At 37.6% G+C, this 144,179-nt stretch overlaps 1 long non-coding RNA gene across 1 annotated transcript; it reads right to left on the reverse strand.

Moving 5' to 3' along the window:
- Positions 1-16,470: 16,470 nt before the first annotated feature.
- LOC146444405 (uncharacterized) lies at positions 16,471-105,398 on the reverse strand. Its single transcript, XR_014849371.1, has 3 exons — positions 105,268-105,398; positions 74,153-74,274; positions 16,471-16,541 (listed from the first exon to the last, which is right to left on the reverse strand). It is a non-coding gene; the product is annotated as an uncharacterized LOC146444405 (long non-coding RNA).
- Between the last annotated feature and the right edge of the window lie 38,781 nt (positions 105,399-144,179).

A 144,179-nucleotide genomic window follows, 5' to 3' on the forward strand; every position in this document is an offset into this window, starting at 1 on the left:
TTGAACAACCTGGTCTAGTGGGAGGTGTTTCTCACCACAACACTGGGGGCTGGGATTAGATGATCTTTAAGATCCCTTCCAACCCTTAACATTCTACAATTCTATGATTTTTGGCCAGCCTTGCTTTTGTGTCCACTCTCTGCTTACCAGCCACCAGTCAGGTTTGCACTGGCAGAGTGATGCTGACTGCCAGCCTGGAGCGTGGGGGCCCTATGGGTATTACAGCAGCAGTTCCACTTGAAAGCATTTGTTTCAAATGTGACATGCTATTTCAGGGTGGGGGGGAGACTTTGAGAAGGGGAAAAAAGAAACTTTAAGACTGTTTCAAAGATAGACGCAGGGCCGACTTTAGCAAATGAAATTCTGTGAGCAATATGAACAGGCAGAGTGTGCATCAGAGAAATAAAACCCCAGCAGGTAAGGCTGGGGGTCAGGAGAAAGCCTCTGAAATCCACCAGGTCATTGTAATAAAGTCTTGGGTGTGATGATATTGTTGCAAACGGTGACATTCTTTCAGGCACAGAGCAATGCAGAGGCCTGGGAGCCCTGTGCAGGACTGCAGGTGTCATTTGTTTATGGCCAGCTTTACACAAAATGGAGCCCTTCTCAAGGAGTGTCATAAAGGGCTTCACAGCTGGTTTTACATGGCACACACATGCAACACGTCATGCACCTTACTTGTGGGAACTCCTCCTCTGAGGACAGGTCAGTAACAACCTACCTGCTGCAGTCATGATCCCCTATGCATGTCCCTGCTTGTAGAAAACAGCATTTACCCTCACAAGTCAAGGGAACTGAAACCACCAGAAAGCTCTAGTGCAGCACTAGTCCAGAGACAGCCTATCCATATAGGATAGGCTCAGCAGAGGAATCTGTAATGGACACATGCTATGCTCCTGAAGTAGAGGAGCTTGAATTACAGGTCAGATGTGCTGGCAGAGGCCACGGTAGGCCAAATTCAGACGCCATTCAGCCAAAAGCAGAGATGTTTGATGTAGCCCTCTACCCTGTTGGGAAGCAAGAAAGATGTATCTGATAAGGCAGTGACCCAAAGTCCTTTACTAAGGTTAGGAAAAAGGGTGAAAAGAACTTACAACAAAGAAGTGGTGAAATTAGGGAAAGACACCTCCAACACTGTAGAGATAAGGGGTATTATAAAAAAAGTACATTTGGTATACCCAAAGAAATACTGAGAATGAGTGCAGTTATTAGATGCAAAGAATATAGATGTTGCATTAAAGAGACAGGCCTGATGTTCCTATATTGTAAGAGATCAGGTGAAAATTCAATAAATTTATCTCCTCCTAGCATGGCACACATAAACCTGACACCCTTCACCTACTGAGGGCCAAAGCTTTGCACTACAGAGGGCAGAGGCAATACTGCTCACAGCCTTTTGTCCTATTGTCAAAGTACCTGTAGTGCTGGACTGCTGGAGTGGAGCTCCTATGGAGCAGACTATAGCACCCTCCATCACTACACATTGGAATCACTTGTTTAGAATTATTTATGGGAAACAGAAAGGGAATAAAATGTTATTTTTTCTTCTCTTTAGGTTAACCTATGATTCCTGCTGATCAGATGAAGTCCTTCCAACATTACAGATGCAGGAACTAATATCTTGTCATGAACATCAGGTGCAATAATGTGGCCATCACCTTTCCGTAAAATGTGTGCTCAGTGATACACCAAAATGGTGTTTTGAATGGGTGGTATGTCCATTGGGGAAAACTGCATATAAAAAGACCCTATCAGATGCAGCCCTTGGATATTCAAGGATAACAGACAGAGCCCACTGCTGTGCACACACATCAGGAGTTCAGACAGAATCAAATTTATGAAGGAAGGACACAGTTTCTACATTTTCCACTTATTTTAAGGAGTACCATGCTCCAAAGCTGCAGAGCTGTTCTTTAGTAAAGCTGCTCTGCTAAAATGCTAAACAAAATCTGTTTCTTTGAAGCCAGCAGGAGTCCTTGAAGATCATTTCAGATGCAGTGTGAGTCGTGCAAGGAATGATCTAGGGCCTTGATCACAACACATAGGGAGGGATTGAATTACTCTTCTTACATATAAATATAAGTAGGCTGTGTAGGACATAAGAATTTTCATACAGCCCTGTTATTGAGGGTGAAGTGGACAAATGGACAAGTTTTGATATTAACAGCGAGTCCGAGAACGGCTGAGTCCTAGGAGAAAGGTCTGATTCTTTAATTAGAGCAGAAGTGAATTAGAATTCCTTGGCTGAGGAAAAGACAGTTCTTGTGATGGGATTTGGAAATAGTCAAGAGTAATTATCAAGCGGTTGGCTTCAACAAGGAACTGTAGAGGAAAAGGCAAAGTTTCTATTTTCAGTGTTCGTTTAACATAACCCTTTATTCTGTTTGCAACCCACATGATGACGCAACATCCCTCCATTTATATTCCCAGATTTTGAATCATAAAAACATTAATTCACCTCTTAATTATTCATTTAGGAGTTTCTTTGTTGGGCTCTCAGGAGTACTATATTAGGCATTTCTTTTGTAAAACGCAGATTTTAAATGTAAGAGGAATGAAGACTTAGTCTCTTTTGTAAAACTACAGAGAATTTTAGTGAAAACCATATGAAAACAGACAAACCTTCAATTAAAAAAAAAGAGCTTCCAAAAACACAGACTGCTAGACTCATGTTCTCTGCATATCTCTTTTCAAATATGTATCTAGTCTTTTCAGATAAAAATGGAATAGGAGAAAGAAAAGTGTAACTTCAGAATACTATAAAAATACGCAAGATTTTAACAAAATTCAGACAGGTATATAAAACAATGATATCTTTTCATATCAGAAAGATTTTCTAAAAAAACAAAGAGATTTATTAGCCTTGGAGGTATTTTGCTCACATTTCACAATATGATCAAGAGAATCTATGAAGCTTTTTGAAGATAAATTTTGTTGTAAAGAGAGTGCCTAAATAGATCTTTTTGCCTTGCAGTCCTTACTTGTAATAAAGAAAAATGACATTAAGAACAGTGTAATAGGCACTAAGAACTGTGCACCCTTTTACACTACAGTGTTAATGATGGTTTAGATTTGTCTGGAAACATACTTTATAGGTCTTTATTTAATGACACCCTCACTCTGTTCAGTTTTTTTATATTCAGTGGGTTCCCCAGTACAAGAAATACATGGGCCTGTTGGAATGCATACCGAGGAGGGCTGTGAAAATTATCAGATGGATGGAGCATCTTACCTATGAAGATAGGTGGGGTTGTTCAGCCTGGTGAGGAGAAGACTAGGGGGAGATGTTATTGTGGCCTTCTGGAACTTACAAGAGGCTTCTAAGATGGATGGAAAGACAGTTTTTTTATTAGAGCCTATACTGATGTCAAGGGGTAATATTTTTAAACTGAAAGAAGGCAGGTTTAGATCAGAGGTCAGGAAAAAATTCTTTGCTGTGAGGGTGTCAAGACACTGTAACAGGTGCCCAGGGAATCTGTAGATGCCCCACGCCTGGAAGTGTTTAGGCCAGGTTGCATGGGGTTTTGAGCAACTTCTTTTAGAGGGAGGTGTCTCTGCCCATGGCAGTGGGGATGCAACTAGATGATCTTTAAGATCCCTTAAAATCCAAACCACTCTGTAATTCTATCATTCTACAGCGATGGCAAAAACAACTGCTCACCTTCTTCTCAACTCCAAGAGTCTAAATGGCCTCACACAGAACTGAAACTGCAGTGAAAAGAAGTACCAAGAAAATGTTGAGGGTCAGCGATTTCTTTAAAACAGAAACACAAAAATCAGACTACAGGCTTGACTTTTAATATTTTTCCTTGACAAACAGACTTCAGTGATTCCCTCGGTCATATTCTCTTAATGAAAGGAAAATTTCCCATCATAATCTACTCAGAAAAAAAAAAAAAGAATAGTTCCCTCAATCCTCTATTTCCCTAAGCATCTAAGTGATAACTTTATATTAGCTACTTCTGAACTTTAGTAGAAAACTTTGGTAAATCTGGATGTGATTAAGAATTAATTTATTTTTTAAAAGAAATGCATTGAAAAGCCTGGAACTCCTTTTTGAAGATCAAGGGATGTCCAGTTACAAAACAAAAAGGTGACAAAAATCTCACTTGGATCATCAGTAGCCTCTTGACTTGTCTACAAGGATACATATACTGTAACATCTTGCAGGTTTACCTCCTGGGTATATTTACATGCGCCTTTATCGTGCCCTTGCAGAGGTGCAAGTTTATGGAAAACTGTGATGTGCATTAGAGATTTCATTAAGCATTAGATTACCCTTCTCACATATATCATAAGAATAGATCAAGATGACAAGACCAAGCATCCCTGAAGTGACATCACACTGTGGCTATATTTATATAGGGTGCTTTCCTTTCCTAGAGGGAAATTTTGCCGAGGGTGTTTTGCTGATATTTGTGACAAAGGAAGCACCTCCATTAGAAAGAATATTAGAGACCAGGCTGAAAGTAGTACTTTATATCTATCCTCCTAAAAGACCTAGGTGACAAACTTGTGGTTTTATCCCTAATGAAAAACAAAGAAATGTTCATGGCTCAGTGTGTATTCTATTTCAAATTGGAAAGCAAATCGGGATCACTTCTTCAGGAAAACTGTAGTTATACATTGCCATATCATACACCTGTGTAATAAACCTGTGTGTATGTGGAGCATTGAGAAATCTACCCATACAGATTATATCCGCCTATATATAGATAGATCTGCTACATTTAGTTCTTTTCAGGTTACAATAAAGATGCAAAAGCGTGTGTGCGGGAAGGCCTTCTACTGACAGTGGCTGAAAAAAAGAGAAGTGAATAAAGTGGAAATGCTGTGCTTACCAGCTCCCACTGTTCAGGCCACAGAGGGTCACTGAACTGCAGTTCATTTCCTATTCCACTCTCTGACTCCAACACTTTGAAGACTGCTGTAGGGATGTAATCATTCTTCTTGTGCTTGAGTGAAAACCACACAGAAAGATCAGTCATTTGCCTGCCCTGTTATTCACCCTCTTCCTTTTTCATTTTTTTCTGCTGTTTTAATGTATTTGTAAAGATCACTATTTCTTTGAAATAGTTTGAAATTTAGATTTGTTAGTTAAAAAATGATATTATGATAACAGCTAATTGCTTTCAGAATTCTATATGTTATACAATTCACAATGCTAAGTTCATCCAGTGGTACCTTTTTCATGCCTTTTTTTTTTTTCTTTGAGGTTCAATTCTCCAGAAATTTCATTTTCTAAAAGCTGAGGTTTATCCTGAACAAGGTATATTATCCATCCCAGATAACAAGTATCTTCAAGGAGCAAAATATAATAGATCCAAGATTACAAATATAAATGCAGAATAAGGTGAAAATGAATGTCATGAAAACTTCATATACATTTTATAATGTTTTCTTGCAGTGGGATGACTTGACACCTTAGATAAAAATTAAGTGGGTGTGTTGGAATTACTGGTCTTGGAAAACTAGTATTTTCACTTTCTTCTCTTCCAGTGTAAGACACTGCGATCACAAGCCATCTGGGTGATGGAGGCCTGGGGGAGATTTTAAGACTGCACACACACACTCTTACCATTGTGGTCTTTTCCACGGTGGCACTCCTAATCCTGTCACGAACAGATCATCCCAAATGACTCCACCTTCATGGTACGGTTATGGAGCTGCCCGTATTCAAGCAGCTGATGAATAAACCTGCTGCATAAGGCTGAGTAAGCCTTGTGTACATCACATGGTGAGACCCATTGTCTCTCTGTGGGACCATGATGTTACTGAGCCGCTGAGTGCAGAGGCTGACTCTGAGAATGCGCTTTGTCACTGTTACTACATTCTCAGTCACTGCATTTCATCTTTTGGGAGCTGAGCTACTACACTCCATTCAAAACAGAGTACAGACAAAACTTCAGCACATGGACCAAGGAAATCTTGCGTAAAAGGGAGGTGAGGTAAGACCTATAAAAGCATGGGTCTGGGCTCAGCCTCTCACTCACTTATTCTGCCTGGGAAATGTTCTAATATTGTGGTCAGACCCAAACCCTTTGCAGGGCAGACCCTAAGACTGAGAAATTTTGGCAATCCTGTGATTTCTCTTGTAGCTCTGACATCTAGCTGCCTGATCTGTGAAAAGCAAAAGAAGATGCAACAAAATGAAGATACAGAACAGAAAAATGTGATGTCGTAACTACTGGAAAAAATATCTTCAAGCATTAGCAAAATGGTGTCCATTTCTACTTCTTGTGAATGCATGTCCTTCTGTTTAATTCACTTAGCTGTATTAGGAAATCGTCCCCCAAACCCATGAAACACCTGAAATGTTCATTCCTGTAACACAGCAACAGGCTCTTAAAACATTTTTAGTAGACTATTGTTCTTACAATTTTTACCACCCCTTGTCAAAATAAATCAAACTGTGATAATCTCCATAAGCACTTTAAAAGGATTAAAATTATGGGGAATCATTTTATATACCAAATTACTTTGTATATTTCTATTCTCTTGAATGAGAGGGGAAAATGAATTGGAAATCAAAAGAGGGAATTGCTCTTTTGATATCAGCATTTTCTTTTCTATGGGTGTAATTAAATAGATCTTAGAAGAGTGAGATGCAGAAAGGAAGGGAAAGAGGTAAAAAAGGAGAAAGGGACAAAGGAAGATGATGATAAAAGGTATTCTATGGCCAGAATTAAAATATTTACACATCACCTTAAATCTCTGAAAGACACAGCACATCCAGTTCTCATCTCAGGATTGCTGTAGTCTGCACAAGACCACCGATAAGTCTGAAGGACTGTCCAAGTAACTTTCATGCCACTGTCGCTGACACCCCAGATTAAAGGCAGTCTGGATGGTGAAAGACAGAGAGGAGGACAGGAGACAGAAGAAGTGTGTGGCTGAAGGATTCCTACCACAGACTGTATGTTCTTTGTTTATGGACTAGTTCCCAAGGGAGCTGACACACAGGACAGATCCCACATAGCTGCTCTGAGTTGTTACTGGTCTCAGGTACAAAGACTTTCACCTGTGGTGGTCATTGCTGCTAAGCTGTGCTCAGCAACTACTCAAAAACATCAGATCTAGGCTGCTAGAGCAACCCCTTATGTCTTCAAGCAGTATAATTTTATAATATCAGGAGGAAAGAAAGGATGAAGATGCAGAAAAAATATTCTATAAGCAGGTGGGTATTGCTACCACTTGTTCTCATGGTGGACTTCAACTTCCTAGCCATCTGCTGGAAATGCAACATGGTATAGAGAAAACAGACCAGAAGTTCCTGGAGTGTGTGGAAGAGAACTACCTGACACAGATGGTATGGGGAAACAGGTAGGGAATGCTTCCCATGGGATCAGCTGTTTGCAAACACTGAAGGATGATGTGATGGTCACAGGGTCTCCTGGGCACAGAGATCACAGAAAAAAAAAAAAAAAAAAAGAACTTTTTGAGAAGGATGGGTGCCAGCAGAACTGCCATCTTGAAATTCCAAAGGGGCAGACTTTGGCTTCTTTAGAAAACTGGTTGAGAGAGTCACTTGGGAGGCAATCCTGAGGGGCAAAGGAGTCCAAGAAGGTTGGACATTCTTCAAGAACCTTCAAGAAAACTTAAAGGTGCAGGAGGAGTTTGCCACAAGATGATCCAGCAGGGAGGCAGATCAGCCTGGCTGAACTGAGAACTTTGACTGGAACTCAGGAAACAAAAGTTTATGACCCTTGGAGAAAGGTGCAGGCAATTTAGGAGAACTGAAAGGATGTTGTGAGATTATGCAGGGAGACAATTAGAAGGGCCAAAGTCACCAGGAACCTAATCTGACTACTGGAACAAAAAAACACTGAAAAATTGCTTTTACAAATACATCACCAACAAAAGGAGACCCTCTATCCATTATTGAATGCAGGGGGAACCAGTGAGAAAGGATGAAGAAAATGCTGAGGTGTTTTATGCCTTCTATTCTTTACTCTTTAATGTCAAAACCAAATCTTCTCCAGGTACTCAGCTCCCCTGATATGGAATAAAGGGACAGGGAGCAGAATGAAGGCCCCACAATACAAGGTGAAATGGTCAATCATTTCTTACACCACTTACACACACACACAAATCTGTGAGTCTAGATGGGATCCACCCAAGGATACTGAGGGAGCTGGCGGAAATGCCACCAAACCACTTTCCATCATTTACCAGCAGCTCTGGCTGAGCAGGGAGGTCCCAGTTGACTGGAAGCTGGCAAATATAATGCTCATCTTCAAGAAGGGTTCAAAGGAACATCTGGGGAACTCCAGGCCTGTGAGTCTGATCTCAGTGCTGGGGAAGATCATCTTAAATGCCATTATGAGGCCCATACAGGACAGCCAGGGGATCAGGAGCAGCCAGCACAAACATGGTTTTGTGAAAGGCAAGTCCTGCTGGACCAGCCTGATCTCCTCCTATGACAAGGTGCCTTGTTTAGTGAATGAGGGAAAAGCTGTGGATGTTGTCTATCTCAAGATTAGCAAAACCTTTGACTCCCTTGTCTCCCACAGAATTTTCCTGCAGAAACTGGCTGCTTATGGCTTGGACAGGTGCACTGTTTTCTGCATAAAAACCCAGCTGGGTGGCCAAGCCCAGGCAGTGCTGGTGAATGGAGTCACATCCAGAGGGCAGCTGGTCACTAATGGCCTTCCCTAGGGCTGTTTTGGGCCAGTCCTGTTTCATACCTTTAGCAATGATCTGGGTGAGGGGATTGAGGGCACCCTCAGTCAGTTTGCAGATGACTCTGAGCTGGGAAGGTGTGTTGATCTGCTGGAGGCCAGCAAGGCTCTGCAGAGGGATCTGGACAAGCTGGATTGATGGGCCATGATCCAGGTCAAGTGCTGAACCCTTTAGGGGGGTCACAACAACCCTGGGCAGTGCTACAGGCTTGGGGCAGAGCAGCTGGAAAGCTGCCTGTTGGAAAAGGACCTGGTTGAGCCAGCTTGTGCCCAGGTGGCATCCTGGCCTGTATTGAAAATAGTGTGGCCAGCAGAATTAGGGCAGAGATTGTCTCTCTGTATTCAGCACTGCTGAGACCACACCTCAAATCCTGTGTTCAGTTTTGTGCTGCTCACTTCCCAAAACACACTGAGGTGCTGGAGTATTTGCAGAGAAGGGCAACAGAGCTGGTGGTGGCTCTGGGGCACAAGTCCTATGAAGAGAGGCTGAGGGAGCTGAGCTTGTTGATGCTGGAGGAAAAGAGGGGAATTTCTTGCTCTCTCCAACTACCTGAAAAGAAGGTATAGCCAGGTGGGTGTTGGTTTCTTCCTCCAGTTGATAAGCAACAAGATGAGAGGAAATGGGAGTCATGCTATGCCAGAGGAGATTTAGATTGGATATTGGGAAAAATTTCTTCATGAAAAGGATTGTCAAGCTTTGGAATGGCATTTTGAGGGAAGTGTTTGAGTCACCATCCCTGGAAATTGTTCAAGAAATGTGGATGTGGCACTGAGGGACATGGTTTAGTGGTGGGCTTGGCAGTGCTGGGTTAACAACTGGACTCAGTAATCTTAGAGGTCCTTTCCAGCCTAAATATTTCTGAGATTCCGTTTTTGTGACCATAGATATGGATTTTTTCCTGGAATAATATCATTATCTTGTCATTATCCTAATACTCAAGTACCTTGGGTTACATCCTTCACTTCATTGTGTATGGAAAAAATGCATTTGGACAGTGAGAAGTGACTTATAAAAGAGGATGTTTGATAAATATTAGCAAGACAATCTAAGTGGCCATAAAGCAATGTACAAGTACTATGTAGTATTAAGCAGTTTGCTTCTTCCTTCTTCTCATTCACTTCAGAAAAGATTCCTATAATAGTATCTGTATCATTGGACATCCAAGATTAGGTGCAAACAAATGCCTCTCTATAAGCTCTAAGTTTTTTTAGAACAAAGCATGTTCTTAGGTGAGATAGAAGTTCTGGAGAGAGAAAGAAGAAATTCCCAGAAATTCCTGCAGTGAATATGGAGATGCATCTTTCGATCTCTATGTGTCATTATGTCCTGAGATTTTCTACTCTTTCACAGAAGTAAAACATTGCTCAACAACACATTTATTTTTCCCAGACTTCCTCCTTCTTTCATTTTGATGTAAAAACTGAGATATAACAAGCATTCTAAGTACATCCAGATTTGAATAACCAAGAAACAAAATTTTCTTTTCCTCTTTAAATCTTCCTTCTGTCACACCATTAATTTTATGCAGCTGAAGGATGTGTGTAGGAATGTAAAATGTTTCAGGAAACTGAAATATAAAAATCAAGCTGAAAATGGTGGGGTGAGACACCATTGATGAAGGTTAAGACCACATTTTAGGAGCAATGACATGTCATTTGCCCTTTTTATATCTGGCAGGTGCCTATCTTCTAAAAGAAAACATGGAAAGTGGGTGTAATCAGATATAATATGGTTTCAATTGTCCAGGAGCTTCAATATATATATTTTCAGATGGCAAAATGGATTTTGAGAGATATATGAAGTGTACCTCAGTATGAAAAAGGATGTCTAATATCCATACTAAGCTATTTTTCTGTACCTACAAATAAAAAGTACCTAAACTATGAGGGAAAATCAGGTATGAAGCTGAAAAGTTGAACTGTAAAACAATTTGAAAAAGTTAAAGATGAAGATCCAGGTGAAATCTGAAGTCTGTCCAAAGAACCTGAAGATAAGGAGAGTTTATAACTGGTGAAATCCCCTCTGTATTTTCCACAGGAGATATCAAGTAACGAGAGCTAATCTGACAGGAGGTGAATGATACAGTGCATTTCCTAGGGACTCAAAAGGAGGTTCATTTATAGTGTTTGAATAGAAGGCAGCTCTCACTGAGGAAAAATAGTACTGAAAAATTAAACTCTTCTAGCAAAATGTTCTGTCAGATAGACTGGGATTAGGATTAGGGTATGGAAGGGACATGTTCCAGTTTGGATAATAACCTATATTTGCTTTAAATCAGAGTGGGAGAAGAGACCCTCGAGAGGAGGAGCCACATACACACAAACATAAACTCTCAAAAAATTACCTCATGATGCCAGGAAGCAGACTTCTCCTTTCATGCATATTGTTGTTTTTATCAATTTATCTGATTTCCTTATAGTAGCAAGGGAAAAGGTGAATTACTGGTTAGTTCCTGGCACCCATCTGTTTGATGATCTGTCTGATCCATTTCTATGCTACGCTTTTTCAGGCATCTTTTCCTAGTGCTTCTGGGAAACATTGGCAGCATTTTGCCTCTTCTCTTATAAAGGTTTTGAAACACTGAACTTAAGAATTTTCCTCATAACAGGTTAACTTCTGTCAAAGATTTGCTTTCATCATTGCATTAACTATTTGTGTGGTTATACCCTTTTATGGTGGCTGACCAAACTGTTCTGGTGTTTGTATTTAACAAAATGGATAACTGCAGAAGCAGTATGTTTTAAGTGGATAGAAAAAGATACTCACTAAGTAAATTTTACTCCTGTGGGAGAGACTAGTACAACAGAACTAGATTCAACTTGCAGGCAAACACACACACACACATACAAAAAAAAAAAAAAAACCAGACAAAGGAACAATAACAAGTGAATGTATGTCTACATACATAGTGCCACATACCATGATTTGAAAACTCCAACTATCTTATCTCATTAAATATTTCATAAGCTGTGAAAGAGCTGGAATCCCTCTAAAACATAAGTCTGAATGAGGAAAAATTATTTTCTCAAAACTATGTGCTCTCTTTCTAAGTAATTTTACCAACAAAACCTTTCAGGAAAAGAAGGAAAAGAGCAGGGAGAAAAGAAAGGTGTTGAGACCCAAAATGTATTAAACTAAGAGATCAAGTGCTAAAAATGCTGAGAAAATTCAAGATGCAAACCAAATCCAGTAGAATTTCAAAGGAAATGGCTGGTTTCAAAATCTTTATTCTGCTCCCATGTACATAAGGATAAACGCAAGGATTCCCAGATTCGCTGAAGGAACAAAGATAGCCTGACTCAACGGAGAAATCCATTAAAATAGTAAACTCCAGCTTCAGATGCATATTGTAATACTATTTCTTTTCACAATTCTTGGAAATCCCAGGATGATAAAATGTTATTTTCATTTTTGGAAAGGCTCATTTCAGGGGTCTTATCTTATTTTTTTCTTCCTCTCTTCTTCCTGCTGAGAAACACACTATAGATGGGAAGATAATTAGAAACACAAAGCAACAGAGCTAGAAACAAAAACAAAGTGCTAGGTGACATTTTATCTCGCTCCTATCTGAAGAACTTGCTCTTGCTTTACTAGAGCTCATATTTTAGGACAGTGGAAAAACTAATTCAGGGCAACTTACACATACTTTTTTTCAATACAAAGTAAAATCTATACATAGAAATCTTTCTGCTGGCTATACAAAGCAACAAATACTACAGGAACAGCCTATATATTAATCAGGAATCACATCTGATTGAAAGTGAGACACGAAGAGAGAGAAGAAAAAAAAGCATTCTAAATTAAATGGCTTAAATAGGTAGAGGATCCAGGGTCATACTACACTGACTTTGTTTTCTTGTTTAATGAGCACAGATGTGTCAAGTAGAAGTTACACCCAACATGTTTGATTAAAATACTTGCATACATGTGCATGCAGAATTTAGACACACACATGCACACACAAAGGAAAAATAAGCAAGGAAATTCTTTCCGATAGCCAGTTTCAAGAATACAACTGTTCTCCTGTGCTAGAAGCTATTGCCAGCCAAATAAAATATCAGTGTTCCACTAGGAAATGGTTAGTCAAACAGAAAGTGCAATGAATCTGCAGCTGATGAATATAAGGATTTCTCCATGAAATCCCCTGTGTCAGAAATTATTATAGAGGCTTTCTGTAGTTTAGGACATTCCCAAGACTGGTTACTCAGTGTTATGTAAATGACAAATGGTTAGAAAAAAATAACTTGGAACAGATGAATAAGGCATTTGGTTCGTAGGAAAAGGGATCAATATAGTTTTGACTAGAGGCTTGAAGTAACTTCTTGTGTTAAAAATAGCAACACTACAGTTCCCTTCCTGTGGCTATCATTATGTCAATTTATAGACATTAAAATATGTTTCAGCAAGTGTAGAGAGTCAAAAGGTGTTTCCTTGCAAAACAGATGGACAAAATGTCACTAATCTTTTGCTTTTTACAAAGCATTATTTAGTACACGGATAGCAGAATTATTACATTTTATTTCAATAATTTTCATTCTTCTGGTATGAATGATTGAGAAAAAATTAATGATGCATATTAATACTGATTCAGCAACTTGACAGGGTTTAGTTGGAGGCATCTTTAGGGCTTTTTGTGTTATCATTTAAAGAGGCTACCAAAGGCTGAATTTACAGGCCCTACACAGATGTGTGTAGGGAAGGTTGAAAGAAGGTTTTTCCGTTCACCACCCACACCCCATGCAAAAACCAAATGTAAGCAGTTCCCAAAGAGCTGATGAGAACCAAAAGGAGTGCAGATCACCAGGGAGTGGTGTGTGAAATGCAGACCCATTGCGTGCTGGGTGTGTAAAGGGAAGGAGAGATATTTTTGACATAAAGCAGTCAACTGCAGTGTCTCATAACCAGGGGGAAATGGAGTGGTGAATGTAGCTTAATATTCATAGAGCAAGGGAAAAGATCTGTGTACAATAACTCCTGTCTTGGCTCACAGATCTCAAATGCCTGATCTGACCTGTGGTTCTCTGTATTCAAATGAATACTGAAAAAGTCACTGCATAACCAAATAAGCAAAGAGTAAAAATACAATAAGAATTTCAAAATTTGACCCTAGAACAGGCAATTCTCTAAGCTGTATTTTCTGTTTATGGATGTATGAATAGCCCACTCACCGCTGGAACATCCACATTTTTACTTTCAGATGTTCTGCATGTCTTTGACCAGGCTCTTTTCTCAATAACATGTATACGACTTTTAACCCCTCAGTGACTTCTGTCTTTCTAGCCTATTTATAGCCACTTTCTTAGTCTTCAGTAGTACAGTAAATCCATTTGTATAATATGCCTTTAATACAAGAGGGTTAGGGAACCACATTGTTTTCAAAATATGGTTTCACTGGCTTCTTACATACACTAGGATATTTCCTCTGACTTAGGTTCAATACCTCCATTTATACATGCCTCAGTTTTGTTTGCTTTTCTTTCTTTTTTCTTTTTTTCACCCTCAACTGCTGTTAAGCACCAGGCCAACTACTTTTGAGTTTTATTCACCAACCCAGCCCTCCCTCCCTCTTCCCCTACTCCCATCCTGAACTACTGAGTGTATGGTCATGAACAGACTGCGTTTTTTTGGGTTCAGCATAATTCACACACTATTTTGTTCTTTTGACTGCAAACTTGCTGTGGTATGGATCAGATTATCACCAGAGCTGAGTGAACCAATTTGGATTAAATTAACAGAACCATTCCTTGCCTCACACAGATCTTTGTTTGAAGTTTGAAAATGTCAGCTTAATTTTTATTCACCTGCTGCTCACTTCCTGGTTTTGGTCAGGACTGGAATGCTACAATATTAGGAGAAATTATGCTCCTTTGATATTTTCAGAAGAAATGGAAAGAGGAAATTGGAGATGAAGGATGTCTTATGGTTAAAGAAACTGAACAAGGACTCTTGAGATAAAGGTTTAAAACCAGTTTGTGCCACAGGCTAACTTTATGATTCCAGTCAACTCACAGAAACAGAGAAATTGCACTACTGGATCAGATCAGTGGTCCATCTAATCATTTATCACCTCTCCGTATCTCCTTGTGTCAGCTTTACAGAAAAATGTGGGTCTCTGACAAAAGCAGGTATAACATGCCTACAAGGGAAGTTTTTCCCAACACCTTATGTTCTGGGATATTATACTCCCTTGTACAATTCTTAGCTGTGTCTAAATCCCAACATTTTGCTTTTTTTCTTGGCTGCTGCTGAGCACTGTGCAGAGATCTTCATTGAGCTGTCAAATCTTTTTTTCTGAGTTGTTACAGCTGTTTTCTCTTGTTCTGCCCCTGTGATCAATGGGGGCTTTCTTGACACTGTCATCTTGTCTGGTCAATGCCCAGAACTGGAGGCCTTATAGTTTCCCAGAACTCAGCAACTGCATGACTCAGAGCATGTGGTTATAATTGTGGCACAGTCCTTTTTCTTTCTCCACTAGTTACAGTGCTTGAGCATGAATGATGTGTTCAAATGCTGCCTGGGATTTGAAAGGAACACTCCAACACCATTCTTTTCTTCAAACAATAAGTACTTCTATGATCGAGGTATCGTTCCCCGGCCTTTTAGACCATGGCCACTATTATCCAGGTTGTTATAAATGAAAGGTTATTATAGCTCTCTAACAACTCCTGGAAAAGTGTCTGGCTGCTGCAAAACATGGAGCTGTTAGAGTTCTCGTACTCATATGAGAAGGGTTTTCTCCTTCATCTTGTTCCCAAAACCTCTCTTGATTAGCAAAAGAAGACCCCATATGGGGAACAAGGAGCCCATACCTCGTTGCTTGGGGGTAAAATATCACACATCAGAAAGAAATCTCTGCTCATTTCACAATGCTCTGAAGAGTTCTGTTCCACATCATCTGTGATTTGCTGCCCTGTGACAACCTGATCTACGGCAGAGCACCATTGCCATAAGTGTAACTAAAATGATACAACCCTTTGGTTGTTCTCACTGCTTTCTCTGTGAACCACTTCGACTGTTTTGACCATATTTCAATGTTACTTCTCATGCTGAATATTTTCCTGTGCGAACATTATCAGTGTTCGAAGGAATCAGGTGTTTTTCATTGTCTCCAAAAAAAAAAAAAAAAACCCAGAGAAAAAGATATAGCCTAATTTTGCTTCTATGTCAGGTTCTCTTCCACCACTTTCATCCTTTCTTTATACTGGAAATTATGCCTTGGGACCTTGGTCATGGTCTGCCATTGGTATTGCCTTGATTCATAAATGGTGTAGGGATGGAAGAAACAGCTCTAGGAATAGTTATTCTCCTGTCCAAGTGCAAAGATAGGAAAAAGACTTGATGACAGGAGGCGATGAGGCAGAACTACATTGATTATATTAGACTTTTACTAACAGGCTGCATTCCTGTTATCTTAGGTTACATTTAAACTGCTCAAAGCATGCTCATGTCTACTCTTGAATGACAAGACTCTCTTTCCATGTAGTCTGTGGAGGGGGACTGGGCTTAAAGATGAAATTTTGTTGAGAAGTGCAAACAGATCTAGAAACTCAGATCAGCTTTCAGCTCAGTAACAGAATCCAAAGGGATTTTATGCCAAGAAGAAGAAGCCAAAAACTTATTTTGCCTGCCCTGGGTGCCAATGATGCAGTATCAGGGAGTCACAACTAGCCTCATCCTGGCCATACATGTCCTGAAGGGGAGAACTGAAACCCTGTGTCATGCTCTTCTCTGGACAGTACCCACAAGTAGACACTCCAGTTTCCCAGAACTCAGCCATTCTATGACTCACCACATACTGTTGTAATTGTGGCTGTGGGGCCTCTCAGTCTCTTTCTATGCAGTTCTGAAGTCCAGCTTATCTGCCCAAATAGAGTGTGAAAGAAACAAAGTTAAAAAGCATATACGCTTTGTCTTAGAAAAGCATGTTAGGCACAGATAGAATCTAAGTACAAGTGTTTGTCATTAACAATATTTTGATGCTGCACCCATGTTGTGATTGTAAGGAAGAATGAAAATTAACATTGCCGTAGTTGCATTAGTAAAGGTGACCAGTCAGGTGCCATTTGGAGTAATGCACAAGAGCCCCAGATGTCACAGAACAGGTGATAAGCCTGGTATGCAGCGCACACTGAATGACAGAGCAACCACAGGATGCCTTGCAGTGCTGTCAAGGGTTTCTCTCAAGACTCCTGACAAACACTAAAGGTTCAAAGGTCTTAAGATTCAAATCCACTTTCTCCAGTGCATGCATCCTCATATATTCTATAGTTTATAAACTTGACATGTAACTCGTGCTGAACATGGTCTCTGTCTTCCACACCTAGCAGGTTTCCTAGTCATTATTTATTCGTACTATTACAGCCTTACATCTGTATTTTTTCAGATTCCTAGGGATTTTTTCCCCATCCATATCTCTGGAACAGGTGCAGCATAAACTGCTGCAGGTACTCCTAGTCACTTCCTAGTGACCCTTCATTCATCTCACCTTTCAGAAAGGAGGAAAGATGATCAGAACTCCCCATTCTTGCTGATGGAAGGGAATAGAGAACTGCATCAGGAGATGCCACATTAATTTCATTCTTTTCCTGACCTTTATTTGTTGCTTCCTTCCTTTGAGAATAATATCAGTTCCCTAAAAGAAAGGGGATGGAAGAAACCCTCCCAGTTTCTTTGAGCACCACCACTTTGAATTCTTTGGTGCTGGAACAGGAGGAAGTGCGTGCGGTTGATGGAGAGGGAAGAGCAGAATTTTTGAGGATTTAAGGGCTTTTAAAATCATCAAGTGTAATTTGAAGAGTCCTCACCCAGGAAAGAAAGAAGTCACTTAGGCAAGTGAGGCAAGGCGACTGATAACTAGGTAACTTTGGGCAGTTCTAGAGCATAAAGAGTGCATAATCCGAGAGCAAAGTCCCATGCACATTCTTTCTCTTCTTTTTAAAAACCAAAAATAATCCAGTGTGAAGACAGATAACTAATCAGTACCACTGCCCATCAAATATCTCCAAAAACAGTAAACACCAGCTGTAGCTCAGTTAAAACTGACAGCTCATGAAGGACAAACTTTAGCTCAGAGCTGTATTTCTAGTGACGGCCCTTTAAATCATTTTAAAGTAATTTTAATTGCAGAAATCAAAATGTTAAGTAACACAAAGAATAGCAGGAAAGAAATGAATACATTATGAGGAATAATCTGGTATTCTTTACTATTGAACTCCATAGTTCAAAGATAGGTAATTCTTTCACAGCTAAGAAACCATTCTGTATGCATAAAAGACCTTTAAAAACGGGTCTAAAGTAAAAATTTGGATGCAGTTTAAAGAATCCCTGAGACTAGGGAAGCCCCCAGGAACCACAAAGACTTTTCTTGTTCTTGTACTGTCGTCTTCTATCAATAAATGAAAGAATGAACATTTCTTTTCATTCTTTTCTCTGCCACAGAAGCTCAGTTCGTATACCCTAACCTTTCCAATTGCCACCTTGTACACTGTACAAGTGCTGTCTTCTCTTATTCCTCTGTCTGCAATGATACAGGGTGCTCTTGTTTTCCCTGTGCCTAGCAATATGGCTTATGGTCCCGTTGTGCTCTACCTACTCCTCTCCTTTTTCTCATATGGCTTTTCTGACACTAGCAAACCCTTCTATCAAAAAGCCAACCAGATGGGTAGCTAACTATATACTGGGGGAGAATGTGAAGGTTCTGAAATTTCACATGTCGGAACGAGTTAAAAGAACTATCAGATCCTTCTGCCTTGCATCAGAATACAGAAGCAGATGCTGAAATGTTAGTAATTGAACAGCTTTTTAAAGACAGGGGGAAAAAAATCAGTGGAATGAGTTAATTAGATAATGAAGGGGATAGACTTAGTAATTAATTCAGGTTACATAAAGCATTTGAGAATACTATGCAGAAAACTCATTGAGAAAGGTCCACGAGGGGCTTGAATGTTCTCCCCCTCCTTCTTCTGACATTTTTGCCTCTTTAATGTGAAATCGTTTCTGAAAAATGCTCCCAAAATTTTTGATAGAACTCAATATGTAGTCATCAGTGAGTACAGAATTTTTTCCTGCTTCTGAACAAATGTTTAAGCCATTTGCTTTGGCAAGAGGGGTGAAAGATCTTGTATTAGATATGTTCAGATTAAACTTCTTGATAAGAATTCTGCCATGGGAATACACCTGGGGATCAGTGCCAGAAAAGAGGACATATTTGTGTTGCAGATGAAAGGGGTGCACAAATCTTACATGCACACATGCTAGCCAAGATGGGGTGTTTTTAATCTCACATAATACTAATTACTTTTAGTTAAACTTCTGTCATATATATCCATTTTATCTTTCATAGGATGACCTAAATTGTTAATAAGCCGGATCCACACCTTTTATTGATTAGAATTGGATCTGCAAAAAGATGGTGTTAACTGAATACATATCAACTGATGACATCATACAAGCAAACTTCCCAGAAGGGGATACCACATGATCTCTGTAGATGCAACCTTTGCAGGTCCATAACTGCATATGACAGCTACAGTGCTGAATTGAATTGCTGATGTTGGAAAGGAACTCAAAATCATTAATTCCAATTGTTAACCCAGCACTGCCAAGCCCACCACTAAACCATGTACCTCAGTGCCACATCCACATTTCTTGAAAACTTCCAGGGATGGTGACTCAAACACTTCCCTCAAAATGCCGTTCCAAAGCTTGACAATCCTTTTCATGAAGAAATTTTTCCCAATATCCAATCTAAATCTCCTCTGACATAGCATGACTCCCATTTCCTCTCATCTTGTTGCTTATCAACTGGGGGAAGAAACCAACACCCACCTGGCTATACCTTCCTTTCAGGTAGTTGGAGGGAGCAAGAAATTCCCCTCTCACACTCTTTTCCTCCAGGATCAACAAGCTCAGCTCCCTCAGCCTCTCTTCATAGGACTTGTGCCCCAGAGCCACCACCAGCTCTGTTGCTCTTCTCTGCAAATACTCCAGCACCTCAGCGTGTTTTGGGAAGTGAGCAGCACAAAACTGAACACAGGATTTGAGGTGTGGTCTCAGCAGCACTGAGTACAGAGAGACAATCTCTGCCCTAATTCTGCTGGCCACACTATTTTCAATATAGGCCAGGATGCCACTGGCTTTGGCCACCTGGGCACAAGCTGGCTCAACCAGGTCCTTTTCCAATAGGCAGCTTTCCAGCTGCTCTGCCCCAAGCCTGTAGCACTGCCCAGGGTTGTTGTGACCCCCCTAAAGGGTTCAGCACTTGACCTGGATCATGGCCCATCAATCCAGCTTGTCCAGATCCCTCTGCAGAGCCTTGCTGGCCTCCAGCAGATCAACACGCCTGCCTAGCTCAGAGTCATTTGCAAACTGACTGAGGGTGCCCTCAATCCCCTCACCCAGATCATTGCTAAAGTTATGAAACAGGACTGGCCCAAAACAGCCCTAGGGAAGGCCATTAGTGACCAGCTGCCCTCTGGATGTGACTCCATTCACCAGCACTGCCTGGGTTTGGCCACCCAGCTGGGTTTTTATGCAGCAAACAGTGCACCTGTCCAAGCCATAAGCAGCCAGTTTCTGCAGGAAAATTCTGTGGGAGACAAGGGAGTCAAAGGTTTTGCTAATCTTGAGGTAGACAACATCCACAGTCTTTCCCTCATTCACTAAACTAGGAAGAATAGGAGGAGATCAGGCTGGTCCAGCAGGACTTGCCTTTCACAAAACCATGTTTGTGCTGGCTGCTCCTGATCCCCTGGCTGTCCTGTATGGGCCTCATAATGGCATTTAAGATGATCTTCCCCAGCACTGAGATCAGACTCACAGGCCTGGAGTTCCCCAGATGTTCCTTTGAACCCTTCTTGAAGATGAGCATTATATTTGCCAGCTTCCAGTCAACTGGGACCTCCCTGCTCAGCCAGAACTGCTGGTAAATGATGGAAAGTGGTTTGGTGGCATTTCCGCCAGCTCCCTCAGTATCCTTGGGTGGATCCCATCTAGACTCACAGATTTGTGTGTGTGTGTAAGTGGTGTAAGAAATGATTGACCATTTCACCTTATATTGTGGATTTCATACTATGGAATGGAGCTTCATTCTGCTCCTTGTCCCTTTATTCCAGCTCAGGAGGATGAGTACCTGGAGAACATTTGGTTTTGACATTAAACACCGAGGCAAAGAAGGCATTAGGCACCTCATCCTTTTCCTTATCTTTTTTTCACTGTGTTCCTTGCCTCATTCAATAGTGGTTGAGAGTCTCCTTAGTGCTCCTTTTGTTGATGATGTATATATAGAAATGCTCTTTATTGTATTTTGCAGCAGAAGCTAGATTAATTCTAGTTGGGCTTTGAATTTTCTCCCTGTGTAACCTCACAACATCCTTTCAGTCCTTCTGAGTTGCCTGACCCTTTCTCCAAGGGCCATAAACTTTTGTTTCCTGAGTTCCAGTCAAAGTTCTCAGTTCAGCCAGGCTGGTCTGCCTCCCTGCTGGGTCATCCTGTGGCACATCGGGTCAAACTCCTCCTGCACCTTTAAGATTTCTTGAAGGTTCTTGAAGAATGTCCAGCCTTCTTGGACTTCTTTGCCCCTCAGAACTGCCTCCCAAGTGACTCTCAACCAGTCTTCTAAAGAGGCCAAAGTCTGCCCCTCTGGAATTTCAAGATGGCAGTTCTGCTGGCACCCATCCTTGCTTCTCAAAAAATTCAAAATTCTGTCCTTTTGTGATCTCTGTGCCCAGGAGACCCTGTGACCATCACATCATCCTTCAGTGTTTGCAAACAGCTGATCCCATGGGGAGCATTCTCTACCTGTTTCCCTCACCATCTGTGTCAGGTAGTTCTCTTCCACACAGTCCAGGAACTTCTGGTCTGTTTTCTCTTTACTGTGTTGCGTTTCCAGCAGATGGCTGGGAAGTTGAAGTCCACCATGAGAACAATTAGCAATTTTGAGACGTACTTATAGAATATTTTTTCTGCCTCTTCAGCCTTGTTAGGCAATCTATAATAGACTCCCACCAGGATATCTGCCTTGTTGGACTTTCCCGTGATTCTTACCCACAAACACTCAACCCTGTCATCAGCATTATCCAGCTCTAGGTAGTCAAAACCCTCCCTATCACACAGGGCTACCCCACAACTCCTTCCTTGCCTGTCCCTTCTGTACTGTTTACGGTCATCCATTGCAGCACTCCGGTTGTGCAAGTCTTCCTCTATATCTCTGTGATGGCAACTGTGTAATGGTTTTCCTGCTGTGCAATGGCTTCCAGCTTCTCCTGCTCCATGCTGCGTGTGTCAGTGTAGATGCACTTCACTTTGGTTATCAGTCGTGCTGCCTTTTTAGCGGGAGAAGCTCTAATTGCTGCATGGCCATTCTCAGGCTCTTCTGTGGTTTAGAACACTTCAATAACTCTTGCACCCTTGCTGCTGCCCCAATAACCCTTGTATCTTGCCTCTAGAGGCCTACCCTGTTTCAGAAGGACAGAACTGAAAGTTCATACATCCAGAGATTACAAGGAATCAAGAGACTCTAAGGCAGAAGCACACCACAGTATCCCAAAACAGTAGAGTCTAAATCCACAAAAGATTTTATACAAGATTTAAGTCTTTTAGAGCAATTTTAGGTATTCATATAGGTACAGTTCCCTGAAGTATTCAGGTGTCATTGTTTTCATTAGATTAGTTCTGGAGAGTGTTAATGACTAAATGTCTTCTGTCTTAACAGCACTGGGGATCCAGGCAAGTACCTCATTCTAGGCTTTGATTAGGCTTGAGCTTTTATATCTGCTTCAAACATGGTGCTTAGTCATGTCAGAACAAGAATTTTGGAATAGAGGCTGCACAGAACCAGGCAGAGAATTCAGAGGAGCTAGCTGCCTCTGCACATCACAGGCAAGGATGGTCAGTCAGAGCACTTGATCATTTAGTTTCTCCTCTTATGACCTTATGGCTGTTGGGAAATCTTCTCCTTAGAAGTTTATAAATATCATGTAATAGCTAGCTTTGCAAGCATCATAGAATCACAGAATCATTAAATTTGGAAAAGGCCTCTAAGATTACTCAGTCCAAATGCCGTGTCAGTCTCTTCTCTCATGGCTGTTTTAAAGATATATAAGTATTCCCTGGACCAAACAGAAAGAGGGTGATGCTATAACACAGTAGCTAGAGCATTTTTGTCCTTGGAGACTCAACACATCACTTCCCCTCATGTGAGTGACTTGATTATCACACAAGAGAGTTCAGATTCTTCTTATTCTAGTATCTGGTTATTCCAAATGCCCAGACTCCTGTGTGGGAGCTTAAACCACTATCCTCAGCAAAAAGAGCAAGGATGGCACCACCACCAAAACATTTGGTGAAAAAATCCCATTAGCTGTGGACATGGTTCCAGATTATGCTGCTTTACTAGAAGTGTGTATTGCCCTGTAACAGAGACACTGATCTTGTGTTCCATAAAACAGGATAGGCAGATTTTTAAAATGTCTGTCTCTTCTACTGACCAGTGTAGGCTATTCCCTGATTAGCATGTCTGCTTTGCAGTTATCATATGTAGAAACCTACTTCCTTTTACAAAAATTGTATGGCATCTTTACTGTTTGTTTGAGACTATATTAAATTAATTTGCAGACTATACTCCAAAAATGAGAGAGAAATATTTGAAAACAGCTGATTATAATGTATTTCATTACACGGGTCCCTGCACACTAGTATGTGTTAAAAAGGTGGCCACTGACTATGGGCTGAGATGTAGAAGTGCATTTGATGCATATACATTAAATACTCTAAAAACAGGGATAAACCTGCTCATGTAATTGAAACAAGCAAATAAAACGTGACACCAGGATATTTGAATTATTTTTTTACCTTTGTACAAGTAGGTGTCCTTTGCAGTTGTCAGCCATCACAAAGTATTGGTGAAGGTTACTTCCACTCAATGTGTGCACCATAAAGTTAAATATTCTATTTGTGCAGAAGCAACTAGTTAAGAAACAAATTATAGGTTGTATGATAAATCAGTTCTTCAAAATCACAGTCTTTTGTATTAATCTCAAAGCAGGAGCTTTAGAATTCAGATACCACACAGATGCCAAGAAACCAAAGAAAGCCATTCTTCATAGGACTTCACTGTGATAATGACCAAAGCAGTGGCAGCAAAACTATTACAGATGAGCTGCACTGAATGTGATATGAGTTAAATATCTGAAGTACAATTTATCAACAGTGCATAAGTAAGTAGGAATAGACAAAGAATGAAGTAAAAAATATATACTTTGTTCTAGCAAGGCATTTAGTAACTTTCCATAACCCATTTCATTTTTCCACTGATTTTTTGAGCCAAACATTCAAGACTTAGTTGAAACTGAAGATAATGTTAACACTTTGTCAAGCATTTGAATCACTTCCAGTATATTGTAGTATAATCCGCTGTCCACAAACATCCCCTTCATTATTGCCTAATTACATGCAAATTTCATAAAATGAATGAGTTTTAAGTACTTGTCAATCTGTCATCCTAGGAACCACTGAAACATTTTGACTGCTAGATAAATAATCAGCAATAATCACACTATGCAAATTTGATATTTTCTGTACAATTATCTGAAACCATAAATAACTGGACACAAAGACATTTGGCATTCTCTCAGAAAGACTTGACCTACAGGCTTTTTTATTCCAAACAAACATGCCAGCAGAATTTTTACTAGCTAAATGTGGCCAGTGGAAAAAATTATAAACATTTAGTGTATTAATATTTTATTACAACCTGGGAAATATTTCTTTCTTTTGCTTTGTTAACAAAAAATAAACAAAAACAAAACAAAAAAAACCCCAAAAAACAAGAAACCAAAGTCAAAAACATATTAACAGCATTGTTTTTTCCTGAGTATTCTTCCTACACTATTTTATTTCTTCAGTTCTTTGCATTTCATCTGCAATTATCAAACTGTGTTTTGATTTTTGCCTAATATTTTTTAAGTAATAAGGGAATTAAGTGTTATTTATTGTTGACTTTTAATATTCCTTCCCTCTGTACTTGTTGTAGGTCTTCTATAGTATTTCCTACTATGATTCATTTTGACATTTCTAATGCACTGCAGGCACTTCAGCAGAACCAATACCAGGAGGCTAATTATCAGGATTACAGACAAGCTCAGAAATACATAAACAGTGAATGCAGTTGGAATTGCGGAGTCCAAAAATACTTTTGTTTCCTGTTTACTCTGGAGGTTGCAAACATGTGTCTCTGTGCACATATGTATATATGCAGCTGGTTGTGTGTATTTTACAAGTGTGTTTTAAATCCTTAAATGTTGGCTCTAAAACTGATGTTTTTCTATAGGCAGTATTAAAGCTCCTGAAAACACAAACATAAGAAAGTGGTTTTTCATTTTACCACCTTCAAGTTTACTCTGAGATAAATATTTCCATTAATGTTTGTCATTGAAACAACACAAAGGGTAGATAGTAGGCAGATAGCACAAGATCTGTATTAAAGACTATTTCTTTCATATTAATTTATAAATGAATGCATATTAATTAAAGTTGCATCATTTTATGTAAGAATTCATGGTTCTGATCTATCTGCCACTGAAGCATCAGGAATCTGCACGATGATAGCATCAAAGTCATTATACAGGACTTAATGTTATCCTTCTGTTCTTTAAACTTTCCACAGCTAAGACACTTTTTTGTACAGAATTATTTATTCAATGAATTTTAGTAATTTTGAGATCTCAAACTGTCCCTGGATAGGTGTTATATTTGCTGACATTCATACAGGAAATAAAAATAATAAAATATCTAAGGTTTATACTAAATGACAGAAATTTGTCAAAACCAATCTTGAAATTACACAATTAAAAAAATGACCACAGGAATTTTGGGGCTTTTTCATTAAGATGTACAGTACAAAACACTGTTTATGGTGGCTGAATATTCATGCTATATTACTTGCCAGCAGACTTACTGCTGCATAGCCAAAACTATGGAGACTTCAAGTTACTGATATATTAAAAGAATCATAATTTACTGCAGAAATATGAGAATTATATAAAATAACGAACAAATGTGGTGATATCACAACTTCATCATGAATCATTTGTGAATTAGAAAAAGTGCACTGAAAAGCATCCGGTGAGTGGTGCTTTTTGAACTATTTACTTACATACAGAGAAGCGTGCCAAAGTGTTAATAAATCAGTGGCTTATTTTTAATATCTGCCTGTATATTTCAAGAGGGCATTTTTGTGTACTTGCTCATCACAGGTAAGAAATTAACAGGAAAATTATCTGAATACAAGAATCAGCATCCCACTTTTTATGAGCAGATTACCTTTTAAGAGGTGACTAGGTAACGATAATCTTTATTAATACTTCATACCAAGCTTTGGCAAATATGCAATGGCAATGTAACTTTCAGTATACTTACAGGTTCAAAATCACCTCTCTGAAACCCTTTTTCTTATCAGGGATCTTAATGGAATTATTTTCTATCATCTTAGCTATTTGATATTCAAATATTTGAATTCAACAGAGGCACATTGAAATGTGCAGTTGCAAATAGTTTCAGGACTTGCAGAACCAGCAGCAAGCACAGCCAATAAATGTGTACCTGCTGGATAAGAAAATACAAAATGTGTGTCAGGCTGTCCTTTCCCAAAACCTGACAACATAAGTAGGAACCAAAATAATATTTGCATTGTGATCACTTAAAGACTGTACAAGCCAGAGTGTTCCACGCAGCATCCTTTAAATTCTGATTGGTCTGGATTCTCTAATGGCAAAATATAATAGGATTCTGGATCCAAAATGTTTTTGTAAAGAAAGTCTCTTGTGCCTATTACACATTCCTTTTCTTAATTTCTGTGTATCTACTTTACATATTCTATATGTTTAAAATAAAGAGAATTATTTCAAAAATAGGTTATAGACTGCTGAAACTATTGTGATTAGATTAATAAAAGAATGGCATCATGTGAAGATAGAGAAAAATGTACACAGGTAAAGATGAGTGAGCCACAAAAGACAGATGAATTCGTTACTTTTATCAGTACAAACATACCAGGAAACTATTTTCTCCTTGAAACAGTCTTTCACTAGAAAATGCTGTGTTGTTTTTGATGAAGTCAGAGGTTTGTCTTGGGAGGAGAGAAGCATTAATGGCTACTTATTTCTAAATAAGTAAGTCCAAATCTTACCTGGAGCAATGATTCTAACTGATAATGTAACAAAACTTACAATTAAAAATACATGCTCCTTCCTTCCTTCCTTCCTTCCTTCCTTCCTTCCTTCCTTCCTTCCTTCCTTCCTTCCTTCCTTCCTTCCTTCCTTCCTTCCTTCCTTCCTTCCTTCCTTCCTTCCTTCCTTCCTTCCTTCCTTCCTTCCTTCCTTCCTTCCTTCCTTCCTTCCTTCCTTCCTTCCTTCCTTCCTTCCTTCCTTCCTTCCTTCCTTCCTTCCTTCCTTCCTTCCTTCCTTCCTTCCTTCCTTCCTTCCTTCCTTCCTTCCTTCCTTCCTTCCTTCCTTCCTTCCCTCCCTCCCTCCCTCCCTCCCTCCCTCCCTCCTTCATTTTCATGACTGCTGCTGCTTAGCACCTCTTTTTCCCCAATACAGGTTGAGTAAAAGCAGTTAGACTGACATTATCAAGACCAATTTATCTTCTCTGACTAGCTGAGCACTAAGCTAATACAGCTCACAGAGTTGAACTTGATTCCTTCTGTTGAGAGTATGTAAAAAATTTAGGAATTCAATTTGCCAAACTTGGTGACTGGAGAGAAGTGAGAGGAAAATTTTTTAAAAACCCAAACAATTGAAAAAACTATCTGAAATTTAATTTTTGAAAACTAATTTTTCAGATTGAGCAGGTACAATGACCACTTTTACCAGAAAAAATCTTCTCATCCCTTGCACCATAATCTCAGCATGCTTGTCATCTGGTGGTAAAAATGTCTTTTACCTTTAAGAATGCTTTGGCCAGTTCTGGCTGATGCCACTAAGTGGAGACATGTTGGTCATGCTCTGCACACCAAAGAGAAGATTTTATTGACTGCTGTGGACAGGATCTGATTCTAAAAGGTAATAAGAAATGTTAAAGGTTGAATTTTAATGTGTTCCCATCCAATCACTGCAAAAATTTTAGGGATCAGTGACTCACCAGATATTTTTGTTTTAATATGCTGATAACAATAACAATTAACTGTAGCATACATATCCTGTTCAGCTTCTGAATTCCCCCATTGCTTCTGTGAGAAATACTTGTTTGTACACATGTAAGTACATATTTAAGCAGCTCTTCTGAATCACTTTACTGGTAAGTTGCTTCAAGAAAAACCTTGTGTGGAAAAAGACTCACATGCAATTCTGAGAAATGCAGCATATACATGGGAAAAGCATGAAAAAAGGAAATGTAAGTCAGTTCCTAGCAGAATTAACAGTGGCTTGTATTCATACTAGAGTATTATTTCTTCTCTTCTTCCTTACATATGCACTGCTTTCTCCATCCAGATGAAAACACTGAACAAAAATGTAGCCAAGAAAAAGTAAAAATAGTTCTGTCATTGAACTATGACAGATTTCTCAAATAAAGGATGGAGAAGAAATCTCATGTAGTCCACCTCATCCAAGAATATAAGGTCAAGTTCACCTCCAGTTTTAAAAGGGGAGCAAAAGCATAAAAAGACTTAAAAATGAGAAATCAAATAAACAGGAATCTTCAATTAAAAGTCCACAATCAGAAACAAAGAGTGAAGGTAAAATCAGATAAAGGCCAATTTCCAAGTAGAAGTAATTTTTATGATCTTGTTCTGGTATCAGCAGTATATCCACACTGTTATTTTAACTTTGCTAAAGCTAACATTTTGTGTATTGCAAACAAAAAATATTACCATTGAAGTGTTGCTCAATGCAGTACATGAGAAAGGAAACCCAAGAATACCGCAGACTGTAAACACTGAACAGAGCATAACCCCAGTGAAAGCTCCACCTGGAAATTTGTGTCCAACTTCAGGACCATAAAATGTAGTCACAAGGTAACCTGGACGGCATAGAAACAAGAGCAACCTGGAATAATATATTTACTTGCTTTTGAGAGGTTGCAGGTTTATTGATTGAGCTCAGTGGAGAAGTGAGGCTACAGAAGGCTAAAGAACTGAGACATACTCTAAATGGGCATGCTGCCTCCGTAAATAGAGCAAGGAGAGTATCCATTGCTGTTTCAAACTCCTGCGCTGGGATCCCAGCACAGCAAGGACAAAAAATCTTTTGTTTCCCTTTACTCCCATGTGCAGCCTTTGCTTTGTTAAACTGCCTGTATCTTGACCCATGAGTTTTGTTCCATCATATTTTCTCCCCTCCCATCCCTGGTGAGGAGTGGGGTGACAGAGGGACTTGGTGGACAGCTGGTGTCCTGCTGGGTCAAACCATCACACAAATGTGATGGGTTGACAATTAGTTATAGCAGTATTTTGTATCTTTTTTGGTGCAAATCTGTAGTATTTAATATATATTTTGGTGCAAATAGTGAAATTTTATGGACTTATTTTTTCCATACCAAATCTAAGTTCTTCTAAGATCCATCAGGCGTTCCTTTCACTGTAGTTTTTTCTATGGCCTTTAGGTGTTCTGTCTACAGGAAACAATAAATAATCTAAATACTGAGCAGAATTGGTGCTGTTTCCTTTTTGTTTTAAAATTAATTTAAATGAAAAATAAAAACACAGGTTCTTTAACAGAACTTGAAATATGGAGATATTTATTATGAAAACAAAATAACCTAGATTAATTTAACATGTTCAGAAACAAACAACACAACCAGTAACTTAGCAGGGCTGTTTAATAATCCTTATTCCTGCTTCAGTTCTCTAGTTGTTCTAAACTGAGTACCCCAAGTATTTTCTGTACTGTTGGTAGTTTATGGTGTGTGAGACTTCCACTACATGACAGCAGGAAAATGGCAGGCAAAATGGAAGTACCAGCAGAACCACAGTCTGGAGGAGAAAAAAAGAGGGAGGTGTGTTGTTCTGCATCCATCAGAATTTATTTTGCTCAATCACATCTTGAAATGAACTTGACATAATAAAAATCCTTCATAGCTAACAAAATTTCAACAAAATCTACACTTTCTTTAAAAATGCTTATTTTTGTGAAGTTTCATGTTCAGTTAAGTAAATGTTTCACCAGAATTTTTTCAAATGACTGGGATATTATTTATAAAATGGACCATGCCTTTAAAAAAACAGCAACTATACTTGTTAAAATCAAACATTTAAACTTTCAATATTTCCAGAACTAAGCCAGTCATTTCAATGAGATAACTTATTTTGGTCAGCTAGAATTTTTCAGTATGATGCAGTCAACACCTGCTGCAGTTCACTCACTTCTGCACCGACCCATTTCTTGTTCACCCTTCAGTACTGCAAGCAAATACAGATGGTAACAATGAAGGAAAAATTCCAGCTAAAATGTGCCGCTCACTGCCTTAAGAAAATATTATTTTGCTTGGAAAGAAGCTCGATGGGGAAATCACACCCTGAGCTGCAGGCTTATATTGGGGCATTCATATGTACTTGTGTGAAAGGTGCAACACAGTCCCTTAGCAGTTAAGAGCTGTGAGGAAATAAAGACTGCTCAGTACAAACATGGTCTTCAGAAAACTGCATCATAACCTAACAAGCAGGCGCAAAACTGACCCCCTTCTCTCCATTCATCCTCTTTCCTCTGAGCTGGATTTCAGGCAGCTTTCTGAAAACTTGTAAATAATGGGCTTTTTTAGCAGGAATATTGCAAATAATCTGGTCAACAAATCATTATAGCTGAAATTTGTAAAATATGGCAGGGTGAAGTAAGACATCTGTCCTTGAAGAGTTTTTTCAGCCCAAGTGGTTCCTGCTAAAAGAAGTCAATGGCATAGTCAAACAAGTCACTGACATAGTCATACCAGCTTAAAATAAAGTTCTCTGAGAAATTTGAGACAATTTTAATCATAGACTTGCCTTCAGCTCCTTGTCATAGTTATGAGTGCTACTAGATATGCATAGAGTTTTAATCTCCGTAGTCTCAAAACATCATATTTTACAGAGTAACTGTTTTATAAAAGGAAAATTAATACACTTTACTACATTCAACAATCCATTGAAGGATATAAAATAAACAATTTTTTTCCTCTTTTGTTTTGGTATAGCATGATTTTTTTTACAATGCTGTCATTGTTACTCAATTTCCAAGGTCAGTCTTTTTTGACACTAGTTAGCCTGCGGAGGTAAGTGGTATTTAAAGCATAATTCTGTCCATCGGCTTTTCTGAGTGCCAGTATCTTGACATGAATTGCTGTGCATTTATCAGCTGGGATATGGATAGTCCCATTAAGTTATCACAGCATTAGGCTGTTCAGGAAGCTTTCCCCATCAGTAAATATTCTTGAATGAATTTATTTATTAGAAGCATAACATGTGATGATAATTCTTAGCTAAGGTACTTCTATATTGTGTGAAGTAAACTATATCTCAGGTTTTGTGGCCTTTATTAGTCATTATGCATCTATACCAGTTTCTCCTATGCCTTTACTGCCTGTGCAATGGATCGGGAAGAAAGATGTCAGACACTGTGTGCTACTGCCAAACACTCAAGTGATAGAGATTTACCAACAGCAATTCTGGCCTAGTGACCTCCTACACTGAACTATTGATTCAGAGCAAATAATTGGGTTTCAAGAACTTTTCAATTGGTTCTGCACAATTTTTTAGAGGGCAGAAGCAGTGGCAGAGTAATGACATCTGGGGACAGTATAACTGTGGCTCCTTTCCTCTGATATGCATTTTCCTCACTGAAGCTGGTGAATGGTTACCATCACTGGGGCAATTCACAGTGATTCAGCACTTTATTTAATGTATTGGGTGACTGCTGCAGTCGAAGTTTCACGATTTTGATGGATAACCCCTTTTGTTCACATTTAAGTTTTGATTAAATTTTTCATCAAAGATTCAATTTTTGTTTAACCAGTTCACCTTTTGCCCCAGTGATTTCCCCTGGCTAGCTCTACTCTTGACAGATCGGGTAGACTTGTTTTATTGCAGCTATTGAGGAATATGCTAGGAGTTATGGTGGAAGTCTTGGATAAAAATCAGTGCTGAAGTAATTGGGTTGTGATGAGTTGCAGTCTGGTGCTTCTCCACACTGAAGTAAGATATTGGGCTTATGTGTTAGATGTTACCCAACTCTAAACAGTGGACATCTTTTCACTGAGATTATAACCTTACTAGCATAAAATAATAGTAAAATCATATGAAAACACTCTCCCCATCCCACGGCTTGTATTCAGCTAAGTATTTATCCATTGTTTTTAAGTCAATCATTGAGAGTTTTCAGTAGGATAAAAACAATCTTAGAAATCTAGAAGTGTATGTCTGGCATATTATTCACTAAAAAGCAGGACAAATTGTTAACTTATTGTACTAATTTACATAATTTATAGCTCATTAAAAAATCAAAGTAATATTAATGACACACAAATAATCTAAATATTATATCACTATATAATCCTAAATCAATAAAAATACTCTGTTTCTTAAAATGTCAAAAAAGACAGTGTCCCAAAAACATGAAACAAATTTGCAGTCAATACTTTGAATTAATGACCAGGCTGCCTTTTCAATTTAACAGAATCACACATATGCCCCCTAAAAGGCTTGCGACTAGGTATCCTTAAGCAAAATTTTCACTCCTGATTCATAACACAACTAATCAGTGTGGTTTTAAAAGTCATGCGGGCCAAAAGAGTCAAACCTTTCTTCAGAACAGGGTAGTAAAATGGGTGCAGTCTATCAACAAGGGAAAAATAAACTGATTCCCACTTAAAGCATATGGTATTTACAGAACACCTGACTTCCTTTCCAAACTCAAGTCATTGTTGAACTCCCTTCACTGTCAGTGATCCACCACCTTTCTTTCCCTCACATAAATTACTGTTTATCCATTTAAAAAATCACTGTAGAAAGTCTGCCTTTCTCTTCACTCTCAATCTTCAGTGTCCAAAACCAGTGTTCTGTTGCTAAAGAGATACACAAACCTCACCTCACACAGTTAATACTTAAATAATACATTTTTATTTTTTGGTACTGGTAGTGGGGAAGACTGTCACAGATTTCATGAGTTAATTAAAGCTCTTAAGTACATCTTTCACACAGCTTCCTTTCAAAAGTGATCTAAACGTTGTTCCTTGTTGTTAAACCTGTGGGATTTTTCTACTGGAATGGCAGATGAGGTATGTTATCCATCACACAAAGCTCTATTAATTTTATCACAACTCCAATGGCTGTTGACATTAAATGGCAAAAATTTGGCCACTGTGGTCCCTGAGGTAGTGCATCTTCACATCCTTTCAAATGCTAATTGTATTTTTGACCTTAAAAAAAGGACTGTTTTTATCCCCAGCAAACCCCCTTTCCCTCCTTCCTGATAGCAGAAGCATTTTCACAGGGCCATTTCTCTGCCTACACTCTTTGCCTAGTGGGATTTTTTTCTCTCTCTTTTTTTAATTTCTTTTATTTTAATATAAAACAAAAGCATCTTTATAAGATTTCAATAGCTATATAGGAGAAGGGTTGCTACACAGTAGTGCTGACGTTAGCTTTCACTGAGATGAAGAGATCGCTTGATGATGAAGATATTTCAAGGACACCACTGGTATGGAATAGCTTTCTCTCTGGGTCAGTCAGTGTTTCAGATTGCTTAATTACTGCAAATTCACGCCGGTAACTGTGATGAACACATGGAAAGCCATTAGGAGGTCTCATCTATTGTTTAACTTTGGAGAGAAAAAAAGATAATTGTTGAAATGGTGAAAGAGTTCTGCTCAAGCTTTTCATGGGATATCACTACCTGTCTGTCACTGGGAGCTGTCTAAACTAGTTTTTGTCATCTTTATATTAATATTAGGCGTATCATTATTTAAAATAAATGGCTGTGCCAAGGTCATCTGAATTAAAACAGCAGTATTGTGTCTTTTTCCATAAAATAGAATATTTTTAGTCTGTTTATTTGGATTTGCTTATAGTTCTCCTTGCAATACCTTTTTTAAATGTTAGTTTCTCCTTGTGTCTATGCATTTAAGTAGAAATTAAAGCACTTTTATCCTGAAAAAAAACCCGACCTCACTCAAGCAGAATGCAATACATTCTTTACTATTTAAGATGACAGGTGTTTATTGCACCCAAACATAGCTTCATGTTCTTAAAAAAAAAGTGTGAATATAAGGGATTTTTTGTGCCAAACTTTCCCTCAGCCTTTAAACTGAAATTCAATTGAAGTCAGGGATCTAAGGGCAGAATTCAACCCTTTCATATAAGGGCAGTGGGGGATGAGTGTAAGAGAGAGGAAAAAAGGAACCTAATATATATGAGCATGATGAAGATCAGAAGGTATTGATTCACAGACTGTCTTTATTATAGAATTAGTATCAGAATCCAGATTGGCCATTCCCCCTCAGTTTCCTGAGAGAGGCACCTCTAGTTAGAAAAAAGGATCTTAGTTTCACTGACTCTGGACTTCTAAAGACTCTGAAGGTATAAAGTGAAAAGGCAATTTCACTCTCTTTTCTGAAAAGTCATGAAACTACTCTGAGAAAATAGCAGTTTGTGTTTGGATGATTCTAAAAGATGTCCCATGTCTAAAGCCAAAACCATGTTTAGGATATTTTCTAGCCTATGCTATGCAGAGGGTTGGGTCAGATGACTGTGATCCTGCCTTTTGAGCACACATAACTGCATTCATCATTCCAGGTCCAGAAACTGGTTGTCAAGTGCCTGAAAAGCAATAACGTGTTCCCACAGAAATGGTAACCATAACAATCATCATGAAAGTTAAATCCTGGTCTTATAGGGGTTAGGACATAGCGCATCCATGCAGAACTCTTTCATGTCAAAAAGTCTGTTCTTACTAAAAGCTGCTGCAGCAAGTATTTGTGACTACAGTGTTACTTCTTCCACAGTGGTGCACTGTGAGTTTGAAACTATGATCTTTGAGAAGAAAAAACCACACACATATATATGAAACAATTGATTCCACAAAAAAAAAAACCAAACCAAAATCCAAAACCAAGCAAAAACCAAATCCAAACCCATATATTTTTATCTAGGCTGCATTTTAAGGATTTGATAGAAAGCTTTAAAATAGATACAAAACTATAAGATTGGTTCATTTTGGAGTACATACCAACTCTTGAGATAGAGTTTGCACCAGTAATTTCCAAGACTTCAAAAGATAGCAGAGACAAATTCAAACAGTGGGATGGTGTTTCAAGGGACATGACTTTCAGTCCCTTGTTAGCTTACTCTGCTCAGAGGCATTTAAGCCAGCTCTTTACTTGCCTTCAGTTCCCTTATCTATATAATATGGTAATGATGCTTGACTTTTCTCCTAAAGCAATCAGAGATCTTGGAAGGTGAAGAAACTTGTGTGAACAGTACACATTATTCTAGATATGCACCATACGACCCATGACATATTTGGCCCTTAAACTTCCATTTACAAGGATTCTTTTCCCAAATGTACAACCATTATTTAACTACTCTGATTGTTGTAATGCGATGAGGAAAAAGAAGTGTTCTTACAGTAAAGAGAGCACAGTATGAAACAACAGTGAAACAAAATTCAGCTATAATTGCGTGGTAAGAGTCAAAGGCATTTTTTTCCCCTAGGAAATTGTTTTGTGTCTCTCTTAAGCATGTAGAATATCAGCAGCCCAAGAAGGTTCTTACTGTATTGTTTGTGGAGAATTATAACACCATTAGCAGCCAGTCAGCAAGGCTGATAGGACACAGGAAGCTTCCGTCTTTCAAACTGACCATACTTATGTATATTTTGGCATTTCTTAAAGCTTGTTTTTCAGATTGTGTACTCTAGCACTTTCCTTGCAATGAAAATATTTATTCAATGTATTCTGCAGATGCCTTGAATTCTTTATAATCCCCTTTTAAAGGTACAATTTTGCCTGTAAAACTCTAAATAATCTTGTTCTACTTATTCTTTCCCAAGAATTCCAATATGGATTCATCCATACCAAGAACTAATTGCTTGCCAAATTTCATTAATTTGATCTTAAACCAACAGCTAAATTATACAAAGGAAAACAACCATTCAAAACAGATAAACTTCTATTATTCCTATACTCATATAATTAAAAAAAAAAAAGCAAACAGAAAACAACAAAACCAATTTATTTTTCTTTAAATTGTCAACTTCTAGCCCCAAGCACATTTTTTATTACTAGTGCACAATCCTATAAAAATAGAGCTTTATAAATGAAAACATTGACAGACCCTTAGCGATAGTGGCACTACAGGGAATAGCTATAAACAACATTTTTATTCCTCAAGCATACCTTACCCTTGAAAGTTTACACTAATTACCTGTAGTTTTGTTAATGTTTTAAGCTGCCCTTCATCTCTCCCATCCAGACGTACCACTCAGCTTCCTCAACAGATATATTCAACAGCTTCTGTTCACACCTGACATCAATTTCCTTTGATGTTCACAGTCTAAATGAGAATGCTACAGCAAGCTGTATTTGTGAAGGATACAGGATGCCTTTAAAATGATGGCAGGTATTTTCCTCATTAAAGCAGCCATAACAGATAGTTAGATATGATGCTGTCCCTCACCTTCCTGCTAATTAATGACTATGATTGCAACCCAAATAAGATCAGGCAATTAAATGTGATAACATTTCAGAAGTGAAGAAAACGTACAACAATCTTGGAATAGCTTCCTGTAGATAAATAAAGTTGATCTTAGGAAAATTAACATACAAATGTACCATTCTATCAAAAAATTACATAAACTAAAGAATGTGGTAATTTTACTTTTAATTGAAACATGCACTACAGTGGAGATTGAAAGTATAAGCGAGTCCCATATCTGTTTTGTCATTTCCATTAGCAACAGAATAGTTTGAATTCTTCAAAGGAAGATTTGTGAAAGGAGGTCTTTACCACTAAAAGATAACCTGGAAAGATTTCTGCAACAAGATGGAGCACCTTTCCTGCTTCTGTGTTCTGTACCTGGGCACCCTCAGCAGAATTAAACACCCAAATGCTCCCTGTCCTAAACTCTGTGATGGCTGTGACAGTGCACTCAGACTTTATAAGTGCACAGAAATGTTTAGCAGGGACACCATTACTGTTTAAATTTGCCATCATCAAGTTTCAGAGATGATGCTTGCGGTAGTGACGGGGAAAATTTGTGAATCTTGGAACTACAGAATCCTGACAGACTGAAGCACAGAATTCATCATTAATCCATATTTCCTCACACTCCAAAGGTTTTCAGTACCCACACCAGGGCTAATGATTGATTTATTGATTATGAAAGCCCAGGTGTTTAAGTTCTTTTAGTGGTAGACTTACAATACAGTTATCAATTCCAAATGTATTAATTGATAGTTTAGTCTTAGTATAAAAAGGGTTCTAACAATAGACATACAGGGAAAAAAATGGCCTTTTTCCTCCTCCACTGGCGACAGTATCTTTATGAATGCCATGTTCTAGGCAAAATGTGGGAGTTACCATGCCTTCTTCTTTTTAGATTATCTGGAGAGCCGTGGATCAGATAACTAATAAAATACCAAAGAGAAGAGTCCCATTAGAACAGGAAAAATTTTTGAGGGCTGTGGTAAATACATTCTTCAAGAAACCCAGTGTTGAAACTGCCATATTTTGATTTTGTCCCCTGGCCTTTAGTCTTGTTTTGAGCATATGGAATTCAACAACATACATCATCTCCTCTTTAAAAGGCTCTTCCTACTGCTAAGGTTGTTCTCCAGCAAGGAGCACCCTTCTTCAGGAGAATGTTCTGACTGGCCCACAGCATATGTACAGCTCCTCACACTCACTCCTAAATCACAGCCATGACCACTCAGCCAGTGGACAGATATGTGCTCCGTCACTGAACTATGAGAGTAGCAAAATGTGATGGATGACTCTAAGTGAGAGATTAGTATATTCAGTAAAATCCTTTGCTAGACATAGGTAATACTGATGGGGAGAGCTTGATACTGAAATGTCATGGGGGAAAGACAATCCAGGACATCCAAGCCAAGACTTACAAATATATATGTCCATATCATCAGATCTATGACTTCAGACTCTGACAACTGCTGGCCAAAGCCTAGCAGAGGTATTCAAGTCAGGAAATAATTTTCTCCTTTCTAAAGAGAAAGGAAATGCAGACTTTCTCTAAGAAAATGTAGACTTCCATAAGGTGCAAAATAAATAGGTAAATGAAAGCCTCTTTCCTCTCCTGAGTGGGATTGCATGGAGACAGTCAGAATTTTGGAGCCAAGAAGGAATGTCTAGAGCTGTGTCACAACTTCACAGATATAGAAAGGGATGAGCTCCAGAAGTAGTGTTCTGTGTTGTTATTACAGCACTGAAACCTACTTGTTTGTTCCAGTTCCCCATTAAACATGAAGGTCAGGATCAAGGCGTTAATGCAGGATTTTCATGAAATATTAATTTTCTGCTAACTTCACATGCAGTAGTTTAACATTCTGTGTACAATTTGGCTTAAGCAGTGGCTGGGGACATGTTTATATGCAATTAAAGGAAAAAGCAGTTTTCCTACCCTCTCTGACCTCTAATGTGAAGAAAAATGTAACTGTGTGGCATGGCTTTTTTTTTCCCACTTACACATTCATGATCAAAGGTAAGAATGTTTTTGTGAACTACCTATGTATTACTTTGTCACATTCTTCAAGTTTTGGTTTTTCTCCAAAAGAAAAACTTATTAAAAATACACTAACATTCAGTTTAGTTTTAGTTAACTACTTTCTCCCTGTCCCCTTGGTCCAACAATGATGAAAAAGTAAGCCTTCAAAATCTGAGATCAAATTACAAGAGCATGGACTCTGTGAACACTTTTAGGATGTAAGGCATAAGTGACATCATAAGTCAAAGCTGTGTTGCCATAGACCCTATAGCTATGACCAGTTATGAAAGAATTTACAAGGTGATACAGAGAGGTCTAGAGGTCTGTGGGAACTATTTAAATCTTTGAAATGAAAAGATCTAAAAGGCTTAGCTCAAAAATAATTTTGTCAAAATAGAAGCTAGATGATCCTTAAGATGGCTCACAGGGGCTACAATACAGTTAACATTTTTACTCTGAAACAAGCATCATTATAATATATTCAAGATTGAAAATGATCAGATTTTTATTTTTCTTGTTCCTTTCTGGTCCATACAGACCCAAGGCTTTCCATGGAGTCATGCAGCTAAAATTGCCATCCAGTCCCTCCTCCTTACATCATGTTATATTGGAAGCATTGCAAACCTGTTTTCTAATCTGGAACTCTGGTGTCTCTCTTTCAGACATAGAAGATCAAGGCTCTGGATTGCACGTTTAACCTTATTATCACCCTTTTCAGTAATGAACAATTTCCCATGTCATCACTCAAAAACAATCTTCAATTTAAAGACCTTCCAGTCTTATCTCCTTCACCTTACTTCTATCTTTTTAAATGGAGGGCTTTTTGTGGAGAATGTCAGACCTCTCCATACTTTACAAAAGACATCAGCCATTACTACCCTTCAACACAATATTAATTCAAACACTTTCATGCTTCCCCCCAACACTTTTATACTTTTCCCATTCCATCCATAACCCACAGAAAAAACTTGTCTTAGCAACATACATCCCCACAAAATTCATCTATTTTCCACATGAAATTTCCCAAACAAAGAGAAATTATCAGTATACCCCTAAATTGTTCATTCTTATGAAGCTAATCAAAACACTGTCATTGCTAAACTGCATTCAATTCGTTCATTGGTCATGTTCACAAACTTGTCTCCAACAGCCTGTAAACCTCAAGGGTCTGTAGCAAGGAGCAGAGCTGACTGAGGCTTAAGGTATCACAGCTTAGTAACTTTTTATCCTCCAAATTGGCAATTGAATTGGATTTACTTTAGATTTTATTATGGAATTTGTTAAAAATCTCTGTGATCATCTGAGGTAAAACTTACCAAAGTTTAGAACAAAACCAGCACTGTAAAGACAGACTTCTACATATAACAGTTACGGCTGAACCGTGAGAAAGGAAGAAAACTGTATTAAGTACAACAGTACCAGCTCCAATGTGTCCTAGAAGTTTAAGCTAAAGCATTTTAAGATTTAACAGAACAATAGAAACTTTCTTGCTTTTGACATAAAGGTGGTGATATCAACTGAAAAAAGAAAAGACTCTGTTATATTTTGAAAAGAAAATTCTACAGTAATGGTCACAAACTGGAGTGCATATTTGCAATAGTTTAGTATTTTTTTATGTGTAGTATAGGTGTACAGTACTGATGCAACTTTGAATATCATTTAATTCTAATCTTACTCAATTGAAAGAGCAACTTGGAGCAATGATGAAATCAGTGAAAATACACTTGTGTAAAATTTACAGTAGGTGATGATCAAATCCAAGAAAACCAACCACTGGAATTTACAGAAAGAGGGGCACCAACTTTTTACAGTTTTATTTCTGATTTGAATCACTTACTTCTGAGACTTTTTCTGGAGGTTTCCAGAAGAAATTTAAGTAACTGAGACCTAAATATTTTAATATTATAATTTCTCAGCCTCAAGATAAATTATTTAATACTGAACACTTGATTAGTTGGTTTAAGACAGGCTTTTCTCTTCAGCCTGGATTTGCCAGCTAAGTAGCAAATTAACCATATCCATAACCCTAATGAATTCACCATATTTATGCACATTGTTTAGTTCTAGAATGCTTAGTTCTGCATTTCATGAGGAAATGCAGCTGAATTAACATCCTTCTTTTGTCTGTCAATTTTATATTAATTCTCTAAGCTTTCTCACCTTTTGCCAAACATAGATAATTTTTCTGATGGTTTTATAAGTGTATTTTTTTTCCTACTCAGAAAAGGAAAGCTGCTGGTAATTACACAGTTTTGGACCCCTATAATATTTTTGTTATATTGCTTTTAAGTAGTGCTAATGCTATTTCATAGGCAGATCAGAGATGAGCTGGAAAAAAAACAAGACTTAATTTTTTTATGCTGGTAAGTATCCAAAACAGGATATTTTAAGAAAGAATTAGTTTAAAATCGTGTTGTCCCCAACCTACATTGGCCCAGGGACAAGACTATTGAGCAACTAACATGCTGTGGGAAATATTCTGGTTTTCTCTAGGAAGGCTTCAGATTTAACTGTTTAATTGCCTGTGATTGTTGCATATTATGTAAGAGGATTTTGCAGCCAGCCTGATTTCCTGAAGCCACTACTTTAAAGGAGTTACAAACTGGCATTTGAACATCTGAGTTATAGTCATGCCAGCCAAATCAGAAACACAGCAAGAATAGTCTCTTGTAGTATGTCCGTTTTCCATTGAAGAGATTTTTCTGCTCTACTAAGGAGTCAGACAACCATGAAAAACAGCAAACTTGAGAAAGTTAATAAAACTTTTTTAAAATCTCAGAAGGGGTTTTTGTCAACATCAATGTTAAAAAAGGTTTAGGTTACAGCTTGTTTTATTAATCTTGACCTTACCCATAAAAACCTCGGTGATGGCCCAGACTAAGATGTGTTTATACCTCTTCTGGGGCTGAAAGCACATGCACAGGGAATTACAGTTTTTCTGAAAGACAAGGCTAGTGTAAGCACACCAAACATATCCCAGGAAAGGACTTATATCTGGATCTGATGGTCTTCTTGTCCGGTGAAAAGTTTGTATAATTTGGAGAGAGATGTGCTCAATTCTCCAATATAATCAAGCACCAAAACAACCACTTTGAAGGACTGTACTATTTAACTTCAATCGGGTCGAGAATCCTTGGTAGAAAATTTTCACCCAAAGAGTTCTGATTAACACTGCAGCAAACTGATATTTATGCAGAGCTTTTTGTTTTGTACAACCACTCTCACGCTAAACAAAAATCAAATAACTAATGCCTGACTTAGATACAGCCAATGCATGTTAGTATTCAGAAATATTCTCTTCAGTATCTTTTCTTCTTTAGTGAGCCTTGAAATTCAGTTCCCCAAATGCACTCTTCTGGACACAGTACATTCTCTTTCCTGAGTTAAAAAAGAACGCCTTCTGTTTCTATGATAAACATAGATATGAACATTATAATAAAGAATGTATAAGGGTCCTTCTGCACCACCATGTTTTTGTAGTTTAGGGCAGTACAGCTCATATAGATGCATAGACCTTGCCATGAGATATCTCTAGGAATGCACATTGTGGTTTCTCCTCTCCTGTGTTAGTCGATTTGTCTCTTGTATTGTCAACAGGATTTTTCACCCACTACATTCTCCTGTCCATGTCCCATCATGTGACCAGGTTGTGCTGTCCTCTGAATGCAAAGAAAGGGTCCTCTGCAAGTCATCAAAAACGTCCTCTTTATATGAGCTGCAACAAGGTTCAAGAAGCCTCAGGGTGTCGTTCTGCTGCAGGATGTGTCCATGTCTCCTTTCTGATGATGGGGTCCACCAGGGAGAAGGCAGCATGAAGGGAGCTGCCAAATAATTCTGGTGACCACAGGTGTGTTGGATGAACTGAGCTAGGGACTCAGCTGGGTCCCAGCCTTCTGAGGCATAAGATGTGGGAATAATTTCTTTCCTGACAGTGTATTGTTTAAGAATGAAAATTGCTCTCTTGTCTTCCTAAGACACTCTTTACTTTTTTGGTGCTGTTTACAGTATTTTGTCCTAATCAGCTCTGAACCTTGATCCTGACAGGATTTTAGTCCCATTCCTAGGCTTTTCTCATATTTCACTAAGTCCTCAATGTAAGCTATATTTTGAAAACAATCTCCTGGGCTTATGAAATGGCTCTGTCAGCAGACATCAAAGTAATACAAAGATGAATATTTTATTATTACTTTTCTTTTAAAAGGGAGGAGACTAGGGCACAAAAAGAGGTAGAAATATGACTACGGTCAACCTTCAGGGTATCTGAAAAGCTAGAAAGAGGGTCTGGATCACCAGTCTGGTTCTTTCCCCCATACATGGATACTTTTTAAAGAGTTATATTATTCACTAAATCTCCTTTACGGTTATTTATTGTCTTGAATGACATAGCTATCTCCTTTTTAAAAAACCTGTTAAAGACCACCGTCAGCAGAAATGCTATCTTACCCTTATGTAGTGCCACAAAGAGTTTCAGAAAATAGAGATGAGACTGAGAGTTGATTATCTGATTAATTTTGCCAAGCACATATCGAGCATAAAAAAGTATTCTATGCCTCAAGCAGTGTAGTACAAATGTCCCAATTAGATGCATGACTGATTTTGATTTGGCTCATTATTTATGCAGAACATTGGCTACTGGCTTATTGTCTTACTAAGTTCTGCAATATGACCCTTAATAGTGATTGTGTCTAATACTAGGAACACAAATTCATTTTTCTAAAGGCTGCATATATCATTAATATTACTACTATTATTATTAACATTATTATTATTAAAAGAAAAAGAATATGTATTGTAATAATCTGCTATCTCTTTCTCCCCTGATAGTGACAGAGACCTGAGATAGAAGAGAAATAATTCCAAAACCTTGAAAATAATTGCATGTGATTAGTAGCATTTCTTTTATCAGACTTTCTCTGCCCAGGAGTTAGACCTGGAAGACTATACCTAAAAATGTTCTTTATAGTCAGTAGTGGGAAAGCTGTACTTCTGAAAAGTAACTCATTTACCAGGAAACAGAGTCTAAGACATATCAGAAAATTTATTTCCTGGAAGCAATCACTTCGTTCTATTGATGATAGTGGCCTACACTGGGATGCTCAAATTTTGACTGCCTTCATTCAAACATCTGAAAACTGTCCCAAGAGACTCCATGAAACTTTGCACTCTCATGCTTAAAGAAAATTTTTCAAAGCCAACTTTCAGACTGCTTTCATGAGGTAGTAGAGAAAGGGTGTCTCTAGAAGAAAATGCTTTCAAAATCTTTTAAGTGAAGCTAAATATTTACTGAAAACTATGTTTGCTCTTTTCTCCCTGGTTTACTTTGCAGTTTTTCTTTGAGTAATGAGTTTCTCTGCATAACATTTTCTGCTGCTGTATGGTCATGTTCAGAGCAAGCTGTTGAAGCCTCTGCTGGATAATGCACAAATACATTCCTGGTGATTCCTGCTTGTCAGTTGCAGAAATGCAGAGCACCAAATATCCATCACTAATAAAGAGCCATAGGACATACAAGGAGATAGAATTGCAAGGCTTCTTCCATGAAAGCAAGGGAATTTTTAAAAGAAATTAGATGGGTAATTAACTCCCTGTCTCATTAAGAACACATATGGTTAGCCACCTGAGATGCTGGAATTTTAAACGCTAGTGCTGGAGCAGAAGAAAACCTCAGGATAAAGTCCAATATAGTTAATGGGACTATGGAACAACCAGATGGAGTTCACAACTCTTTTCAATCATATTTTTCTAATACATTAATAAATGAACTCTCTTTTGAGATTATATTTGAAATACCATAGTTTAAGATAGCATCGAAGAATAGTCTAGGAGGGCAATCTTTCAGTGTTTGTATTGAGACCACAGACTGAACTTCAGCCAAACAGCTCCAATTTTGTACACAAACCTTTTAGATGTTACTCTTCTTGACCTAGGCAGCTAGTATTGTTCAGCAAATTGATCTGGTGCATGGTTTAGAATAATGAACACATTTAAGAAAATTATGAACTGTTGAGAAGCAGTTCATGAATGTAGAAACATGATCCATCACAATGGATTTTTTCTCTCATTTAGGTAAACGTCATTTCAATAATAAGGAATACTAATAAAAAGGAAGAAACATTTCTACATTAAGAGGCCCAGAAAACATTTATCTCCCGTTAGCTTCAGTAAGTAGTGTGTTCACTTTGGTCTTATTAGTATTTAGACACATATTTCTGAAAAAATGTTTTGAAACATTAAGTCATAAAAATTAAGGAAATTCATAATAAATGTGCTATATATGAATAGCAACATAAGCAGCAGAACTCATAAATGTTAGTCTCCACATCTCAAGCTTTGGACTCTCATGCTTCTACTATGTGAAAATTTCACTAGATTTTCCCTAGTGTGGAGATTCCTGGTAGTACATGCTGCCATGATCTCTGTCGTACCTAATTAAGATTTATCTTGAGATTCAGACTCATTCTCAGTGAGGATGTTCAAAAAAAGGGAATTCACTGCTACCCAACCATCAAATTTGGTTAAAATTGGCCAGCAGGTACAAAAAGTAGTGAGATAGATGCATACATGCACAGGGAGGTTTAAGTAATACTACGTAATTCTCACTCCTTTATGAGCCAGGGTAAAGGTAGTTATCTGATCCTAAGAATTAATTTATTTTAAAAATTGAACTAGTGCCTGTCCTTTGAAATAAATGCAAAAAACCTCCAAACTTTTAGATCTCTGAAGCTACCACAAAATTATCTTCATACTTTATGTGGGGAATTTGGTACTCACAAAAGGATGTTAGAAAACCCCTTAACTTTCATTTACAGTCCATCAGTCATCTCATATTAAGGAAAGATCTTTAATACATTTTATTCTGCACCTTTCCATTACTCATCATCATCCTTAATGTAAAAATATCTTTCTAGAAACAAGCTATGATGAATATTGCTCTTCTCAGGAATGATTCTAAAGAGGCAGTTGCTCATGTTTTGCTAAAAAAGTGATAATAGCTCAGGATTCCATATTATACACAGGTTTTTGACATACTCAAGCTATCTTCAACCTTTATTCACACAAAATAGTGAAAGATGTGTGACAAAGAGCTACCAAACAAACAGCAAATCCAGAAAATCAAAAATATCAGGGATTGTTCTGTTGTTGTGGTTGTTAGTTTCTGTGATGTTATAGCAGACCTTACCGGAGAGCGTCTCTGCCCAGCCCAGGTAAGCACCTCAGTGCACCAAACCCTCCCTCCAAGGGCTGGTCACTGCACTTTACCTGGCTGGGGAGCTGAAGGGCCAGCTCTGGTTTAGTCTGCTGCTCACAAAGTGGCAGTAAAGGAAGCGAGAAGGGTCTATGCATAGCGACCATGAGAGTTTATTCACATGGCTGCACCAGAAGCCAAAGACCTCTCAGAGGCCAACACACCTCATGGGCAAAGACACCAGACACAAAGACCTCAGATGAAAATACATCCATGTGCAAAGACATCCCTGGTGCAAAGACCCATCATGGTGGAGGGTCAGGAGTTTTCTATAGAGACAGGGGGTGGGGACAGCACATTGCCCCAGTGATCTTTGGGCACAGGGGCAGTAGATGGGCAAAGTTAGGGTACAGGAACCAATAGGGAAAACCCGAGGGAGTGGCCAGGGCCTGGTGCAGGAAAGGCAGCACAGTATGAAAAGGGTAGACATAAGGAAGAAAAGGATGGGGAAATACAGAATGCAATATCAGGGGGCAGACTGCAACATTCTGTCATCCCATCAAAGTTTCCTTCTGGAACGTTTCTTCCACCTGCTCCTGCACAGACTGTCCAAAGTGAAAGGACCTATACCTTGCTCATTCTTGCATCTGTAGAAGCCACTAACAAGAATATGGAAAAAAATCTCTGCAAAGCAGTTCTTTTTAATACATATTTCTTCATGTGAGTAATAACTTTTATGTCATTATTAAAGAAGACTTTTGTAAGGTTTCTTTCGTAGCATTAGATATGAAATTATTAAATAAATTACTTGAAATCCCTCCTTAGGGAAAAGGATACTTAAATCCAGTAAACTTCAGTGGGACTTCTGGTGCTCCTTGCTTTCATTATCTGGGCTGTACATATCAGAAAAGTACATTTACCCCAGTTTCTTCAATGACTATTAACTGAACTGTGACATTTCTTTTTTTCTCCGCACACAGATGCACAATGTACAATGGTGTGATGAATATAAAGAAGGTTTAAAATACAGATTTCTCAAAAAAAAATTCTTCCTGCTATAATCAGAGCTTTTAAAAGTAGCCTAGTCTCCCAACTGCTTTGTCAGTTTTCTTTCTCTAAATTCTTTGCAATTCACCAGGAAATGTCCAAGAGATTTCTTAGAGAAATAGATGCTCCAACTACCTCTATAGTTTTTCAGTGTTGGATCTCTCTTCTTAGAAGGATGTTATTAATAGTGAATAGAAGAATTAATCAGACAACACAGCCATTGAATAGAGCAATCATTGCATAAACTATATTACTGAGTCCTCTTTTGTTGGTTTGGGGTTTTTTCCCCTATTTGAGATTTATCTCCTGAAGATGTCAAAAACAGAGCTGAGGAATAAGATCCTATATTACTCATAATATTCTTTAATTGATGTACCTTAGCTTTTTGCAAATCTTAGCTTTTATTAAAGATTTTAAAAAAGCATGTGTTCTTCAGTCAAGATGTACAGCATGGAACTTTAGTCTGCTCACTGGTTATGTGAACTACTGTGGGATGACAATTTCTCAGGCAATAGTACTGGTTGTAAATGGTCACATAAAGCAAAAATTGAAGCTTTCAGTTTATTACATATTATATGGGATGAACTGAGTGATATAGTGGATGATGGTGAACTGTGAGACAATTTATTTATCCTTTTTCATTAAAATTTGATATGCAGTCATAACTCACAGAGGGCAGAATGAAGTTTCCTAGTTCACAATAGAGCATCCTCCATAGCTCATATTTTAAGATAAAACGGTAGTTACTGCAAACAAAACATTTCATTTAAGAAAAACATTTGGGTCAAAAAGATAAATACAGTCATTAATCAATACTAATTATGATTTTGATACTCATATTGGTCAACTTTCTCTAAATGCAGCAATTTAACACACTAAATGACATTTAACACCTATTTATGCTGTTCTATAATTTACCATAGATAAAAATAAACATCCATCTCAGTTTTCCTTACAGAATCTATCTGGAATACCTATCAATAGTATTTTATTCTTCTCTTTTAGACGTATGTAAGAAACTCCTCACCATGACATTTGATGATCTCTCTAGTCATAATTGTAAAAATAGTAACTCTAAAAAATGTCATGCTTCCTCTTGCCTGACTCTCCAGTAGAAAAGTTAACAGTTCTGATATTTTTATCCCTAAATAATATAATCTCAAAAGGGAGAAAAAACCCAAACCTTAACAACTGACCTGGAAAGATAGATACAAATAAATGAATAAAGGAAGGAAATAATTTTATCATGCAGAAATGCTGTCACAGTATTAAGCAGGAATTTTCATGTAACATCTGTCCCAAATAACCACTCCTGGATGGACTATAATATTTATCTCTTAATATTTTTGATAATGATTTTCTGTGAAAGAAGAGGAAAAAAATGTTTACAGCCCAACTCTACAGTAATCAGCCATGACACCTCACAGAATTATAAACTTTCCTACAATAGGAATAAGCAGTTGGTTTTACAACACACATTTTTTTTAGCGGAAAGGAAAAAAAAGTGAAAAGTACTTACATAATAAAAGATATGGCCTTCCATGACCCTTCTCACCCCAAGCAAACAATCTTAACAGGAATTTTTCTACTGGTACACTAATGGTGCACCACTTATCACCACTGCTGGAGACAGAATACTGAGCTAGGTAAGACCTTTGGCATGACCCAGTACAGTTATTCTTCTGAGCAAGTTACAATGGAAAAATTCAAAACCCAAAGCAGTAAAAAAAAAGGTGAAAAAAAGGGAAGAATCCAGCTGAAGTACACAAAGTCAAATATTTATACAAGCTTGGAGATTTACTATCAAGATGGTATACTTATAAACAGTATGGTAGTCAATGAATGTTTCTTACAGGAAGGAAAAATCATTAAAAAATTCAAATCAGAATAAAAATAAAAATAAAAAATCACAGGGCATTCTGAAAGAATTTTCTCCCAAGATTTCATTTTGAGAGAAATTATGTGCATGCTTTCTTTTTGTGGGGTCTAATTAACATCACTTTCTTTTTCTGTGCAGTAAAATGTACAGCTTTCTAACAGAATACACCTTTTTATGCCTGCGTAACAGCACTATTTTTCATTAGCAAATAATTCAGTCAGAAACATTCCAAAATGGTTTTAATATGCCTTTGTATGTGATGCAGATGCACTCACATGCATGCACACACACAGACACAGTGTGACCCTCAAACAGCACAGAAACTCTCCTCAGGTGTTTTGTTTTGTCATTAAGGCCACATCTGAAAATATTCTGCATTTTAACAGCAAAAATCTATTAGGAGCTCATTTTTAAATTGCTACCTTAAACATTATTAAAATGGAAAGGAACCAGCTAAGTTACTATTTTGATGACATCCTTAGGAGATGATCATCAAGAATAAGCCAGTTGCTACTTCCTTTTATTCTGCTTCTATCTGCTTTTTGGATGAAATGTTTCTCCTTGTACAGGGAGACCCACACAAAGCTTACTCACTTTGTAAGCCTTACATAAACCTATTTTCAGGCTTAGTAATGAACAGGCTTTTCAGAAGCTTAGTGAACAGGAGTGAAATTCAGCTTTTCCAAAAGTAAGATAGTGCCTGTGGAACAGAAATACTCATTTGCAGAGCAGCCTACAATCTTTCTGGAAATAATATACAGTTCCACTCTGCAAATGAGATGTATTATCATTATGTTGATGAGAAGATCAAATATTTCTTTTTCTTCCATAGTCAAAATATTGTTAATGGATGATTTTCTGCCTGGAAGGACATTTTATTGAAATTATGTGTTGAGCCAACCACTCGTTGACTGAATAAGATGAAAACAAATGAAAAAAAGAAACCTGTATGAGACTACTTTATAGGGAAAAAAATAGAATCTGAAATGGGGATGTTCATTCTTACTGTGTATCATACCTCTTTTGTCTTTCCTTTTAAATCTTGTCGTGTTGGATCATATGCTTTTCAGAGCAGTGACTTTTTATAGCTATTTCAGTGAGTATTGGCAACAATGGTGTACATTCCTGGTTCTTCCTTAGGCATTGTTACAATATCAGCGACTAAAAACAGCAAGGATGTCTCTGCTGATATGTTTAACCATACAGGCTGCAATCTTCAGGGCTGCAATCACATTTCAGCAAGAGTTTGGCAATTTTAGACTCCTGTCCTTTCAGACTTCAATTTTGTTTGTTTGTTTGATATGTTGCTGTTCTATATTTATTTTTCAGGTTTTTTTCTGTCCAGTTATACTAGTTATTTTAAATAAAATTACCACTTAAAAGATTATTTTCTATAATTTTAAATGTACGATACATCAATCATTCTGTCAGTTGAAAGTGCTGTGCTTAGCTGAAGTAGTCATCTTGATGATGATAACGAGCTATTAAATTTGCTTATGCAGGGATGGAAGGAAAAGCCCAAGAATTATAATGGAAGGCAACATCCTCACCATAGCCATTTCTGGGTATTTCTGCCAATTAGAAAAGAAATATGTAAAAGATGGCACAGACACACTAACATTTGCACACCTTTAGTTTGAACAGCATAAGCCACCTTCAGACTGATGCTACAGGTTCCTTCCCACTCCCAAGCATACCTCCTAATTCTCTCCTAGTTCCACAGTCACACTATGCCAGTCAGCCCCTCCCAGGTCATTGAGGAAAGCAGTAATGACTCCCGGGCTATTTTTCACTTTCAGTTGCTGTTATGGAGTGTTTGAAAACTTGATGAATATCAGAGTGCATTTTAGCATAATATGCAGGAACTGAATAAAACATAGAGATACAGAAGACCAATTGATATGAATGACATATCTCTGCTATCTATTAGGAAGACTGCATACACAATAGATTTTTTGGTTGGAAAAGAGAACAGGATGACTTTCCTAGAGCCATTTGCCAGCTGCCTGGGGAATAGGTCAAAGGCATAAGAAAGATATCTTCCCTGTTAAAAGTGTTAGTTGCATTGCTCATTCATCATGCACACTCGTTGTGTTCTGGCTATCTGTAATAGTATAGGCTGAGGAAACAGCTCAGTTTTGATTTCCTCCAGCTTTCCAGTGAAATAATAATAATATTGCTTTGATGACATCATAGACTCCTCAAGTTTCAGTCTGCATTATTACTTCAGTCCAGGATCAAGAGATGCAGGACGACATAATTTTGATAGAAAATACAAATAGGAGACAATAGGATACACACTTGTTAACATCCGTTACACTGTTATATCTCACAGATATCTTTTCTTGAATATACATGGCTCCAAAACATATTCTATCAAATGCTATATACAGAACCCTACGGAGCATTCCTACTGAGCATGTAAGTACAGAGAAATAACTGCATAAGCCAACTTTCCTGGTTGCTTGGAGAGATGGAAGGGAACAGCTAAACACCCTGCCTGTTCCCTCACAGGAAGAAGTCAAAACAGCTCCTATCAGAAATGTGCCTTCCAAAAAAAGCCACGTGCAGCACAAGTTGCGTATCACTGATTTAGTCAGTTCTTCCATCTGCAAAGAGCCCAAAATTCTTTATAAACTTTACATGAATTTCATCCACCACTGAAGTGCAGCCGCCTATGGAGCAAAACTTGGCAGCTGTTTAACAGAACACATAAATCCTACACAATAGTTTAGGGGAAGAATTTTTAAAGAATAGTGCAGATGGGAATGTAGGGAGGTAGAATATAGTTACATAAACTAAGTGTATATATAGGCAGGAAATGCAGGTTGGCCAAAAGAAGCAAAATTAAAAATTTCTCATATCACAAAACATTTCAGGCATTTTGATATATGTCTCAGAGAAAATTACTATGGAAATGTTTAAATAATGCTATTTTAGTTTGTTCCCTTTTCCTCTGCTTTCTCCTTCCCCCCCCCAAATTCCATTTTAATCACTCTATCCATCTGCACATTAATTGAGACTGAAGTCATATCAATGCTCAGAGACAGCCACTAACACCAATATCCATGAGGTAAAATAAATTTTCAGTACCCAGAAATATACTCCATGAAATATAAAGCATTTACAGGATTTCCAAAGTTGAAAGCCAGGTTGAAAGCCAAGAATGTGATTCTTGATTTTCAATAGTATAAAAGTCTTTTTTTGCCTCTTCAGGACCATATTTTTAATGTTTTTTCCCACTAAGAAAACATTAATGCACCCAAATTTATACTAATCCATTCAGTAAATTAATTTTGCAGAAATTGTACAGGGAGAGAAAAAGGAAACTTAAACAAAACTTTGGATTCTCTTATTCTTTGTTAGTTCCTTTATGAGCTCCTTTAGGAACAATGTATGGTAGAAAGCACCAGCACTGTGTCTGCACTGCGAAGGTAAACATAGAGTCATAGAATAGTTGGGGTTGGAAGGGATCTTTAAAAGTCATTTATTCCAAATGCCCCTGCAATGAGAAGGGACATTTTTAACTAGATCAAAGTTCTCAGAGCTCCTTCCAACCTGACCTTGCATGCTTCCAGGGTTTGGGGCATCTATCACTGCTCTGTGCAACCTGTTCCAGTGCTTCATAGCTCTAATTGTAAAATTTTCTTTCTTATATCTAGTTTAAAATCTATCCTCTTTTAGTTTAAAATTAGTGCTCCTTGTCCTGCTGCTACAGGGTTGCTCAAAAATTTGTCCCCATGTGTTTTGTAAGCCCTTTAAAGTACTGGAAGGCAACAGTAAAATCTTCCTGGAGCCTTCTAATCTCCATGCTGAACTCCAACTGTCTCAGCCTTTCCCTTACATGAACCTTCATTAGTTCTCCATAGCATCAAGGAGAGGGAATAAAATGTGTGTATTTTAAACATCTTTGCTGACCTAAGCCTTGCTGAATATTATTCAAATAGAGTACTGGGAAGTGTGGGGATTTCAAGTGACCCATTCACCCTGGGGTTGAAAAGGACAAGGTCATTCATAATATCAGTTAAAACATATGGAAATTAGAAAAAAACTATTGTCAGCAAAATATGTTCAATAAACTAAGTAAAAATAAACAAAATCCTAACAGCTAAGAAGACCTATATAAGGTTAATAGCAAGAAAAGGAAAGTTTCTACTTAAATATGTTCTTGGCAATGTCTTTTAAGATGATTGAATATACTGCTCAATTATTGTCTCCAGTACACTGAAGCAAACTGTCCTTACACAGTGATATTATTAAATAGTAAAGTAGTTGGAATAAAAATATTTTGACTTTATATGTTTTTGAGGATTGGCTTTTGTTTATCTGGGGTTTTAGATTAGGTACTTTATTAATATAATGCATGGTAATTATATATGTTCTCCTCAAATTGATCATGAATACCCAACAGCTAACTTTTCCCTGCATGCTAATGATGATGTATGGCATGTTTTTTGGTGATAATTCATTTATATCATCAAGGCTAGTGACACACAAGTAATTCTGATACTTTTAAGCTAGTAATGCAAATAAGTAAATTAGCTTTCTTAAAAATGCATCTCTTCAAAAATCACAGTTTGGTATTTGCTGGCATCTTTTAATAAGCTCTTGAATTGTAATACTAATAAACTGTCTGCTTGGTACATCAGCCAAAGCAATCACATACTTTGCCAAAAAGACAGGTGCTAACAAGTGTTTTGGTTTTTCTTATCAGAGCAGTTACTGCTCAGTGAATGCCTGACCTTAACTTTAAAGTTTTTATTGACAAGGTAGTGGTGATACTGGCTGAGGAGATTTGGCTGAGCTGCTGTAAGAAAGCAGGGAGACTCCAATTTAAAAACAGTAGTGCAGAGAATAAGATTTCCACTGCTTCAGCACTTACTGGTGTTAAACACTAAGCTGCTGTGCTTTCCTCACCCCTGAGCAGGTACATATGCTCAGACTCACAGGTAGCCAGGAGTCAGTGCACAGCCTCTTTCCAGAAAGGAGGCTTGGGCATGACCTGCATGCAGCTGAGCACCAGGGAAGCTGTGAGCAGCCTGTCATTCTGATTACACGGCCTGTTGAGAACAAGGGATTTGAAACAAATGGAGCCAAGATAAGCTGGCAGTTTATGGAGAAAAGGTTGGTTTTTCCAGAATTTATGGTACAAAAGGGCAGTCTTTGCCAATATTTTAAAAATTATCATTCCTTGCCAAAAAGTGAAGTTGCCCCACATCAGAGGTCCTCAACACTCATTCTAGGAAAAGACTTCTTCACAGATGGACTGGACTTTCTACACACTGTATAATTACAGAAGATAACAAAACTGCTAAATCCTTCTTTAAAATCCACTCTGACAAAGCCAGCTGAATGGCTGCTATCTACTCTTCTCCCTTCTGACTCTCAAAGCCTGAATTCAAACCTGATGTCACTCACAACACTTTGGCCTTTTCTTAGCACTTGGAAGCTCTTTACTTGACACAGAATGCCAAAAATTCTCTACAGTGCCATCCACCTCTATACAAATCCATAATGGGATTCCACTCTTATGGTTTCAAATATGTTTCAGCGGGTCTTTTTGAATTTCTCTTCTGAATTCCTCCGTTGTTTCCACTGGAAATATGTACTCCATCAGAAAAAACTCTGGGAAGAGACACAGAGGGTGCAAGATTGGGAAGAGTTTGAAGAAAGCTTTGAGCAGTCCTGCGTGAAAAATAGCAATGCCAGCAAGGACTGCCTTACTCCTCTCATATTACTACTTCAGAATGACTCCTTGAGGATCACATTCAACTAAAGTTAAAATTATAGGTGAGGGTAAATAAATACTGTCTGTTTCAATGCATTAAACAAGCCTACTGGTCCCTGAGATATCCAGTTGAGAGCAATAGTAGCAAATGCCTCTGTTATATATCTTCCATAGGCTTCAGGCCAGGGGAGGGGCATGAGCAAGCAGGGCATGATGTAGGATATGTCAGAGAAAATTTTATTTAGCTTATATGAGCACATTCACTTCCACAAATCAGTCCTGACTCTACAAATTAAGGTTGAATTCTTGCTCACTTAAGCCAACATTATTGGGAAAGGTTCTGAGGTTTTGGCTATGAGCTGGGAGAATGGGCAATGCAGAACAGGTCACAGCTCCAGGCAAGGCTCCTGGTGCAGCCACCCCTGAGGAAAGCTGGTAGCTAACAGCAGAAAGAGGACAAGTTTCCATCCCTCACCTCAGCCAATGCTGCAGGCAATGTCAGTGCTGCTGCCTGCCCACACCTCCGTGCAGGCTCAGCTCCACCTCCATTCAATGGGGATAGTGGAGGCAGCTGAGGACACAGATGGGAAATGCCTTCCATGTCTCCCCACAGGAACAGGGCTCCTCTTGGTGTTACAGGGGAGAATGATGGCACAGGTCAGCAGCTTCATTTGCTGGGTTGCCAGCCAGGCTGTGAATATGCCTGAGATTGAAATCCCTGGCTCATGTAGACAGAATATTTCTCATCCAGCAGTGGAATTGTTCCCCAACAGAACAATCAGCAGCTGGGGACAAGGACAGCTGAGGAGATATGGCCAAGGGGCATGAAGGTGAGGCTGGAGGAGCTGTGCGTGGTAGCTATCAGAGCCCAACATTAAATGCCTTCCCAATATTAACCACTGCCCCAATATCCCTCTGCTTTCCCAGTTGGCAGGAGGCACTGCTCAACCAGGCAGCCTTTGTTTTTTGGTCCAGGGCCAAAATGCATCAGCCAGCCAATAAGTGAGCGTTATAAACACAATCTACTGGACTATCTCTAGGATATATATTTTCAAAGTTCATATTTATAGTTTGCAAACTCTGTCTTTCAGATAGCAAGTCCTAGTAGCACCAGAAGCTGTTGAATATTCCAATCAAACACAAAATTAGAACAGGATTCTGTGCCACAAATACAAAGTGAAGCCATCTGCCAAATTTCTAAAATACCTCACCTAGAGATCTGGTAATTTCTCTTTTAACATGAGCATAATATAAAGCTTGCCCCTAAAGAGGCAACCTCTGCTATATTTAGGAGATTTTATAGTAAATCTTAATCACTGAAACCCTATTTTTATGCTATGTGTAGATTTAAAGATGACAATCAGTCCAAAGTTTCCAAAGGAGGGACAATATTTTTCTGTTATTTATTAGTTCATTTTAGGTCACTGGAGAACTTCCAAAGACATCTTCCTTTTCTGTCTTATAAACCCTAAGAGTTAAGTAAGTATTCTCAAATAAGCACAATTTACAGTATGTCAGCTTAAAATAAAATCATAACACATTTCTAAATTGATAGAAATTGCATAGCACCAAATGAGAAATAGGGATTTTATCCTCTCATTTATACATGCTTGTCTCTCTGTCTATAAACATATGTTTGCACATACTGTGTATTGATAGATTAACATTACTTAACTCTGCATTTGCAACACTGTACTTAAAGTTGTGTCTGCATTTTTACTTCAGAGGTTTATATCTCAGCTATAAAATATTCTCTCTAAGCTGAATCTTGGCAAAGACTGACAAGCTACAAATTATTATTTTCTTTATAGAAAAATTAGAAGGAAATGTCAAGACAATAATCCCTTTTTCTTCATAGTGTCAATAGGATGCATGGACTGATCCAGAATGCAAGTTGGTAACTCAACCAGAGCCAAGAGAACAAATTTTTACTATTGTGGACTTGGCTTGTTTTTCTGTGGGAGTGAAATTCTGCACCCCCTTAGCCACTAGTGTGCTTTGCATTCTCTCTCTGTTTTCAGCAATTTAAGAGTTTCTCTGCTTTTAGCAACTTGAAGGAAAACATAATTTCCTTAAACCATTTACCAGTCATCGGAAAATGTTCATGATTAACAACAATTCTTTTCCAAATTTTAGTGAAAAATGGCAGAACTGATTCAGAAAGTGGTAAGAACAGTCTGGGATTTCATTGTAAGAGCTGGTTGATGACACAGAAGCAATGAAGACTGAATGCTAACAGACATTATGGGATAAAAACTTCTCTTCAGCCAACAACTGGAGTTGATTTTAGAGGAACTTTACATAAACTAATGGCAGGAAGAGAGATATGGGGCAATCTACAACACAATAGCTCCTCAGCATATCCCACCCACAAGTTTCTCCCCTTCTGTCCAGTATACATGTTATTTATAGACTCTGGCATTGTGGCAAAATGATAGGATTTGTCCTTTAATATATCTACCCGCAGTGCAACAGTCAATGAACTTTTATGTAAGTATGTCTGCCACCAGAGCTTAATTAGTTGAAATGAAGTAGTATGGGATGTTGGATCATCATCATAAAGAGCAATATTGAATTTTTTTCTGAAGAGTGAAAAAACCCCTGTTAAAGATTAAGTAAAAATTTTGTGTCTCACAGGAGCACCCTGTGCCAAAATATGTCACCTTTAGAGCTTCAGCAAGTAGTCATTCTGCAATAACTACACTTCAATCCAAGATAACCAATAAAATTATATATTCATCCCAAGGGATAAATTGTAGCTCCAGGAATATCTAAGGTGGGGAAGGCTTCTTTTCATAACATGCCAGTGAAGATTATTTGATTGTCCAAAAGGATTTGAGATAGCTATGTGATATACTTCATCAGCCTTCACTGGCTGAAAAAGTACTGGGGCCTGTTGAGCACCATTTTAGGGCCCTCTGAGTTGAAGAGGGCAGAATGTACAGATAATCCACTCTGACTCGTGTCACTAACCTAAGGCAAAAATGGTAGAGGCTTGTTTAGCCTTAGAAGATTGACAGCATGAGGATAGACACCTGTAGACAGCAATATCTAAAGCTGCCTCACATGAACTGATTGATCTGGAGACTCAATTTCCACAGAGCAAGATCCACAGGCAGTCTGCATTGACTGGACAAGACCAGAATGCATGGAATTCTTATTAAGAAGTGAAGGCCACTGTGCAGACTATGCTGTCTCCTGGCTGCCGTGGCACACCCCAAACTACCCTTCATAAATAGTTGCTCTTTTCTGTTTTGCCTGCTCCCAGCAACTGGAAAATGTTATAGTGGACTGTAGGGAGCCTCAGTAAAATACTGCTCATAACTAAGTAGGAATAAGGCATGTTCTTCTATGTGAACCCAAGTATCAGTAGAACAGAATTGCTTATTTAAGTAAATAACATTTCATCAACTTCCATAAAACATTTCATTCATCTTCATTTACATCAAACTCTCAAAAAAATCTATGTATCTAATGTATTTTAATTAAGCAGAGGACAGGTGAAGAGTTTTTCTTTCAACATCTCCAGTTGCACTCTGCTGCTCTAGTCAATGAAAGTGAAACTGTAAAAACACGCCTTCATTATTAACCCTAATTTTTACTTCATTTCCAGTTTTGCTCGTAGAGATTGGATTGTCATACTGTGTGTATGGGAAGGCAGGCACTGGGAATGAAGCAAACTAATTCATTCCAAGAGGTAGAACAGCTCTGTTTAATGGTATTTTGGGGTTTTTACACCTATCTAAGGAATTTTTACTTTACTGGTAAAAAGAGTAGGCAACTTCTCAGGATATGAGTTATCTCACAGACTTCTTCTCTCCTCACTTCATGGTTACCATTGCAAGCCCTTCTTGCAAATGCTGCCAGTTACATCCACAGAAGAAAGATACCAGAAGTGCACAATTTCAGAAGACAGATGCATTGTATTTTCAGCCATTCCTGTGTTCACCATCAGCTCTCAGCGCCAGTACTGCAGTATCAGAAAAAGTGTTTCCCACCTCCAAGCTCTTTAAAAATGGACTTTCCATACTGAAGCCTGATCTACATGTGTAAAAGATGAGCCTGGTGCAGAACACTGTTGATTTAAGTGCAGTTTCATATTCTAACCCCAAATGTTCATTCAATGGCATCCGTTTGCAAGACCAGGGTCTTTGACAAATTGTGTAAAGAAATAAAACCCGCACCAATGAAATGTGATGTGAAATATAGCTTGCTTTTGAAAGTGGTCATCATGATTACATGATAGTTCAGGAATAAAAAGTGTTTTTCCAGTTGAAGCTAAAAGATAAATTAAAATCTTGGAGCTATAATATCTATATCTATATCTATACCTATACCTATATCTGCCTGACACTTTTCTCTAAATGATCATAAAACCTGTACGTGTCATTGTACAGCAGCACCTCTAACAGCAGAGTGGTCCCATGACACAATTCTGGCATGCTACTTCACTGAAATAATGCCCAATAAAAAGTTAGATCATCAATATTGTTTCCTGTAGATAGCATTTAAGTTTCCCCTGGAGCTCTGATCCATGAACTGACCCAGTCTAATCCTACTTAGATTTGAGTTCAGAACATATGGAGGCAGTGGCATGCAGTCAGATGCTCAAGAGATAGAAACCTTCTGTCTGTTAACAGCCCCAGAAAATAGACACACTTCTTCCAGCCCTCTAGAGCAAAACTGCATTTTACTCTATGGGACTACAAAACATTGCATAAAATATTTTATATTTCTCGTACCTCATTATTTAGAATTTTTTTATGTCTTATTACTTTAAGATATCTGATTATGATACAACTTCAGAGAGTAACTCCCTCCAAATAAAAGGCAAAAAAGCAGTTCACAAAGAGAAAGCAAGAAACCTAAATTTAGTGGTTTTTCCTTTGAAACTGTAATTTTTTTGCTTGAAGGGACAAAGAAAGGGCTTCTTTCATCTCAGTAAGTCAACACGTGAATGCGTAAGAGGTACAGAAATCTCCAGCACTTGTAAGTTACAAATTAGGCATGACCATGCTCCCTTTTGATTCTGCTTTTGGTTTGTTTTTTTTTTTCCTGTTCAGTTTTGCTTCAGGTTTTGTTTTTTTTTAAATTTTTTATTTTAATTCACACTGTAATTCAAAAAATCCAGATAAAATTTTTAGACAAAATTTATCCTCAGAATTGTCACTTAGGTATTCACACTTAACTTTACCTGACTGTGTAGCCCTATGCTGGAAAGGTATCAGTTGTTCCAGAGTAATGCTGGTTGACTCAATAAATCATTCTCAGAAAATTCTCCATTATATCTTCTCACCAGAGTAGGCTCATCTGCAAGTGATTGACAACAACTCAGCATTCATTTGTATTTTTTGATTTATTTAAATACATTCATTATTGCTCACATACCACAATGATGTGTATTAAAAATAGATGATACATAGCTAATCCTAGCAGTTCCATAAAATTGTAAATTATTATGTGGTAACTTTGCTGCAATGAATAGTCGCATAATACGTTCATTGTGCCTTTCGGAGCCACTACGGAAAGATAGTTCAAAGTCCACCTCATAAAAAAGGGTGTGCTTGAGTGTGGTAAAGACAGAGCTAAAGGAGGGTGAGAGTGCTATTTGTAATGGAACAAGGCTATCCAATCATCTCACTGCCACCCTGTTAGACCAGCCTGTCAATCAATCATTCATTTAATAATCACCCATAGAAATCATCCCTAAACCCGGGTTATTCAGCACTTTATGCCCATTTAAAGCACAGTTATGACCTTGTAGTTAGCTTCAGTTATGCAAAATATGTATACTACATTTTGCATACAAATAGCAATGGCAGGAAGTTAATCATGCTATTTATAAAACAAAACAGCCCTAATGTTAAGTGAATGGTTCTTCTGCCATGGTTCAGCCAGGTAATGAAACATGTGCCTGAATTTAAGTGCATGAATCACTCTATTGATTCAGAAGCCCTCTGCAGGTGCCTAGAGTTCAGTGTGCACTTGAATTGTTTGATGGATCAAGGCCTCCATCAATTACAAGAATGCACAGAAAGAGGTTTGCAAGGTGCATTTCAGGACTGTATGAATATAAGGACAGCATGAGTGAAAATGGCAAAAAAAAAAAAAAAAAAAAATCAGTCAGGAAAAGGAAGATACCAAGAGGAGTGTGGCATGTTGGCTCTGTCTTGCGCTGATGAGAACCCTTTGGAAAGGGCTACAGTGCTGCCGTGGGACCTGGGTGTCAGCAGCATTGCCTCACCTTGGCTTTTGGCTTCTTCTCAAATGCACTGCACTGCCTGCTGGATCTGTAGTGGTACCTTATTTTTGGTAGCTCCTTTCCCAAGCTTACTTGATTGTGGCTCCACAAACCCCCGTAGCAGCACTCCCTGGAGCAGGAGGACAGTGAGAGGGGGATGATTGTGCAGCTTGTTGTGAACTCACTGCTCCCTGCTTCATGCAAAACAGCACATTAACATACATATGCAAAATCATTCCTTAATATATGTTTTAGACAATATGGCAGAATAGTGGCAAATGTAATACAGAGGCTTCTCATGCAACCCTGTTTAACAAAAGAACTGTTATTAATTTTTCCTGTGACTGAGGGAAGATGAGGAGTTTCTTTAAAGTGTATGCAGGCAAAACGGTAAATACTTTGGTACAGGAAATGCAAGTCTGAACTCTAAAAGCCAAAACTTGTTGTGTCTAAAGAAGATAGGCCAGCTCCCATGAACTTCTTCAGAGGCAAAAAAGCATCTTTAAGAGCACAGGATTTAACCCAGGCATGAGCAAACACAAGGCAATGGAGCATGCAGGCATCACTGGTGAGTAGGCAAACAAAAGAAGGCCTCCTGAGCAAAATGTGTTTTAATTTGATATTTGTAGGAAAAAAGCGGATAAAGGATTTAACTGGTTTATAAGTGTTAAAGCAGAGGACAAGGGAGAATAGCAGACTAAAATTTGAGAGCTATTTGAGATCTGGATGAAGTGGGAGAAAGAGTCTGGGGGGTGAAAGAGAAGGGATTGGTGAAGAAAAGAATAAAAATCTGGTCCATGTAGTGCATGGGATACAGAACTGAGTAAGTAATGTGTGACACACTGGAAACCATGAAACAATTTAAAGTCAGAGGAGTAAAAAAATTTATAAATAAGGGACATCTCTAACCAATTTTTCTATTGCTCTATTAACTGGTCTCACACTCATGTATCTCCCAGGCTGCAAGCACACTAAATAGTTAATGGTCTGAATAAAACATCTCTCCAGCCCACTTGTGATCAGTATGCGCTGAAATGTTCCTGCTCAGACAATCCCTTTGACCCGAGGAACATACAGTGCATTTATTAGCACTCTGTGCTACTGTCCAGGGTAGAAAGGGCTCAGTTCCTTCCAGTTTAGGCAGTGTGGTGCTTCCTACTCTCCACTGCCTGACCTCAAACCCTATGTTAACAAGATTTCCAGTTTTCCACTGTAAGCACTGATCTTCTTGGGAAAAAAACCCAACAATTTAAAAGACTGTAAAAGTGAAGAAATCCAACAAAAACTAGGTAGATCATGAAAAGTGCAAGGAACTTTAGTGGGATTTGAGGGTACCAGCATCCTCATTATTTGCTCCAGGGGACTGTAAGGAAATAACAGCAGCTTCTCGTGTTGGAGGAAGTCTTCTGTTAAAGCAAAGGGAATGCTGTTTTGCTGAACAGCACAAACCAACACAACAATAGTGTTTACAAAGAACTTCAGATGCTTTACAATAAATCTGGATGTGCTTAAAAATCCCATAAGGGTTTTAAAAAAATCTGAATGTGTTTTCTCAAGTAACTATTTAAAGCATATTAGAGTTTATTTAATTGCATTGGGATTTTTCAAAGCATATCAGGGCAAAACAGTAGAGTATAGGCCCCAATATGCTAATTAATAGCTAGCTAGACCCCTGAAATAAACCTGCTACACTTCATTAATCAGACGGTAATTGAATTGGCACTGTACTTCTGTGCAAACTGTATGTAGATTGAACTACCAGTCTTGCCAATGGAAAGGGTAGCTTCCTCCACACAAGCATGTTCTTGGACAATGCACTAACATTTTTTTCTGTGAGCAGTTGGCCTTTATGATACTTTTCCACATGGAAAAATCTCACATTACTGAACTAAGTGAACTATTGCTCATGCTGAGACACTATTTAAGGTAAGTACTTTTCAATGACCACAAGTTCAGCTCTGGACAAAAGAACAAATAAGAACTGATACACTTTGCTTTGTCATCTAAAAATATCTGTCTATTAATATTATTAGAAAATAATTGTATTGACAGATGTTTCATTTACAACATTTTTATTCAACTCTATGAAAGCTAACTACCTGGGGATTGAACTGGCAAATAGTTACTACTTTGCTTACAGAAAAAATGAAACAAGAAATTTTCCATCAGAAATTATGAAGTGGAATTTTGAGTATTCCTTGTTTGTAGTCAGATCTGATAAAGAACATAACTGGATGAAAAGGAAATGGACAGAAAAAACTCTTTAAATTTATATTTTTTTTCAGTGAAATAACCACTGAACATTCCTTCAACTTTAGAAAAGAGACCACATATTTGTGTATGACCTTGGGCAAGTCACTTTGGTCCAAGGTACTTTTCAGGGTAATTGGCAGAAGCTCAAAGCTAGATGCCAGAGGCATTTTCAACAGCACTGAGCTGTTTAATTCCAGTTTAAATCAGCAGGAGTCAAGCACTCCAGCATTTCTGAAAGTTCAGAGATCTGTATCTATGGATCCCTCATCTGATCTGCCATTGCTTGCCTGTCTTCCCTGCCATAAACTTCTGTAGCATTGTTCACAGGCTTCAATTCAGATATCCATTTGAACATATTCCTGAACTGGATCCTTAGCACTTGGCAGTTTTGAAATTTTCCATATATTCAGCTAGATTTCAAATGGTGTCATATCTACCTACCTACCTACCTACTTACCTACCTATCTACCTACCTACCTACCTATCTACCTACCTACCTACGTTTTGTTCATTTCTTGGAGTGTGCAGCCATTTTTATAGGGAGGAAAGGATACCTTGTGATTGCAAGCAAGCGCACCAAGTTTCAGCAATAAAGTAAGACTTAGAGAAATTTCTAAGCAAGTGAAAATTACCCTGGGTAATGAAAACACTCGAATATTCTTAATTAACTATAAGAATTACGTTGCACACCAGCTCTGATGTGCCTGTGCCTGTGTGTGGATGCATGCAGACATGCACACTGCATGTATGTCAAAGTGCCAATACACTAAATTCCTATGGAAAGATAAACTAATAAGCAGCAGAGAGGCATGGGATTATTTTTAAGATATAGTTGTATTAATACATGCCTATCAAGGCAACAATAACAAATTAACATCATGTTAAAGGGAAGAAACAGCTGTGATAGTCACATTGTTTATCAGAGGGAGATACAGTTCTTTGATCTAAGAAAAACAAAGGAAATTACCTACTGTTTTTTCAACAAACAGTTTAAACCGATTAGGTATTTTGAACTTCCATGCCTATTGAGGGAAACACTATCCTTAGAGTTGGCTTGTTAACAAAAACTAGTGTAATACTTTGGGGAATATATTCTCCAGCTATCTTATTTCTTCTAATCATTGTCCCCTTTCACTGGAGAATTTCCCATTATTCAGCAACATATGGACCAAACATTTCTTCAGTAATCATGTCTGAACAAAGTAATCATTCCCTCATTAACCAATTATTCCTCAGAATCAAATGAAACAGACATATTTGCTAAGACAATTTCCTTTAATAAACCCTATGGAACCGTACCTTGTGCATACCCCATCCAAATAGCTTAATTCAAAGATCACAGTGTAGATGACAAAGAGGGATTCTTGTTTTACACTGGCAATAAGTGATCTCAGGAGCAAGGTTAGGGATGAAATTAATACCAGATTAAATAAAAAAGCAATGTTAAAAGGGCAGTAATTACTGGCTAAAAAATTAACCTTTTGTATTCCAGGCTACCCCTTTTCTGCTTAAAAGTCTGAGTACAATCCTATTCATTTTAAAGGAGGTTGAAGTACAGGTGGAAAGACAACTCTGAAAAGGCCACTAGCCTATGTGCTACTCAAAACACACACAGAACCACCATGGAAAAATGTTTCAATGTTGTACAAAGAAACATACTTTCAAAATATGTGGTAGTTCAGAAAGAACCCAGGCAAACTGTATCTGGTGAGTCTTAAAAAACTTCTGGCTATTTGGATTTCTAAGTAGGCTTATAAAGAAAAATCTGAGCTTGAGAACTCAAAGTAAATTTTATCAACTTGGTATGTGTTTATTTGTTGTATATAGTAATTTCTTTACCTCTTCGTCAGATATAATTCACTTCTCTCTTTGATAACTTAGAAACTTCATTATAAACCCAGAAAACTGACAATGTAATGTTATCCTAGCTTCTTTCTTTTTAGTATTGAAACAGTTACTAAATGAACAATGAACTCTCTCTTGAAGATATAGCCAGGATTTCAGCTTTCTCCAATTCCTTTGTTTCTTCATGCTATTTTTAGAGAAAAATACAACCTAAGAGTGTGCTGTGGGGATAGTCAGCTGAAAAGCCAAATTCTTAAGTTTCACTTGTCTAAAACTTCCAGAGCCTGAAAGTTGTTACAATATCTTAAAATGGATTTTGAGCATCTTAAGATCTACTTGCGTATTGCTGCTATATCTTACCATGAATTTTGAAAATGTTTAGGTTCTTCTTAATTATTACTATCTTGAGATATTTCTGATTTGCAGTCTAGAGCTGGAAGGGAAAATCGAGGACCACTACTGCTTCCTCTAACACATTCTCTAGTGTTCTTTCAGCAATAACTTGTAACTTAGCAGTACTATCCTCATATCCTTCCTGAGATTGAGATGCAGTTCACTTTGTGCATTTTTGTTCCTCACAAGAATTATTGTGTTACTTGGAATTTCCATTTCTGCCACAATTGTCACTAAAATTTAGTCTGGAAATCCCACACATGTTATCAGAGCATCTCTGCTTCCCAGGCCTTCAGCTTAGTGGTTTCCCCAACACAGCCAGATAGCTATAAAATAGCTCTTTGGGCAGCAGTAGCAGCCCGTCTGAGTTGATAATCAAGTCAACATATACTGCAAAATTTGAGCTAGAAGCTGAGTAAAATAATCTGTTACCCTGCGCTCATCTTGGTGAAACTGTCTTTTTGCACTTTAGAAGTCTTGAGTTATGTTGCCCCTACATGTTAATTCATTTGCTAAAGTAAAACTTTTTGAACTGTAGCGCAGATTATGCATGCAGGAGACATTACTTACAAAAGAGAAGTATGCTGATTATAATTAACCCATGATTATGTCCTTATTCAAACTAAAAATTAGCTCACAGTTGGGACAAATATGCCAAAAATACCTTCAAAAATGTCATTCGTATACCCGAAATGGTCTGTCTCCTTACTAAGGTTATCTTTCTGGTAGTGTAAGGGTGCTGTTTTCATTATTCTTACACTAATTTTATTTCTCTGCCTATAAATCAGAAGTTTTAGCCAGCTAGTCATTCACAAGTGCCAGTAAGACAGACCTCCACAAAGTAGTGGTGACAGCTGTCACCCTATTCTGAAACACTTTGTAAAAAGTTTTATTTCAGTCTTTACCCCTAGTGCAGAGGATATGGACACTTTTGATAGGGGTTGTGGTGTTCTGACTGTAATTTTCTGCATATCAGCATCAAATCACAAACCAGCTGAGTCACAGTTCTCATGCCCAAGGGATTCCGAGATGAAGTCACCACATTTTTTTTATAAACAGAAACTATTCACTTTCATTTCTGGTTTTCTGTCAAGGGAAAAAAATGCAATAATAATTTCTCCTTATATTTAGAGGTATTTCACTCTATTATTGTGTTGTCTACCAGAGTTGCAATGGTTCAGTTTCAGCTGCCAATTCTATGACAAATAAATAACTAGGCTTTAAGAATACACTGAAAGATGAAATCTGGCAAACATGTTATCTTCATGAAAACAAATTCTTTACTTTAAAAATGAGAAAACACTAGAATACTTTGTATTATTATTATTATTTTTATTATTATTATTATTTTGCTCTACAGGTTTTTGAAACAACAACTGAAAAAGCTTTGGGGTATTCATAACGCTTTCTATACAATTTCTATTATGTAATATACTATCCATGTGATGGCACCTCCATGTTTTTCTGGCAAAGCATTAAATTATACAGGATCTTAATCCACACCCATTACTTTGTTTTGCAAAGTGATTAAATAGTAAGCAAAGACACTTTAACTCCCCTGTTATATGTACTACTTATTCAAGTACGTGATCACTGTAAAAATGTAGTGCTTTCACTTTTCCAAAGCAAATGCTGCTATAAATGAACACTCTTAGCCACTTGCTCCCACACAAAGCAGGCATCATGTTCACTACAAACCAAACCAAACCAAACCAAATCAATCCAAACTAAACCAAACCAAACCAAACCCTCAATAGACACGTATAGCCTGTGAAGAATTGGCATTACATACACTGACTTTTGTTATGCAGCTGCTATTATATGTTTTTTCATTATTATTGTTCCAGAATTGTGATGATAAGCCAAGATCCCTGATCTACCCTTTAGGTATCCTGAACAGTATATTTTAATTTGATAGTGTTAAGTACCTTGACTTACATTTCTAAAAATTGATTTATTGATGACCCAGAGGTTTAAAGTTTCCTACATTCCTCCATGTAGGATAGACTGTCATAGCTCTAGGAGTATATATGGTCTCTTTGAAGAAACACCTGGACATTAAAGATATCAGAAGAAAGCCACTGAAATTCTTTGCACATTTACTACATGTTCCTCCTAAGACTTTTGCTTCAATTGTCCTATACTGACCTGTTAGAGAAACTCTTCTGTTTGCCAGCAAAATGCCTCAACAACTCTGCAAATGCTTCCTATCTGAAACGCATATTGCCTTTTGAGTGTGTGACACTTGAACAAGCAATTCTTCTCCCCTCTGCAAACGTTTTGCACAGACTATTTGGCCTTTCCTATGCAAACTGCATAATGTTATACAATCATTTATTCTTCTTACAGGTATTCCTCTCTTTCTGTTTTTTTGGGTTTTTTGTTTGTTTGTTTGTTTGTTTGTTTTGATCCACCCTTTATCAGGACAGTTTTTTTAGGGGGACTAAATACAGCTTTATTTTTGCATAATTCATTGAATATTCAAGCACATGTTGAATTTGACAATATCAGCAGGGTCAGCCCCTGAGATAACATTTACTTTGCTCTTTCTTTTAAAAGATCATCTGACAAGTTCACCTTTTGAGCTTGGATTTGGATTATTTTTGGGCAGGATGGGGGATATGTTTGTTTTCTCCACTCTTTCCAAAAATAAGAGAGAGCAGGTGCATCCACAACACACATGGTGGAGAATGCAGCCCAACCTGGGAGGCAAGCAGGAGTGTGGGAGCAAGGCTGCAGGGTGAAAAGCAGTGCCAGGTGATGTCCCTAGCTTGGCCCCAAAAGCAATATGTTTGGAGAGAAAAGACAATATAACTGAGCTACTAAGCCCCCTCTCACTGCAAGGCTAATTAGCTTAAGTGGTTTGCCAAGTAAGTGCAATATTACTGCTTTTGGAGCTAGCTCAGTTAGATACTATTTTTGGAGTCCTCTCCATGTTAATTAAACATATTTCACTGCATGTTGTGAACATGCCATTAGCTTACTTTCTATTTCTAATTAATGAAGAACCTTGACCACAGCTATGCATCATTATATTAAAACTTTATCTTTTGTCCTATAAACAGATATAATACAGAAATTAAATAAATTCAGAAATTCACAGGATTTTATCAGTCATTTCTAAAGAAACTAAAAAGCTTTCTTTACTTAAAGGACAGCTAAGAACCACACCAAAACTGCAATCAACCAAAAATCTCATGCAGCCCTCTGCCCAGCAATAAAATCTGTTTTTCTGTTTCTATAAGGTAGTCTGAACACAACTGCTAAACTAGTCCCAACACCTAATGAGAATTCAGAGTAGGGTGTTTTAAAGAAGATCTTATTTCAGTTTGTTTCAGGCAATTGGTTTCAGGTGATAGTATAATAACCGGTGAAGGAGCTTCTACCGAGGGCTTCTCATGGACATTCAAGACATATAAAAACACTGTATTGCTGACACTTTTCCAAATAGATTTTGAATGCTTCAGCATTGGAGCAGAGTTCAGCTACATAATCCACTTTTTGATGATCATATCTAGTAAGGTGTCTCTGCCAGGATTATACTGAATTACAGGCTGGTGGCCAAGGTCAACACATGGAGCACCTTTTCTATTTTTATCATAAACAGAGATTCAATTGAAGGTCTATGCCAAGGAAGCCCAGCCTATTCTCTTTGTAGTGATGTGTCTTTATCAAGACATCACAGAAAATTATGGTGTAGACAACTTTAAATAAAAAGGCACTAAGAAAAATTAAGATTGAAATCTCAGATTAGTTATCACCTTATCAAAGGCCAAACGTGTTCCAGAGGTAGAGAAACACACTGGTGGTGAGATAAGAGGCGAAGACTGCTTGGCACTGCTGATCTTGTCCTCTGGGGTTTGGAGGGACAAACTCCACAATTTTGTCATACACAATCATTCCCCACTTCCACTGTTTAAGACAAGGATCTTCAATTTAATTTTTAATTTTATAGACAGGTTGCAGCCTTTAATATTTTCTCTTTTACCATATGTTGCAGGCACACATAGTTCTTGACATCAAACCCTGTGTGCTTCTCAGTTTTAACTCTCATATATCTTGGTTTCATCAAGGAATTTTAGAAATTGTCCTTGTTAAAGAGCAGTGAGGGACTGTGCAAAGATTTCCTTTGCCTTAAATAGTCAAGAAACCAAGCCCAAACAACATGCACTTCAGCAAAAAGCATTTGGACAGTACTGCCTGAGCTCTTCACTCCATTCTGATGCCAAAGGCTGCCAGCTGGCAAAGGCAGCAGGTAATGGCAGAGATCTTCCCTTTCCCTCCACCTCAGGTTGTGCCTAATCACATCAGAGCAGAGCTGCAGCAAAGATAGGTAAGTACCTTTGCACTAACTTGAATGGCTGTGAACCAGGGTGACTGATATTTAGCCTTGGTTTTAACATGGTATGGGCAAAGTGATGAATTTTTTATCTATGACTTTGCTGTTGGTAGTACTTTTATATGGTGCACAAAAGTTCTTGTATAACGGGGAGAAAAACTTTGAAGTCAGATGAATTATATCATTGTTTGTGAGCGCCGTGCTGGAGAAAAATATGAAAAAAGAAATTTGCCACAAAGTTTCCTTTGCTGGTAGCCCTTTTCCTGGACACCCCAATTCACTGAAAAAGCATTCATAACCATTCTTCACATCATTCTCTCCTATAACCACTTTCAACAGAGTTTGCCTCTACTTTATTGATCTGAAAAGTCTTTAAATATTTGACCTAGTAAGAAAAAACCGCTATGCTCTGACTGACATCGTGTCACAAAAATTGTCTAGTGGTTTTTCAGAAACACACACACACACACATGCCTATATATATGGAGAATATTTTCATCAGCTTAATTACCAATGTTGTACCTAAAAAACTCTTTTTTTTATTTTTAGTTCTTTATTTTTTTCCCCTGAAAGTGTACAAATGGTGACAGAATATGGCTAATAAGGACTTGAAGGATCTGAAACTTCCAGGAGAGGTTTGGGGTTTTTTAAAATTATTTCAAATGCATTTTGTTAATAAAAGGTTTTTGAGGTTTTTGATTAGCTTTTTTTTTCTATATGCAACTGACTTGGGTAATATATGAAGAATATTTTTCGACATGGGAAGTAATAAAAAAGTTTAGAAAAATGGCACTTTGCATTTGAAAGTGTTAAACCAGAATATTTCAAATTTACTGAAATATTTTTTCTTGAAATTAAATTTTTAGAGAAATAAACTTGCCTTACTCAAAATGTTTTATGCTGATTAAATAGAATTTTTCAATATAAAATAAACAAACAAGCGTTCTGCTAGAAAATATATTTCCAAATCTAGTCACAGTAGATTTGCATGGGGCATTATCCTAACTGAGATGGATGGGGTCAGGTCCTTATGTGATTCATTCAGGCTGAGTTTTATATCCACTATCCTTGAGTGCACTCAGACAGTACAGTTTGATACCAGTTCAAGTGAATTGCATTTCAATCACTAGAAGGTTCACAGAAAGTGATCATAGAAAAGCCATAAACACAACAACCCATTTCTAAAACTGAAGTGAATATTCATCTTCTTTTTTGCAATACTCATTCAACTTCATAAAATATTCACTGTTCATAAATAAATCAGTGCACCTTAGAGCTACAAATACATTAACTAAGTTTAGTTTTCTGTCACTAGGGCTAATTTTAGAGCTGTGTGAAAACGATTAAAATGTTTTCACAAAAAATTTGGCTTGTAGATTTCCATTTTGTTACTGGCAATGCCTCCTCTGCAGAACTCTTTTTCTGCTTACTCTGTTTACTGGTTCACACAGTTTTTTGCATTATTAAATGGAAGTAAGCAAGGTAGCTCTGTCATTGCCTTCCTGCTGAGTACCTAAAGGGAGGAAAATACAGCTGGAAGCAGCTGTGTTAGGTTTCTAGGACTCCCCTCCTCCTCCCTGTTCAAGTTCCTCCTCACAAGCCCAAACCAGTGAATGGACTGCAAAGTCCTGACCCAGGTGTCAATACAAAGTGCTTTTCCAGAGGATCCTGTATGGCAATAACATGTCACTGGCATCAGGATTTTAATCAGTACTGCTCAATGAAAATATTTTGCTTAAGGCAATCCACCAAAAGGATAGCAAGAAAATGTAGAAAAAAGCACTATGATTTTCAGTGGAAAACTAAGTTTAGAGCTTTGTGAAAGCGAACACACTGAAGGAAACCAGAAAAAAGCCCCAGGATTTTGGTCACAAGAAAAAGGTTCATTTCCATCCAACATTAGCAGCAGGACTGATGGAAAAAAAGAAGACAAGTCACTTCTTGCTGCACACATGGCACTACACTAAATGTTGTGTTAGAACTGCTCTGCCGTTGGATTCTCAGGGGGTACTGAAGTATGTCTGATCCTGACAGGCTATGGAATCCTGAAGTCCTACGAGTCAGTATGATGACTCATTAAATGTGCTACCAAAAATTGTTAAATTCACACAGGAGTCTTCTTTTACAGAACTTCTAACTTGCTCCTCCACCGTCACACGTCTCACTGCTCACAGATGAAGTGTTACACTATCAAGCTTGCAGGCTTACAGAGTCAATCCCTGTACTGAAAATGCCAGAAGGAAAACATATTCTGTACCCAATAAACCATATACCCTGGCATTGGCCAAAATAGTCTCTCCATTTTTGTGATTCCCAGTCTGAAATAAGTATGGCTGTTTTTTCCCTATTTATATATTACTCCTCTTATCATCAGAACTATGATACAAAGCAATGTACATCAAACTTTAAGCTAACATCCTCAACTTAAATTTATCCAGTGAATAAATTATGGAATAGAAAATTTACTCTGAAGCCCATGCAACAAGCCAGCAGATAAATCAGTGAAAAGAAAGGAAAAAGAATATATAACTTTTTGTATACTTCATTAATTAGAACTGGGAAATATGCGATAAATGTCTCCTAACTGCCTTAATGGGTTAACTGGCTCTATTGAGGGCAAAGGAACCTGGCAGATTTTCACCAGCTGAGAGCCTATGCCAAATTTTTCTGATTTTTTTAATTCTGGCATGAACCCGTTTTCCTTTGGTATTTGTCTATTCCTGGCATATGTCCCCCATTCCTTTTATGAACAATAAATCAAAGAAAACATTTAATTCTTCTGAAGCATCTACCTCTCAATAAATTATCCTTCTATTCTCTTTGAGGCACTGCCGTCTCCTTCACTGACCTCCCATTCCTTAGACACTTGAAAAATGCCTTAATATATATCTAAACTTTTCTGTGATCCTCATTTCATTTTTCACCTTTGCTTTCCTCATAATTTTTCATGAAATTCATTCTCTAATACTCCCGGATCTCTCTCATACCTGGGTGTTTTATACCTCACATATGCTTGTGTCTCAACCCTTAATTATTTTTCACATCTCTATTTACCCACATTGACCTTTTTTACTTTCTAGTGTATATATTGCTGGATGGGACACGTAACCCTTGGCCACACATTAATTTATCATTGCACATTTTCCATTTCCCTTCTGTGGCCTTTGTACAATATTCAATTACTTTATTCCATTGGATTTCAACCAAATCTTACCATATGTTTTCCAATTTCTTCCTCTGAATTTCAGCAACTTATCACCAACCATTTAGCTCTGACTTTATTATTAATGATAAAATCTGGGTTCCAAATATGTAACCAGTTACACATACTCAGATGCACACAAGTTTTCTTTCCAAAGGTCCATACTGTGCAGCAGGCTGGGAGCCTTGTCAATGGAGCTCTACACCTACTCAGACTCACACACAGTTGGAGAACTGAGGTCCTACTGAATCCTGGATTTTTGCCAAGTTTTCACTGGGCGTATTCTGGAATTTTATCAACACATAGGACTTATTCATAGGTGGATAATATGTTTAATTAATTTCACTTCCTATTCTGTTTGGGAAAATAGCATTTTTTATTAGTTACCTCCTTTTACATTTATGAAACACACACACTGTCCCCTCAAACACAGACAAACATTTTATGTCTTTGGATTTCTGTTTAAGTTTTGGAGTCAAACAGTGAGCAGTCATGAGCCTGCTGGCACCATTTCTGTGTTGCTGTTGGATGGCTGTAGCCCTTGTGATTGGGCTTCCTAGTATAAGCACTCTGCAGCAGCTGCTTTTAAAAGTCTTTTTCCATAAACAGTGGTGCCAGTAAGACTATACCAGACTTGCAGAGTTCAAGCACAAAGAGGTTGCAAACACAGCCAAACATATTTACTCTGAAAATGTAAATCAATTCTCACCAAAAATTATTTGTAGCAACAGTTTTCCAGTACTATCCACAGCAATGAAGGAATTGACCGCTTATGGCAGCACTTCTACAAACTGATTTTTCAGCTCAGTTGAAAATTAATCCTTTTCAAATTTCTGGCCAAACTGAAAAATAAATAAGTATTGTTTCTATTTGGTCCTTACATATTTTTCTAGCTATAAGTTCAAAGTGTATGAAAGAGTTTACTGCCATTTCCTGGGACAGAAAAATCACAAGTAACAGCTATCTGCTGACTGAGTACTAATGCTGAAACAAGGCAGCTGGTTTGGGATCTGGAACACCCCTTACCTGGCAGTAAACTTCCACTTCGGGATAGATTGTGTGTTTTTGTGTGATTGCCCACAGCTGAGGAGGATCAACTAAATACTGCTAAATCAGAAAACCAGCCGTAAGATGACTTAAATAGGGCAGTCAGAAAGCAAGGTGCATGGATTCCGGATTTATCTTGCATAACGTGCTTAGCTGATAGCTATTCCCAGGCACAGAACTCAATATGCCAAGCTTTGGTAGGTTCTGTCTGTGCCATCTTTTTTCCCCACAGTCTTAATTTCTCATCTCTCTCAACCTGTTGCTTCATCTCAAGGAATAAAGTCTCCGTCATGTTGCTGCAAATTCTGATACAACAGGAAGCCCTCAGCAAGCAGAACTCCACAGGGTACATTCGCACAAAGAAGTAACACTGGATGAAATTAATGTGTAAAAGATAGCAGAGCTCTGGAAGAATTCAACAGCGGTAGGGCTTGTGCAGAGGCAGAGGAAGTTGCAACACCCATGTAAGATGTGACACTTCCAGAGGCTTTGGCAGGACTCCGCTCGGCGTATCTGCTACACAGATGCAAATGCACAGCACATGCTTCTCTCTAGAGCTGTTAGCCACTGTCTTGCTACAGCGCATGAAGAGGATTATTAGGCAGAAAGGATCACTTCACAAGACTTACTCATCAGTTGCAAGGAAACGCCGTCTCATCGTGTGGACTAGCTCTCGTCTGCACACCTATGTTGGGGATATTTAATGTGCTGAGCAGCAGACAAGGTCTGAAACATCCACCATACGCAGATCCTGAAACAGAGTTTCAAGTAAGATCTTATTTGTGCATTTCAGTGCTTGTTAATCATATTCATTCACATTCCTAGCAGGCATATGGGGAGAGTCTATACAGAAGCCAGCCAAGAGGAAGAAGCAACTAAAATAAACAGATGGGTGGACAGGGAGGAAATAATATTAAGTAGTTAAACACATAATATAGTGTCTGGAGAGAAAAATAAAAGGGCTAAGGAAAAAATATCAGGGAAGAACACTTCTTCCTTACAACACACATGGAGCAAGTGATAAAGGCTTTTGGGGAAAAATGTTGCATCTGTAAATAAATAAGGAGATTTTAAAGATTAATATAAAGTACCTAGCAGCACAGAGGACAGACTCCATTTTGTATTCCCCTGGAATAAATAAAAATAACTTTATTGTGCTTCAGTGAGGTTCTTTTAGATTTACACTAACATAATTGAAAGCAGAATCTGGCCCAGAAAGTGGATTATTGAATTTAACCAAAACATTATGATGAAGTGAAAAATCAGCAGAGGCTAAAATAGTGATGGATATAAACTCCAGCTGGTCAAATAATGAAAGACAGATTCATGAAGATGTGACTCAAATCTGATTTTTTTGCTACCAGTGAATTCACTCTCTTCATTACTCTCCTAGTCTCTTATTTAAAAGTTTAGTCATGTAGTCATGGCAAAGAAACAATACCATGTGAAAACTGTCAATGTAATAAAGAATTCACCAAATGAACCATCTGAACTACACAGGAAAAAATGAACTATTCGTTGCCAGTATTCACTGAAGTGCAGGGAAAGTAACTCACAAGGAGATAAATTCTTTGCATCCTCTATTACTCCCCAGCCAGCTTGGGAATGATCATGCCCTCATTAGGTGTAGGGCCTCACCAACAAAAGAGAAAAAAGACAGATCTTTAACTCAAGGATTTAAAATCTGGTTAATGAAGAACAAATAGAAAAAAAAAACCAAAAAACCCATAATGTGTATGTTGGGAACTCCTTAATGTCACTGAGATCACTCATAGTGATGGTGACAACAAAGGAGGAATGAATGTTAGATCAACTCCATTTCCAATTCAGCAAAACTCCCTTCCTTGCATATTAGTACAGAGCTAGCAGCAACGCTCGTCAGAGAATAACGAAGAATATTGAAGCACTGGTAACCACAGGACAGAAGCGTAAAAAATCCAGTGTCTGGACTGGATCCAACCTGCCTGGAATAATTTGAATTTACAGAATTTCACAATACATTTTAAATGGATGTCTTTAGTCTGTGTAGCTGTGTAGTAAAAGGAGATATTGCCTTAGCAGAAACCAATAAGCACTGCCTTCTTGTCTGTCAAAAAGGGAGAAAAAAAATAAGAGGGACATGAAGAAAAACTGAAAAGAGCTAAACAGGCACATCTTGGAAATACTGACAGAGCTACCATTCACTTAGAGTCTCCTGCACAATGGCAGCCCCGTGGTTGTGCCCATGAAAGCAGACTGCCTTTTTTTGAAAGAGGGTGACATTTGCTGCTTAGATGTAATAGAGGGAAAAACAATGATGCAGGTCTGCTCTCTACCTTTCCCAAGTAGAGCAGATATTCCAGGCTCTTAGCCTACTAGAAGGGTCTAGTGAGCACATGGTACTTCCCTTTTCAGTCCTGCTGCCTTCTGTCCCATCCCTAGGAAGGAAAAAACTATTTTGGACCAAGTGAGTTTTAGATACGTGAAAACCCCAGTGACTCAGTGAATCAAATGTTCATCTTTTAGGATTTGAAGCAGATAGAGGAAATACCATAACTTAAATGAGCAGCCACAAAGTCTATCTTCCTAGCCTCGCTAGGGACAATCCACTATATTTATCTTCTCTTTGAGATCTCCTTCATCCCAAGAAATATGGGTCATCTACACATTCACCCAAATGCTGCTATCTAGACCACACAGCTGGAGGTACTGGGAATGCAATAGCTACTGTTTGTTTTTTGGTTTTTGTTTTTTTCCCTTCTTAAATGTGAAAATAAGTATAAAGGAAGGGGAGGAGCTGGGAGACAGTTAGTGTCATTCAGAGGCACAGAAAAGTTTGAGGGGACTCACATTTGTAGAGTGAATGATTTTATTTTGCTGTAGTGCTTGAGAGGAGTGGAGAGGGAGTTCTGTTAAAGAAAAAAATAGTCTGCTCTGAGGCTGCTTGTCCGGGAAGTACTTTGGCTGGCTGCTGGGAGCAAGGAAGAGATATCCAGAGGAGGAGAAAATGGTAATAATAAACCACAGGCTCTTGTGAAGATGGGAAACAGAGTGCAGGGAAGCACAAAATGTGCTGTGCTCCTCAGGCTGGGCTGTGCCAGTGCCGTGCTAGCTCAATGACTTCATAAAGCAATGAGCTGAATTTTCAGAGCGACTTTGGAAACACGTTTCTGTCTTAGGTGTAGCTACAGAGTTACAATGCACCATTATCTGGTACTATTTCCAAGTTTCTGAAGCCAGAAACAAAAGAAAAAAACAGTGTAAATTGTTAGAAAGTGATAATTTAAAATTATGGTATGCATGCCATCATTTATTCTATTCTCAGTTCTCTAAGTCTCAGGTTTTAAAACATTTACCGTCAGTGGTTTTCACCTTTCCACTAAGAGCCGTGACTTTCTGTTTGGGATTTTTTAAAATTCTGATTAGCTTAACATCCCTCTATTTGTAGCAAAAAAAGGACCTTTTGTAGACTTACAGGCTTACAGCCTTACAGGCTGCAAATTATGGTATTTTCCACAAGCCATTTAGAACTGTACTTCGGGTTTTCAAAAATGTACCCAGAGTTTTATGTTGCCTATATTATCCTACAGCAGATAAGCACAAGCTCGCGCTAAATTCAGTGTCAGGTTTAGAAACGAACATTTCTAATCATTCTTCATAATATAGATCATTTTCTCTGTTGAAAGCACACACCTGAAATTTCCCAGCTTGTAGGTTCCCCAAGGAACAGAATGCCCTGCAGTGCTCCCCATTTTTGGATGAGATATTGCCATATTCTCTTCAAAAGCTTCATATGAATTCATTGTTTTGGAGCAAATGACTCTTCACTTCAAAATGAGTAGAATGAATGAAAAACTTGATTTTAGTTTCAACAAGTTTTACTTGCAGATTTGAAGAGTTTCCTTTATATTTTTCATAAATAATGACGTTTCCACTACTGGGAAGATTCCATTGCTCTGTGTTTGTGTTTAACTGCCACTTGTAAGAATTATGCAGACACATCAGGAGGAAAAATGCAGTTCTTCAATTGTGTTCAGAATACATGGGGATAGATTTTCTTTATTATTATTGGTCTAAAAAGCATTAGTATTGACTTACAGATGGTCACCTATGCTGGAAGCTTATGAAAGAATCTTAAATTGTGGAAAGATTATTTTAAATTTAGGGAAACATCAACTCCCTAATGCTAAAGGTGGAGTCATGCTGCTAAACATATTAGTATTTCTTAATTCAAACACCTGTTCTGCCTGAAAGATACATAAAAAAGCTCTTATTTATTGCTTGCATCTCCATTTCAGATTTAATCTCACTATAAATTCATCTCATGTTAATTTATGTGCAAACAAAGACACACACATTTTAAATATCCGAAATGCTGGAAATAAACTTATTTTTAATTTTGTGCTTGTTTTCCATTTGTCAACCAGCAAATGAAAGGACTGAATAAATCATGCACTAATTGCCAGCGGTGCTAAATTTAGTGTGAGATCTGGAATCCTTTTGATCAAAACCGCTGAATATGAAATCGTCCTCAGCTCTCTAGGCAACTTTATCCGCCTTTCTATTCTCCATCTGTCAGTCACCTGGGAATTTGTGAACTATTCCATATGTCAGGCTTGTCAATCACAATGGAATGTGGGAACTATCTGCCTACTGCATAGGAATTCTTGTTAAAAATTAATCTGCATTAAACTAGATGTTCTATATTTTGAATACCGTATTGTTTTGTGTTGCTAAACATTTTTACCTATATAAGGCTAATGAGAAATTATATTTGACATGATTATTTGGATATGTTTTTGCAAGGTTTTTTTTATATACACACAGAATTTTTTTTTTTCACTTGTTCTGGAAGACTTGGGAAATGTTGTTTTTTTCACCTATTTCACTTGTTCACGAGTTTCCTCGATCAGTTCCTCAGGGTCTGGAATTTAAGATTCTTTTCTTGGCCCAAAGGTGATTTTTGTTTCTAAGGAGGGGCAAGGAAGTTTGTTGCAGCCACCCTTGACTTGGTAAATTCAGGGAGAGAAAATGTCTTTTCCTCACTCGCCTTTCAAGTTGTTCTCTAGAACTTGTTGAATAACTGAACCCAGAAACTTTAAACATATAATCTACATTAACAAAAACAGAATAAGGACATGGACCATTGTTTCATGAAATGATAAGTTGAGGGAATTTCTATTTTGACTTAAAGAAATTTTTTTTAAAATTCTGGGGTTTTTCCCTGTATTTTCTTAAGGAATAATTTAAATATAGCTTCTATTACAATGGGGTATTCTATTACAATTTTCTAAAGAAAGTTAAAAACATACCACAACATTAAATAGACTTTCCAATAAATATTCAAAAAATGTGGATTCATGTTTATGCTGTTGCATTACAGGCAGTTGGGTTTGGTGTGGAAGGAACACCCTGCTGAACAGCTTTATGGTGACTTTCCTTATTCCAGCCTTTTCCACTCCTTGCCCTGCTTCTTGCTGACATTTTTTTTCTGTTAGTCACCCATTTCCTGTGGTGCAAAAATTCAGGTGGGCTGTGTGTGCTGAGAGCTGAAGTTTCATTCACCCGAAGTTCACCTGGCTTTTCTTGCACAAAAAGGAGAAGAAACCCACTGAAAGTCAGCTTGGAGCAGTGGCTCTCAAAGTCCACTCAGGGCCACCTGCCTTTAGCTGCTGCTCTGCTACACTTAAAATGACTAACTTTCATATCCAAGTCACCAAAATAATCAAGTTATCACTGACAGAAGTCTTAAATTTTTCTACTAGTCTTTTCTACTTCTGTGGCAGCAGCATTGCACAACATGTCATTTTTGCTTCTAGTGTCCTCATTAAAAGAAAATGTAAAGCTTATACATGTTTAAACCATGAAATATATACACATTTCTCTGTATGTCATTTAAAATCAGGAAAATATCAAACTCAAGTTTCTCCTTTATCTTCAATATATGGAAGAAATGCTTGAAGGTTATTTAAAGGATATTTGCAAGCATAACTTACATCAATTTTTTAAAAGTTATTTATCATATGAAAAGGCAGATATGTAATGACAAATGATGTTTCTCAAACTTATAATACATTCCTTGATAATTCTAAGTTGGAAACAAAAAATGGTATTTCACTGCAGTGAAAGCTAGCGTGAATTGTTTCTCTTATTAACTTAGTATCTTTCTCTAAGGCACATAAACATGAAATTTACATTTTATTTTAATTGTGACTGTGTTACTATGTTTATTTTTTCTCCTTCAAATTTTAGAATGATCTTGTATATCTAAGAGTTTGCCTGTTTTTTCCAACTATCAGCTGGCCGAACAAAATTTACACTGTCCCTTTACAAAGTTTTCATGACTTGTATTCCATAACCTCTCTCAAAAATTAAAGCCCAGTTTCATGCTGTCTTCTGCACAGTCTACCTCTCCCTTCCTATTCTGTATTTTTGACTATTAAAATTTTGAATATTTGCACAAACAGTACTACCTTCTTTTAAGCAGTCTTCTGAACTTCTGAAATGCAGGAACTCCATAAATGCTTCTGAAAAATTTCAGTGCTTTTAAACTATGTCAGCAATTTAACTAATTTTTTACTCTATGGCTGTTAACAATATCATATTGTAATAAAGGTACTATAAATAAAAAAAAAAATACAGTGCACAGTGTATACATAATGCTGTAAACACATGCAGTGCCATTAAAGACCATGTACTACAGACTGAGTTCAAAGGAAAAGAGTCTGCATGAATAAGGTTTGGTTCTAAATCCTCCTTCCACCTTGAAAGTTATTAATTTTTTCCTAAACTTTATTTTTTCTCCTTTTTGATGAAATTGAAACTTAGGAAAGAACTTCACTTCTAATCCCATGACTACTTACGTTTTTATTACAACCTCCCAGTTAGAACTGTACTTCAAGGCTTTCTGGAGGAACAGACACATTGTGTTGCTTGGATAAATATCTTTTACTACAGTGGCTTCTTCAAAGAAACTCACTAGTCTGGAGGGAAATTGTTTTTCTTTTCAGAGTCCAGGAATTTTTGTATGCATCAAACTGTAGCTATCTCAAAAAATTGACACTTCACCTATGCATTGCCTTCATGACTTATTTTTATGTTGTCTTAGAAAGAGGCTATCAGTGGATGTCCCCACCAGATACTGCTTCTGTTACTTTTCAAGGGAAAATTAGCAGGAGCAGTTGTACCTTGTACTAACTAACCATTATTGGATTGTAAAAGCAACATGTGCATGCTCTCACCTCTAAATCCCAATGATTTTAGGCAGAATTAAAAAGGAAAATTAAGAACTAAAAAGAAAATTAAAGCTGCCACCAGCGCACACAGGCAAAAAAGCATAATCCACTAGGTGATTCAAGAGTTGCCCTCTTTATAGGTATCCCGTACCTGTTGGCTGGTGTAGGTAGAGCACTGCAGTTCTCTGTCTCAAGGCCTCACATGCAGCTCTATATCGCTCTTCAAGACAATTGATAGAGCCTGGAGGCAAGGCTCAAAAACAGCTCAGCCTCATGCCAGCTGGCAAGTATATTTTGAAATATAAACATTTCTGGTATAGGAATTCCTTCTCTGATTTTTTTCCTATTAATTTTACAAGACAAAAGTAAAAAGCGCAACACCCAAAATGGTTTTCAAAAGTTTGCTTTCAATTGTAAATATTTTTAGTTCTTCAAGCAATGCTTTGCATTGAGGTCTGTTTTTCCAGGAACATCAGACAGATCCCAAACACTGAAGAAAATGATCTTCTCCTCACCTTGATATCACCTGCTTATTCACAGTCTGCAGTGATGTCACTGTCCTCTGACATATTTCTCTCTCCCAGTGAGCCTGGCTCAGGAACCAGAGTGAAGAGTCAATTGTCAATGAATTTTATATAACACTTAAATATTTCTATATTAGCATACTAAAAATAAACAGCCAAAAATTGACAGAACCATTCTGGGCTGTCTTGAAATGTCAACTTGATAGATGAATTTATATGTATTTTATAGATATATATGTATTTGTTATTATGTATGTATGTTTATATATGTATATGTACATATACATATATAAAGACATCTACACAGTCACAGGTATTTTCTTTTTCAATTGCAATGTATGTATCATAGAAATGTTTTCAATATTTTTTATCCAGACTATTCTAAATGGGTAAGAGGGGGTGTGTGTAGAAAAATTGAACAATCTATAGCTGGGCAAAGGCAGATGTTCCTTTTTAAGTAAGCGTTGTCCTGTGACCATGTCAAAAACTTCCAGCAAAGGAACATGAGCTGCAGGGGGAATAAAGGAGAGATCAAAGTTTCAGCAATCTCCTCCCTTAGAGTGCTGCCCTAGAGTGTTAAGCCTAGCTTAGCTTCATCTTGACTCTTAGACTGTGAGTTTGGTGAGGGAAAACTTTTAATGGTGAGAAAGAAATAATGTTTACTGTTCTGAGAGATACCAGGAGTTCTAAAGACTCTATTTAGGAAAGATAGCAAGAAAAAAAGAGAAGCTTAAAGGTGCTAAGTCTGATTTTAACAGAGTTTTTCTTCTTGTTCCTTACAGCAGAACATTTTCTGCGATGGCTGTATTTCCATGTCTGCATGCTTTGGATGTAGCAAATTATCCATGAAACTGCTGATTTACTGTGAATTAAGAGAAAAGCAGATCTATGACAGTACAGCTGTTAATATAGTTCCCTTTTATTGTGATTAGCCAAGACAAATAATGTTTCAAAAAGAGAGGAAGTTATCTATCTATAGATAATGAGAGATGTCCTAAATAGAAAGATAACCCATCTTCTGAAGTTTATACCCAAGAATATAATGTCCTTCACATGAATCTGTTTCCTCCACTTATTCAAAGAAACATATTCATTCTGTGCTGCGAAAAAGTATGTTATCTGTATTGAAGCCACAGAGGCTATCTAGCCATTTTATTAGGATATTGGGATGCTAAAGGAAGCAGCAATTAGTGAAATATTGCATTTCTTTTCTTCCTCAATTTTTTTCTTTCTCTTCTTACCCTTGTGTTTTAGAACAACTGGAAATAATAATAATAAACACACACCCACAAACACACTCCCCAGTATAAGTTATTGGATATATCTTTTCCTGATTTGTAATCTCACTACGTACTGTAACTTTAAGGAAAATTCATCATGTAACAAGTGGACATCATATTTTTTTTATTTTTATGAGAGGCATGGACATTCACATCATACAGGCACATCATACACCCACACAACATGGTTAATATTAATAGCTAGCCATTGCCAAAAAGTGCAGTGATGACCACAAAAATGCAAATTCTGAGTATAAAGGAAAGTCACGATTAGTCTTGTTTTATTTTTGGTCACCTGCATATTCCAAAATATACCAGTCTTAAATTTTTAGGCAGCCTTTTTTTCCCTTTTTGTTGCTGCTTAAGGATGATTCAAGCCTTCTGCTGTTGCCTAGCATAAATCTCTTCCTGCTTTTTTTCCCTGATTTCCAGCAATGAGTAAGTATCACTTCAGCTTCTGGCTGATCACAACTGATTGGCATCCAGGACAGAAGGGTCTCTCCCAGAGACCACATGAAGATACACTTCAACATGAAAGCTCAGCAGTCATACTGAGCTTTCTATCAGCCATCTTCAAATAAAAATTAGTAGATGCTTAGCCTGCTTCCTTGACTGCTCTTGCCTTCCACTTGAGACTGCAGTTTGTGTCCTCACTGCTGAGGAGATTTTTGGATGGCAGCTACTCATCAGCCCTCAGCCCAGTTCCAGAGACAGTCCTTGCTCTCCATTGGAATTAACAGGCTAAAGAAAAAGATCTGAGCAGCTCTTGCCTTCTTCAGTTGTAAAGGGTGGACTCTGGATCATATTACATCATTTGCAAGATGCAGCTCTTCATCTATAAATCAACTGAAAAAGGAGCTTTATTCTCAAGGAAATATCCAGGCTCCAACCTCTCTTTTGGCTGTTTTTACTTATTTATTTATCTGTTTTGGGGGTAGGTTATCTTGTGTTTCTCATGTTGTTTTGGTTGTTTTTGTTTTTGTTTTTTTTTAACAGTGGAAGAACACTAAAGCAGTAGTTTGAAAAATGTTACAAGGTATAAATAGCACTGCTGAGAGCAGAACACAGGCTTTTTTTGTGTTATCACACAGCAGATCCAACAATATACTACAGATCCATATTGTCAACTGAAATGGAAAAGAAAAACAGTTCAACAAGAATGCTTCTTAGGAAAACTACCCAATTTACTTGTGTGTGTCTCAAGGCCAAAGCATCTTATCTTTGCACAAATCATTCTTCTGAAGTAAGGAACAGCAATACTTCAAGAGGTTTTCTGTTGTGTGTCATAACAGGCTAAAAAAAAAATGTCTGTACCATGGTTTTAACTAGAAAGAGGTACACAGTTTCTATTCTAGAAGAGAAAAAACTGGTATACCACATATTTTGTCAGCACTACATTCATAGAACCTGAACAAATAAATATTTTCTATATTAGCAACAATGGTTTTATTATTTTATTATAGACTGTAAGGTTGAACCTTTTGCACTCTTTGTTTGGGGGATTTTTTTACTTTTGTGATTAATTTTATCAGTTGAAGAGCAAATCATCCCCCATCAAAAGAAGAAAAGTATTCAGCCAATAGTGATCACTTTTTATTGTGCAATCATTACTCAGTTACTCTAGTCAATGCACAGATATTGGCTCAAGTATACAAGACCAATTAAAATAGGAACACTGGCAAGAAAACATAATGATACTTCCTTCAGTTTATTAGTTACGGTAAATGGCTTACAACAAACCAAAAAGCCAGTAACATATTCTGAGATGGATGCATTGCTTCTGTACTGTGGATAATTAAGTGTTTTGGTGGGAATTTGTTCGTAGGACTGATATACAATTAGACAAATTTGTTCACATATCATGTTTCATTGAAGTCTGTATGAGTCTTCTATGCTTGGCAATGGGTCCTGATCCTAGATGCTTTTATGCCTGATTAATTGTCAATATTAGGCAGGAGTTTGCTCATTAGCTCCTAGCAGGGCACATCTCAAATTGCAGTAAGCTCCATTTAGGGATGATATGCTAACTGTTAATAAACTGCATGGATTGTGTGTGCATGTGAATCCCAGTTAGCTGACTATATGCATATATATATATATGAGTATGTATGTATATGTACATACTCATATATTATGCATATATATACACACACAAACATACGCATACATATATAAGTTACAAATATATATACACACATACATAAGTTAGCTCCATGGAAGAAAGGAACAAATACAAATTATTCCCCTGTATACAAGTTGTGGCTGCAAGTGCTGCTAACTTATTCAGGGCTCTCTAGTGAATAAAAACATCCCAACATAAATTTACTGTGTATTATTCATGCTACATTTTAAGTTTTCAATCTGTCATGTCAACTGCTTTAAATCATATCTAAACCAATGTGCAAAACAGACATCACTTTTAAACAAAAGGAAGTAAATTAAAGAACATCTTGCTGTACAACAGACATTTGTTTTGTACATTCATTTTCCAAGGACTTCATTTCTTTAACAAGAGAGATAGAAGGTTGACAGAGAAGTACCTGATAATGCAAACTATTTTTTCCAGATCAATTTTACCTCCTAACTAGTAATACTGCTGTGCTCAGCTATTCAGCCTCAATGATAAAATCTGACTGTTCACAGATCATAAAGTACTTATCATGTCTAAAAAGTAAATACACTTTATTAACATAATTGTTTTTGCTCCTAGATTTTTAAAACCCTTCCATCAGCTGAATATGAAGTTTGTATGATAGTATTAGTAAAAGTCTTTGTCCTGAAAGCTCATGGGAATCAACAGGAAGTTACAAAAAGGAATCAGCAAACTTCCCATAGTAAAATATTATGTGTGCTGAGCATGAACACTAAAGAAAGAAACCCTGGAAAAGTACAAAAAAACCCCACCAAAACAAAATTTACCTATTGATGCTGAAGCATCATGTGTGAGGGAACAAAGGTGTGAAAGTAGTAGTAAGGGATATTATTTAAGTGTAAGACCATGAACAAAAGAAGGGATCTAGCTGGTTTTATTTTTCAATGAGACAATGCTGCCTCCACATTCTCTGGTGCAGTAACTACATTTCAGAGATGACAATGAGATACTTTCATCAGATCTTCTGTCTTCACAGTACCAACTGTGAGTTGTTACTCACAGTGCTCAAATGTGAGAAGGGGTTGTTTGTGTGTTTTTCATGCAATTCCACTAAGAGGCAAAGATTACCAAGTTGAATCAATAAGACTTAAACCTTGGGTTAAGAAAAAAAAGACTACAGAAATATGAACATAAATAGATGTGCAGATCTCTGTTGGGAAGTACATGAAAAGACAGAAACAAATGTAAAGAAATGGCCTTTCAAAACATGCAGAACAGACACCATTTTGCTTTGAATAATTTTTACAATATTTGTCAAATGTAGTATTCCAGTATCAACAAAATAGGGCATTGACTCACATTATGTTAACTTCAGTTCCAAAACCCCGAACTATCTTGATAATAACATCAGGAGTTAGTTGAACATTTCAAGGTCTATAATCAGTCCTCCCACGCTAACACAAGATCAAGCATGATTGTAATGTGGTTCTATCAAACAGAGGTCACTAGTATGCTACTCAGACATCTCCTAAAGCAAGCAACTGCAGCAGAATGGACACCCATGCAGAGCTCAGCACATTTGGGAATAAGTAAGGTGCCATCGTTATCTCTAAAACTGAAGCAGTTAAAATGTCATTTTTCAAGACTATTAGGTTTGAGGCAAAACTAATTCCAATTAACTTCTTAATTACAAAAATCTATTTATTTGCTCCAGACTTTAAATTTTGTAGCTCCTATGACACTGCAGGAATATATTCGTGTGTAATGAAAAAATATGGGGTTTGAGTTTTGATTTTACAGTCAAAATCTTTTCTGCTTATTTTCAAATAATAGAAGAAGGTATTTTGGTGACAAACAGAGAAGACATGCCTAGATTGGAAACTCACATGTGTTCAGTGGCCTTCTCCCTGTGGTCCTTCCATACTTTCACACTAAAAACAGATGAATCAAGGTACAGTTTTGGCACAAAGAGAGATCAAGTCACATCTGTTGAGGAGCAAGCTAGAGTGGTGAACATCTCATAAATTAAGGTCTTTACAGACTATGAAGAAGCTGGAATCTAAGAGATTGCTAAAACCTCATTTGAGGTTTAATCTAAGGATTAATCTAAAGCTGTCACTAATGCATTTTGGAGGCTTAATGTTCCACCAGTTATACTAAAGCATATGCTAAAATTTATATGATCAAGAATATGTATAAATACTGCACTAATAGGAGTTGGTCACTGCTGAGAAAACATGTGAAGAGGGAATGGACTAATTATGGGGAAAACCTTCCTCCTTCAGTGGAATTAATTATGGAAAAAATTTAGTGTTTTCCTTCATAATATCAAAAGGGAGTTCTGTGTTCAACCACAGTGTGAGGACTAGCTTGGAAAGCATGGATTCCTCTTTACCCAGGTTAGCCACATGAGGAGTCCACATTTTTGATTACTAAAATAACATGAAACCCTACAGCCTCAAACCCTCCAACCTCTCTAACCTATGACTTCACATGAGGAGACTTACAGGTGAAACTTTAAAAGGCATTACGTTTTCAAGGAAGTGTTGAATGTTTTTAAAATCAGGCAAATTTAAGCAGTTTCAAGTGAAGTACCAGAATACCTCTCTTTCCTCAACAGACTGTTGTCTGAACATTTCATAAACTTTATTTTAGGATCTTGCTGCCATCAAATTTTTTATTTCTGAGTGTCAGAGTGAGGTTAATGTAGAGTAATCTCTTTTAAAGAGAGATATTATATTTTAGTTGGTTCTTAACGCACTCAAAATGCTGATTTGCTGTTGCATACAGACAGTGGAAATAAGGTTGACTAACAGAAACAAAAGAGCAGATGGCCTTCCTCCATTACAAAATAATTTGTAACTTTTGAAATTTGCTCTGCAGAGCAACAGAGAGAGAATAACCTTGTCCACCTCCATATGGAGAAGTCTTCCGCTTCCTAATACCCTGACACACTTTCACACTCCAGGGTTCACTATAAAGCAGAATATGTCTCTGTATTAAAAGAACAATCTCCAGCAATCCACTAAGTAAATTATTCATTTATCATACTTAGCCCAGTTTCAGAACAAAAGCCTTGTTTTATGATGACATACCTGCACACAGTTTCATAGTTCTAGGGATGTAAAACCAGATCATGTCTGTCATGATTGTCATCATTATTGTCATGACATGATGGTCATTAGAACATGAGAAGAAAGATTCCTACAAATTCCTTAGGCAAAGAATAAAGTCTCGAGCAATGGAAAGACAAAACATTAACCCTAAACCTGAGGCTGTTTCAAGAAGCCTTTGGAGAAAAGAAGGATAAGTTCAAAAGAAGGACGAGTTTTCTCCACCTTGGCTGGTGGTAAAATAAGCCTAAGCTCAACTCTTTGCATGATCAACACTGAAGGAGACATAAAAAAAAAAGTGGCAAGGGTCAAGACTAGCTGGGTCTTTCATCTTCATCCCTGATCTTCTCCATTGATTTGCCAAGTTGAAATACCTAGTGCAGGATAATGACCAGTCCCCTAGAGGCATAATGTTTTTAAGATGTGAAGGTTTCTACTCCTCATCTTCCTCTTAAAAAAAAAAAAAAAAAAAAGCAAAGGTTCTTGAATCAGATGACTTGTTGACAGCAAACATGGTATTTGAATTATGGGCACATCAGAGAAACACATCAGTGAGATTTGCCTTAAGAAATGTGGAAGATAAATATGTAACTATAGAGCACTGGAGCACAGAGCACTGTGCTTTCCAGCGGAGTGAAGCATTAGGTATCGAGGGCTGGATGAAACAAGCTGATGTTTGGTGCTAAACATCAGCAGCTGGCCACTAACTGTAGTGTAAGCTCCAATACACCCAGCTCTACGTGCTCAGCCAGCAAGAAAGAAACTTTCACATTTGAAATGCATCTAAATGGAACTTGGGGAGAGAGAAAGAAACAAAAAACGAAAAGAAAATGAGAAAAATGGATCCAGCGAGCATGAGCTTGTCTCTCAGCCCAATCAGACACCCTTTTCTGATGTGGCTCAGCACTAAGAGGAGAGGTGAGTGGTCCCCCAATAGGAATATTTGCTGGCCACATAAAAGACTGGAGGGTCCTGATGCAAGATCACTGTCGATTAATGCCTTTGCCTCAAGAAGCGTATTTGTTATTGCTGAATACCTTCAGTGAGTTATGTATTCATAACTTTCCAGAATGCCAAAGTACAGCAAAAAGCCCAGATCATCTCCATGCCTACTTAAATTTAAGTAACTTCTATTGAATATTTTGATACTAGTTTTTTCTGTCCACCTAAGTCAATAAGAAGGATTATCTGCTATTAATGAGTCCATAAAGTGAAATGTTTTTTCCCAAACTACAAGAAATTGGAAGAAAGAGCAAGAAGGAAAACAGAGAAAGTGTTATAGTTAGATCTGTGATTGAGCCTATGAAAATGCTCAGACAGTTATGACAGTTCATGCTCAGGACTTTCAGATACCATGTTTCATGTCAAGAGGGATCCACTCACAATCATTTTACAAAAAACTCGTTTGAAAATTGTAGATGGCTGATGATTGCATGTATTTGATTTTTCTGTATTTTTTATTTTTCCAGTCAGGCATCATTCCATTAGCTTCAAAATTAACCATAAGCAGTTAGCAAAACTAATATTTTTCTAAAGAAAAACACCAACAGTGGTTGAGAAAGCTCAGGCAGGAACTGATTTAAATTATTCTTGCCAAAAAGTGAAGAAACACGCTCCTACTGTAACCGGATACTGAATCTAAAATCACAATAACAATTTTCTTCTAAGAGGGGAGGGAAGTTAGACCAACACATATAAGGAAAAAATGCTCTTCGAGTGGTTTAAAGAAAATTGCACATGATTTTTGGGAGCAGAGTTGACAACATTTTCATGATTTATTAACTTGCACATGGCAATGGCTTCTCTTTCAAAGATAGAAAGAGCACAATCAAAACACCCACAGAACTTTTTGGCTCCAGAGGTTTCCAAAGCTGACTCACTTGGTTCTTAAGTAGTTTTTACCTTTCCGCTTCTCAGGTCAAAGATACAAGGGGGCAGGACAAGTCTGCAGTGTTTCTTTGTGGGGTATTAAGCCTGGAATGCCTCTTTCTCTGGGCAGGAGGTTAATGAGTGAGAAAAAAAGAGAGACTGAACTAATTTATAGTGATAACTGAAAAAAGAACATAATTTCAAAATCCAAACCTCATCTAAACTGCTTAGGGGTTTTAAGTTCTTTTGTATTTTATCAGTGTTATCAGCTGTACTTTTGCACTGTAAAGTTATTTTAAAGCCAAAGTGGAAGATAAAATTATAAGATAAATACTAAAAAATGAAAAGGAGGAAGACCTAGAAATCTCCTAAGAAAGCCAATTGTTAAGACCCTTCCTTGTAGTACTGACAAGCAAACTGTTCTCAGTAAGTTTGTCAAAATGCTCATAGGTTTTCATTCATGTAAACAGAGCCTTTCCCAGTTTAAATTGCAAAGTACACAGGCATACTCAGGCATATTTCATCCTTCTTTCCACATTCATTGCTGATTTTGTAGCTCAAACACTGTGAGTGTGGGCCCAATGGGTCTATTAGTGGTAAAACCACAACTCCAAATTCCAGTAAAGACACTGAAGCTGAGCAAAATTTGTCATTGTAGAAATTTTGACTGGGTCCTTATGAAATCCAGGCATGTTATGTACAACTCTTTTGACCTCTCCAGAGTTTCTTCAGTTTCACCCTTGCTGGAGCTGAAGTAAAGATTTCCCTTTTTTTTTTTCTCTCCAATTGCTTCATTGTCTACTTTGACAAGTGAGTATTTCCAAAAGAAGAATTCTCCTTGGCATTTCTTTCCATTCTTCAATTACATAGAATATAATATTTTCTGAAGAGCTCACATCCTTGTGCTGGATCTAGTAGAATGGTCTCAACAGATCTGCATAGACAGAGAAAACTAATTTCTGAGAGCAAATCCATCCTTCCTTCCTTCCTTCCTTCCTTCCTTCCTTCCTTCCTTCCTTCCTTCCTTCCTTCCTTCCTTCCTTCCTTCCTTCCTTCCTCCCTTCCTTCCTTCCTCCCTCCCTCCCTCCCTCCCTCCCTCCTTCCCTCCCCTGATTTATGAAATCAGGAAAGAAGGAATCCACATAAGCTGTGGAAGTCACTCTACAAAAGAGAGAGGAATAAACTAATGTACAATACCTCATGACCTCCCCGCTGTTTTAATCTTATATATGTAGAGGTAAGAACAGTATCCATTTATTTTAAGATTTTCCTGATGCAAAATGAATATAGCAAAATCTCAAATACATGTAGCAGTGAGAATAATCTGGGATGTAAATTCCAGTGACTGATTTACATTTGATAGACTTCTTTACCATTTGCTTCTCAGATTTTATTTATCCTCCTTCCTACAACTTTTACCACCTGAAGCCTTCTTCCATTTCTTTATGAACAGAGTCACTTGAGGTGAACCAGCAAACACTCCTACCCAGGGGCTAGCACAGCACAGTATTTCCTTGGGAAGATAACTGAGAGGATCCAGGCTCTGGGAGTCACATCAGGGATCAGCCTGGGCACTCACTTCTGTCACTGTGTTGGGCTCACTCAGCAGAGAAGCTAGCATCCTGATTATTGCTTTCCTGTGGCGTTTCCCATGTGCAGCCCGGGCATGATGAGAACTGCATGGAGGCTGCTGCCCCAGCTGCAGAAGCTGGAGCTGAGCAAGCATTCACAAGTTACTCAGTCACAAGACAGTCACATAATCATGCTGACTAGTGGAAGGGTCACACAATAATCTGACCTTTAAGGAGTCACTATCAAAAGAAGGAGGTGAAAACCATCCATTTCCAGAAGCAGTGGTAGTAGTATACAAAAGGTGTTCAGCTGGACTGTACAGGGGACTGCATCCTTAAGTTCGCCCAACATACAGACTGTGTGTCACCACTGGCAGAGTCTCCTCTCAGTCCCACAGTCACAGAATCCCGTGACTGAACTAATGGTTTTCATGAAGAATATTATTTATGGAATAGTTAATAAAGTTATGTTATGAATTAACATCCTTTTCCTGGGAGAGGCAAGCATAAGTTAACAACCCTATACACCCTTTTGCACAGAAAATCACAGAAACAGAAAGTCCACAAACAGAAGAGTTCTATCGATGTTCTGGGCCACAGAGCAGTGTGGTGAGATCTGTTTGGGGATCTTGTGAGAGGACAGATAACCAGTCAGTGCTAGTCCTCTCCTCCAACCTCACCTAACCCAGAAGAGTAATAGCCAGCTATTCCTGGTGCCATGGAGATGGTACAAAGCAGCTGCTTAAAGACTGAAACAATGTGGTGGCTTTGTTGCATGCTGGAGACGCTGCTCAGCTCTGCACTCCATCAGGGTTTCAGGGAGATCTCTAAGTCCAAAGACCACAGAATTGGCTTTTCAAAGTCATGATTCATGCACATTAACTAGGAAAAGTAGGACACAGCACATGCTCCTATTCTAAAGGACTTCAGTGCCAAGGCACAATGATCTCTGACCTTTCTCAAATTGTAAATTAACTGTTGGTTTTTGTTTTCCTTGATGTTCCTTTAGGTCATGCAAGGGATGCAGGAATCTAGTCTGAAGAATAAGAATTTAATGGCAGTAGCAAGCAGATGTAGACAATGAAACTCTGTGGCAGGGCTACTATTTTCAGAACTGTCTTATGAAAATATTTTTTTAATTCCAAACACATACCTAAATATATATACACACATGCACAGACAGAGAAAGAAAGCTATCCAAACTTTAATGAAATTTGGCTATTTCTCTTCAGGCTAAAGAAGAAAAAGTTTTTTTTGTCTTTTTGTTTCTTTTTTTCTTTGTGTTTAGATATTCATCTAAGCCTCTGAGAGCGAGAGAGAGGATAATCAGGAGTTTTGTGGAGTTTATGGTTCCAACTTCCTTAAAAACATTCAGTGAGCTCACTAAAGTCATCACATTTTATGAGTCTGTTTTTAATTTGTTAAGATTAGGAATACTGCCTTTTTTGAATGAAAGTCCTTTTTCCTCTGTGAAATGAGTTTCCCTGGATAACTTTTAATATCATATGATTAGGTAGAAATATGCACTACAGGAATAACACAAGTTATATAACACAAGACAGAGTGACATTAAGCTGCCTTATTTTCTCCATATCAAATAAACATGGTGATTATATAAAATTGATCTTAGGACACTTTCAGTGATTGATCAGTACTCCTTTTTAATATTTCAATGGAGTCTTCTCAGATCACATAAATAATGTTTCATTTTTAAATCTAAGTTATTTTCCAGATGCATTCCTATGTGCCTTTCACTGTTTAAATGTCTTATTTAGAGAGCTAAAGAATGATAGCTAATCACACAGGTAGTTCTGTGTGTATTTTGTTTTCCTGTCATAGATTATTTTATTGTGTAACCTACCTACTTTCTGGCAAACTTTGCTACAGTTCACACAGTGCTAATCATAGATTTCTGCAAAAAAAAATTATGATCCTTCTTCACACTAATGGGTAAGTATTAATTTCATGCTCACTTTTAGAATTTAATAATGTTGCTCTTGCATATAATTTTTAATTTAGAATTTATCTTATGCATATATATCTATAAATATTTTGTGATCTTAAGACCAAATTATATCCTTATCTGTAAAAATGAAAAAAATATTGAAAAACACAAAATAGTTCTTACTGACAAAGAATTTCTGAAATAAGCTCCAGCTTTGTGTATCGACTTTTAGTCAACAATAGTAAGAGTAAGATAATTCAGCCTTTACAACCAGTACAGAAAGCTGAATCTGTCTCATTTTCAGCATTAGGCAATACATGAAACCCACCTGGGGATCCTGGGAAAGCCCATTCAACACTCATTTTCAGCTTTGTTTTGTTTCTCTCCTCCCACTTCCCAGCCTACATGAACACTGAAGGACATACAATCCTTCTTGTTTTCCCACCTGTAACAAAGTACACTGGAGCAAAAACCCTGCTAGAAGAACTGGGTTACAAATGGTCTCTTAACCCATTACAGCTGCACCAGACATATAAATTGGCTGTGTGTGCTGTGTTCTTTCACTTTAAATACACTCTACCTTGAGAGGTTACTCTTTAAGCTATCTTCTGTTGCCATAGGCACACTAGGTTGAACAGATCTAGTTAAACACAAACAAGACAAAAATAAAACGTGTGAACCTGTGCCTTGAGAAAAAGACACCCTGCCTTTTCCAAGGATTCCACAGAATGAGCATTTTTGACAATATTTATATATGCTGGGTTTTCAACTCTACCTTGGACCTCCAGCGTACAACGATTCTACACATACACACCCACACTGTACACACATTGGCATATGGTATTTACAGTACACCTTCCATATTATCATATAACTTTCTTATTTCCCACTATGAAACACAGAGAAAATTTATGCTGTGTTGCATACAGTATGCTGTGTTCAAGTGAACTTTACTACATACAAAGTTTCAAGAGCAGGTCTGTGCGAATCATTAACTTTTCAAAAGGCACCAGTTCCCTTCTGTCACTAATGACATGCGTAACAGTTTAATGTAATGCTACTTTTAATTATCAGAGCCCTTTCTTTTAAATATCAAATTTCCCTCTCTAAATTGTCCTGAGTTCTCTTTACAGTCTCATCTGTCACTGTAAATGTCATCACTTCATTCCTCCTTTGGATGCAGTGACAGCCCCACTCTTATCCCCAGCTTTATCTCTTTTTCCATCCTTTATTGTACTACAAAGATCCCTCTTTCATAGTTTACAGCTGTATCCGCTTTCCACACGTGGCAAATGATTGCCTCGGTAAAGGTATTTTCTGTTTCAATCTTGCATTTTCCCAAGGGAGAACAAAAGGGACAAGCTTTCTGGAGTTGGTTTCACTGAGAAAATTGTTTAGAATTGCCTCATTCCTCAACAGATTAACGAATGCATACAATCCCAGCTTAAGTGCTATTGTACAGCACAATTTGTCCATTATACTTTGTCCCTTCCATTTATAAAACCCCCTCACCAATTAAAGTAATACAGCCTTCCAATACCTGCTCCCAATTAAATCTGAGCTGTATTACCTGCCTTGATGCAGCTGGTCACAGATTCCTACCACTTACTAGCATTCATTAGCCCAATTCATTATACAGGGGCTGGTGGCAGGAATTCAAGCTACCGGCTTTATTCAGGGGCCATCAAAATTATCAGCTTTCAGCACAAGGCCCCAGTAAGAACAGGATTAAGTGAAGGGAGAGGGAATTCATACAGTAGCAAAATGTCATTGTTTCTACTTTGCTCATGTCTCTTCTAGATCAGTGCATCAGGAGCATCCACTGGATGTACAAAAGAAGACAGCTGGTCACAATTGGAAGAAAGCCTTTTGCTCATTTGCTTTCAGTATAGCTCATAATTTTGTTTTCCTGTGCCTCTTGCCTCCCAGCCTCCTTGCTCCAAAAGATAGCCTATTGTCTGCTCTGGAGCCTACTTACAGATGTGATCATTAACCACTTATGGTCTGCTACTGCACACTGGCAAAGTAGAGTTTAAAAACAATCTTTTGCTTACTGAGATGAAAAAACCTAATTTTTCTGGCAAGATGAAAAATTGCTAAACTGCTGCGGTTTCACTGTGCAGTGTAAACGGGGCTTTTCCAGGCCCTTGGTGCTCCTGAGGTGCTCTGCTATGTGATAGCATGCAGTGTGGCAGGATGTTCAGCAGGAAAAAATCATCTGCTGTTCCGAAGTGGTTCAAGTGTCAGTGCCCACTCTGTAACTAGAGCTTCCAGATTTTACTGGATGGTCGCAATGCTAAGACAACTGGCCACATCATAAGCTTTGGGGCTGTCACAAGAAAAGGAACTGGGGTAGGGGAAAGGGGGGATTTATGCTTGCCTGTTAGTCAGAGGTGGCACAAAGCTGTTGTGCCCCAGCTCTGCCCACTCCAAGGAAGACTGTGACCATGTCATGGCTTGCTGCTGGCCTGTCTGAGGATGGTGCAGGCAAGGAGATTAAAAAGAGGGGAGAAACAATAATATTGCCTGTGAATGTAGTGAAGGGAGAGGCTTGAAAAACTCAACCTAGATGATTTTTGGACCAATTTTAAGCTAATTCTTTACTGCAAACACTCATCTCTTATCAAGGATCAGCAACATATGCACATCCATAGCATTTTTTAGGGTGGTGGAGGATGTATATTAGTGTTTTCCTCTCAATTAACTTCTAGGCAATTTTCCCAGCTAAATACATAACATCTTTGGCAACATGCCAACCAAAACCTTAAGACCCAACACTAAATTCTGTACTTATACAGGCAGCTTAGATTTTCATGCGGTGAACTGGAAGAGTGCCAGTAGCTCCCACCATAAACCTAGCAGTAGGAACACTATATATATATTTTTTATCAAGAAACTCTACTTTACTTTTCTAAGACCACTTGAAAACTGCACCATTTTAATGTTCCTTTAGCACAAAATAAAAGAAAGATTTAACCTGCTATTAAATTAACCCAATTAGCCATTTATTTCATGTAACCTTACACTTCTGATGGCATTAAATCAAACATACCAACATGTGGATTTTTTTTCTTTTTTTTTTTTTTTGTAAGTTATGGTAATTACACGCTGCCCGCTAGACAATAAATTTCTTGCTAGCCTTTTGCCCTGTTCTTTCTCTCTGGAACAGGATTATTAGAACAGAAGCATTTCAAGACCCCTTCTCATATACCTTGTATAACACTGTATTGGAACAAGATGGAATACTTATGCACCTTAAGGCTTAAAATAAAGCAATCAGAAAAACAGAGAAAAATGGGGGGTTAAAAAAAGGAAATAGAAAAAGGAAAACATGAAAAAGAGAAAAAAAGAAAAAAAGGTAAAATATTTACAAAGGGCTGGCTTCCAGGCATGATAAACTGAAGTGCTGGTGAGAGCAGACTCTATATGTTGTCCCTGTCATTTCACTGGGATCATGTACCACAGGCCACTGTAAGGTGGATGTTATACTTTTTTCCAATATCAATTTTTTGGGAGGAGTGGGGAGAAAGAAAACCCAGTTCAAGTAAAAACCAGCAATAGTCCATAACCAGAATCCCCAAATCTGTCTCTGACACATTCACAGAGAGAGAAGCCAAACAGCCATGTGTGGCACAGCTGCCACCAAGGGCAGGGTGGTGCTCCCTGATGCTCTGGCCCTGCTTCACCCTGCAAGCAATGCCTGTCGTGGCCAGGTTGCCTTTGCTGCTACCCTGTGCTTGCCACAAGTCACCTTCATTTGCTGGTGCCATTTTGTCCCATTTTCAGGCTGTCAGTGAAGCAGGTTTATCCCAGAGCAGATGAGGTCTGCAGCCACTCTCAGCACCCTGCACAGGGTGTGCTCAGCGCCCAAGAAGGATTGGGGCAGCTCCTCCACCTTGAAGCAGCATTCCCACTGCACATCGTGCCTGCGAGCAGCTCTGGCAAGAAACTGTCAGCAGCATATTGGGTATCCTCACAAAGCACGGAGAGTGCCCTCCTTGGTTCTGTTTAGATGTCTTCCTCGGGGCTTACTTTCAGAGATGGCTCTGACTCCTGACCCTGCTGCAGATGGCGTAACTGTTGCCTTGGCTGACTGCCACTCACATCCGGTTTCTAGTCTCACGTTCTCTTTCCTTTACAACGTGGGTAACCCTGCCCCCGGCTTTTAATTTCTCCTCCTTTCCCCCCTCCCCCTTCTCTTCTAGTTCCCTGGCAGGCACAGCTCCTTGGCTCCAGAAGCTTGTTAGGTATTTGTCACCAAAGATTTTATTCTTCCTTCCATAAAGTTCACCCACGATGACAAAACTAATGAATGACTCTAAGAAGCATCGTGATATTACAGCTAAAGGAAGCCAAAAGAATGGCTGAAGTGTCTTTCCTCCTTTTTTTTTTCCTGTCTGTCAGTGTTCTCATTTCTCAATTAACTTTACTTGCAACCCTAGTAAGAATTAACAATCTTTTGAATCTTATGTGGGTTTTTAAATATGAAGAGCTTTGTTATCTTCACAGACTTTTAAAGATAGATTGATAAACTGTAAATAGTACAAATTTGATATGGCATCTTGAATTGATATATCTAGAAGACTTTCTGAAATAAATTACTTCCAACCCTTTATCTCTTATTAACTCTTCAGGAATTGCACAGTATTCAGCAATGTGAAATATGAACAGTTCATCTGAAAATACATACCCAATACTGTTTAATTCAAATTCAGTACTGGAGAAGTTCAATTCTTTTAATTTTGTTTCTTCTCTTGGATGAAACTTTTGCACCTCAAGTCCTTACTTCACAAAAAAAAAAAAAAGAAAAAAGAAACAAACAAACAAACAAAAAAAACCAGACAACCTTGCCTCTCTAAAACATGCCCTCTGCAGTTTTGTGTTGGCATATCTTCATACTCAGAGGTAAAAAATTAAAATTTTAACTTATGTAATACTTAGAATCACATTTCTGGTGCAGGATTGTGCTGTGCTTTACACAAACACCTCAGTTTTGGACTACCAAGAACCAGGCCAGGATTCCTGTTTTCTGGATTCATTCTAAAATGGGCTGAAGCAGGGAGGGAAGGGCATGAGCATGTCCCAAGCTGACACACCTTGCAATGATGGAGGAGTAAATAGAAAGCCTTGGTGAAAAGTGCCGTAAAGCCTGACCCACAAATTCTGACATAGAAAGGACATGTGTTTACACATGTTTTACAGCTCTGAGATGTGCTGTTACAGGCCATACTGTTTCTACCTTTCATGGAATTTTCACTTGTCATTTAATCCTGACAAAGCAAAGCTTGAAGTATTCAAGAAAAGGTAATTCTTGAGAAGAGAACAGAATTTTCTCAAAGGAAAATGAAAAAGTGCATTGTGGATTAACCTTGTCCCTAATTCCTATTTCCTGGAATTTTTTATGCTGTCGTGTGGTCTGATTCTCTAGCAGCTAATGTTTCCCAGCTAATTCAAAACATTCCCACCTTTTAGCCAAACAGATTTCTTAGTTTAGCCCAAACCAACTGCTCTGCCTCTGTTGGATCATCTTTTCCAGACACTGGGTTCTTCTGGTGAGGATGAAGGCAATACCAAATACATGTGTGTCAGCTTCATCCATACAGCACATAGATGTGTGATGTGATTGCTTCTTTTTAGATTACTCCTAAGGCACTGTGTAAATAAATAAGGACTTCCCACCTCTTCTCCTTATTTATTTACAAAATGAGGTTTACTTACACACAAAAAGAAAAGACTAAAAGGAGAAAGAAAAAGCTGAAAAAAGAGAAAGAAGAATGCATATTTTCAGGATTCCTCTTTGCAAGAAGATTGTTCCATATATCTGCATTGCCAAAGATTATTACTGTGGTGAAAACAAGCTTTGAGACACCTTTTCCAACCTGTCTGAATAACAATCTCAGATGTTATGGTACTGCCACTTTTTGGTTTTGAATTTTTGGCTTTGAGCAAGTCTTTCCTTATGTGTGTAGGTACACAGTAGCTTCTTCCAACATCTGTACTGACTCCTGGCTGGGATGTAATATATTTCCAAAGACACTGGATTTTCAGACATTTGTAGAATAACAGCTGGTTTTCTTACAAGCTGTTGCTGCCCATTGGAGGTAGTCCAGCTTGCAGACAGTGATCCTTTGGGGATCTGTGGCCTTTGCCAGAGAGGTGTGCAGTCGCTGTCCATATAAACCATTCAGTTGTGTGTTCAGCTACCATACCACACATTATTGGAACTTCACTTTGATATTTCAGACATTCCCATAAAAAGTTTCAATGATGTGTAGATACTGCCTTAGAATTATTTTGGTCTTCTTCCATTTATCCAGAAGACTGACTATGCTTAGCAAGTGGACATGGGAAGAGATTACTCTGCAGGTACCACTGATGCCACCCTTCTGTTCTCCAGTTTGTGCTGACTGAACAAGGGTTTCCTTGTTTCCTTTCCAGGTATGATTAGATGCTTTACAAAGCTGAAGTAAATGTTTTTACTGCCCTCTTTTTTCTTGGTTAATTTCTCCTTGAATATTTGTACACTTTTTGCTGTTGTGCATTGGACTGTTGAATTTACTTAAAGACTCTGAGTAAATAGATTATAAGTTTCCCTGATTCACTCTGGAAGTAATTATTCTATTTTTTCTGCTTCAGCACTACTCTGTTAACCTTATGTTTTTATTTAATATAGTCTGTATCAAAAACAAAGACAAAGTTGTTAGGCTTGTAATAGACACACCAACCTTTGTATCTACTTTGAAATCTACTTTTACTACTTACTCTTAGGTTTTTGTTTCTAACAAAGTTGCTTAAAATCTTGTTTCTGGTAACACTTACTTTATACATGACGTTTTGAAGTGCATGTTTTCTTTCTGTGAAACTACATGAAAAAAAAAGCTTACTCTACGATTTTCTTCTATGGCCAATGTGGACAATATTTTTGCTCACCAAAGAGATAGACATTTCCTTATATTTTTGCTCTGGGCTATGGCTCATTCAGTCACTGTGTCAGTTTTCAATGTTGGTATTATTTCGTCCAGAAACTGTATCCAGGAACATATTAATTACCAAAGCTGTAGAACCAAGGTATTTAAGCTTGCTTCATGGTTTTCCTTTTCCTTATTCTGTTTTGCAACCAAACAGTAAGGTTGTTGCTAAAACTCTCTCCTTGTAGGTGTTTTCCAACTGTATTACTCCCACTGCTTTGCTGTTTGCCTGTGTGATGTACTCAAACATAATGTCTGGTGTAATTACCTTCCTCAGGCTTGGGCGTTTCTTTTCCCTCGCATGGTGCAATCCATGACTTGGAAATGTGCATCAATGGATTTCTGTCTCTCTTTTCCACAGAAATACTGCACAAAAAGGGGCATTCCTCTACTCACTATGAATTCCTTTTTGGTGAAAGTATGTATTTTATCACAGCCTGGCATTTGCATATTGGTACTTCTAAATAATATTGTATCAATTTAAATATCTGGATAAGTCAAATAATTTGAGAATCCTGTTGAATTATATTTCTAATGCTTGTAATTTTCTTTCAATTACTTTTGATTTGGATCCTGTGTAGTACAAATCTTATGCATTTCCATATTTTAAAATATATGGGGTTTATTTCAATCTAGTGAGTCAGCCCATTCTTAGTTATTTTAGTGGGAAATTTTTCTAAACTCTCCTTTTAGAATTTTTTTTAAGTAGGGAAATATTTTGTCTTTTATTTTTCAAGGCAAACAATCTCAAATAGGTTTAACAGCCTGTCTGGATTTCCTCCCTCTTCTTTACTGAACTTACAGCCAGCAACCCATGCACTGTAGATACTGCTGCCATTTTGCATGGTACATAATAGCAAATGAATAGCTATTTAGATTTTCAGATTGCTTATTAAGTAGATATGATAAAGATATAATCTCATTTAATTCTTTCCATCCTTAGTCCTATCTTCTGATTAGTTTCAGTAAGCCACGCTTTATTTCTAACACCATGATTTTTTTTTTTTTTGTATAATGCTCACATAAATGTGGAGAAGGGCACACTAAAAAAAGTTTTAGTTTAAAAAGTTTGAAGTACACATTACATCTCACCAGCTCAGCTGGATTCAGCACAATGGGGAGAGGTGAAAACAAGATTGCTCCATGAAGAAGAGTCCTACTGTCGGGCTTTGGCATCTCTTACCAGAGATATCACTGGTTATGGAAAAACTGCATTAACACTGTTCTGGATTTGCTATTTATTCAAGTAGTTTCACACAGGAGATCAGATGTCTCTATATGTAACAGAGTAAACAGTGAGGAGAAAATACTTTCTGGAACCCAGTCCACAAGAACAGATGGATCTAGACCACTCTTGTGGGGCATTTTTGAATGTATGTATATGAATATAAATATACATGTATGTGTGTATATGTATACACATACACATATATTGTTTATTTGTGAATATACATACACAGACACAGCATGGGTGGACTTCTACAAAATTTAATCAGCCAAGGCTAGTGGATATTATTTCACAGATGGTTAGAAGAACCAAGAATTCTCTTTGTGCAAGGACTTCTGTCATTTCCCAGAGGAGCTATACAGCATAATCAGTTTGATATACATGTGCAGTCATTTAGATTCACACATTTTATGCAACTTTGACTCACACTTCCTTTCTCCTATTCTCCATTTTGACAATTAATGTGTTTTGTTACTGAAGCAGCTAAAACATGCAGGATCATTTTTCTCCTATGACACTCAGCTCACCATCAGTTTCAGCGATGTCATCCTCTGACAAGACATAAAACAAGGATAAGCTTTATTTAGGCATTTTGGGGTCAGTTTTTGCTTTTTATTTTCTAATTTTCCATTTCTGTTTAGACCTTTAAGTAAAAATAGCTACAAGACAAATGTCACTACTACTGTTTCTACTTCAGGGCTGGATTTCTTCAGTCACTGATCCAAAATCTGCTCTGGATAAGTTTTCGCTGCTGGCTAGCCAGGAGTTTTTAGAAACTCATTGCTTTCCATCATCCTTTACTCACAAGGTTTTTTACCTAACTCTTAGATTCACTCTCTTAAATCAGTGACATTGAAACTGCTGAGCCTCAGATATATGCTTCATACCTTTCTTCTTGAAGATGTGGCCAAATGAAGACCTGATTAATGACATTTTGCATCTTGAATGCACACCAAATCATATGGAGTGTGAGCAAGTATCCTCATAAAGCTACAACTCTTGGCCATCCACCAGAATGCATGATCTGTGACTGTAGCTATAGGGACCTGCACATCAACTTGTTTGGCTTCAGGACTTCTGGACACATAAGGTGTGAAATGCACCTTTTGATCTCTGCTACAGGAATTGCAGGAAACCATATAGGCCCAGTTTTAACTAGGCCTATAATAGGTCAAAATTATCAAAAGGGTGGAAGAAGTGTTAACTAATAAAAGACTGACCCACTGCTCAAGGCAGGTAGCACTACCTGTCAAGGCTGAGTAGAAGATGGGTGTTAAAAGACCTCAGTTCCCTGACGTAGGTAGGTTTGATCTTCCCCAGGTGTAAAGATTTTAATCTCTGTAGGATGCCCATTCATCATTGTTCTATTCATCACCACCAAAGATCAATGGACACATCAGTTTTAGGCCAAACTCAGCATATGCAGTAGCATATTGAACAAAATAGCAAATGAAGGAGGCAGAAGGTAAAAAGAGGGGGATAATCATACTTGTTAGCATTGAATACTTAACTAGGAGCCAATTTTTTCTAATCACTCCGTGCAGAAAGACAGATTACCCTGGAGCAAAAACTTTTACAGAGATGTCCAGAGAAAAGCCTTATGGTGCTACAGAGTATGTGGCAAATGACTCTCATTGCTGCTATCTGCCCTAACCCCATGGTGGGGGCAACAAGAAGAGTGGCTAGTACACACTCATTTTCAGATATTCAGTGCCACAGCTGCAAAAAACAACTAAGAAGAATCAAGCACACATATAGCATTAAAAAAAAGGAGACTCCAAGGCCCCTTCCTTAATCTCTCACTATAAATCCTGTTGCATATATTTTATTTGGCAGCAAGCTATTTCAATATATAACACTGACATTTTTCAAGCAAGTCAGCTCTGATTTTGAAACCTGAAAGATTTCAAGGATGGTGGTATCCACCTTAATTCTTTACTTCTGATTTACTTCTATGATAATGTGTGTGGGGTTTTTTTTCCCCCTTATTTTTGATGCTTTTGTAAGAGAAACAGGCACTCAACTTCATATTAAGAGTCACAAAATCCGTTAAATACTTACTGATATAAAATCAATGATTAACAGAACCTTTGCACATTGGTGATGCCTTTAATAATTATTTCACAAGTCTGGACCCAGGTGTCATGATAATTACAACCAATAATGGCTCTAATACCTTTTGAATTGATTACCATGGATCTGTTCATACTTGCCAAGAGAGAAATAAGCCAAAGACTGCTGCAGTTATTTTGATTTGTACCTGAAAGGTTTCCAGCCTTTAGAAAAGACTCTGTAAATTAGAAGCAAGTCTAATTGTGTGCATTTTTGCCCAGGCTTTCTAAAACAGACATGAATACTGCAGGGCACAGACAATATTTTTTAAAACATAGCTAGAAATAACTAATACAATTTTACATAATGAATGGTAAAAACAAGAGTAAGCTGTGAACAGTAGTACCATTTAGGTTAAAGCAAGATAAAATTTAGGCATAGAAATAAATTATCAAAAGTAAAATTTACCTTTTCTCCCTTTGAGCCAAGTTGCATAGTATTTGTCCTTGGAAATAGGCATACTGGGGACTGTGCAGTGAAGGAGGCTGAAAGTGGTATCAAATTTCAGTAGCGTCTTATTTGCTAATACAGAGTGAAGAAGCAGGGGACCTTTTGCTATATAAGTCATTTATTCCTCTACAATGTTTTTGGAGGTTAGCAGTGTTAGAATAATACTTCAAGTTTTAATATTACACAAAGCACTTATGTTTATGACACCCTCAGCTCAGCTCATATAGTAATACGTGGATGATTTACCAAGTCATGAAAAGGCTTGTGCACTATACAGCTTAGAACATGTGAGCTACAACCTCCACCTGAAATATTTGTATTTGAAAAGTTCCAACTTTCACATTCCAGGTATCAATATTAAAAATGTCTAACCTGTTAATCAGGGCTTCCCAACTTTACTTTTAAACATTTAATGAGGCAGCAGCAAAATATATACATAATATTAATTCATCAATGGAATGGGAAACCAAGTCAGTAAAGCCTTCTTTTATCTCATCTGAATTTAAAAACCATTTTGGGGTATCTAACTTCAGGATTTCAACTGTTTGGGGTCCCTGCACAGTCAGTGGAGAGAAAGAGAGAGAGACTGGGACACCCAAGCACAATTCTGCCATGAAGGAATGTGACATTAATTTCTCACCAACCCCTGAAGAGGAACTGTGAGGGATTACCTAACACTAGATAGACATTGTTCACATTTTGATGCAAAACTCCAAACTTATTGATGCATGCAGGCAACCAGGATGCCTGTGCCACTTCTGATTTGCTACCTAACCCCACAGTTCAGCAGGCCTAAGGATAGTCCTTGGTGAAAAGTATTAGAAGGAGCTGACTTTAGAGCTGCTAGGAAAATTAAAACCGCAGGACTCATTCCCAGTTGCTAGTAGAGTAATTAATAGATTACTGAAATAAACACAGTTCAAGTATTATAATTATAACTGTAATACTCTCAGGGTATTCACACAGTACAAAGGCACAGGCCTCATGATTCATTCAGTTTCTTCAGATATCAGTGAACACAGAGAAGATGCCACCAGAACAAACAATTAACAGATACTTCATCCTTTGTCATGACTCTAAGGCATTGATCATGTGCAAAGGCTGTCCTCAGAAGACATATGTTACTGGCTATCAACAGAGGTTGATCTGGTTGCCTAAAAGTATCAGGTGTCATTTAATATTGTGTCCTGCCTGGCCATAACTGCTGTTCCAGAGGAGCACTATGAAGGTGTGGGTCTCACACAGATCCTGTGCACCATCTGCCTGCCCCTGGAGAATGTCTTAGAGTATCTCAAAATGCCGATAAATGCCTACATTTAGGCAAAAGACTGTGCATAACTTTACGGCAAGCCAACAGAATAATGGAACAAATAGGTACCTTATGAGAACAGAAGTGGCAGAATCTGATCCAGACATATTTTGCTATTTGCACCCTTTGGGATCAATTTGTGCCAAGTACATTTAAAATGCTGTCTATAGACTCTCTTCCCTTCTCTTGAATTAGAGTGACTGTTTATCTGAAAGGAGAAAGAGGATAGATATGATCTAATTTACATTTAAAATATACCAGAATTTGTGGTTAAGGGTGTAAAACAATACACATTAAAGGAAATGTCAAAGCCATTCATAAAGTAAGATCTCTTTATAGGTTGCAATATAAGCAGAGATTGTATCAAGTTGTTATTTTTTCTACATTATGTTTATTGCAAATTTTATAAATTCTCATTTCATATTAATATTCAGTATTTGTACAGTATGTGGACACTATGTAAACATGAATGTTCACATTGTCATGTTGTTATGACAATTTGGTTCATTTTTTATAACTTCCATAAATTATCTATGAAACTGCAAACTAGCTTTATCACTGGCATCATCATTTTCAGAAGCATATTAAATATTTTGTGAAAAGTGTATCAACATAAAGGAACAAAGGGAATAGCTCATCATATTTGATTATTTTATGATATATTTATATAAATACTTAGCATGGTATGTTTGATGACTGCAATCAGGCACCTGGGACAAGATCAGAAGAAAAAGCTTTACAAGAGTGTCGGTTCAATAATGAATTTAAATCACTGAGAATTTGCAAGTGAAAACAATAAGATCATGATATCTGTGTAATTTCTGGCTTTGGTGTAAGTGCACTGGGACTGGCACCGGCATGCTTTGAACTGCTGCAGTGACCTGGTAGATCTTTTGGTCCTGCAGATTCATTTTAGTGGTCTAATGTCTCTGCATAGATTTACCCCATGAGTCAGGGGTTGAGAAAATTCATTCATGTTCATGCTTGTAAGCCCCTGGGACCAAATACATGTAAAGAAGAGTCTATGACGTTGCATTAGATTTTAACAGCAGGAACAGCATCACCTTTCTGGCATGTTCTCTTCAAAGACAGACAAATATAAAGCACTTACTGTAGTCTTACATGGAAAACCTAAAAACACTACGGAAAAATATGCCTGACACCAGAGTTTGTCTATAATTGAAGGGCATCTCTCCATACAGCAGAAGTTTCAAAGTAACCAAACATGCCTGTTGCTTGACAGCAAGTAGGAAAGCATGAAGTCATATGAATAATCTGTCCAACCAGTTGAATAAGATTTTATTTTTATAAGACACCATTTGGTATGGGTACTTACCCAAGCAAAATCATGTTTCATTTTAGAATTTATATTTTCTTAATTTAATTAATTAATTAATTGGTTTTACTATGGAATGCTATACATGGCTTAGAAAATGAAAACACTTCCAGGCTAATTGGCCAGAACCAGTTCATAGTGCCTAATTATTAGCTGATGAGACAATAACCCTCCTCTTTTTAAACATCTTACACCACTTTGAGAAGTTCTGATGCAGTTACACACATACATATTCTTTGGCACATAATAGACAAGCAAGTAAAGTCTAACATAATTTTCAACTTTTTTGTCAATGACAGTATAACAGAATTCCTGCCCCAAGCATTATGCAGAGAAAGAGATGCCAATAAATCTCTTTTGTGTCTGCAGGATAAATGAATGAAACTGTTAGGGGTTTTGGCAAGTTAGCGTGGTTTTCTACATATCAGTAATTTTCATTGTAGAGGAAGCTCAAACGTCACTGCAAATTATTAGGCAACAAATTAATCTGAAATCAGCAGGAAATTACACAGAATGTCACTGAAGGAAAGGTGAGGTTGTGCCTTAATTTATATTATTGACATCTGTTAGTTCCAACTGGGCCTCAAACAAAGCCTTTTAGGATAAACAAATCAGCATTTGCTTTGCTGGAAAACTTCTGACTAGCTCTACTGCCAATCTGCACTTTCCACTGGCCTGTTGCTAGTCCAAAAGATTTGACGGTATGTAAGGTTCAGACATCACTTCAAACCTCTGAAACATTATGTGGATTTACATGTGTGCTCTTTCTTATTCCACTCTGATGACAGATTCTAGTTTTCCAGCACCAAAACAGAGTGCCTTCAAGATGAAGGTGCAGGTCTGGGACATGTGGAAGCACCATGCCAATGCACACTCATTTCCCATGATTGAAATGCCCTGAGAATGTGTAGCCAGTGATTAGCCACCACTGTTGCCCAGGCTGTTAGGAAATGTTTTATCACAGTGACAAGGAAACCTTGTGGTACTAAAGCAGACCTTGTGGAACCAGTAACAGTATGGGACCACCAGTGTTGTTTAAAATTATTTCTTGAGGGATGTTACCCCATATGCAGACATGGATTTTGAGAACAACATTGTACTAGGAAATGAATTTTGCAAATGATTTGAGTTATGACAAACAAAGTACAGTCATATGACCCTTAAGTGATAGTATGGTAAAAACCACCACACTGAAGAAACACTAGGGTGCTAAAGGAGAATACAGCAATCCTATAGCCATCTATGGAAAATGATAATCAAATTTTACAAACTACCGTCAAGGAAAGTTCTTGTGGAAATCATTATTGGTCTGCTCTATTGGGCTCACATGGCCATGTTTTTGTTGCTGAGAGGCTGCAGAGGTGGCTTCTGTGAGAAGCTGTTAGAAGTTTCCTCCATGTTCAGCAGAACCAATGCCAGGTGGCTCCAGGATGGATGTGCCATCAATGGTATTAAGGCCTCCATTGTGTTATCACATTTAGGAAGGTAAAAAAAAAATATTGCATTGATTTAATTGTAACCAGAGAAGAGAGAAGTGAGAATATGTGAGATGAACAATTCAGCAGACACCAAGGACAGGGCAGAAGGAGGGGAAGAAGGTGGTCCAGGCTCTGGACCAGAGATTTCCCTGCAGCCCGTTGTGGAGACCATGGGTGAGGCAGCTGTGCCCCTGCAGCACGTGGAGGACCACAAGGATACAGAGGTCCATCTGCAGCCCATGGAGAAGACCCACACCAGAGCAGGTGGATGCCTGAGAAGTAGCTGTGAGCCCATGGGAAGCCTGTGCTGGGACCTGTGGACACATGAAGAGAGAAGTTCATGCTGGGGCAGTTTTCCTGGTAAGACTCATGACCCTGTGGGGAACCCATGATGGAGTAGGCTGTTCCTGAAGGACACTCATGGAAAAGTGACCCACATTGTAGCAGTTTGTGGAGAACTGTTTCCTGTGAGATGGACTCACATTGTAGAAGTCTATGGAGGACTGTCTCCCATGGAAGAGATGCCACACTACAGTAGTAGAAGAACTCTTTGAGCAGCATCAGGAACAATGTGTGATGAGTTGTCTGTAACCCCCACTTCTCATCTCCCTGCACAACTGAGGGAGAGGAAGTACAGCTTGAAAAGGAGGGAGGGGTAGGGCAGTGTATTTTTATGATTTATTTTACTTTTCATTACTCTGCTCTGATTTTGCTAGTAATAAAACCAATTAATATCCCCAAGCTGAGTCTGTTTTGCCTATGACAGTATTCTGTGCGTGATCTCTGCCCCTTCTTATCTCAACTCATGAACCTTCCTTACATTTTCTCCCTAATCCACTTGTGGAGGAGATTGGTAGAGCACTGTTGGGTGCCTGGCATCCAGCCAGGGTCAACCCACTACACTATGTATGCTGCATACATTGAAATTATCTGTGACAATATTTATTTAACGTGAGTAACTAAGTATATATAGGTGAGATGCATGGGGGTAGAGCTGGAGCAACCACCAGTATCAATACAGATGAAAGAAGAAGATTTTGAGCAGCCCTGCAAAGAAGGACTTGGGGATATTGGTAGATGAAAATCTAGAGCCAACAATGTGGACTTGGAAGTAGAAAAATCAACTGTATCCTGGGCTGCATCTAAAGTGTGACCGGAAGGGCAAGGGAGGTGATTCTCTACCTCTACTCTACCCTCATGAGACCCCAGCTAAAGTAGTGTGTCCAGCTCTGGGATCCTCAGTACAGGGAAGACATGGACCTATTGGAGCAGGTTTCTTTGAAAACTATGAAGATTTGATGTTTCTACATTAAATCTCCTTTCAATTGCTTGTATTTTAAAATGTGTGGTCTAAAATTAAATCTACACATCACGCAGAAGCCAAATCCGTAAATCTTGCAAAGCAGGGAAGACCTGATGGTTTTGACCAGCTCTAATTATCATGTTTCTACTGTTGGTTACCTTCTTTTTCTTCTGGTGAGAAATGAAATTCATTATTTTGTTAAAATAGTCTCCTAACTCAATGTTCCCCTATATTTGCCCATGCTTTATTGTGTTACCAGCTGTACTTCCCACCCCAAATAAGTAATTCCCTTATGAGTCCTATTAGTACTGGTAGAATCAGTTTTTGTTTGTACTGGGCAGGAAGCTTAGGGAATGCGTTGGTTTTTATTAATGAACAATGCCAGAATTCCTTTACAAACTCCAGAGAATTTTAGACTGCTATTAGAAACTCATTCACAACCACATATGAATCACTATGGTTTCCGTGAGCAAGAATGCTTTACTTTGAGTAGGGTATTACACATAATAACTGTGCCACTAGCAAACATCACTGTGATGTTTTGCTCTCTATCCACATCTGCTTGCCAGACTGTTCAGTAGCTGTTTCTCTCTGCCTGTGCTCAGATATTCTGACTCCTAAGAATCTTAGGGCAGTTAGCCAACCAAAAATTTACATTCCCTCTTGCTAATGCCCAGAATGTTAACACTTTTAATCTGTTTTCAGATATCAGGTGAAATCGATGAATGACCCTCCTATGTGATATTCTTTCCTCAAAAATTTCTGAAAAAAGGAGATATTTATCCTAATTTCAAAATCCTAGAAAGTTCTGGGAAGAAGCATCCACGAGCTCAAGCAGAACATCCTTCTCTATCCAAGAGGAAACAGGAACAGACAAAATAATAAGCACAACTATGCAGACTATCCCATATTCATCCATCTAGCCATGGAATTAAGTTAGAAACAGCCCTTAGTTCTTGTTGCAGATGAAAAATAGAGAAAAATAAGGAAAAAGGATTCTTCTGAAAGTGATTCAGCTCTTAGTCAGGTTGCTTGATTGTAAACAGCCTTTTAGCCTCTCCACTTATTTTGGGACAAAAAAACCCCAAAACCCCTTAAAGCAACAGTGCTGTTAATTTAGATATTGCTATGATGAACCTGCAACTAGGCAGGACAAATCTACTCCTGAGTGCTACTGGATGTACAACGTAAGTTGAATAAACAATGAAAGACTTATTTTCCATTAAGAGCTTGACATTTACAAAGTGACTGCATGACATATCATGTCATGTGTTATGAACTTTTAAAATAAAGATCCAAGCTGAGCACACATTCAGGAATTATATTAAAAGAGGTTTGGATTTACTCACATTACTACATTAATTACCCATAAAGAGCCTGGAGGCTGTCTTCTTCTTTCTTTTTTCTTCATTGCATCATTATGACGAATATTTTTTTTCTCAAAATAACAAATAATTATATTGAATTGGGATTAGGTGTTTCCACAGTAACTTCTTTCACCCTCTAAGATCTCAACCTTGCTACTCCTCAAGGGAGCACAAAGATCTCTCCCACTCCAGTGCTGTGGAAACCAGGAAATGGCTCGTCTCAAGTGAGATGCAAAATTATTTTTCCCTTCTAGATTTCACTTATGTTCCCACTGAAGTGCAATAATAATTGAAATTATATAATTCCATTGAATTCCTCTACTGACTCCACTTTTTTTTTTGCTTCATTCTGAATTTGTCTGGATTTTCTTTTAATATATAAAATGGGACCTATTTTCTTTTACCAAATATGTTTAGAGTTTTATTAATGATTTTACTAACAATATTCCTTTTAACTGCTAGCCCAGCAAGTTCTTGCTTTTAGAACAAAGCCTTATGGCAGTGTCAGACTGGTAGTTAGAGTTCTGACTAAAAAAAAAATAGAGATTGAATGGGAAATACTCACTGACCTAGGCTGAAAATTTGGAGGTAGTATGACTTAGAGGAAGATCACTGTGTCAGGATTCACCCCAACCAGCCCCGCACTGCTCTGAGAAGTAAAATTTGTTACTGGGTCATGTCAGTCATCATTTACAGAACTAACACTGATACCGAGGAAGGTTTGTGAGAGCAAAAGTAGATGATTTTGTCATTTTGGTCCTTTCCTTTAACTACTACTACCTTTTCCAGGTGTGGACTTTTCACCTCTGCCCCAGTACATTGCAAAGCACACACACCTCAAATAGAAGAAAATCACTTAGAAAATACTAATTGTCCTGCAGATTTCTGTGCCTCCAAAGGAAGCAGACTCACTGTGGCACTGTGTAAAGTCGCAATGGGTTTAGGTAGTCTTATATCAACCATGGAGTTGTACGAGGGTGAGATGGGACCAAAGGCTGCCCTGTGCTATACACAGAGGATGCCAGACACCTCCAGCAGACTCATGGCATGACTCAGCAGTGAAGCTAGTGTCACCCATGGGAAAACATATTTAATAAATGACAAAAAGTATGGACAGGCAGAGGAGAGAATTGAAAAAAAAAAAAACAACCCAAGGGGGAGAAGCAGCAGAGAGAGCACCGAGGCCAGAGCAGGAGGCAGAGGAGGATCTCAAGTTGGGAGACAGTGGCTTTTACATGAAGGGCAAGGAACCCCTTTGAGAATCCATGCTGGATCAGAGCAGAAGTGTGAAGAGGAAGGCACAGCAAAAACAAACTGACATGTACTGACCATAGCCCTCATTCTCCATTTCCCACTCTACCACATCACATGTGTAAATAAGATGGGAGTAGAGGAGTGAGGTTTAGCCTGGGAAATGGAGGAGAAAAGTTATTGCTCTAATGTTTGTCATTTTATTTTGTTTGTTTCTCACTATCCAAACAAATTAATTTTTCTCAAGACAAGTATGTTTTCCCCCACCATGGTAATTGGTGAATAATCTCCCTATCTTTGCTTCTGCCCACAAACTTTCTTCTGCCTAATTTTCTTTTTATTGCCTCTCATCCTACCAAGGCAGGGGAAATGGGTGAGAGTTTGGGAATTTGGCTGTTACCAATGGTTAACCCACTGCTGAAACCAAAATGTTTTTCAAGAACAAGATCTGCTTTATCAAGGCATATAAAATCATCTGGAATATGAGGTGTGGAGGGTGAGCTGTTAAAGGTAATTTTTCCTCCATATAATTATGGAGAAAAAGATTTTGTCCTGAGAAAGTGAAATCTGTTGACGAATTTACAATTGATTTCAACCTCCTTCTTTCTTCTTTAATGTGCTGCCAAATTGCCCTCTTTGATTACTTATTTTCCCACACTGATAGCCTCTCTGACCCTTTAACTTCACCGGACTTTTCATTTCCTTTCCAGTTCTGGATGAACTTTTCCCCATTACTTAGGGAACTTACTATTTTAAGTGCTCTTTATCAAGTGATGCTTCCATTTCATAGACTTCAATACAGAGTTTCCTTTACTCTTTGATCTCAACATCAACTATTTGTCCCTTTATTTATTCCTTCACACTTTGTGAACCTCTGAGGGGCAAAACACATGCAATTTGGCCTCGTAAGACTTCTAATATTGTGGGTCATCCTTGAGAAGACTTTTTGCGTGCTGCTGCAATAAAAATGTTGCATAACAGAACAGTATTGAAAATTCCCTCTGTAAATTTAATCCTGCTGGCAATCTTCAGGACAGGAAAAGCAAAAGCAAATGGAAGAAATGTAACCTCTGAGTGGAATTCATATTACAGAATTCCAAGATCAAATAGAAAAAAACTGTAACAATCTATACTGATAAAATATTGTTTTGACAAAAACACAGGCAGATAATGAATAATGCTAAATAACTTGGGGGGGTTATATTGTTAGGGGTTTTCTTTCCCAAGGTAAACCATGTAAACCATGTAAAACTTGCTTCAAATCCTCCTTCCTAAGCATCTTTGGATAATTGACATTATTATATTACATCATAAAATAATACTATTAATTTCCCTCAAAATCAGAAGAAACATCCTTGAGATATTTAAATTTGGAATGGAAGTGATAATATTTGCAAAATCATGAGATGCAGAGACAGACATAAAAATATAAATGGGGCCAAGAAATCTGAACTCGTTCTGAAACAACCCAATCAATTTTAAACGGACAGTTAAATTTATTAATGGTGTCTACCTGAGACAGAGAATCAGTGTGATCTGTAAGTCAAAGGCCTTACCATATTTTTTGAATTGTCTTATGGTACCTCTAATTAAGGTGTGGATATTTCTCAGAATTTATAAAATAAACATATTAAAAGCTGAACTTGTTATTGAAATGGTTTATCTAATACAGGACAGCACTATTTTTCCTAATGTTCATCTATATGAACTTCTCTGAAAAATCTTTCCATACTTCTTATTTGGAATATGAAGCATGCATTCTGGCTGAAATGCAATAGCACAGGGAAACAGAGTAATAAACTTTCTGAGCAACAGGGAGGAATTTTCTTATGTTCTTCTAGGGTCACTGCGTGTTTTTTTCCAAAATCCTTTGCATGTTATGACTTGCTCCATAGAAGAATTACCGTCCATGGTACATTAAGATGTTTTTTGATCTTCAATTTTCCATGTTGGCAGGTCTATGTATTATATTTATATAAATCTTATGTGCCATCAACAGTTTTTGAACATAAGTCAGACATGTCCAGACTGGTCAGTCTATTCGTGAACTCTCAGGTAGGTATTTTAAAAAGTCAGTGATCATTTTCCCTTTTTTCACTAAACAAACTGAATGGGATGCAGAGCCCTTGATGATTTATTAAATGGCTCCATTGTAGCTGGAAATCTTAGAGCAGCTGGCCAACAGCTGCAGCGTGCCCCAGCAGTCAGTACCTCAGTCTTCAATCTGTTGGAAGGATTCCACTTATTCACAACTGCGCTTTTGGTTTTCAGTGGGGTGATCCCAAAATGCCCAGGCAGTTTGTTCTATTCATCCAGTCAAAGGCATTAAATAATACAGAGGCAACATTCTCTAAACTCTTTCTAACTTCTCTGCATGAACGACCCTTTCTTGTTTTTATAATAAGCCCTTGGAGAGTGCAAGTGTAGTCGTTCATAATGTTTTCAGGTTAATGTCCATTTAGAATTTGTGAGCTTCTTCATTATACAATTCTGTGCATGGAATTTATATTTTTTTTCCTACCTATGTTCAAAATAAACAGTATTGCAAATAATAGGCTGTTCCAAATTACACTAAAGTTGCCAAACTTGTGATTTCAGAGAAGAAAAGAAAGAGAAAAAAAAAAAGAAAAGTGACTCACTGTTTAATCAGTATGGTTTAGATTGGTTTGTAATTGGGTCTTGGTAGTGTAATATGAAGGAACATGGACATAAATCTGGCTTGTACTCACATGAAGCCTTTAATCTAATCAGAGTTACAAATATTGCTTGCAGGAATAATACTTCTGCTATGAGAATGGATTTTTGGTCGTTCACATAGATGCTGGATAATACTAACTCAAGCACATTCCCATGTGGTAGGTCATGCTGTAGCCTCCACTATTAGCTCTTACAGAGTTAAGCACAGAAATCATTGCTGATTATAGGGAAATTTGTCCTTTTTTATATAGAAATTTTATCAGTCATAATATTCATTGATTTTCTCTCATGTACTTTATTTTGTCTAAAAGCATATGGTGGTATATGGTGTCAGACGCAGCTGATTGGCCTTTGAACACTGCATCTGTGCCCATATCACTTTCAAACCCAACTTCAGCAAGTTGAATGATGTTCAGTGCTCAGCCAGGACATACTTTCTCAAGTGTAACTCAAGCTTGCTTGGAAAGAAGGTGTTGTTCAGCCACTGGTGACAGACAATTTATAAATTACTTGAGTACTTTATCTTTAAAATCATATATTAAAGACTTTGGCTTGATGGGGTTTGGCTCTGGAGCATCCTTCCCTCTTTAGAAGTGCTGTAACTCAAGCTTGTAACAATTTCTTAGGGGTTGTCTGGGTTGTCTCTGTAGCTTAGCATAAGTTATACAACTGGATCAGCCAGGCATTTGTCACTGGTCCCAAATGTTATCCCTGAAATAAGTCTTTACTTTAGGCAGGTTCACTTTTAGTGGGATGTGAAAATGGTACGTATGATGGGACAGCCACTGGATCCAAAACTTTTCAGCTTGTCAGCCAAGAAGTCTTCCTGCTTCAAATTTTACAGACTGCAGAGGAGCAGGTGCGGTTCAGGTGTCTTAAATGCAGATCCTTTTGCTGGTCAAGAAATATTATCCATACCTGGTTATTCACATAGAAAAAAAGTGTGCTGAGGAGAAGCTGTGACTACTTGAAGCATGAGTATGATCTAACTTTCCAAATGGTAATTCACTAAGTCTTACCAGACCTTTTAGAAACTGCTGGAACTGAATCTGTTTTAAATTATTCTATTTTAAGTGATCACCAGAGTCTAGTCTGACATTCTGCATAAGACAGGCCAAGGAATTTCACTGAGTTCTCCAGACCACAAATCCCTTCTTAGATCCATCAAACCTTCATATCTTTGTCATGCAACTGCAAAATCACAAAGGGTTTGTGGGGTACTTCCAGGTTGTGAATTTGTGGTTTAAAATCCAGACCATTAGTTATTTAAGTAATAATATATTTTTCTTAAGACATAAGTTTTATGGAAAATTGTTGTAATGTGTTAAGATTTCTTGCTATGGAGAAAGGGAATGAAACCAACTATTTCCTGTAAGAACACAATTTCAATAAAATAATCTTGTGTTTGAGCTTTGAAGTATTGTTGTCACTCAGTTTTCACACACATTTCCTTTTCACCTTGTAAAGCATCTTGAATAGGCATCCTATCCTGGCTGGACTGTAACTGAAATGGACTTCTGAATTCAGCCAGAATGGCCTGTCACTTTCCTGAATGACAAATGGGAACAGCAACAAAAGAGATATGTATACTGCCTTACTTAAAAGTATATTTTTAAATCTTTATTTTCCCCTAAACATGATAAAAAAAAACCTCGTAGAAGTCCAGAAATTCTAAAAAAGATAACACCAGGTGTTTTGAAGGAAAGCTATGGGAACAGATGGCCTTACTGGAGGAGGTAAAATAAAAATTTCTAGATGCTATATTTGAAACCTGGTGAAGAAGAGCAGCTGAATCTGGAGGATGGTGCCAGTATCTACCCTCTGATTTGAGTGAAGAACTTGACAGAAGTGCAGAACCAAAGCAATAAGGTCTGTATTCCTTCCTATTTCCAAAAATCAGACTGAAGGCTGAGACCAAATTAATAATATCACCTTCACATGAAGGCTGTGCTCTAACTTCATGTGTGCTACCATATGTGGCTCTGTTCCCAACAATTGTATAAGTCTAAAAGCTTCCATCTAGCCAGCACATGTAATCTCCACTGCTGGCACCAATTATGCTTGGCATTGTATCCAAACACCCACTTTGCACCAGATCTGTCAGTATCAAAGCCATGAGGCTGGAACTTTTCCTGTGCTCTGGAATACATTGATTCAAATAACTCGTCAGAGCTGTAATTACAAGTAACTGTTATATCTGCATGCTTCTTTGGGACTGGGTATCACGAGAGACAAGAAAGTTATGATTAAGGAAACAGGGATAGCAAACCATACCACACCACACCACACCATACCATACATAGTGTCTGTTGTGCAAATGACATCCTGTACCTCAGGCATTTAGGACAGCAGGCTGCTGCCCTCTTGTCATGTTGGTCTACAGTTGAAAATGGTAACATATAGCTCCTTTTAAAGTCTGTATGCTCTTAAAGGTTTCTACATATGAAATAAATATGCATATTATTTATAGGGTTTTAAACAGACATACACACACACTATAATCATACTTGTAAAGAGTAGTCTAGACTGTGTGGAGGCAAGTAGACCTATGAGACAGATAACAGGTGGGATCTATGGAGGAGTACAGAAGGAGCAATGAGCTGAAAGGGCTCGTTGATGATCCACAGAGGTAACCAGAAGGATATTAATCTGCGGTCCACTCGGTATGCTTTGCTGTTCACCCAGCAACTTGTAAGAAGTCCTGATGAAATTTATAGTCCAGTTATTCAGCAGGCAGCTTTGCATGTGCATGTTTACCAAGGAAGCTCTCAGGGTTTGGTTGTACCATTCACCCTGGCTGGTGCAGAATGTATTCACACAGCTGAAGAGCCCTTTTGTCCGCAGCAGGTCTGCACCCTTTCCTGCTCTGCAAAATAGACCCTGTGTGGCAACAAGCACACACATTGACTATTTGTCCTCATCATGTGGCTTGTGCCCCTAAATTATGACAATCATGGAGAATACATGAATATATATCAAGATGTTAGGTCCTCTCTCTGAAAATGTCTTAAAATGCTCTTAGCAGAATCAAAATTTAACCATAATAGCTATGCAAGTTGTTTTGTAAATTGTTCTGCAGAAGAATGAAAGCTGTGTAAGTAAGAATTGAAAAGTACAATGAGATATGTTTTTCTGAAAATAATTTTATGGCATTCAGTCCAGCTGTGCATCTCTTTCATTGGTTCCTAAACACAAGTAGTCAATTATGTGAAATATTTAAACAAGAGACATTGTCTTTGAAACTTGTAACATCATTTACTTACAGCTCTGTTCTTTCATATTAGCTTACATTACTAAAAAATGGAAATAAAATATTTTTTACTACAGCTGTATATCCACAGTAAAAAAAAAATGGGTTGCATGGGGAAAATGGACAAACTGATGCAAGCTCTTTCAAATTTCACACATGTGGCAACTGCATGTTATGGTTTGATAGACATGAAAATAGCAATCAAAATACCAGCTTAACCCTCCTGTCTTGTATTACTCACCTCTCTCTTTTGTTCAAAGCTTTACACCGCCCTCCCCTTTTTAAAAGGACTTGCTTCCATGAAGTTTTCCCAGTTTATTTCCTTAAATCTTGCCTCCCCCTGCTGGTTGTGCAAAACAGAATTTCTGACTGAAAAAACGTACTGTCCCAAAAGCAATTCAAGTGAGACAATCCCAATCAATATGAAAGTAATGTCCCAGTCTTTATTCTGAAATAGAGCAGCAAGTCTCCATATACACAATGGAGGCTCTTGGACCTCCTTCAAGTTGCATCTTTGCTTATTTATAGAGTCCAAGATCCACTTTCCTCTCAAACATGCCAATGGTGTTATTTGGTTTTGTTCCTGTTTTTAATTTGTATGGGTTTTTTGGTTGGTTGGGGTTTTATTTGGGGTTTTTTGTTGGGGTGGTTAGTTGTTTGGTTTTGTTTTCCTTTTTGTGTGTAAAAAGGGTAGTGCAACAAAGTTTCTGTAAGTAGGTTCCACCTATCTTTTAATAATTGGGTAAAAGACAGAAGAAAGCACCAAGGGCAAAGCATTGTTTCTGGTTCCACATCCAGTTCATGTCTACTGAATGGCTGTGTACAGAGATAGAATGCCTATACTGTAAGTTGGTACATTTTCTAATCTGCTAAAAATTTACAGAACAGCCAGCAATTTATTTCTCTAAAGTCTTAATTAGCTTTAATTGCCATAGGTCTATTTATACCTATTTTCACCAATTTATTCAGTCTTTCTTTATGCTTATAGAACCACTATAAGAACATCCAGACTGTGAAAATGTTTTGCTAATTCAAACGTATACGAACCACAGGATGTATAATTTTCAGAACTATGTCTACATGGGCTGCAATTTACATTAAATTGCTGTTTTGGTTAAATGGCACCTTAGCTACCAAGCAACTCTTTGAATAGTTGTTTCTTTAATTATTATTTAATTTTGTGGTTATGACTGGTTTTCAGTTAAAGAGGGTACTACTGACAAATTCAATTAAAGGAAAATAGAGGACTTAATGGTCCATGCTAATGATTCATTTCATACATAATATTTTATCATTTTCTGTGCAAATTTATAATGAGTGCTTAGCTTGTATTAATAAATGCTTACATTTAGTCTACATAAACTATAGTGATTAAAATATTTTGCTAATGATAACTGTTGATAAATGTTTTTAAAACAATTAAGTCCTTTACCTTAAAGTACCTTATCAACAAAAATTTATATGAAAATGCACATTTTGTCATTAAGGAGGAAACACAAGTATAGGAATGTAATAACATATCCATAAGCAACACCTTTTGATATTTAAACAGCTCATGATATGCATCTGCTCTGCTCAGGAAAACAAACTTTGAAGAATTATAGCAATCAGTTCACTATGCTATCTGATTTTATAGTATCTCATGAAGAAGAAGGAGTTTGATAAATCACCTTTTCAGATACCTGAAATAAGAAGAAGCACTTCTCTATTTCACAGAACAGGGAGAAGTTTTAGCTTCTAGTATTTCTAAATACTGTGTGTAGGAGTGAGAGGGTGGGTAGGTAGCTATTACAGTCTCAATTTTACATTTTGCATCCTCACTGATGAAGATAGATTGTCTTCCAAAGTGAATGAAGTCATAATTTAAAAACATTTAGGACTATTATATGCTGTTTTAAGATATCATTTCAGGACGATTTTGTTTTCATTGCTCTTTCTTGCACTGAGAAATTAGTGCACAATCATTTACTTTAATAAAGAATGTTATCAGCTTAACTGGTAAAAGAGACATATTGTAGTTGCTTCTGCAAACTGCTTGACTAATACTACTGGGATGTAAAATGTGGGGTTTTTCAGGATTAGGGGCACAAGAAAGCAAAAAGGGAGAGTCTGAAGATTTTTAAGAGCAAAACAATAATTAAGGAAAACAAGTCAATGCAAATTCAAGAAAAGTCCCTTTCCTAAATCACTTACATAATCTGTCAATATCTTAGTGACTTCTTTATTTAAATTTTAGGTTGTGACACTGGTTAAGTATTGGGATAAGTGAGTTACAATTAGTTTAACTTCATGACTCTTAAAAGTACTGAAATTCAGTATGCCATTTGGAAGTTGCTGTCAATTCTTCTATGAAAGGTGAAAAAAAGAGGTGCCAGATTTCTTCTTTGAAGCAAAAGATTTCTTAGATCCTTGCCTGAAGAAACTCTTTATATTGGCAGTCACAGCCAAAATCTTTGCAATTTGTGTTTCTGAAACTTCAACTGCAAAATCTGTTGATATCGAAATCTAATGTTATTTAGGCTTCTCAGTAGTAAATAATAAGAATTTAAGAATGAACATGGGTCAGGATTATCAGGATCAGTGCATGACAGTCAGAAACTTAAGACTGTTTTCCTTTGTCAAATAGTGATGGTAGCATTTTTCAGATTCTATCAATAACCAGTAAGGTTGTATATTTGGAAAATTGAAGTCCTCCTCTATATGCTTCAGAGCTCCATACAAGGTCATTTTATTACTCATAAGAGTGTCAGCAAAAGGAAAATGTTCTTTGTCCATGCTCTTTTGTTTTCCTGGCTATTTCCAGAGAAAGGAGCTGAAAACTAATATTCACTTGTCAAGAACAAGCAAATAGCCACCGCAGCAAAAACCAGAAATGGAAGCACAATCTAGGTCCAACATGGATGTTTTTTTCACATGGGAGGCCCTCAAATGTAGATGACATACAAGGAATACAAATAAACTGGTTCTGTATGATGCATTTTCACCTCCTTCTTAAAGTTTTATTCAAAATTTCTTTTTTTTTTAATATGGAGTCTATGGTTTCTTGCCAAAACCTTGGTAAGACTGACTGAGCTATTGGCATCCCTGAACATCACCACAAGATCCACAGCCCCCAGTAATCCTAATTTTAGACAACCATTCAAAGGTGACCTGAATGGGGACCTTGCCATGCACAGCTAATAGCTGCTGATCTGCTTGGCTGTATGGCAGCTGATCGAGGCAGCTGGTGCCCAATGCCAAGTCACTGTATGGCAGCAGAAACACTGGGGGAGGTGCACCTTATTGCAGCCTCTTTCTGTCTCTAAGGTTTAACCCATAAGTGAGTAATACGACCTGAAGTTAGAAAGACTGTCATTACCCTCATGTACTTCTTGAGGAAGTATTTTAATACACAACTTGTTATTTATCTGTTTTCCCACTTAAAGTTATTCACGTACTGAAGGATTCCCAAGTGTTTTGCAAGTAAGGAAAAAAATCACCTGTCAAGAAATTCCAGATGTTTATTTTTTAAAGTTTCTAAGCCATGGAGTGCTTACAGCTATCAATCAGGGAATGAGCCAAACAGGTGACAGATTTTAAAGGATTCTTAGGCACTATGCAGACTTTAAGTGCTGCACACTTGGCAGAGGGGTTATGTTGCATTCATAACCTGGTGATCTGGGTGGATCTGTGCTGCAACTGAGTGCCAAGTAGAATAAGTTAATGTGAGTGCTTAAATGCAGCCTTGTAGCTGCTTCTGCTCAGCAAAGGAGGACAGTGGCAGTGAGAGAGGCAGCCTCTAGCAGCAGACTACATAGAGGGGTGCATGCAGGCATAGCCACCCCCCCTACTGTCACCAATCCATGATGATTATCATAAAAAAATTGAAAAGTATTTTCACTTTTCATATTGACCGGTACTGCCACAGACGTATTCTCAAGATTTTCCATCTGTTTTTGACTGTAATCCTTGTTGGTGCAATCATATTGCACAGTTGTTCATTTTGTGGCACCATCCTCAGAAGTATTCTTTGAGGGTCAGCAGTGTTTATTGCCCTAGCACTGTGGATTTCCACATCTCAACGGTTCTTGATATATTTGAATGAATGTTTTCTCATCACTGGTAGTCACCTTTGAACTGAATATTCACATGGTAAAGACTGTGAGAGAAGATTCTTATAATTCCCTAAGTTACCTTGTAAAAGGTATATTAAAATGTGTAGATAACCCTATATTACAGCAATGTCTTTGAAAGCAATAATTTTGAGATTGGAAAGATTAAGGGGGTTTTGCTAGAAATTTTATCTGCTAAGAGATGCCATTCTAAGAGACAACAGAAAATATTACTAAAGAAAACATGGCCACACTAAATTTTACTGCCTTTACTACAGATTTCTAAATGTCTAGGTTTGATGTCTGTTGTTTGCAGGGAAAGCTTTCTAACATGGAAAAAACACATAGACTCAAATGCAACTAATGGGAAAAGGCTGCAATATGTCCTGGATTCCAATCCCTAACCTGTTAGATTATGACAAATTTCACAGACTTCCCTGCTATATGATGAAGTTAGCAGAGTACTTATATGATCTCATGACCAGGGATTTTTAGAACATCTGGAATTTGGTATTCTGAAGTCTCACAATTTCTTTTCCTTATATTGAAGAGGGAGTCATGGTACATTTTTCATTTTGGTGTCTACAGTTAAGTGGGATGAATTCAACCCAAAAATTTCCTGATTAGTCCAATAAGTAGTGTTGGGTTTATTTACTGAAAATGCTTCTGTCCCCTGAGGTTTCAGATGTCCATCCCCTTCTACATTCTTTTGATAACATGATTATGGCCTAGTTTGTGCAAGGTCAATATTTAAACTATAATAACACCAGCTACCTCAGACTTATTTTCACCAAGACTGATAATGTGCTTTACAGAAAGAGATGAGAGCATATTGTGTGGCTTTATCTTTCAAGGTATCTATCACGTCTTTAATGCACTACTCAATTTAGTAAAATTGAGGGTTTTTTTCGAATCAGCAGAATAAGAAAGTTGATCAAACCTGTCTGAAGGCTCCAACACAGCCTGGGTCATTTGTGTAGCAGAAAATTTTACTAATTATTTAATTTTTTTAACTGTACCATAAAAGACAATTTCAATTATTTTAAAGTAGAAAACAGATGTTAGTGAATTTGCATGGGCTAATTAACTTTCTACAAATACCTCACTGTGAGTTCAGAAAGCTTCAATTGCAAAAATTAAACATATCAAAAGAACACAGTCTAATATGCCCAAAACAAAGTAGCATTGTCTGAAATGTGAGCAACATATTAATGGTTATTCAGAAACTGAATTCCATTGGGGTTTTTTATGTGAGTTGCATTAAAAAAGAAAAAGAAAAAAAAAGGCGCTTATTTTTCTTTTATAACTACACCACCGCAAAAATCAGCCCAAATGTCCCATGGGTTACATGTTAATCAGCAAATAAGGTAAGAATGCCTGGGTTTGTTCTGAGCAAACACAAAGTGTCACTTTATTTAGCAGCCCCTCTAGTCAGTGCAGTTGTCTCTGGGGTTGAAGTGAAGGTTCATGCCTTTTCCTGCAGCTAGCAGGATCTTTCTAATAGAGCCATGATCCAACAGATACATCTGCCCTCTGTTCTTCAATCCAGTTGTTGGAATAATGATGTCTAGGAAGACAATGATTTCTCAGGACTTCAGGCATGGAGTATTCTGTTTACACAATTGGTTACCAATAGGTATTTTCTCTTAATTTCACACATAACTTGTTATGTTATGTTATGTTTTTAATTCCTTCTTCTTCTGTCAGTCACCACTGTCTACTGCCCCTCCAAAAGACCTGCTGTATTATTTAGATATTTAATGTAGGTCAGACTCAGTATCTCCTTCAGGAAGTATATCCTTCAGGTAGTTGGTCTTTCCATCAGCTGTGTAGGGGTTGTTTGCTTTCATTGCAGGATGGGTCCTGCGCTGACCACATAAAGTTTCAACACATTTCTGTTCCATGCAATTATTGCCTCGTGCAGTGGATATATTGGATCCAAATCATACGATTTAGTAAAAAACTGCTTAGTTGCAAGATGGATGGATGGATGGACGGACGGAAGGAAGGAAGGAAGGAAGGAAGGAAGGAAGGAAGGAAGGAAGGAAATGGGAGGAAATGGGGATGTACAAGGGAAGAAAACCAAATTCTATGTCTCTTAATCATAAGAATAGAGAAAACCTGGTATTAATCTTCAAATGTAAGAAAAGTGGCTTCAAGGAGAAAGTGGCTTCATTTCTGTCCATGTTTGTTGAAGATGCAAGAGAGGATAATGCTGAAAACTGCAATATGGAGCTTATTATTGAGTTCAGATATTAGAAAAGACAAAAGAAGAAACCAGCTCTCTCACTGTGAGGACAGTGAAGTAAATGAATAGATTGCCTAGGGAATTTTTGGAATCCCCAGACTGGAGGTTTTTAAAAACGGGATAGACAAACATCTGTCAGGGAAGATTTAGATACAGCTGGTCCTGCCTCGGGGTAGGAGGAGGGATTGAACATTCTTTCTATCTCCCTTCCAGCCCTATTTGCTATGAATCTATGATAAACTACAATAATACTTCAACAGTAGACACTGAGAGGTCACTCAGGTAGGGACAAAAAAGAAAGAGTAATAGCAAGGAAAATCAATGAGGATTTACCAGTCCTTGGTATCTCTTCCCTCCCCAGTGTGGATTTCAGGAATATTTCCACAGAAGAAAAAAGGCATTATGAAAGCACATTTTATTAATATTTTGAGATGCCAGAACATAAGACCAGAGGTGGAAACATGATGTGGAAGATAGGGCAAAAGACAAATTAAAAAAATCAGAATCCATGCAGAGACAAGGTAGCTGTCATAGACAAAGACCTTTATTCCTGCAGTGGTTTTAATTTTGCATCAGGCCAAAAAAGGATAAGACTTTTTACATTAATCTTTAAATGTTGCAAAAAGGCAATTCTTCTTTGGGTCACTACCCGGAGACAATTAAGACAGATCAGATAGATGATTGTGACAACATTAATGCAAACACACAAAAAATGGCATTTTTCCCCCTAGGATTAATATGCAAAATTATGTAATAGTTTGCATTAAAATATGCAAGTTGAGAAGCTGATATATGTGACTATATTTGTGAAACTGGTTGTATTTAAATACCTTTATTGTAAGGCATAGGCACAAAACAGCAATGTTAAGACAACCACATTATTTTTTCTTTTCATGAATTTTGCATGCTTTGCCATAGAGAACTAATGCTGTGTTCAACACTACAACGGAATAAAACATTTTCTGTTACTTAAAAAAATATTTTTAAATGCCTTAAGCCTGCACCATTATTTTTGCTGTGTTTTATCCTGTTAGAGATTCTCATGTTTTATCCGACTTTTTTTTTCTTTTGGCAAGGGGAGCAAAACACAAAAATGACAGCATCCATGTATACACTCAATCAGCTGTCACATCATAAATATGCTTTGCATTTTTCTCTTTCTAATAGGAGGCCAAGAAGAAATTAATTTGTGAATCTTCTTCAGGTGGATGGTCAACAATTTTACTTCAAATTGCACTGAATCAAATACTGTAATTTCAAATACCAATTTTTTAAAAGGTTGTACAAATTTTACTGTTATCTCTGGCAGAAGTAGGTTTATTTTCAAGAACAGACCTGGAAATCTTGCTTAAATATGTATGGAGAACAATAAGTGAACTATTTGTGTGATCAGCTCTATACTGCATACTTTCTTTCTGTTCCTATTTCCCAGAAAACTTATGATTTATGGGTAAAAATTAAGAACTTGCATAGGCATGAATCCTTTAAGACTGTTTGGTCATCACTATGCACACATGTAGGCAATATAATCAAAAGTATGAATCTAAACAAGGGATGTGTTTTTCTTTTCATTTAGGCCATCACTGTGCTGTTTTTTACTTTGTATGTAGGGAAGGGGTCAATTAGTGGACTTTTGTTTTAAGGGATTATTTCAGAGATGTATTGAAATGAAATTAATTTCCCAGATAAGACCATTTTCCACTATTTGCTGCCATTTTTATTTTTTTGCCCCAGAATGTCATTAACCACAATAAATATTTTACTTTTCCACTAAACAGATCTGGACAATCAACAGTATCACTGGATCAGCCTTTATAGCACAAAATACCCTCTGATAGCCTTGACTGTTTTGTTTGATGAGAGGGTGTGGGCAAATTAAGAGTAGAGAAGCATAGTTGTATCCCAGTAAGAAGCAAATTCAAATTACATAAGGAGCAGATTCAATGATATGATGAAAACATCTCCTTAGCCATTCCCAGCTAAGCTCCACATCCTGCATTTCTACTCCAGGGATCCTGCAGCCTTAACAGACACAGTAAGGTTTGTCAGGAACGGCATGTCTGGCCTTCCCACCTCTGAAGGCTCCAGGTCTGCACCATGTAGTTCCTGTTGCTGCCCAGATTCTGCTGGACAATGTTGTGCAATCATTTCCCAAAGGCAGCCCTGCTCAGTGAAGTCTCATGTGTATCCTCAAAGGGGGAATGAAAATGGGACAAGGTCGGGGTCAGTGGCAAGTGGCCATGAACGGCTGGGGGTTGGATGGAGGGAAACAAGGGCAACAAAAATGAGGGCATTTTGTTTTCCCATTATTTGACAGCAACATATTGGAGATATTCCCTCCCTGTCACAAACAGATACTGCAGAGTAAACTGTATTTTAACTAAAAGAAGGCCATAGAGCATAGAAGTCTAAATGCAGATGAGTTACAGACCTGAGAACAATGTGTTTGGTGACAGAAAGTGCAAACTTCACTGAATATACCAGTTAATACTTCAGACAGGCAACTTTCTCCACTACAGTCTTCTCCTTAATCCTGCTCATTTATTGGCACTCAAAAAGATCTAAAAAAGCCCAAACAAAAGCAGAGGATGATTACTTTACTGCCCATGTCACAAGGAGACTACTTTAAGTATTTCTATATTTGAACAAAAATCTAGATTTTAATATACACGACACAATTTCCCACTGATTATCTTCATTGTTTGCTATATTTAACTTTGTTAAAATGTGAAAATGGGTTAACAAACAATCCATAAAGACACTGAAAAGCCACAGTTAGCATAAATTCTGGAGTATGCACAAAGAAAAACTGGCAAACATTTACAATTGCAATGTCCCAAACCAGTTCTATTAACTGCAGCTCTGATTTATTTCCCCATCCTCCTGTTCCAAGATCTGCACCTTGCCTTTCTTCTTTGGGATGAACAAAGATCATGGAACAGATTGTAAGTGAGGCAAATTACATGGCTGTTTATGGTTCTGTTACACATATTATATATATAATTTGCAAACTATTCCCCAAAGAAATTGTATCAAACTTTTAGGGACAAGAAAGCTTCTGATGACAATCTGTTTTCATTTCTTTTCTTTCAGATGCTCCATGATAATTAATCTGCTTTATTTTTTTTAGATTAATTTCTTGTACTGCAGCTACTGTTTTCCCATCATTGTCCATTTGGTTTCTTTTGTTCTTTTTTACTTTAACATTCATTAACTATAATATTTGATTAAATGATGCCATCACAATTAGAAGAAAACAATTCCAAGTCTATTTGAACAGAATCGTACATTTACTCTGTAAGTGCTTTAGGTAAAATATAAAGGTTTCTGTATTTTTGTGTTTGGGTTTGGGTTTTGGGGTTTCTTTGGTGCCTTTTTGTTTGTTTGTTTAAGACACACACATTTAAAAAGATAGCAATGTTCCAAAATCCCTTAGTTATATACACAATTGATCTGTAAAATTCAGCACCATGGTAATGTTATTTGGATTTTTTATTAAGTGATTTAGCATGAATGCCTTTACTTTTTAAGCTGCACAATTTTAAAATGAAGTTCTGTTCTTTATGTTTTCGTCTGGATACTCTCAGCACAGAGCTGGCTTGAGCAATAATTCCTGGACAGTTTTGACTAAAAGATAACTTCAGCTAAACACCAGAATTACCAAAGGTAACTGCTCAGGAAAAAAGGATAATACTTCTGAAATGAACAGAATTATTAACAATATTTGCCAAAGACAGGACTATTATCAGCACTTTGGAATAGCTTTTAGTTAAACAGTAAAAATCTATCAACTTTAACAGAACTTCCTGCTTGAAGTGTCCTTTAAAATTACTCTTAAATGAAAAATAATATATATTTTTATTCCTTTTAAATCAACAGTTTGGAAAACCTGTAAACAAAAGAAAAATCTCCCCCTTACCAAAAAAAAAAAAAAAGAGAGAGAAAAGATAATCATAATTTTCATTTCAATTCCATCAGCATGCAACACAAACAACTCCTTTAAATCAATAGGTTGTCATAAGTAATTTTCAGACAAAATCAAGCAGTTGAAAGCAGATGCAATTTAAATATTTGGTAACACTCTACCTTGTGATCTCAAAAAATTAGTATAATGTTTTGTTTTTTTTAATTTAAAAAAGAAAGCAAGCAAGCAAACAAAACAAAAAAAAAATACAATTCTCAGCTATTTAATGAAAGAAAAAAAAAAACACCAACCCAGGGAAAACTTTCAGTCAATCAAGTTGCACTGCAGATTCAGTCAGCAAGTGTTAGGAAACAAAAACATTACAGTGTAAGCTCATTGTATTTACCGATAATATTTGCTTATTCAGGTAATTAATCATCATGATTAATTATACTAGAAAGTGGACAGATTATTTCAGTAAACCAAGATTACTTGCCTATGGGTAGAGATCTAGGAGCTGGATATGTACACTTTCACTAATAAATGATAAGGATCACTGGTGAGGCAGGTTGCAGAGCTTGGGAAAAGTAGTAAGTTACTAAGTGAAACTGCTTTTGGCAACTATTGACCTTTGAGTTCTTAAACTGGAGGATATATAAACAACACAATGTTCTCTGGCAAGTTTTCCTTGATTATCTGCTGGAAAAGGGACAGAATATCCTCTAGCCATTTTGCATGCACAATTTAACAATTATGTGGTCAGAGGAAGGATGATTCTTTTAAGGTGCTGGTAGATGAATGGTAGATGTTCACAGGCTTTACACATTTACAAAGGAATTTCAAAATCTAACACAACGTAATCAATATCAACTCCAATTCTTCTATACTGAGATAAATTATATCGATCACTCTACTGGGAACACACACACAAACAGAAAGAGAGGAAGGATTCAGACTCAGAAAGCAGGTCATATGGATCAAAATCATAGCACTGGCAATACTGGCTTAAGGACAAAATGTTAAAGTAAGGTTGTTTCACAGCATGGAAAATCTGAAAAAATATTTTTATGTATTTAAAAGCAGTGTGTTCTAAAAAAGAAGCTCCAAATTTAACTCAAGTTTCAATTATAATTGAATAAAAATTTTCAAAAGCATAAGAAAAGTTAGTTTTAGATAATTATTATAATCAGGAACCATGTTTAGAACGAGAATATAAATGGCTTATGATTCTACCCTTACTTGAAAATTAAATTTTCATTTCAAACTTGAGTAAAAATTTTGCAAAATAAACATTTTGTAATCCATTTTGCAATGCATTACAAACTTTGCAATGCAATCCAAATTAAGCTGTGGATGCACACAGAGTTTGCCTTTTGAATTTCTTCTAGCTCTCAAACATTCCAAGTTTTCTGGGTTATACTCAGGAGCGCAGGGTAAGAGAAACACATCCCAAATCCTTCGCTGCCACAATTTTGTTTCTAATTGGTGTTTCCACACTCTTCATGCATTCATCAATCAGATGTAAATTACACTATGCCTGATTGGGTCTCCTTCACCCTAACCATTCCCTGCTGACTGGCAGTGCTTGCCAACTGCTGCAGCAAGCACGATGAGCAGCAATAACAGCACCAATACTGTTTTGGTAGGTCTTGGCCACCAGCAGTAGCATAGATAACAACTGCTCACTTAACACCTATTGAATGTCTTGAGCACAATTGTGCCATTGAAGAATGCAGCTGTCACCTTTGATCAAGCATGAGACAGCACTGGCAGCAAGCAATATAAAAGAGTAGGTCCTTAAATTCAAACACTCTGGCAATTTCAGAGGAGCTCCTTCCTTTATTCTGGAAACAAGCACAGAAAAATGTCTATTCGGTGTGGAGGGAAGAGGCACAGCAGATAGAAGCTGCAGAAAGGCTTTTTTCGTAAGAGTTAAACCTAGTGAGTGATCAGAGAAAATGCTGTAGAGTCAAGAATCCAAACAAACAGGAGGATGGGCTGTGCACCACTGGAAAAATTTAATAAATACACAAGTTGAAATACTTGCAGTCACTTACAAATGTAGCACCCAGACATTATTCTATAGTCACCAGTCTGCTAAAGTACAATTATTTTGCTACATAAGCATGGATTTTGTGTATTTTAAAGCAGAATGCTGTCTAAGATTGCCCTCAAACTGGCATACCTCCCTAGCTAGCCCTGTTGAGAGGACTGCCAGGTCTAAAAGTAGCCTGAAGAGATGTTTATGTGAGGGACAGTGGGGAGAGGGACAAAGAGGAACAGTGGGAGAAGAAGGGAAAAAATGGTGTTGTTTGGCCCAGTGGACAAGGAATCATGGAAATGCATGGATCAAAACTTTTTCTTTTTTTTTCTTTTTTTTTTTTTTTAAATTGATGTTTGATGGCAGTATAGATGGTAGCCCTGCATTTCATTTACCCTAGCAGTATTTTCAGGCGACAGGAATAATGAATTCTGTGACTGTCATTTACAGAAAAGTATGACTATTCACAATTTTAACATGTGTTGGACAGAAATAGGCTCCCTTCATCTTCACTGGTAGATGCCATTTTGCTCTGTGTTTTTCTTGAACCAACATCTTGAATGCAACCTTCTCTTTCTGAGAGACTAAGATTGATGCTCCCTCAGTGCCTGTGAGAACTGAAAATGAGTTCATTGTTTCTCTGGCCAGCACTGAGCAAAGACAATGGGGCATCCAGAATGGAAAGGCAGTAGCTTTTTTGAGGCTCAGGTTTGAACATCAGGAGTGGCATCTGGAAGACAAACATCTTCAGCTTATGTGAAAGGCAAGTGTACCTTTTGGGGCACAGAGATTAGTGTCTGTTATGAATATCCAAACTGCGTGGGGGTTACAAACACTGTCAAATATTGTGTAAAAGTGCAAAATTGAATTAATCTCATTTAATGATGCACTGACTTTTGAATATTTTTAATGTCCATACGTGACCCAACAACATTTCTAACATCATTTTTATATCAAAACTAAATCAATATTACATCCCAAAATGCACCTTTGTATAATATTCAGAGTGTGTTTTGTAATCCAAGGAGGTGGGAATGTGGGAGGAAGGAGGAAATGAAAAGTTTATGTAGGATATATTATGAACATAAGAAGATAACCTAAGATAAGTGTTTAAATGCTACCTGGAAGGATGGGTGAGATTATTGCTAGCTGTGGCAAACAGAAACCTTTTTTCAGCTTCCATCTCTGCAATTGCCCCATGGTAATACTTTCAGCAACAAATTTGAAGTCTTTATGCCTCTATTTTCCTTTTCACCCTTTGCCTATCCTGTCAATTAAGCTATACATTCTCCATGGACAGAACTTATAAATGTACATCACACTTAAAGAAACAGGAATGTGAATATGACGGGGATGCATTTCACCAGATGTTACTTTACTAGTAATAAACCCTGTGATTGCTTGTTTTATCCTCCAGAGCTTTGTGTTTAAGGAGATCCCAGTCTGCTTTTTCTCTCCTCTTATCCAATGTCCGGGTGGTTAGATTATTCCCCCAGGTCATGGAAGATCCAAATTCAGATCAGCACATCTCTGTCTGAGCAGACTGACTTTCCTTCTGTCACATCTGTAAAAACCATGACATCATATGACATTTGAGGATGAGCTTCTTAACATGCTCTGCTGGCAGTGCTGTTCTCCATGACAATGGGATCTTTAATTCCAATCAGCCACAAGGCCACTGTATTGCTTTCAATGCTGCTTTTCCTCCTTGACCCAGTGGAGCTAAAGAACAGCCCCTGCAGTGGGGCAGAGTTTTCCTCTCCTCTACTTCCAAGTTACCTCAGACAGCTGAGCTAGCAGAGCTACATGCCTTATCAGTTAGTAAAAAGTGCTTTTCGAAAATTTCTAAACGTTTCTTCAGGCACAGTTACTTCACACATTTGAAACTAAAGTTACAAACAGCTCCGAGTTGCCAGAAATTGAATTTCTTCAGCAAATAAATTCTTTCTCCTCCCACAAAAGAAAAAAAAAATCGCTGCACTTCTCTGTTCCATCACTTTCATAGCTTTATGAAGAGAATGAATTCATCAACAAAGCGTGTTGGAAAGACACAAATCCACCTAGGGGGCAAAAGTACAGCATTTTGGATGAAACAGACAAAAATTACCTAAAAAGGTAGAGATAAGTCAAGAAATAGGCAGTCTCTGTCAAGGAGTTCAGGATTATATGTTGCCCAAGAACTAGAAGAGGAAATTCAGTGCCTAAAAGAGGCAACAAAATGTTCAAGTAATCAATAGATGCTGAAGAACTGAGGCCAGGTCTCATAAAAAATAATAAAGGCTTGGGAATGAATTCAGCAACCACAGATGAAAATGACCCCATGGGAAAAAGATGACTATGAACAAGACATGGGCAGGCTACGTGGAAGACATTTTCATCTACATGGTCCAAAATTGTGACTGAGGGGACCAACATGGTAATTTAACCTTGAAGGGGAGTTAACTATGGCACTTTTACCATAATGGAGAAGGGAGATTACTGAGACTTCAGAAAATTGAATTCTCAACTATGTGATGTATCATGACAATTATAAGAATAGCTAAGCAACCTTAGGAGAAAAAGAATTAGAAAATAAGTTCTGAAACTCTGCATTTTAATTTGTCTTTTTCCACTTTGGAGCCTGACAAAAAAAAAGCATTATTAGAAATAAATAAAACTAGCACATGAAATGGCTTCCCAGAATAAACTGTAATTTATAGATGGAAAGTAAAATGTCTTCTTTTCTATTTAAAATCCCCTGCAAACCTGAAATGCACATAGTGAATGGATTTTGAGATATTCTTAGTGAAAGCAGAAAGTCACTAACACATCTGTAATTGCCAGGGGGCCTATTCTTCATAAAAATTTATATTCTCAGGATGCCCATGTCATCACAGCCTGTTACAAGCAAGTATTTTGCTCTTTTGCAAAACACCTGCTTAAATACACAGCATAAGTGGCTGTATTAAAGTACTTATCTCTGAATATGGAGAGGGCTCCTTTTTGGATATGTAAATATTCCCTTAAAAGAAAATACAATAGTAGAGTGACAAAAAGTTTCCATTATGGCTCAAATTAAAAAAATACCACAGTACCTTAAAAGAAATCTTCTTTGTTTCCTACTTTACAGACCATTTTTCTAGAAGGAGTCGAAGGAGAAATATGTCAGAACTTAATTACCTGTGCTAGTGAACCACATACAGATGTTTAAAAATGGGTACTTCTCACAGATATCCAGTGTGAACCAAGTGCTTTTTTATGTGTGCCTCTCATATCTCATTAACATTATAAATTGCATGCAGCATACACATTTTCATGTTGCTGGAAGAAGTAAAAAATGGTCAATAAAAGACTAAATTTTTTTTCTGGTCACTCAAATAGCTTCGTTTCCTTTACCTTTGTTGAGCAAGTGAATGGAGGTCAAGCAGCTACACTTCAGTCACGTACACCTTGGTTTACCTGGATGAAACACCAGAATACAAACCCTGGAATTTTGGTGCATCATTATGAAAGTGCCAGAGGCCATCAAAAGAGAAACAAAAGCTTGGGGCATCAGTAAAAATTATTTCCACTAGGCATTAAAATCCTGTGGAAACCACATGGCTTAAAAAGCAGAGGAGGAATCTTCTCCATATATCTCAAAACCACTCCAAAGTCAAACATTTGTTTATCCTGACTGACCAATGAAGGCAGGATTCAGCAGGTAGATATCATTATATGCCAGCATCTCAAACAACTTTTTCCTCTGGTGTTCCAATCCTTATCCAATGTGGAAGAGAAGCAACTGCTTATTTTTCCAAGGAAAAATAGGAAGAGAACAACTAGTGGGACATGTTCTTTGAAAAAAAGAAGGAAATTTCTTATTCAGAGAATTCCTCTCTATTTAATTTCTAGCAATTTCAGAGTGTGTACAGCTACCATGAAACCTTTTGCAACAGCTCAGACACTCATTGAATGACTCTTATTTTTAAACCTCCATTAATATTCATCCTGGTAAAATCGCTTACTAATTTCTTTTTTATATCTATATCTCTATATCTCTATATCTCTATATCTCTATATATCTGTATATCTATATATCTAAATATCTAAATATCTAAATATCTAGATATCTAAATATCTAAATATCTAAATATCTAAATATCTATACATATATTGTTCTTGCAACAACACTGCATCAAGTAAAGGGTACTCTCATACTAAAAAGATTTCTTTTTCCTTGTGACATTGTAATTTTTTTATTGATATATTCCTGACTTGAAATGACACATTTTCACTAGAATTTTCCAATTTTATTAATGTATCCTTACTATAGTCCCCGTTGTTTCAGAGTAGCTTCTCCTTATTGACTTATTAGCATGATATATTTGATAAGGTACTTCACTACTAAAGATAGGAATCTTTTTTAGGATCTGCACACTTTAATTTGTGCATAGGAATCTCTGATCTATATTTACAGTAGCTTTATAATTTAACAGATGTTTGGACAGTTACAGTCCCCTCTGGGACAGTACTGTGTGGTTTTGAACTACTCCAGAGTTGTTCTATGAATATTTTTCCTCACTCTCTTATAGTCCTGGGGGTCTGTAACAGATGCTAATTGCAGTTCCTTCTTTGTTTTTTGATAATCTAGTCTTACCCAAATTATTCCACTGCTGCCCTCATCATTATTGAATTGTATCTTACTGATTTTCAAGGTTTCAAGCAATAGATAAGACCACATTATCTACAGCTTATACACACACAGCATAGCTTAAAAGTTTCATATGTGCATATGGAGATGGTGAGAGCATTCAAGAAATAGGGGCTTTTGGCAGAGAACATCCCACACCTCCTGTCCTTTCAGAAATATGCCTTGGAATAATTAGCAGCTCCATCTCAACTTCCCAATTTGCCACAATGCTCTCAGATATTATGCTGCTGCTCCACAGTTTTCAGAGGGGTTTGTCATGCTGCATGCAGATCTGTTCTCTAAATCAAAAGCTTTAAGACATTAATAGCATGACCTTGAAGCATTTTTAAGCAGTTTATCATATGTGAAGTTTGCCGACTCACACAGGTGAAGATGCCACATTGTGTAACAGCACACATTATGTGCCCATGTTCACCATGCACTGCATGTAGCCTGGGCCCCTGCCAGAGTAGCCAGCTTCCTTGGTTCAGGGAGAATGGAAACCTTTCACAAATAACAGCCATAATAAATGCTCAGGTTGCAGTTCATCTTTTAGTTCAGTGGAGGCAGAAGGCAAAAACTATTTTGATAAAGTAGCAAATATTCCAATTCCAGAACTTAGGACTCCAGTGGAGAATGAAGAAGCAGACAATGCTATCTATTTATAGTACATTTTGCCTGAATCCCTTCTTTTGTACACAACAGCCATGGTCTTTCATGCAGAACCACTGTAGATGGACAGCTGTGTGTCTAAACATCTGTGATGAACAGAACTCAGATGGGAGCTTAAAAAAAGGCAAAACGGCATCAACATATTCATAAGTTGGTGTGTGAACAATGAAAGCACATATTGTAGGTCTGAAGGAAAAAGGCAGAATCAGCTTGTAAAAAAAACCCCACAAAATTCTCTAAGAAATTCTTTTTGCAGATGTCAGCACAAGCTTTTTGCCTGATTTAGTGTAGCAGTAAACTCAGGAAGGGGACTGAAGAAATTACTTTGACCAACCAGGAGTTTCAAGGAAGCACCTATAAATCTGAAAATCAAAATTTGATCATAACTTGATCCAGAAGAACTATAACACCTCAAAAAAGAAAATAAAGGGAAAAAATATGTAAACTGAACCAGCTCTGACTTGCTTGTGTATATCAAAACAAGATCAGTCCAGAGCCAAAGGCACACAGATAATATTCTCTGACCTTCCCAAGGTTCCATCAGTGTCTTTTCGTTTTGTGAATAAGGTAAGTTTGATGTTTTAAAAAAAAGTGAATAAAATAAAATCAAAGATCCTGCATTGTTGACCAGCCATCAGCCTGAATATCAGGTTTTGTTGTCCTCACTTGTACTGATGTTAACTTAATTTTCAAGTAGCTTTAATAATAATTAGCAGACGTGATAATATATGATTCAAAGGATGTTAGCAGCATCTCTCTACCGTAGAAAATGGTAATGAAGAATACAGAATGTATCTTTACCTGAAGTGGGTCCCTATTTTTAATTTAAATGTTTACATGGTTTCTAAATCTAATAAAATTTTCTTTACATTAAAGTACATTGCCAAAGCAAAATAAAAGCTTTATTCTCCTTCTCTTTCTTAAAAAATATAAGTGGTGCTCTTAGTAAAAAAAATTGTCCCTTGTCTTTCATGTTTCCTTTTCTCTGCTCATAAGCAGCTTCCTGGAATACCTCGTGATAGTCCTCCAGAGAGGGACCAAAACCCCACTACCTTTTTTTTTCCTTATAGGAATTTCCAACAGTCTTTTGTGGTTTTCACATGCACAAAATGATGGGATACTGCAGACTTCAGCACAGAGATACATTTGAAGAATATGTTGCACCAAACTGCTTATGCCAGTACATTGCACAATTTCCACTGCATTGGATATTTGCTGTCTATTTTACTGTAGTTTCTCACATGCAAGAACAAGTCACAGCTTCTAGAGTGGAAAAATCTAAAACTTTCTTATAATCATTCCTCTATTAGCTACCACTAGGATCTAAAGTCTTTCCTTGTTCCTCATCCTCTTGACAAGTGCTGACATGATCCAAGTTTCTCTTAGACTCTGCTGTGAATCTTCAAAGATGAAGAAATAACTGCCTCTAAAAGTTGTGGTACTATCTTTACTGGAAGAGGTCTGAGAGGAGACATATTCGAAGTCCCATGCTTGGACTTCACTGCTGTGAAAAGATTTTTAGTCAGTGTGCCTTCCTGTCAGGGCTGGGCTCCAGACGGCACATCCACACATTGCATTGTTAGGGCAGAGGTCAGCTTCCCTCTTCCCTCATATCTTTAGAGCAGAGATACATCTGTCCTTGCCTGACTATAGGGACAAAACCATCTGTTCATTGATAAGCCTTATTTCACATCATCTGCACTCATAACTGAAGTAAAGCCCCAATGAACTTGTGCTCAGTCTGAAGCACAGGATGGTCTCTGTCATACAGTACTGTGCCCTACCTTGGAAGTTTCCATAATTTGATCAGACAATACCCTAAAAAACTTGGTCACCCTTGTCTTCATCAGGAGGTCATACTAGAGTCCTCCAGAAATTCCTTCCAGCTGAAATTTCCTGTGACTGTCATCCACACTGGTCTTGTGACCAGTAGCAAAGATTTTTGTTGGGTATTGCAGAGATTCAGAAGAGCAATTACCTTTAAGAGGTAGAATTAATGAACATGGCAAATTGGTAGCTGGTTAACCATATTAAAACATGACAGATTTAGAACAAACATAAATGGGAATTCAAAATTAGAAACATGGATGTAACTGCAAAACAACATATTTATTTACCAAACATTCACTGCGCTAGAATAGGAAGGTATATTTTTTCAATGAGATGCAATGTCTTTTCTTAGAAAGGGGAATGGTGTAGATGAATAGCTCTAGGCTCAAACAAATCATTAGGTCACAAAATGATGACAAGTTGCTGATCTCATGCAGCTGCCTGAAACTTGTTTATGATTCTGGAGTCTCTGAAGGGAGATCAACAAGCAGTCAAGAAGTATTAAGACCCTTGCATAAGAGCCTGCTTAGAACACTCTCTACAGACATGATCACGAAAGGTAAATTTTAACTAGATTTTATATAAAAAGGTATATTAATATGATAAAGCAATGAAGAAGTCACTGTTTAAGAAGAAACACCAAGATGAAATGATTAAACAATAGGACAAGAACTGCAGGTCTCGTTCATAAGTCTAACAGCAGACAAACAATGGGAAGAAGAAAGGAAAACCCTGTCTACTCGAGACAAAGCATAAGAATAGGAAAACACAGCTATGAAACCAAGATGAGTAAATTCAGTCTGGAAACTACCATGTTACTCTCTGCTACAGAATGAAAATTTTCACAGGATCACTGAATATGATGAGTAGGAAGGGATCCATGAGGATCATCAAGTTGAACTCCTTGCTTTGCACTGGACCAGGTTCAAAAGTCACACCCTGTGCCTGAGTTTTGTCTCAATGCTTCTTGAACTCTCTCAGGCTGGTTCATTGACCACTTCCCTGGGGAGCCTGTTCCAGTGCCCAAACATCCTCGGGGAGAAGAAACTTTTTCTATTATCCCACCTAAACCTCCCCTGACAGTTTTAGGCCATTCCCTTGAATCCTGTAACTGGTCACCACAAAGAGTTCAGTGCCACTGCCACATCTCTTCCCCTTTTGAGGAAGTTATAGACTGTGATGGGGTCACTCATCAGTCTCGTCTTCTCCAGGCTGAACAGACCAACTTACCTCAGCTGCTCTTCATATAATTTCCCCCCAAGGCCCTTTGCCATCATCCTTGCCCTCCTTTGGACACTCTCTGATAGCTTTATGTCTTGAATTGAGGTGGCCAAAACTGCACATGGGACTGAAGGTGAGACCACACCAGTTCAGAGCAGAGCAGTGGGCAAGGGGTTTAAAGGATAAAGGGAAATTTATGTCGTTTCAACACTGGGATTGATTACCATCTCAGCGAGATTGCATTATGATGTTGCTTATCATAAGAACATTGAAATCAACAATCCAAGATTCCATAGCTAATCCTATGCTCCCCTTGACAGACTGCAATCATCAGGACCAGAAGGGATTACCTCCTCTCAGCTGATTCTGAAAGCAGAGACTCCTGAATGTCATTTCAGGACTGGTGTGCAGCTCTATGCTTGTATCCATCTTGCAAACAAATGAGCAGGAAGGCAAGAAAAACAAGTTAATGCGTAAAGAATTGCACATAAGATACCAAATTTCAAAAGTGCCAGAGCAGGACACTGTGAAGTATCTTTACTACCACACAATCATAAATAGAAAAATCTTGTTTTCCTTATTATTTCCATACACAGCAGGTTCTGTAACAGATAATGCCTATTCCTTTTGCAAAAATTCTGTCCAGTAAATCCTTTGCATTCCCTACTCTTTTTACTGTTACACATGTGTTACTGAGGTAAATGGAAGTGGATGTGGAATTTGAAATACAAACTCTTTTTAAAAATTTTTATAAAATTTGAGTGACATTTTTTCCACTCCTGATTTTTAGAATTGCCTTTCATTCATGGATAAAAGCTGAGGTTATAGGAAGATACGTCAATATTTCATTTTGCTCCAAGTACAAAGAGCATGTCATTATGTGCAAAAACCACACAAATTCTGTACAAATGAAAATGGCAATGGTAACAGAGCTGAACCAAAAAATATTTGGACCTTCAAAATGTCAGATGTGAAGAACCCACCACAGGAGTTGTTTTTGTATTTGATTTTTTAAAATTTTTCTTTTTGCAGAGATGCTGTAGTCCATTTATCTGAAATTAAGTCAGAAGAGAAAACTGCAATCATCTACAAGTTAGCTTTCATCTTCCAAACTTCTCTGTTGTGCTGAAGGAAAAAGAGTCCAGACAGTGAAGTATGGATTTACACATAGATCCATCAAAGCTTATCTTGATTGTGAACGGCAAAGGAAGCTCAGTTTGATCTGCCTTCTAGAGAAGAAAAGAGGACATTTTTCAGATATATTTTAGTATAGGGAAAGATCCATAGAAAGTTACAAAAGATAAACTGTGTACCACAACTGCATGCGGTGATTCAAGATGTGGTCATTTTGGGATTAGGCTCTCCTCCCATATCTTTGAGCAAGGTGCATCTAATCTAAACTTGACCATTAGGATCAAGGCAGGATCAAGCCTTTTTCCTCTTAAGAACTTAGGTTTCTGTAGATTCTCTTTATAGATAATGCAGATTCAGAGCTCAGTTCATGTAATCTAAGTATTTACACCGGAATAAGTATTGTGGTAGACCATCAAATATTCTCCAGTGGCTGTAGAGTCTAGAGACCTAGCTTAAACCCAGTGTTGAGATATTGCCTCAGCACCCCATGGTTCCCATGAAACAACAAATCTACTGTCACAAAATATCACTTATAAGTCTACAGTCTTTCATCCAATATTTGTCTTCACACCCTGCTCAGCACTCTAGATGGTCAGAGCTTTTTCCTGAGAACACCAGCGCAGAGTTACAGTTTGCTATTGCCTCATATTTTAAGTATAATTTTTGCAGTTAAATGAGGTAATATTGCCTAAGAGTCAAAACTACAACATGACAGGAGAGAGGCTCACAGACATACAAAAAACCTTCAACAGCAGTGGATACTAGAGCTGAAACAGTTTTCTAAGAAATAAAAACTAAAAGGCAGTATGATATAACGTCTGTTGTTTAAGCAACCTGTAACTTTGATACACAAAGAGGAAGTCTGAAACATAATGAATCAGAGATCTATTTCTCTTGATCTGAAGGTCAACTAAAAAAGATTAAGCTGCTGGCATGTAAGTGATATGCAGAAACCAATTTATTGGAGTCTCCAAGATCAAATGCCCACCTTGATTTCAGGCACCCTCAAAAATTATTCATTGTCAGACTTCTCTCAAAGTCTTCTTTTGCTTCTATTGAGCAAAACCTATTTAAAACTATATAATTTCAAAATAACAATGTAAATATCCAATGAGCTTAAATATTGAATAATACATAGTAATAGCTTCTGATTAAATAACCATTTTGTTCAGTGATTACATTCAGTTTCCCCAGTTGGTAATTATTGATTACAGGATATAGTCATTTGTTTCTGCTAACCACTTGCCCTTGTAAGTGTAAACATCAAGGACAGGGCTTGCATTCCTCTGTTTTCCATGGCACCAGGCTGCTATGTATTTTGGACAATGAGCTGTGACACAATAATGACATACCTTTTGTTGCAAAATAGTGAGTGTGTTCCTGAAGTCTTTTTGATACTTGGGAGCCTTTCTCTCTCCTTCTTGCAGGCTAAGTTTTCAGATGAATACTACAGAAATCATGAATACACTGAACCTTAATAACAGTGTAATAATTTTGCATAAGTAATTCTATTTTGTGGCCTCTTGCTTTTGTCATTTCCATGTACTTTAAGCAATAACCAGTAATTGCTCTTTTCAATTTCATTGCGCCACTAAGACATCTCCTGTTTAAAAATAAGAAAAAAATACCAACCAAAAAATACGGAGATGTCCACTAGACATGCTACAAAATTTGGATGCACAGGTCTTTTTTAGCTGTTTTCCTGTAAGGAATAAAAATTCACTCAGATGTGGTTTCCTGTGGACAATAATTCCATCCCATGTGTCTAGTCACATGTTCAGACAAACTTCGTCCTGAAGCAACACTAGACTGCTCTCAGTAGTTCAAAAACATTCCCTTTTTTCCAGCCACCTATTTATTTTCCTGTGTATGGTGAAATGTAAGAGCACAGGTCAGTAGTCCCCACTGTGTATTTGCAATAAGGGTTGTGATGGTGTACAGAAGCACACAGATGTGGACCCAGAGTGGCTGATGAAGACTCGCAGCCCCTCAGTGATGAGATCAGGCTTTCTGAAAGTTGAAGACATTTCCAAAACACGTGTATGCAAGAAGTTAGGCTTTGCTTCAGCTATAGCTGAGGGTTGAAAATTGGTCCTGCAACTTTCTATCTCTCAGTTTCTTATAGACCCCTGTTTTTTTTCCAGAAAGTGTCACTACCTTTCAGCCAAAGATGTTTTCTAGCCAAGATCAGATGAAATCTTTTGCTTCTTTCCATATTCTACTGTTTATTCTTTGGGTAATTTCATCCTTTCCTTGCACCTTTTGTCTCATATCTTTAAAGTTTCTGAATTGCTCTGAATTTCTAGCATGAAAGAATATTATACTGAAGTTAAAATTATTTTCTGTGTATAATTTTTGTTATGAAGCTCTACCCATGCAGAATAAAATGAAAATAGTATGTATGCTTTCTTGTTCTTGACATGCAGAACCTATTTCTCAAGCACAATGGTGACTTATAAAAATGATTTATAAAATGGTTATATTTCATTTATTTTGAGTGATAGATAACCTGGTAAAAGTTTTCCATAAATAATACATTAAAAAGTCATAACACATAACATCTCATTAGCTGATGCTTCTAATTTTATGCCTATCAGAAATAGTATGCTGTCTCATTTTAAATCTCTAAATACATAGACATAAAAGTTGAAAGATTCCTATAGGGCCTATTTTTTAACTGCTTTTCCAAACCTACTCCAGAATTTCACAATGGTTGAAAACCAGTCATATTTAAATTAGCTAAAAACAGCAACTGATGATAATTTATAATCTTTAACAAATGCAGCTATTTTAAACTATTAAAATATCTTTAAATTGAAATTAACTAAGAATAGTATTTTTCCTAAAATAGAAATAAATTTCATATTTCTAGTACTGATTTTGCTTAGTTTTATTATTATTCTTCTATATTTTATTATTCTATTTGGGGAATGTCTGCAGTATGTATTTCCCTGAAATATGGATGAAAAATGAGTCTTCATGCTGAGGAGCCCACAGTGAACTTTTCTTGACTGACCACAATCATGAAAGCAGGTGGGGTGGTGATTGTTTGTATAAGACAAAGATCCAGCTCATTTTTTTTTAACCCAATTGGAATTCAGCCGACCTTGAACAAAATAATATCAACACTATCAACAATGCCTATTGCAGGCATTCCTCCAGAAAGGAATGAGCTTCTTTGCTGGCCAGGGAGCTCTCAGCACTGTCATGGATGCAGGTGCCTCTGCCATATCCCATGTGCTCACCAGCGCTCTTGATCGTTGAGTCTGACTATTTACCACAGGTTGTTACCACATCCATCTTCGGCATGACGTGGCCAGGACATAACTCTTCTTGAGTAGGGTATAATTAGCATTAATTTTAATTACAGTCACATTATTCTATGTGGCCTTGAGACATTGTCCTACTCAGACTGTTGCTATAAGTTTCATTCTGCCAGGTTCATCTGTGCTAATCCTTTCTCACCTTTGTATCCTTTCTTGGGCTTGTTATTGACCATTGCACTAAATATAAATTTACACTCTCAGATTGCCTTACAGCCAAACTTAGGCTACTTTTTTATTTTTATTTATTACTGCTAAGAGACAAGAGTTGGTAAATCACTAATGCAAACATTCCCTCTCTCATTTGTTAAACTTCACTGCAAGTGCCATTGTGTTGTTTCCCAAGATGTTCATTTCATTTAGACTAAAGAGGATTTCTCTGGAAGAAGTATTTAAACTGATTCATTATTCAGCTTTCAATTTCTCATTAAGTCACCTTCTGCAGTGCATCTCACAATCTTGATGTGTTCACAGGGTCCACTAACTATCACAGTAAGCTGACTGCTTCCTTGCACTGGGATATTTATTTGAGTCTATGTCTATTGTCCTCCCTGTCTCTGGGGTGAGGACGGTCTGTCCGATCTCTGTGCACCACCTGGCACTGCAGAGCCCTCGCTCCTTTGGCACTATGTAGATGCAAACAATAAACAGCAAAAGCCATGTAATGTTTCCAGAGGTCATATCTGAACCATCAGCAGCTTCATGGCACAGTGCACCCTGTAGTTGCAGTGCTCCAAATGTCAGGATTACAAACCTGGAAGCTCTTTAGCATTCGTGGATCCCAGGGGTTGGATCCAGTCTGTAGAACACATGCATGTTGTGCTTACTGAATATTAATTCTTGCTATAATTGAAATGAAGAATGTAACTGCCATCTCCACCCCTGCCCTTTGCCCCGGCAAAAACAAAACCCAATAACCCACTCTGCCCATGAATTGGAAATGTATCAGCACACTGAGCTCTGTTCCATGTATCACTTAAATAGTTCCTGATCAGTACAATGCAAGCTATACATGCCCAACCACCTGTTTCTTTTAAGGAATATTATATTTCCCCTGCAATAGACTTGACTCACAAATTTATAATCACACAGTTTTGAACTACTTAACATAAAATTTTAATAAAAACTACAGCATTTGTAAAGCGTGTCAGCTTGAAAATAAAGCTAGGTATTTCAATAACACC

The sequence above is a fragment of the Lichenostomus cassidix genome, chromosome 1, assembly GCF_008360975.1.
Source record: "Lichenostomus cassidix isolate B80296 chromosome 1, HeHo_3.0, whole genome shotgun sequence".
NCBI classification, from domain to species: domain Eukaryota; kingdom Metazoa; phylum Chordata; class Aves; order Passeriformes; family Meliphagidae; genus Lichenostomus; species Lichenostomus cassidix.